Source organism: Eschscholzia californica, unplaced genomic scaffold, assembly GCF_041429995.1.
Source record: "Eschscholzia californica isolate CP2 unplaced genomic scaffold, dmEscCali1.0.p SCAF_4, whole genome shotgun sequence".
NCBI classification, from domain to species: domain Eukaryota; kingdom Viridiplantae; phylum Streptophyta; class Magnoliopsida; order Ranunculales; family Papaveraceae; genus Eschscholzia; species Eschscholzia californica.
Genome location: NW_028238461.1, coordinates 7713242 through 7857420, shown reverse-complemented (window position 1 = coordinate 7857420; position 144179 = coordinate 7713242). Strand labels below are relative to the sequence as shown.

Below are 144179 nucleotides of genomic sequence, written 5' to 3'. Positions count from 1 at the left end.
ATTTCCCCTACCAATTTCTAACTTGACAAGTATGACTACCTAAGAATGTCTAGACTTGGAGCTACTACTTTGGATCCATTTTAGGCAGTTACTTTAAGTTCGAATTGAGGGATAAATATCTGACTCAGTTAACAGTACTTTATTCCCAATCGAGCAAGATTTGGATGAGTCAGATTCAGAAATCAAACATATACGGGTCAGAGTTTCAGACATAAGGATAAAAAAAAATTCATCGAAAGAGGAAATATCTGGTTATCTTTTGTTGGAAGTCAAGAATCTAGTGCAAGTTAAGCAACCTAACACCATACCGATCATATCTAATACTTGGCTTTGTTTATGTTCTTGACAGTTATTCAGGTGGCTCTTGTAAAGTTGGTTAGGCAAAATTGGGCCTGTTGATGAATGGGAAAACGATTCTAAATCTTGGCATCTTTGCCTGCAGAGGTTTATGAAGACTTTTTCCGGTGAATGACTTCCATCCCTCTGATTCTTTCTTAGTCGATGAACGTTAACTTATTGTAGATTATTAGAGTAAGAAATGAGGTCACAACATATATGCTTCTTTTATAACGACTATCATGGCTGATAAACATGAGTGCTAGTCTCCAGCATGGATCAGAGGTTCGGAGGACAAACGAAACGAAAGCATTATCAACACATTTTAGGACCAAAGGTTTGGAATATAGTGAAGTTAGATCTAGAATTAGTGTTTTATTCAGATTTTTTTATGGCTTCTTTGGAATTGAAAAACAGTAATTGTGATAATAGATGAGCTGCCGAGAACGGGTTGAGTTTTTCAGATGGTAATTGAAAATGTGGTTTATGAATGTAATTTGGGTCTGGGTCCTGACAGTTTTATGTGTTCTTCTTATTGTCTGTTCGATATCATATGATGTTACCCAACTTCAAACGAAACTCCATTTCAGTTAAAAGCAAACAAATAACGAAAAAGTTACATTTTGGTTGAAGAACAAAGAATGCTAATGTCAATCAAAAGGTTACATTTTTTTCCTACAAGTAGGGAAAAAGGTAGAGAAAAACAGGATCTCTTAGAGCTTGGTTTTAAACATGGGAAGATCCATTGACATTGTGAGATTTATGAGCTTCTTCAGTAATGGTGGCATTTGCAGAAACATAGTAAGAGACACAGAACAGTCCATGAACGAAACAGAGTATTCCTCCGACAGAAAGAAATTTATTGTGTGATATACCACACGAAGTCCTCGATTTTGAGTTCGCCATTGCTCCTATTATCAATGATGTAAATCCAACAGCTAGAATAATCCTGTTTATCACCATATATATTTATCTCAGCGAAAAATTAATAAATCGGTAAAGGAGAAGATCTATCTAACTACATCCTTGGGACAAATAGAAGTGATAGAAATATTACCAAGAAAGAATGAGACAAGCAGCAGCTAATTGCTTGTTAGCAGAAGATCTATCTAACTCATCCTTGGAACAAATACAAACACACCCACCAAGCAAAGTAGCTATTGCATGTGCTAGAGCTAGAATTGTAGCTGCAGCTAGTCCTAGCTTAAAAGCATCACTGCTTGGCTCCTTGCACTCAAATATCCACACCCTTAAGTGTTTCACCTGTTTATCATCACCATCATTATTTAGTCATATATATATATAATATGTATATGTGAGAATAGTTCCATGTGGCAGAAGGGCGACCTGGCAACCAAGAATATAATATCTAGGTCGTCTCAACTCATTGCCGGTTGGTTCTGGGTTGGATAGTGACAAACTTAACATGGTATGAGAGCTAGACTCACACATGATAGTGATAGGTTAAAAAAAACACACATGTTCCACGATCACCCAAAAAGAAAACAAATTAACACGTGTTATGCTAAATGAACCACACACGTGATGGTAAAAAAGCGATATAGCAACCAAGAACACAATATCTAAGTCATCTCCACTCATTGCAAACCAGTTTTGAGTTGGGTGATCACAAACTTAACAATGATACGTGTAGAGAGAAGGATATGTTTAACCAACACAATTTTCTACGCTGCAAGTCTCTTGGCAAAATTTGTACAAGTTTGGGTAGAACTAGTTTGCACACCTTTACACATGTTCACACATTTATGTAAGATTAGATACATGTCTCCCATCCTTAACAAAAAAAAAAAGATACATGTCTCCAAAAGGAGGAGCTGTAGGCCCCCGACGAAAATGTTGTAGGCCCCCAGATTATACATGGGACCTCTCAAAATTTGTGCTTAAAAAGGGGCCCTACAGTATTTGGTCGGGGGCCTTTAGCCCCGCCCGTTTGTAAAACATATGTTTACAGTCTTGGGCCCAATTTTTTGTTTATCACATGTAAAACTTAAAGATACCTTGTTTTGAGCAATCTCTGCTTGGATACCAAGTATCCCAGCTACTATATCCATGCCTACAACCAGAAGAAATATCAATATAGCAAATGCCTTTCCCATTTGAACCCACTTATTTAATTTTAATCAATTCTCTCTAAACCCAGGTTTAGAGTTAGAATATGAAGGAAATCTAGAGAGAAAGAGAGAGGAGAGAAAGAGAGAGGTGATGGGGGTGGGGATGAGTATGACAGACTAAGATTAATTGTGATGGAGGAAGATGTGTTCTTGGAGATATATGAAGTGGGGACTGGGGAGAGGGGATGAGAATAAAGAAAAGTAGAGATGATTAAGGTGGTGGATGCTTATTAACAATTTAAAGAACATGAGAAAGTGATAATTATAGCTGGGCTCTAATATTTGGGAAAAGCTTCTTTTTATCTTTACAGTTTTTCTCCCTTGGGTACTTTTTCTTTCTTCCTTTTTGTAGCTTTTGATTCCTTTCAAGGGAGACAAAGGAAACTAGGGCATCTTGTATATTTATTTTAACTATATTATTGTGATTTATATAGTTCTTGATGAGTAAAATAAATTGTGTTTTTTAATCACATTGAAGTGCTATAGAAATAGACAACTTATTACATTACCATATGATCCTTACAATACCATAGTGTTGAATTGTTGAAATATCTTTCTATATGATATAAAATGGTTTACAAAAGAAATACAAGACTCTATTTATAGAGTTACAATACTACTAGTTTCAAATTTTACTAGTTCCTAATATTTTACTAATTTCTAATAGTTTATACTAATATTTACTAGTTCCTAATTTCAATCTAGTTTCTAATATTTGATATTTCCTAATATCTATTATATCATATAGAAAGATATTTCAACACTCCCCCTCAAGTTGGTGCATAGATATCGCACATGTCCAACTTGTCTACCATTTTCGAAAATACTCGACTTGAAACTGCTTTGGTAAGAACATCAGTCAATTGATCTTCAGATCGGATCTTTGGTAACTCTACAATGTTGTCTTCCAATTTTTCTTTAATAAAACATCGATCCACCTCAACATGCTTTGTGCGGTCGTGCTGGACTGGATTGTGAGCAATATCACATGCCGCTTTATTGTCACAATGTAATTGAATTGGTCTTTCAGAAGGATATCCTAAATCATCCAACAGAAGTCTTAACCATAACGCTTCACATATGCCATCAACCATTCATCTAAATTCAGACTATGCACTTGAACGTGCAACAACGTTCTATTTTTTACTTCTCCATGTAACAAGATTTCCACCAACAAAGGTAAAATATCCTGCAGTTGATCGCCTACCATTTACTTCCCCGACCTAATCTGCATCAGTATATACATCAATAGTTCGACAACTCGAATTTTTAGTAAACAAAATACATTTTCCAGGAGCCGCCTTCAAATATCTCAAAATGCGTAAAACAACATTCATGTGTTTTTCACCGGGATTGTGCATAAATTGACTAACAACACTTAACGAATATGCAAGATCTGGCCTCGTGTGCGCCAAGTATATCAACCTTCCAACCAGTCGTTGATATCTTCCTTTATCAACCGGTATCTGATTAGGCTCCACTGACAACTTTAATCCTTCTTCAACAGGTGTATCAATCGGCTCACATGCTGACATACCCACCTCATGTAACAAATTTATAAAGTATACTTTCTTTGGGATACCATTACTAGATCGAGATACTTCAATTTCAAGAAAGTATTGCAACGGACCAAGGTCTTTCATCTCAAACTCTTTAGATAAGTAATTCTGTAAAGTCTTTCGTTCTTCAGGATCATCCCCAGTAACCACCATGTCATCAACATATACAATAATTGCTTTGAGTTTTCCGTTCTGCCTTTTTATAAATAAGGTATGGTCAGAATTGCTTTGGCGATAACCGAATTCCTTCGTAGCTTTTGTAAACCTTCATGAATACTTCATACAAGTAATTTTAATAAACACATTTAAATTAAACTTCCACAAAATATAATGAAAAATTGAAATGATCATCATATGTCGAAATGGGTAGCAAATAAGTGTAAACAATATTATTTAGTTTGTAGTCACTCAACTTAAAACTAATTGACAATGAGTGGAGAAAACTTAGACATTATATTCTTAATTGCTAGATCGTTCCTTCTCCCATATAAATTATTCTCACAAGTAAATGCCACCATTGTAAAGAAAGAAGCAACCTAGTTTTTCTCTTCTCCATTAGTATGAATGACCTAACAATCTAAAAACATGGCCTAACAATCTAAGAATTAATGTTAAATAGTTTTTTTTTTAATATTACTGGGACATAAGAAAACTTTCATTAGCTTTGGCGGTGCATCATTTTTTTACTTTATATTTTGCACTTACTTTGCTTGTATGGGCAACACTTGTTAAGTGCACAAGCAAAATACACCAAATTTAAGATTTTGCACCTAATAATTTACATTCTTAATCACCCAAAAAGGATATTGTTTTTCTATTTTTAAATTACCACTTTTATTTCTTAAAGCTGTATCAAGACAACGAAAAAGAATTTGTCTAATACAGAAAGAATGAATTTTTTTTTTTTTTTTTTTTTGAAGTTCTCTTTAAAATAAACCAGGTTACAAAATTCAGACCCAATACAAACTTAACAAGTTCAATAAAGGATGAAATGTAACTAATTATCAACTGAGAGGGGTTAAAACATAACTTTTAACTAACGGAGGGTAAAACTGATGCCGCCAACATGTGCGCGTCCTTATTATTGATTCTGGGGCAATAGCTAATATCCAACCGTAGATTCTGAATACTTGATCGAATGCCGTTGATTTTGTCCGAGATTCTCCATGGGATTTCCGGATCTGCGGCCCCGATTAACTCCAATAAAACCCTACAATCCCCTTCGATTATATAAGAGGTAAGCTGCCGTTCACTTGCTAGGGTTAATCCCATTTCAAACCCTGCGATTTCACTATGAATAGGTGATATTGGTTCGATCAAGCTCGCTCTGGAACTCAAGATAACTCCATCCGAGTTTCTTAGCAAGGCAGCACAAGAAGCATGCTCTTCTTTGAAAGATCCATCAAAGTTGATCTTCAGGACACCTACCGGAGGAGGCCTCCATCTATCATCTTGTTCCTGCTGGTTAGTAGAAGAAGGAGGAGTTTGTAGAAGAACATACCTTAATTCTTCTCGAATACTCCAGCAACATCTGTTCAGATCTGGTGATATACTTTGAAAATGAAAGTTATTTCTTAATTTCCACCAGAACCACATCATGTAAGTAACCTTGTACCAATTTTCCATTCTAGCATTTTTATCCTTAAGTATTACTTTAAGAGTATTTACAGGATCTTGTTTGATAAACTGTAGGTCCTCTATGGCTAATTTCTGGAGTAATCGATGATACAAAGGACACTCTCCAAAGAGGTGGTCTCTGGACTCTAAAGAACCCGAATCACAGAGCCTACAGTTCTGATTTATATGAGAGATCCGGACTCCTATATTGGTAAGTGTGGGAATACCATTATGAATTAATTTCCAGATAAAATTTTGGATCTTTGGTTGCATTAATTTCATTTTCCAAAATTGAGACCAAGGGAAATCCGATACTTGTTGAGGCATAATCGAATTTATTCTAATTTCCTCATAAAAAGATTTCGATGAGAACTTACCACTCTGAGATGGGCACCAAAGCAATTGATCCATCGAGCTATTATGATGAATAGGTATATTTTGAATAGTGTTAGCTTCTTGTTGATTAAACCATTGCTGTATTAACGATGTATTCCATACTCGATTTTCCTGCAAGATTAGTTCTGAAACATATACAATGTTATGAGGCAAGTTAGTAAAATCAAAAGGCTCATTGGGATTTCTATTGGGTATCCATGGGTCTGAACGGATTTTAATAGAATTTCCATTCACGACCCTCCAAATACTATTGTCCCTTATTATCTCCTTAGTATCATTTATGGATTTCCAAAAAGGGGAAGACCCATTTTTTGCTTTATGAGACCAAAACTCCTCATTTTTGAGATACTTAGCCTGTAAAAGTTTTACCCAAATTTCAGTGGGATTGGTAATGAATCTCCAAGTCATTTTGGCTATTAGAGACAGATTAACATTAGCCACTGTTCTAATACCTAAACCCCCTTTGTGTTTAGGACTAGTGACAATGTCCCAATTAAGAAAGTGTAGTTTTTTCTCTGAGATTGAATGTCCCCACCAAAAGCATCTTTCAATTTTCTCTATTTGCCTAGATACAGTTTTAGGCATAAGAAGATAGCTGCAGGGGTAAGTGCAAAAAGAAGATAGAATTGATTTGATTAAAATAGTTCTACCTGCTTGAGAGATAAACTTCTGTTTCCATCCTGATAGTGATTTTTGGAATTTTTCTATAAGCCAGTTATAACTCTCTATTCTGTTATCTTTTTTGAGTACAAGAGCCCCCAGATATTTTTCCCTGTCTGTCATCAATGGGGCATTGAGAGTATGAACAAAGAGGTTGATTATTTCGGCTGGAACTCCTTTGCTAAAATACAAAGAAGACTTCAAATAGTTTACTTGTTGGCCAGAGAATCTCCCATACTGCTCCATTATGTTCATAATTGTTGTAAGGTTTTCTTCTGTTGCTTTACCAAATATGATCAAATCATCAGCAAAAAGTAGGTGTGTAATGTTAGGAGCTGCTTGATTGATTTGATAGCCTGTAAATGTACCTTGTGACTCATAATGATTAAAAAGGAGTGAGAGTGATTGTGAGGTTAAAATAAAAAGATAGGGCGATAAAGGACAGCCCTGTCTAAGGCCTCTAGAGCCCCTAAAATCGCCCACCGTACTCCCATTTAATTGAATATTGAATCTAACTGAAGTAACACAAGACATTATGAGGGTTAATATACGGCCACTTAGGCCTGTGGCTTTGAGTACACGTTCCAGGAATTCCCAATTGACCCGATCATAGGCCTTAGCCATATCCATTTTCAGGGAAAAAGTGCCTTTTTTAGCATGGGATGTATGCATGGAATGTAAAAGCTCTTTTGTAATAACTATATTATCCATAATTTGCCTATTTGGGACAAATGCATTCTGATTCCACGCAATGGCCTCCTCCAGATAAGGCCTGAGTCTGTTGGCTATAAGCTTAGTGATGAACTTATATACCGAGTTGCAAAGGGAAATTGGCCTGTACTCCGAGGCCGTACTCGGATTCCTGGTCTTAGGAATTAATGCAATAGTGGTAAAGTTGAGATGAGGGTCGATCAAACCTGTATTGAAAACGGACTGAATGTAATAGGTAAGGTCTTCACCAATAATGTCCCAATTATGTTGGAAAAAGAAGCAAGGAAGCCCGTCTGGACCCGGACTTTTGATCGATCCCATATTCATAACCACTTCTTTAATTTCCTCTGACGAAGGGGTTCTAGAGATATCGGCCAGGTGTTCAGACGAAAATACCTTGTAAGCAGTGATGATCTCGGTAGGCGGTTCAATAACTGGATCAGCCTTAAATAAGTTCTGAAAGTACTCGATAAATTCTTTCGAGATATTATCCATGTCAGTCACTGTCTGGCCATCAGACTTAGTAAGTTGATGAATTTTATTCTTTTGTCTTCTAGCCGACATAGCCAAGTGGAACGCCTTAGTATTCCGATCCCCATTTTGCACCCATCTAGCCCTTGAACGTTGTTCTGCCCTCGTTCTCTCAATATCTTCTAAAAACAGTATTTCTTCTTGGATTTTACTCTCCTTGATTAATAACTCTGTAGTGGGAGTTAACTTTTGTAGGTCCACCAGTCTTTTCCTAAGAATCTGAAGCCTATTCTTAATTATTCCAAAAGCTCTTTTACTCCATACTGTGATTGAGTTTTTGACTTTATTTGTTTTTTCTAGGAAGTTACCCTGAGCATTACCCCAATTTTCTTCAAACACCCTCTTATAATTTTGATGCTTTGTCCAGAAGATTTCGAATTTAGCCATGGTTTTAATTGGTTGACCAGCCACAGTAAGTTTTAATAAGATCGGAGCATGGTCGCTATTGTATCGAGGTAAATGGAATAATCCAGATTCCGGATATTGCATCAACCAATTTGCATCACACAAACTTCTGTCTAGTCTTTCTTTTGTGAGGTGATGGATCGCCTTGTTATTCGTCCAAGTATACGCAGGTCCATTGAACCCTAAATCAATCAAATTTGCATCTCGAACAAACTGTTTAAAATTAGACATGAAAGGTATGTTAGTATGACCTCCCCATTTTTCAGTTGGATCATATAAAGCATTCAGATCCCCAATACAACAATAGGGATTAGTAATATTATGGATACGGTTAAGAACATTGTTCCAAAAATTCTGTCTGTCAGATGGATTCGGGGGACCATATATAAAGAACATATCCCACGGATTAGAAAAAGGAAACTTAATAGTAGCATGTATTAGATTAGAGGAAGAATAATTAATATCCATATTTATTTCATTATTCCAGAGTAATATAAGACCACCACTTCGACCCCTAGATGGTACATGATGATGATTAGAGAGAAAATATTTATTAAAACATACAAGAGGAACAAAATTAGTAAGTTTAGTTTCAGAGAGAAAAACCATAGAAGGTTTTGTCGCCCCTAGGAACTGGTTCAAAGTTTCTTTTGTCGGGGAGTTCCCTAACCCGCGACAATTCCAAGCGAGAATGCTCATGACTCCTGCGGCATTTGGGATGCCGTGTCCCTTTCTTCGCTTAACACAATTGAGTGAGATGATCTCCTAAAATATTTGGTAGATCTGTCAATAACGGGAGGCATATCCTCATCAACATATCCTACCAAGTCTGTTCCTCCCGACTGCCCGTGATCAGTTGTAGACTTTTCCCCTGTAAACAAAGAGTTATTAAAAACAGTTGGATTATAAGTAGACTCAAAGCCTCTCTTTTTATTATGACCTAAATTAGGGAATAAATCCCCTAAATTAGAATCAGACAAGTCAGAAATAGACTGATTGACTCCCTTCCGAAGATCTGAACAATTTTCACGACCAAAAGAGTCTAATTCCCTAGTTTTATTTTTGGTGGAAAAGGGAACTTTAAAATCTTCATTAAATTTTGGAACCATTGATCGGGTAATTTGGGTTCTAAGTTCTTCAGATATATTATGTTTAAGAAGATCGTTGAATGCTAACATGGTCGGACAAAACTTGATCGTGTGACCCGTGAGACCACATAAAATACAGAATCTCGGTAGCTTTTCTATCTTAATAGTAATAGCAATCATTTTAGTATTAGAGATCTTTAAATACACCCTCGGAACGAAAGGTTTATTTAATTGGAATTGAATTCTGATTCTGCCAAATAGACCCCATTTCTCTGCATCTTCCGTAGTTGTGGGAATAAATTGACCAAGAGATTCCGCCAATTTGTTCACTATAGTGCTATTTAAATGGCTAGGAGGAAGACCATGCAACTGTACCCAAAACCAAGCCGAGTCAAAGGTATGATCCCCAGGCATAACATCTGGGCAACTTCGTTGCAAAACAATCAATTCATCTTGGATTACCCAAGGAGAACTATCTATTGCAATATCAAGTTCCGTCGCAGTGGAAAACTTAATGAGAAAAACATTGTCCTTCACTTCGGATATATTGAACTTATTAGGACCGTGTATTACTCGCGATAGTCTGGATAACGCCTGGTTGATATCGATCTTTCTGTCACTTTGAAACCAAATGACTCCATTTTTAATAATCTCTAAAGAACTGTCAGCAAAATCTACATCTTCAATTACTATAGGAGTAGGTTCATTCGTAGTTAAAGCCGCAAACTGCTGAATGAAATGATTGCTCGGTTCAGCCATAGAAGGAAAGAAAGATGAAAGGATTAAAAGAAATAAACCCGAAACCAGAAAAGAAAGAAGAAGAACCAAAGACAAGAATGACTCCTAAAGAGCGACCAAATTGGAATTCCCGGCAATTGACAGCCATAGATTACTAACTTTCAAGTGTAAATTTGGTTGTCACTCTCTCTTTTTTCCTTTTCTTACAAATCAGACCAAATATTCTTCGGTTTTTTGCTTTATGTCCTTTTATTTTTCTCTACTCACATGCATGTATTCTACTTCACCTTGGCACCGGTCAGTGTGAGAGCAGCCAACTTCAGCTTTAAGTTTTTGAGGCCACTTTCCTCGTCATGGTGGTGTGATTTTATAAACATTTTATAAGGCATCCACAAGATGTCGATAAACTCGGTGCTAAAGACAACATGATCATTATAACGGTATTTTCGAATCACTGACAAAAAATAAAAACCAATAGATGGTCAATTACTACAATTTTGAAAAATTAGGGTATCCTGCGAAACTTAGGAGGTCAAGCACGATTATAATCATAACATATAGCTCTCGTTGGTTATTTCCTGTTTTCCTTGTTATACTAGTCGTTTTTCTCCTTTCAGTTCTTTTATAAGATTTCTTTAATCTTTTGTCTTGCTTTCAAATCAATTTTCTTTTATTTTCTCTAGTTATTGTAATGTTAATTGCATAAAAGATGGTGGTCAATATATGGACAATCAAATATTCTATGTGGACAACAATTTTATGTAGGCAAATGCAAAATTAAAATCTTATATGGACATCAGTTTTAAAGGCACATCACTCTAATAAATTTCACTCATGCCCTCTACAAGTTAGAATTTTTATTTTAAGTCATCTCCATTTTTTCTTCTGTATACACTAGGCGCCAACAAAATTTACAGAGAGAAAAATTGTGGAGACATTGTTGATCATAGCAAGACCAAAGAAATCAAAGGAGATTGTTGAAGAATCTTCCTAAAGAGAATGATAATGTTCATTAAAACATAAAACATAGATTTAAGATTTTTTTTTTATCAAATTTTTGAATCTTTCTCAAATACGAGTTGTTAAACAAAACCAAGTCAATTCATGGCAGATCTAGTCTTGTTCATGAACCCTAGACTTCCTAAAGATCATAGATTAGAAAGCCCTAGAAACCACAAACATTATCTTTGTTATATAGTAAGAGATCTGCTCGTGTTTTGTTGGAAATCCCCAGAAAAAGAAGTAAATTTCGTGGCAAACTATGAGAATTTGCCTATACTTTCGTAGGGAAACTCCAGAAACAGTAGTAAATTTTTATAGGTTTTCCACAATTCTGGGATACATCTCTTTCACCACAAATTTTACTCATGAAATCTTACTCGATTCTTCTAAACAAAAAACCGAAAATACAAAAAAAAAAAATTAGGGCTTTACTTCATCAATATCATCAATATCATCAATTCATATTGTAGAAATGCCTGGTAACACTTTTTAAGTGGAGATTGAGAGGTTTATCTTACTCATCCATCTAGGAGTTGAGAAATAATATAATGATCCTCAAATTAGTTATTGTTTTAATATTTAAGGCCTCAGATTAGTTATTCTTTTAATATTTAAGGTCTTATTGAGTTGTCCTCCTATTAAACCAAAGTCGATTAAGTCAAACATAGTAGACTTACACCATAACCAATAACAGTTGTCCACACAAGAAATTTGGTTATCCATATATTGGTCCCATTCATAAAGGATCAATGACCATGTGGTAAGAAAATTTCGAAAATAGCATAAAAACACAATGCACCATTTGAAATTAGAGAAAAATCCACTACGATTTTTAAATGAGAATTTATCGGAAAAGACAAATTATATAATTAGACGGATAAGATGAATAGGCTACAAGTTTTCTTTTCCCCCAATTTTAGACTTATTTTTACCAATTTCTATTAACATTGTTTTCCACTTTTTATTAAAAAAGAAATCATTACTTCTGCCAATATTATTTTGTACCTTTTTCTTCCTTGTCCTTTACCTGTGTTTACCTCATTTTTCATCATCTTTCACTCTTTTTTTATAAACTTCTTATTTGCACATTTTGGTGAACTTTTTGCCCGTATTTTTGGTTTTTTTTTTCTAGGTGAAAACATATATTACTATATCTCCCCAAAATACAACTGATATTTTTTTAATACAACTAGTTTGTTTTGGATTTTATTTCTTTTCTTTTCTTTTCAGAGGACAAAACATATTATTCTTTGTCGAACCAAATATATTCTTTGGATTTTAGTCCATTCTCCATCTCTCTAAAACCCATATTCTCTCTCTATGCATATCTCTTGTTTGTTACTGAAAATGAGGAAGAAGCTACCAAACAAACTACAATTTTTTGGTTGTGTTTTTCATATTCTTGGACAAACAAGGGTTGTTCTTTTTTTTTTTTGTTAAAGACTGCATAATATTAATTAAACCAAAACACTATTAGTCTATTACAATAATGTTTATATAAAAAGAAAAGGACATCATTTCATGTTTGGCGCTTGTTCTTCTTACGAGCCCAGTTAACCAGCTGGTTTGCTTGAGAGTTTAATTTTCAAAATCCAGTGGACAAACAAGGGTTACTTTGGCAGTTTTGGTATGTAAATACCATAATCGTTGTGATGTAACTTTTTGTGTATATACTGTAATAAAGAATTTTATATATTTGGGTCCTTCAATTTCTACTCCACAAAAATGACGGGGGAACCCCTAGTGTACTAGTCACTGGCATACTCTATAGCTGAATTTAGCTAATAAGACAAGATGTGTCTCATAAAATGAAACATGGGAATGGAGAGAAAATGCTCCATTGCAAATTTGAAAAACAAAGAGGAGAAAAGAACACAAGGATCAGCTAGAGCAAGAAGAAGATGCCAACAGTTTGGGTTGCTCTTAAAAGATCACTCCATTGCAATTCAAAAACATCAGATGTTCATGATCCAAAACCCAGAAATAAAACCCATTTAAACCCTATTTCAACAAGAAAAAATGGTAGGTCTGGTTGTTCAAAGTCCATAGAAAACCTCAAAGATGTTATTAATGGAAGCAAGACACACTTAGAAAAGCCTCCAAGTTTTTGTAGTCCAAGATCTATTGGAAGCAATGAATTCATAAATCCATTAACACATGAAGTCTTTCTCAATAATTCCAAATGTGAGCTTAAGATAACCAACCTTCATAGTTACCCTGAATGTAGTGGTGGTGGTTCAAATTTTGTTGACAGCCTTAGTCCTGGAGATGACCTTATCATGAATCATAGAAGTCCTTCACCTAGAAGCTCAGTCACAAAGTCTCTTGGTTTTCCTCAAGAAAGAGAAGGCCCTGGATGTGGAAACTCCTCCCTATATCCTGGTGGTGGTGATGGTGGTGGTGATGGTGGTGGTGATGGTGGTGGTGATGGTGGTGGTGGTAGTAGTGGTGGTATTCCATCAAAACTTAGGGTTTCATATGATATTGATTCTCATGAGTCTTCATTTTTGGCATGTCATAAATGTGGAGTTCAACTTGGGAAGAGGGATGCTGCAGAAGCTCATCATTTATCCAAACATGCTGGTAATTAGAAATCATAGTTTGAAGCTTACCTATCTCTAAGTTTCTCTTGAGCTTTATTAATCTTTTTGTTCTTTGGGTTTTAATCTTTTTTGCTTGTTGTTTCATTTCACATTCTACAGTTACTGAACTCGTTGAAGGAGATTCATCTCGTAAAATCGTAGAAATAATCTGCAAGATTAACGAGTTAAAGTCCGAGAGCAATAGTATTGGGCGAGTCGAAAGGATTTTGAAGGTTCATAACATGCAAAAGACCCTTGTCCGGTTTGAACAATATCGAGAGATGGTGAAATTCAAGGCCACGACACTAGAAAAGAAACACCCTCGTTGTCTAGCAGATGGAAATGAACTATTAAGATTCTATGGCACAACTATAGAATGCTCTCTTGGCATTAGCGGCTATTTTAGTATTTGCGTATCAGATAAATGTGGTGTATGTTGTATTATAAGAAACGGGTTCTCCACGAAAAACGAACTCAAGGGTAGAATAGGTATCTTCACAACTTCAACAAGTGAGAGAGCCTACGAATCAATTGAATCCGATGAAAATTCCTCTATGAGAAAGGCTTTAATAGTCTGTAGAGTTGTTGCAGGGAGGGTTCATAAGCCATTGGAAAACTACCAAGAGCTTGTTGGGCAGACAGGATTCGACTCGGTGGCTGGCAAAATGGGTGTTCACTCACACATCGAGGAGCTTCATTTACTTAACCCTAGGGCTCTTCTACCTTGCTTTGTGATAATTTATAAATCCTAAGAGGCTACAAAATTTGCCTACTAGTTATGTATGCTTTTCGCTTATCACTGTATTATGATAGAGTTCCCATTCTTTAGTAATCTAATGTGTTCCTTACAAGGTGGATAGATGTACCGCCCCCACATGACCGTCTCATATAAGATAAAAGACAAAATAGTCATTTCACAAATATGAAATGATAATTCTGCTCCTTTTCTTATATAGAGCCCTCATGTGGCTCAATAACTCGTCGACCGAGCCTTGCCTGGAGAATGAAGAAGAAAATTACAAATATATATAGATATATAATTGGGTTTAATTTTGATTCTTGTTGTCATTTTAAGCTTCAACAAGGTTTAAAGGTATACTGAAGACAAACATACAAACCCCACTTGCAGTATAATGTGAAGGGTGAATGTGGTCCTTGTAGGTTGATGTTACAGAGTTGAGACGTGAGACAATGGACAGTCCAACTGCAGGGACAAATCCCATTTTGGATTCAATGTCATGAAGTTATGGTAGATAGATTCTCTTTGTTCTCCAGTTTTATCCTTTCTTCAATTTTCAGGTTATTGGTCTAAACCTATCTAGATTTGTTTCAGTTTTTGCAGACCTCATCCAATAATCTTTGGGGTGGCACAACTCCTCCCCTCAAATTACACTAGTGACTAGTCTCTCTTCCTCTTTCAAAAAAAACTAGTCTCTCTTCAAACGTGATCCCTTTTGTTTAAAATAAGTCTGGTATATTTATTTGTCGTCTAATAAGAATATATGATATTTAATTAGATAATTTAGCCAAAACTTCCTGAAACATTTGGTCTTTGGTTAAAGAGATTTACCAACTTTTTACAGGCTTCAACTCCCTCTGACATTTTGTAAATGATATAATATAGAGAAAAGACAAAACTGACCTTACTGCAAAGCAGTGCAAACCAGATTGCAAAGCTTTGCAAGGCAAACCAGTCCAGTTTGCGAGGTAGTGCAAACTAATTTACAATCTCTGCAAACCAGATTGCAAAGTCATTGCAAAGCAAACCAGATTGCAAAGCAGTTCAAACAGGATCGCAAAGTTCTGCAAACTAGATTGCAAAGCAGTTTGCAAAGCTTCACAAACCCAACATAAACCCTAGCAAAATAAGTAACTAAAAAGTGAGATTATACGTCGAAATAATAGTTGATTCTCCTTCCATTATTGTCTATGAATCCAATTATAAAGAAAACAATGTATAAACCTTAGCAAAATCGTCTCATAATTGATTGATTTGTATTTTTTCTCCCTAGAATTCTTTGCTAAAAATTAATTGAAAACCATAAAAATCAACTTCAAACACCAAATACAGAGATTCAAAAAGCTAAACCTAAACTAAATTGATGATTTGATAGACAAAAATCGTTAGAAACTCTAGATACAAAATTCGGCTAGCTCCCACTTTCACTCTTTTTCTTTATCAGAACTTAGAAAGTTTTGACAATTCTAAATCTTAAGGTTTTTAGATAATTGCTCTAGATACAAAGGTTATTTAAGGTTTAAAAAATGAGTGGGCTTTTAAAATTGTCCTTCAAGCATATTTTTAAAGTTTTTATGGTGCCTAGAAGAAGAAAAAGATAATTTATCTTTTTCACAAAAAAAAGAAAACAAGAAATCGAACCGGAGGCACAATTTCTTGTATTAAATTTCCGTTAAGAAGCTAGGAGTCATGAGTTTGATTTACTTATCAATCTTTTTTTTGTTGAAAGATTTACTTATCAATCGTAGTAACTATTTTTAGCAATGCAACGATTTATGGATAACAAGTGAGGGGTAAAATTATATTTTTTACCCTTTCTACCAAAAACTATAAAACGACTAGCTGGGGGTAAAAATGTAAAATTTCCTAATGAGTCGTTGGGGTGCCTATGGGAAAAACTACTTCGAAAAAATCTGAACGTTGCAGCGGGTTTGGCCAGACAGCCCGACCTGGCTCAAATCGGGACGATTCTGGGACAGGGAACCCAAGCTGGCTCAACTCGTATTTTGCACTAGGCGCAGACTGATAAGCAACACTAGATTACCCAACCTGACTCCAGTGGCGGACCCATAAACTTTTGGTTCTAGGGGCATATTCTATTGGGCCCGTTATTCTAAGGCCCAAAATATGAGGAATAACAAGAAAGAGGCCCAATCTTAAATATTAATGAGAAAAAAACCCACTATGTACAAGTACCACTATACCCTTTATTACACAAAATCATGCCCATAAAATCCCACCCACTTTCCCATCCAAATTAATTTGGTCAGTCTTCTTATTACAAAAACCAAGATTTTTTACTTTTTATTTCTTCATTCTTTTTTACTTTCCCAGAAGCTAAAGACCATAATCGTTTTCTCTCTCTACCTTCACCGGAATTGGGTGATCGGACATGAAATTAGTTTATTCGGAAACGAAGTCCGACCATTGAACTACCGGTATGATTTCATCTTCATCTTCTTTAATGTTTCATCTTCTTTAATGTTTCATCTTCTTCTTCTTCTTTAATCTTCATCATCATACAATCATAAGTTTTATTTAATGATGTTCAATCTTCTTATAAGATTTTTGAGTTTTACTTCTACATTCTCTAATTTCTTTAACAAGGTAAAATCCATTATACAGATTTTTGTTCTAAGAAACTAAAAAGTACAAAGTTAGATCTATTTTTCAGTTTCTCTCTCTAGAAATTACGTTTAAGCAGATGTTGATGTTTAACAGATAAATTGTCAGGTGTTTTAAGCATGTTAGAATATGTTGTTCGTTAAGGGGGTCTGTTTCCAACATTGTAGTTGACATTCTTCAAAATGTCCGGAACAAAATCGCAAATGTTTAGATTAGAACCCAACATGTTTGCAACATAACTTTAAATGTTTCAAAAAACCCCCAAAATGTTAAACGAATAAAAAAAGGTTTTTTTTACCAAGTAAAACCCTAAACAATCATCAACATTTCCGTGAATGGCTGAAACATAACCCAAAATGTCTTCAACATATTTGAAAATGTTTCCAAAAACCCCCCAAAATGCTAAACCAAGAACAAATACTTATTTACTCAATAAAACACTCGAAATTCATCAACAAACCCATGAATGTCTGGGACAAAACCCAAAAAGTACAAAGTTAGATCTATTTTCAGGTGTTTTAAGCATTTTAGAATATGTTGTTCGTTAAGGGGTTTTGTTTCAAACATTTAGGAGTTTGTTGATGATTTTTTGGGGTTTTACTTGGTAAAAAGCTATTGTTCTTCGCTAAGCATTTTAGGAGTTTTTTTGGAGACATTTACAGTTATGTTGAAGACATTTGGGATTCTGTTTCAAACATTTAGGGTTTTGTTGTTGATTTTTGAATGTTTTACTTGGTAAAAAAGCTTTTGTTCTTCGTTAAGCATTGTAGGGGTTTTGGGAAAAATTTAAAGTTAAGCTGAAGACATTTTGGGTTATGTTTCAAACATTTAGGGGTTTGTTGATGATATTTTTTTTTACTTGGTACAAAAGTGATTGTTCTTCGTTAAGCATTTTTTGTTGTTCAAAATACCGACACTTCTTCAATAATGAGAACACTTTCTCTTTTGTTAAAAGCATACTTATCAATTGTTTAATCTATATTTTTGCTCTTCATATTCGGGATTCATTCTGAATGAGAATGTCTTTGACATTTTTCCCTAATGCTAAACATTTTTAGAAATGTTGATAACGTTCGTTTTAATGTCTCGAGCATTTTCCAATATTCCTACTGCATATAATCATTTGTTCATTCCGCTTGCAGAATTTTCATCTATGGAACCGGATAGAGTACCTGTTACTTCTCAAAATAATGATAAGAAAAGCTAGTTTGTGAATCATGTCGAACCCAATTGTAATTGTCATTCTTCCGTATGTCTCCAACATGAATTAGATATTTGCAAATATGTTGCTTATTTGTCTTAGAAACTCTTCTTTTTGTCTATGAATTTTATATATTGTTCCAAACATTCTAACTCATGTTGTATAGTGAATGGATCCTTACATGGCTAACTCTTATTTTGTAAATTTCTTATTCATCCAAAAGAGTGTCAAACAATGTAAAAAACGCACCTGAAGAATGTCCATAACATTATTGATTGTTTCTTCATATTTTGTTTAATTCTTGAGACAAACTGTTTATTGTCTCTGCATCTCATATATTTTGAAGAACAAATTTTTTGTTAACTTAATCATAAAATGTTATGAACATGTCCAACATTGTAGGTGACATTCTTGAAAATGTCAAGAATAAAACCGCAAATGTTTAAATCATAACCCAATATGTTTTCAACATAACTTTAAATGTTTCAAAAAAAACCCCAAAATGTTAAACGAATGACAAAAGTTTTTTTACCAAGTAAAACCCTAAACAATCATCAACATTCCCCTGAATGTCTGAAACAAAACCAAAAATGTCTTCAACATATTTTTAAATGTTTTCAAAAACTCTCCAAAATGCTAAACTAAGAACAAAGACTTTAAAACACCCAAAATTCATCAACAAATCAATGAATGTCTGGGACAAAACCCAAAATAACTACAACAAACCCGTAAATATTTGAAACAGAACCCAAAATGTCTTTAACATAACTATAAATGTTTTCAAAACCACCCAAAATGCTAAACGAAGACAAAAGTTTTTTTTACCAAGTAAAGCACTTAAAAATCATCAACATTTGCCTGAATGTCTGAAACTGAACACAAAATGTCGTCAACAAAACCATAAATGTTTGAAAAAGAACCCCAAATGTCTTCAACATAACTTGATTGATGTTACCACCAAAATCCAGATTTTGTGCCTTAAAAAAAATTAATTGATATTTTAAACATTTTAAATTTGTTTTAGAAACAATGTTCATGCAACGAGCAAACTCGAAAATGTTTGATTTATTTAGTCAGTTTTATCTACATTTCCGATTTTGTTCGAAGATAACATCCATTTTTTTGCAAACAAAAAAAAGAAAATAAAACAGAACACTATTATCGAACAAATCATATTGACAAATACAACACAGCAAAATACTTCTGACACATCTCAGTTTGTTCAAAGCGAAAACAAATTTGCTCTTGTTTTTTCGGTTTTGCAATAAACAAAAGAAGCTTATTGCAAAAGCATCTGCAAATTTCCTCACAACAAAATCCAACCTATATAAACATGTAGTTACAGCGGAAATCCCACTCTAAGAATCCAAAACATTTTGAGTTTTGTTGACACGAAAACAATTATTTTCATTAATTTTCCAATCTTCGTTAAAGTTGTCAATTCTGCCCGTTTTCTTTGTGCAAGTTTCTTCTAGCCCGACTTTAAGGTACATTTAATCTGGACAACTTTTTTATCCCAAGGATGTTTTTCCTCTCTCCTTCAACCACCTCTGTTTCCTTCTCATTTCTCCCTTTTCTTTCCGCTTTATGGCAGCAAATGGTTCCTTGCATAGGACAATTATAACATTGTTATCAGCTTCAGAAATTTTCCAAAAACATATAGCATGCAAACTTGGACACAAACATAAATGTTGTCAACATTTCACAATTTGATTATGGGTGCTTCTAAAGGCACCAAGCCAAAATGTTGTTAGCATCCAAAAATTTTATTGACTCGGGTCAATATCCATTGACCCGAGGTCTCTATAAGCACCAGTTTTTAACACGGGTGACGTTCACCTTCGTTTGCTTCTTCCATCTTCTTCTAAAATAAGATTTATTCTTCTTCCAAAACACTCTTGGCCATGTAATGTATTGAATTAATTTCCATGATATGAATGGGGTATTGATATACTTACTGGTTTCCATGGTTGGTGGGTGAGAAGAAATTTAATGGGATTCGTCTCTATAAGGATATCTCATTATGTTGGTTCCATGGCAGAACTTATACGAGTCTGATATAATTTGCTCTCTAATACATTGGACCGCAGAATTAGATCGGGTGTTCCAGACGACTATGAATGCGAGGTATAGAAAACGATGCTCCGGTTCCTAAGCATGTTCCTCTTCATGGACCAGGTCCACTGCCAGAGGAGTTTTTCAAGACATCGGAGGCAGTTACTTCTGCCACAAAGAAAGATGAAGCTGCCATTCCTTCTACTGAGTCAAAATAAGTGGAGTAATCGAACTCCTTCAATTGTACTTCTGTTTCATCTTCATGAAACATAAATGGGTTGATGACAGTTTGAGCTTTGTCGGATTGCCTCGAAGCCTCATTTACCATCAACAACTCAAGTAACTAATCAGATAAACCCGAACAGATAAAAGGAATTTGCAATTACTCTTGTGTTTAATTATGGTTTCTGAAATTTGTGGAAGACTAAACAAGAATAAGTTTTACTTTTGAAATGTTTAACTCTACTGGTATATTCGATTGCTTTCTTCTGTTTAGTGTTTAAATTGACAAGTCTCTGTTCGTCTCCTAGTAACTTTGGAGCTATTTGATACTTCCTGGTTTGGATGTTTCTCCTGTTCTTCTAGCCTCCGGCCCACAATTTCTCTAGGTTATTTATAAACTCAATAGAAGTGTTGATCGACCCTAACGTTACACAAGCTAGCATCAATCATAAAGCTAGCATCAATCTAATAATTTACGGATTGACTAATCCGCGAGAAAAGATTGGCCAATCCGTGACTTAATGGAAAGGAGTTAGGGTTAACTCAACTTGACCGGTGCCTACATAGTTGGACGGTGCTAATAGATAAAGGAGCGGTGGGGCCTGGTGCTAACAGAGATGGATGCTAACAGCCTTTTGGCCTGGTGCCTTTAGAAGCACCCATTCTGAAAATGTACAGTAACATTTTAAAATATGTCAAACAAATAAAAACTATCAGAGAGCAACTTAATAAAAGAAACCAAACCCTTGGTATAACTAAAACATATTTGAAATTGTTTGGAACATTAATGTACTTGCAGAGAGAAGGATGACAAATGAAGTAATTAAATCTTTATTGCTAATAATAGTTTCGTGCTCAAAGCATTATTGCAAAAACATAAACATCTAAGAAGATGTTGATAGCAAGTTAGGAATTGCAAACATCAACCAAGGAACTGCAACCAAAAAATCATCATTGCCGAAAATATTATTAAGTTAAAAAACACAATCACTAAGTGAATATTTGGAGCAAGCATTTTCGAGTTTGGCCCCTGAATCAACATTGTTTCTACAACAAATTTAAAATGCTTAAAACACCAATCAATTTTTGTAAGACACAAAATCTGGATTTTGATGGTAACAACTATAACAATACAGAAAACATTTTTCAGTTTGCTCGTTGTATTAACATTGTGCTAACAACATATTCTAAAATGCTTACAATACTTGTCAATTTGTCTGTTAAACATCAATATCTACTAAAACGTAATTTCTAGAGAGAGAAACCGAAAAATAGATCTAAGTTTGTACTTTTTCAGTTCTTAAAAATGACGAAATATATAAAATATTTTCCAGTTTGCTAGTTGCATCAACATTGTTTCTACAACAAATTTAAATTGCTTAAAACACCAATCAATTTGTGGAAGGGACAAATCTGAGTTCTGGTGGTAACATCTATAAAAATGAATAAAACATTTGTAAATTTGCTCGATGTATTAAAATCGAACTAAAAACATATTTTAAAATGCTTAAAACAACAACCAATTTGGTTGTTAAAAATCAAAATATGTTAAAAACGTAATATCTAGAGAGAGAAACTTAAAAACAGATCTAAAATTGTACTTTTGTTTTCTTAGAACAAAAATATCATATTAAAGTTAAAAGAATAGATCTAAAAAGATATCAAACATTGAAGAACAAATCATATGCTTAAGTTTGAAGAACAAATCATATGCTTAAATGAAGATGAACAAAACATGGTGTTGATGATAAAGATGAACAGAAATAGATAGAGATTGTTAGCATGAAATGAAGGTGCAATGAAGATGCTTAAATGAAGATGAACAAAACATGGTGTTGGTGATAAAGATGAACAGAAATAGATAAAAATGGTTAGTATGAAAATAAAGTGAAATGAAGATGAATCTAGAGAGAGAAAAGATGGAAGAAAGATGAAGATCAAGAAATACTTTTCTGTGAAGATAAAGTACCTGTAGATGGAAGGGGAGAGATTTAAAGAGAGAGATTGCCGGCGAAATGATCGGGATGCTCAGTCCGGTCATGATTTGTGTGTGATATTTCGCTGCCAAATATGAGAGAGAGAGAGAGGATGGAAGGAAAATAGTTTTGTAGAGAGGGAAACTAAATATATACAGGAAGTTTCAGAGGGAAAAAAATCCTTAATATATAAAGGGCAAAAGAGGTATTATCTGAAAATATGACTACTTAGAGATGAGTAAATGAGCATTGGGATCGGGAAAAGGGTTTGATCTTTGTTTATTTTTAAAAAAAAAGGGTTTTTCAACTAATATTAATACATAGTGGGCCTGGTTTTGTATTTGAGCCCATTTTTTGGGTTTTTCAATAAAAAATTCTATTCTTCTATTAGCAGTAAATACAAAATTTAAATGACATTAGATATAATATATATTCATAATATCACAATTAGATAATATAAGTAGTTGACCACACAGAATCTTCATTTTCCAAGATAAATTTAATTTAGAAATTTTTATTATATTTAATCAATTTCTTCTAAAATGAAAAACACAAAGCTATAAAATAAAACGAGAAAACGTAAATAAAAAAAACACACTAAAGTTATATCATATATTGTTAGCTTTTTTTTAGTTTTTTTTTTTATGAAGGAAGCTTTTTTTTAGTTGAAAGACATATATTGTTACTTGATCAATATATCGTTAGGTTGGAGATGCATTGTAAATATATATTTGGTAGCTAAAAAAGTTAGAATACATAAAATAATATATCAACAAAAGTTGATCATTTTTAAGTTCGTTAAAAGTTGATCATTTTTAAGTTCGTTTTAAAGAAAAAAGAAAATCCAAAATTTAGAATTATGAAATTCAAAACATTATAAATCTTCCGATTAATTAAGATGGGAAAAGAATAAGTAAAAGAGAAAAAAAACTTGAACTTATTCCTACTCATCTGTGGGCCAAGAAACACTGAACTTTTCCTTTTACAAATTATCAATGCAAGACAAAATTGACAGAAATTAAAGTTTGATCTATCACTTTTTTCAGCTAGTGAATTTAAAGGATAGGCATAATCACCGAACTACATAACTAAAGTGAAAAATATAACTAAATTGTGTTTGGTGGTAAGTTTGTGGTCATCCAACTCAAAATTAATTGACAGCCGGTGGAGATGACCTGATATTATACGCTTAATTGTTAGATAGTCTTTTTCTCATGTGAGACTATTTTCATACGTCCCCTCATTAGTGGCGTTGTTAGTCACGTGTAACTTTTAAGTATATCACGTGTGATCCCAGTTTTGATATTATGTTAAATTTGTGGTCGTCCAACTCAAAATCAATTGACAATCACTGGAGATGACCTAGACATTATATGCTTGATTGCTGATTACTTTTCTCTCATGTGAGACTATTCTCACACTTAGAATATAAATAACAGGAGGGTGATCAGTGGGGTTTTGTAACAAACATGTGCTCTTTTAAGAAAACCCACCTTTCTGTTGTGGGGTACGTTCCCCAGGGGCGTGGCCAGGGGTGAACATCGGTTGGATAACCAACTTTTTGGGCCAATCCAAAGTCCAAATCGAAAGGTTCGGTTTTTTCAAATTTAAATCTGAACCAATCCGTTCATGGTTTGGTTCGGTTACCGATCTGAACTATGCATGAACGGTTTGGATAACCAAACCACCTGTGACATTTTACCATAAACAAAATCCCGCATTTTCGACTTAAAAACATGGAACTAACTTAACTATTGAATTAAGCTACAATTCTCCACGCCATTTACTTCCTGTTACGCATACATTAAGCTACAATATCAACAAAAATGGAACTAACTTAACTATTAAGTCTCACCATCCATCATTCCCATCATATATTTAGATATATAATATATAAAAAATAACAATAAATGGTTTGGTTCGGTTTATTCGGTTATCCGCAAACCAAATCCATAAACCGATCTGAATCGCTCATTTTGCCATTTTAACATCTGAACCAATCCGAATCACTATTGGATCGGTCCCCAAACCGTCCAAATCCGATTGGATTGGATTGGATTGGTCAGTTAGGATACTAAATGAGCACCCCTAGGGCGTGGCCACCAAAGGGCATTTGCCCCCACAACCTCCAAGTGATCTCCCCCTACTATTACTCCGAAGCTACCCAATAATATTTTTTTTTTTGCTTGAAAGCACCTCAATTTTTCGTTTTTTTGTTGCAAGCACCTCATTGGTGTTAAAGGCAAATCAACTTCCCGTTTGTACACATTATTAGTGTTAAGAAATTATAACTCAAATGTATGGGAAAATAATCTGAACCTACTTCAATGTAATTTTGCCCTTCATTAGTGAAACTATAAAGTACGTGTATTTTTGTAGCACATGTATCTTTTATAAATGCAACTAAAATACTATCAAAATAAAATGTGAAATTTGTTAGACTAAAACCGCAATCCTATAGTCTGTCACTTTAATAAGCAAACAAGAGAAAAAATATCTTATTATATGGACTTTAATGTTGATCTGCTCTTAAAACGTTGATCAAACATAAATTTTGTATACTAAAAAATAATTATTATTTTTCCTTCCTCCCCTTGTCTTTATATTTCTATTTGAAATTGTGTGATTCTTTTCAAAATTTAAAACTAAACTAATTTAAAATATAATTCAGAACATAATGAAGTTTGTTTACATCATAAAAGAAATTGACCACTGTTTTAGGGAAAGCAAAACGTTTCTGGGGAAGACGGTGCAAAACCAAATAAACTCAAACCAAACACTCCCTCCCCTCAAGTCACCGGAATAAAGCTAGCCGGCCGGAATTTCTCTCTCTCTCTCTTTTCTCTCTTCTCTCTCTTTTCTCTCTTCTCTCTCTCTCTCTCTTCTCTCTTCTCTTCTCTCTTCTCTCTTCTCTTCTCTCTTCTCTCTCTCTCTCTCTCTCTCTCTCTCTCTCTCTCTCTTTCTCTCTCTCCTCTCTTCTCTTCTCTCTTCTCTCTCTCCCTCTCTCTCTCTTCTCTCTCTTCTCCTCTATCTCTTTATCTCTTTCTCTCTTCTTCCCATCTCCCTTCTTTTCTTTTTTTTTGTTCTAGTTCCGGCGAAGGGGTTTCCTTTCGTCGGAAACCTTCGTCTGGATCTTGAAGAATCAGATCCAGACGAGTTTCCGTTCGTGAGAGGGAGAGAACATAAGAGAGAAGAAAAGAGAGAGAGAAGAAAGAAGAAAGAAGAAGAAGAGAGAAGAAAGAAGAGAGAACTAGTTGAGGTCGCCGAAATCCGGTGGAGGTCAGCGGCATTAATGGTGGAAGTTGCTGGAATTTGGTGGAGGTCGCCGAAATTTTAGTTAAGGTAAGAGGAGGAGAAGAAGAAAGAATAAAGAATTGAAAGGGTGATGTTTGGAAGAAACAAAAAAATGTGTTTCCACCCAAAATTTATTGCCCCGGAAACTTTACTTGTTCCCCGAAACACTGGCCAAGAAATTTGTAGCTTCGCTATTGCGCTTATTTGCGCGCCCCCAACAAAACCCTTGGTGGGCCACCCCCTGCCTGACTCCCACCCCTCACCCATGGATACCCTAAAAATTTGTTGCAAGGGAGAAAGAACGGTTGGTATAACCACACCAACATGTACAATGTAACATATGGGGAGAGAAAGAAAAACCTAATAACAAATAAGTCATTTTACTCTTTCCTTTCATTTAAATATATAGTAAATCTATTATATAAAACAGAAGGGAAAATGATGACTGGGACAAACATCCTTTTTTAATAAAAGATATTGTTTTGAAGCCCTTCTCAAAATTTATAAAATAGTTCTTCGTAGAAATAAAGTTACCTATTTAAAAGAACAATAATCGTTTCCTTCTTAGAAATAAAATAACTAATTTAAGAAAAAAAAGAAACAAAATAAATTTCAAGGACTAAAAAAAGAAATTAAAATCTCTCTCACTCAATAAAATAATAACTAATTTAAGAGGGAATAATACAAAAAAATAATAACTAATAAAAATCTCTTTCTCTCAATAAAATATCTATGTAATAAAACAGAAGGGAAAACGATGACTGGGACAAACACCTTTTTTTAATAAAGGATATTGTCTAGAAACCTTCTCAAAGTTTAAAATACAGCCCTTCGTAGAAATAAAGTTACCTATTAAAAAATAATAATCTTTTCCTTCTTACAAAAAAAATCACTAATTTAAGAAAAAAAAAGGGTTAATTCCGTTTTGGCCCCCGATTTGTGACCAACTCGCCGTTTTGGCCCCTATAAGTGTCCGGCAGTTCGTTTTGGCCCCAACATATTTTTGTAAGCTTCTCCATTATACCCTTATGGCAATTCTGTAAATTAAATGTATTTTCTTTCTCTTTGTCCACCTCACTAAGCAATTGCCACGTCATATTCGTCCACATAAGGTCGCCGGAAAATGTCGCCGGCGACATCATTTCCGGCGACCACCATTTTTTTTTTTTTTTTTAACTTCTTCTTCTCCAACCATCTCCTTCTTCTTCTCCAACCATCTCCTTCCTTCTTCTTCTCTCTCTCTCCTTCCTCTTCTCTCTCTCTCTCCTTCTTCTTCTCTCTCTCCTTCTTCTTCTATCTCTCTTCCCCTCTTCTCTCTCTCTCCCCCTCTTCTCTCTCTGTTAGGTTTCCGGCGAAGGGAACGATATCCCTAGGATTTTTCATATTTGTAATAGGAGTTTTTGGTTAGTGACAGAGCTACATTGTTTTGGTACAAATGATTTAGTCGGCGATTAGGGGATATCGAAATGCTTCCAAATATTAGAAGTTTGGCGTGGATATGTGGATATCGAGTTCTTCCTGCAAGTTTCTGAAAACAACAAAGGAAATTTTAGGTTTTGGTTATTTCTTCACTACTTTGGTCTATTTTGGTTAATTTCCAGTTATGGATTAGTTTATTGAAGAGTTTTCCACATGATTAAGTAAATTTGGAATTTCAAGAGTTTCAATTCCTTTTGCCTTTCATATTAATCTTGTTTCTAGGTTAGGTTAAAGATTGTGGTTTCAATTTGATTCTGTTTTTAGGAAATTACCAGTGACATTTAAAAAACAAATAAGAACTATTTATGCTAAGCAGTCTGGTATTAAATTTTGTATTCAGGCAGTTTGGGTTTTAAGTTTTGCTGCGATCACAAAATTTGTAGATTGTATGTGGTTTCCCTCGAACTAGAAGAAACCTTGATGGTTGCGAATTATTGTCTTCATTGCTAATTAGATTTTAAATTGTATTCGAACTATATTACCATACTTGTTGATCATAACTGCTTCGTTTATTCTTAGAATTTGATTATGTGAATTCAATAGAGCATTATCTAGAATAGACGCTGAAAGTGAGTCATAAAAGAAAAATCCCACCAAGCAAGAGAACCAACAGATGATTAAAAATTAACAATTCAAGGATGAACATGAAGATGTAGATAAACAGGAGAACCAACCGACCATTGTTACTGATTTCGCAAATATGCTAACGTTTTGTTATCTTCCCTTAGATTTGCATTAATATCATATCAGGCATTTTGAGAATTGGTTGGCCTTAAAATTTTCTATCCGGTTATTTCAGGTGTCAGGATTATATAATTTTATCCGCAATTTTACCTTCAAATGGAATATTCTTTGCAGACTTACCCTTGAGTGGAGTGCTAAGAGAGTAAGAGTTACAGCTTACAAAAATTTATCATCATTATGGTATCTTAAATATGAACTAATCATATTTAAAACTTTAAGTTTTGACTACTCAAATGGACTTCCTTTACTAACAATTTGACAATAGATTTAAACTTCAGTGTTTACTTTGTTCGCTTTTCACCATATTGTTTTTTACTTATATGTCGCTTTGATTTAGGTTGGATGGATTTATGGTTCCTTATTGAATATATCTTAACAGGTTTTAAGATGCATTTCCACGGATGGAGGTTCACTTATTGCATCCCTTGCAAGACTACATTCTTGGAATTGAACCAAGTCCTTCCCGAGATACTTGGTTCTGTTGATATTTTCTTCAGCGGAAATTACCTTCTCTAGAATGGTTTCTGGATGGACTTAAACGTCTCGAGATATTCCCTTGTACAAATGCCACCGTATACCAATGAATTTCGATTCCTTCATCCGCATATACCTTACCACCTATCTGTCTCTCTAAGGTAAAATTTATCACTCCGGGTCCGGGGGTATGACATTAGCCAAGTACTTTCATGTTTTTACCGCTTTCCTTTAGTCTCCCTAAATATAAATCTAAAGTACTTTAAATGTTATTTTTCTTTTCTTTAGTTAAGCAACATCGCTAGCTTACGGTTTTTATCACTCTTCATATGTAAATTCATGCTCTAGATATAAAATATCATATCACACTTTAAGTGGGTTGTCTAGATGCTCTAGATATAGAATATTATATCGAAACCCAAGTTTTTTTTTAGTGGAGGGAAGTATTTATATAATGAAATTTTGATATTATCCAATTTTTAAAAAAAGAGAATTTTGTAACCTTTAAAAAAAACAGGAAATGCTTCAACTTCCAAAATATAAATAGAATTTCAAACTCTTTTGCTTTTTTCTCTTTTTTAGCACAGAAAACAGAGAGATGCTTAGACTTAATGCTGCATGTAGTCTGCAGGTCGCAACTGGTAGGCAACAAACAATGTTATTCCACAACTCTGGTTCTTGGATACTCTAGGGAAGCAAGTTACCATTTCCGCACTCATTTCAGGTCAAGGCGTTGAGAGACGAGACAAATGGAGGTGCACGTGGATTTACTGGAAGAAACTGGGTACCTGATATTGAAATTGAAGTTCCTTTCGAGCACAGACCGGTCTGTATTTTGTTAAGTTGTATATATTTGATAACCTCAATCTTGAAGTTCTGCATCATGTTCTTTATATTATTGGGTGTTCATGCTTTTGATCTTGGCTTTGATAACAGGTAAATGAATACTCATCTCTTAAAAATGAACCATTATATTCTTGGGGCGAACTTAGTCCAAGATCGTCTTTCTTACGTCTAGGAAACCTCTGGTTGATCACCTTCACAGTTTTAGGTGGCCCAATTGCAGCTCAATGCTGGCATGGTGCTCTAGCTTACGGCCACCAAACTCAAACCGTCAGTAACTAATTTCTCAACATCAGATCCTGGTTCCCCTGAGGACTGATACGTTAGATTCCATAGGTACAAGCTCCTTATGACTGCTCTATTTTAAACTTCAACTTGCCTTCACCTCCTCGACACCATTTCATCCCTTGCCACGCCGGTGCAAGATTTCCTTCAGACAAGCTTCGCTTCAAAACAGAACCACTTGAAAAGTGCACCTTCAGAGCTCACTTTTGGGATGCTGATATCAGGTGGAAGGAATAGTTCCTTGCAATTACACTCTCTTTCTCAAGCAGCCAACTCTGTATTGTCTTTACACAAGTTTCTTGCACCAACGGAGAATGTTAAACACTTTTGCTTCGACATTATCTTTAATTGTTTAAGTGGAAGTATTTATATAATGAAATTTTGTTGTTTATCTCTGTTGGTACGACATTGGCCAAGTACTTTCATGTTTTTACCGCTTTCCTTCAGTCTCCCAAAATCTGAACCTAAAGTACTTTAAATTATGTTTTCCTTTTCTTTAGTTAAGCAACATCGGTAGCGTATGGATTTTATCACTCTTCATATGTAAATTCATGCTCCAAATATAGAATATCATATCACACTTTAAGTGGGTTAGTCCTGATGCTTACATCTTTATGAGGTTTATTGTTTTCTTGGTAGTGGATCACATTATTTTTATAACAAAAGAGAAAATCAAACAATTTTGGGAGTGACATCAAAAATTTCGTAGAAACGGTGTGTTTCTCATTAAGCAAACTTCATTTGATCTAGAAAGATTATAACAGTTTAAATTATTTCCCTAAAATTTCATGAACTTATCCTGTGCTTTGATAGTTTCTTTTGTTCCGGAAAATATATTGTTGCATTTATGAATGCTTACAATTTTGTCGTAACAAATTTTGTTGTTTATTGTACTGTTTTTTTTCTTTTTCAATATGAATCTTTTACTCATTTTTTGCTTGTAGGTATGCCAGTAGCATATTGGTGAGATAAAAAAATACGAAGGATGCCTACAATGTGTAGATTTGATGAGTGTAAGATCGTAACACTACTATATCTCTATTTCATTGGTACAATTATTCATGTCATAGGCAACTCAAACTGCATATGACCATACATCCTCAAGATGCACAAGCATTTTACAGGACAAACTTAATTGTCTAAAATCCTTGAACCTTTAAAAAATGCTAATTCATTTGTGATCCGTGTATTTTGTGAATTTAAGTTTTCTGGGTAATTTGAAAAAGTTGCACGTTTCTCATTTTAGAAAAGTGTGAGTGTTGCTGTCTTTGCAAAATTTCGATAAGAAGGAAGAAGGCATACCATAAACGTTTCAGATATTTCGACATGATATTTATTGCACTTAAGTTGAATAATATAATGTCAACTAATTCAGATCTCTACATAGTGATGAAAACCAAAGCCATACTATGTGTGAGGATCCATTTAGGTCTGAATGTCACACCCTGACTTAGAGAAACATATTTATGAATATCCTTTGTATTAGCAGATCTATCTGTTTTTTGTTTCAAATTAAAGAATGTCAATCAAAGGAGCGCTAAAAACATATATTTTTTCTGATATTTGTGAAAATATAGCGAGATTTAGCAAGTTATTTATTTTTTTGTCTATGTAGTTAACAAATTATAAATCAGTTGGAGAAATGCAAAATTCATACAACTTAATTATTCTCAACACCTAATGCAGTCCACAACTTAACTATTTATTAGTTCACAAGGAAGTTATTCGAATACAACAATATATATAAAATAAATTAATCTCTCAAAGGTTATCTTTTCATCAAAAAGTATTTACTCGCAAGTTTTGTCTAGCACACGTAAAGTGCGTAAAGAAACAGTCCGTGCCGGAAGTACGGGTCATACCTAGTTATTTAACAAGGGAAGCTTTCTGAGGCACAATTTGAACCGGATTTACTAGCAAAGACAAGACATGGTTTATGCTATTTGAATTTTCAGCTCCAATCCCATCACCATCCTCGTAAATAAACATACATGTTCTTGCAAAATTGAAGGCAATATTAATAAACCCAAGATCAAATGTCGAATCCAACATAGACCCATTCATCTCCTTCCACGCATCTAACATTAATCGCCTTACGTGTCCACGAGCATCTTTTTCTGAACTACCTGTTTCTCTCATGTAGCAATATATCGATGACGCCACATCACCTCTTTGGATCTCCGCCTAATACAAATACATGTGTTGGACTTTTTTCATTATTTTGCAAACAATTAAAAAACACAACATTAGATCTTAGATAGTCATATTTCAAAATCCTCCGAATTAACTCGTTCGCATTGCCCTATTAGAGTAGAGGCTATCTAACCATTCATTCCTCTTCTTTCCCCGACTATTGTAGGAGGGAAAGACCACACCACTCTCATACTCTGTATAAGGCTATTCTCGTCCAAGAGACTTGTGATTTCAGGTCTATTTGAATTAGACACAAACAACTACGAAAATAAAAGTCCACTATCCAATATAAATAACAGTGCGTTTGGGTGCAGAAAACTAACGTATGATTCGGTGGAAATCATGATTTACTAGTCCACTTCGCAATTTTAAATCCTAGGATTCTTACGGTTTCATGAATCTCAATTTTATAAAAGATCAAAAGCCCAGTTTGCTCTCTAAAATTTGTCATGATTTTGGATTGTTGTACCTAAATTTCAAACTTAAAATAACTAAAAAAGTCTTTTTTTTAAAACATGATTTGAAAAAACTGTTTATTTAAATACGTTTTTCCTAAAAAAAAATATTTTTTTCAAAAAATAGAAAAGAAAATAATTCGAAAACTTGTTTTCTTTTACAGTACATTTTTTAAAACCGTTTTTCAAAATCAGTTTAAAAATAAATTATTTTTTCCAACAAGAAAATATTTAAATAATTATAAATCCTAAGATTTTGCTTGATTACCAAATAGACCAAGCAAAATCATAGGGATTCACGAATCCTAGGAATTTATGAGTCTGTCATCCAAATACACTTTAAAGTTATTGTTGCATCTTCTTCCAAATTTTGTTTTGAGGGTGCGCTAGATACACTTTTGGGACACACCTTTAAAATAAACCTATGGGCTATGGGTAACATTTTTGAGCAAAATACAACTGAGTTTCTTACCGCTGAAGTCGCGAGATCGTTGGATAATCGACATAGCATTGATGCACAATATAGAAGGTTGTGATTGCATTCTATTGCTTGAAGTTCATCACTTTTGATGTTCTGCTTTGTGGCAAAGAAAGCATGGATAAGGAAGACAGAACCAGATGATGAAATCCAACCATTGTCAAGATATTCCTTGAGAGATGGTGTGTATCCTTCCTTACACCATTTTGCTTCTATCAGCATTGCTCTTATAAAATTGGCCCACTAATTTAAACACAAAATTGTCACTAATTAGCTAATTGCCCCCATTAATGCTGGAAGCCTTGAATCATTTAGAGTGTGATTAAATAGTCTTGATTAATATTTCAATGGCAAAGTTTGTACTCTTGATTTTAAATAATTGAGATTTTCAAAAATTGTTTATTGATGGCGGAACCATTAAGAATATTTTAATGGCACAAAATAGTCTTGATTAAGATGAGGCGACATCAATATTTGAGTAAAAGTCTAAGTGTATGGGACGAGAAAATTATTTCTTTTAAAAAAGACAATAGATAAGTGTTTACCGATTTGGTTAAGTATGGAAGGATATTTGAGCCTTCAATCCTTAAATAATCCAAAGCTATATTGTTGATTGTGTTGTAAAGACCTAAGAAACATATTTTCATGCAGTGTGGTAGCTTCTCAATGGCCTTCACATCCCACCTTCAAAACCATTACACCATTTTAAATATCAGATAAACACTTCTAAGCAAATTCAAACACTCCTCGCCACGTTATTTCGACAAATTCCTCCGTCAAAAAATTTCCTGATTCTAGCATTTCCCTTCTTTTTAATAAGGTATGGAAGTACAAAAATGATGAGGGCCAGGGTTGCATAATTATTATAGTTATATTATGTTTAAACAAAAATAGTGGTCTCATATAGAAGCTAAGCAAAAGTACATATTAACCCTTCTACATATATATATATATATATATATATATATATATATATATATATAGGTGAGTCTTACCTCTCAACTGCAGTGGTAAATAGCTCAAGCTCATCTAAAGAACCATATACGTCGAAAATGTCATCAATCATCAGTACAAAGTTCATAACTTGTGTAAGCCATTTCCTACAACGAGCATGTTGAGGCTCTGCAGAAATCCCTATACTGAATAAAAACTAATAACTAATCGGTCTCTTGCAAAATTCAATTCCGAAGCCAGACCAAGATCACTCCACCACCTGAAAATGAGAAAAAAGCAAACACAGTTTAAAACTCATAATTATAGGAAGGAAAATGTTAAGGACCACTCAAATTATGAAGCCCTGCCAACAACTGAACAACTCAGTTGGTAAGGCATGTACTCTGAAATCCTGGAGGTCCCAAATTTGATTCACAGCGGAAGTAGAATCCATGATTTATTAAACTTTGGTATTTAAGGGTATAAAAAATGGTGCATGGGGTAGTTAGTATGGCCTTTAAGAGTTAATTAAATTGGTTAATGACTGTTATGAGCATATTGCACCATTGATGTATGAAAGCTATGAATGTAATCATGTTACTTCAAAAAAAAAAATTTGTAAACCTGCCTCGACATTTTTGTAAGATCCGCTTGGTGTGTTGTTTGAACTTGGTTGAAATTTAGTTTAGCCAATTCAAGAAGAGCAGAATTGAAGTGTCTTTCATTCTCATAATCATCTATAAACCATCTAGCTTCTGCTCTTTGCATCCTCCAATGCAATGGGATCTCTAAAGAATGCCTCACTTGATTGGCAAGGTTTAAAGGAAGTATCTTTCCTCCTTCAAGAAGATCTTTGAGATCTCTTGTCACCAAGACTCTGGTCTCCTCCAAGTTGTTTTCCCCATTGCAAACAAGGTGTAGAGCTTCATATAGACTCAAAATTCCCTTGACATCCTTACTTACTGATTCCTTTAAACCATCTTTCGCACTTACGAAACAACTAAAAACATCTGCAACTCATCAAAACAAGTCCATGTTGGTTATTTTCTTTTTGGCCAAAACCAGTGATTCTTTAATGCTACTTTTTTTCTTTTAGTCACCTGATCTAGCCAAATACAGTGGCGAGGCTATCAAGGGACAAGTGGGGGGCACATGCCCCCACAACCCAAAAAATGGTTCCCCTTATTAATACTCTTAGCCAAATGATTTCCCTTACTACTTATACTTGTGTGGTGCCTAAGTTTAAGATGAGTTCAAAAGTGAGTTCTTATTTACTTTTAAGTCCAATTAGTGAAGTAACCAATATCTTCTAAAAATTTGGTAAACCTACAACTAAGCATATGAATGGACGTGCTTAGAGGTGGGCCAATTCTCAATTCTCCAAGCCTCCGATAATCAAGTCCACAAGTCAATCTAAAGAATACGAGCGGTTTGAACTGAAGGGCCTAATTTCTTTAGCTACTCATTTGTTCTTGACTGATTTAGTTAGTACTTTTTTTTTGCTATTTAAATAATTAAAATGAAAATGAAACAATTACACAATCACTATGTTGGGGTTTTAATATCTCTTTTTTACCACGAAAATCTGAGGCATTCAAATCCAGACATTTGAGAGTCCACGAAAGTCTGAGGCATTCAAATCCAGACATTTGAGAGTCTATGAAAGTCCGATGCATTCGATTGTAGAAGAATGGATTTTAAATTTTGCCCAAAGTTTATTACATTCCCAACTAATTGTCCCTGTCTTGAATATCTCACCATTAAACAAGTCGATTCCAAGCTATTGAATATCACAAACTTCACTTCTCTGGAATACCTTCATATAATAGTGGATGTTCCACAACTTGGGTTTCTGCCACGCCAGATATTACATCCTACACTTAGGCATCTTTTTTTTTTGTTGAAGATACACTTAGGCATCTGATCATTAGAGAATGTCGTAATTTCCAAGGTTTCCTTCCACATATACAAGACATTGATTTACAAGCCCTCCAGAGGTCATGCAATATAAAGATTGAATGGTTGCATCCTGAATCTGATACTACAAAGAAGGTTATGTTGAGGCACCTATAAAATTTAAAGGTCGCCGGCCGGAAGTTTGGCCTGCCGGCGACCCCGCCGGAGAAGATGATGATGTCGCGTGGTCAACATCACAGTTTGACCTAACGGCGTTAACTTTTGCCGTTAGGTCAAATATTGATGAAGGAGGTGCTCTTTTGTAGAGGGGGCCCTATAACCAAATGGGTTATAATGAGGGGCGCTTTTAGCGAGGAGGCCTTTTAACAAAAACGGGGGGGCCTTTTAAAATTTCCCTTTTCTTTATTAAGCGCAGTGGGCGTGATATGCAACTAATGACACAAAGCCAAAAACAGAAAACATAGAATTCCGTTTGTTTCAAAGTTCTGTTGTTCATTTTGAGGTTTCATCCACCCATTATGTCCATCTAATGATTTAGTAATAAGAATTCTAACAATTTCCCTTTAACTGATCAGAGAGTATTATTTTTTCTTATTAGAGAAGACATATGCTTTTCGTTGTTCATGTTGGTTGCTATAACACATTGTATTCGACTTTACAAGATAGAGTGCCATAGCACAGTTTTTTCACAGTTTTTCCAAATACACTGTTTTAATGTCCGCATCTAAGTAGCTTTACAAGATAATAGAGAGCCTGTCACCACATCTTCCACAACTAAGGATTACACTGCAGTGTTAGGTACAAAGAAGCTACTTGGAGCTTGAAGATCAACTCCATCGTCCCATTAAGTAGTCCTCCAGAGAATGATGATTGTTTGGTTCAAAACTGCTGAATGATGTAGTAGTAGTAGTAGTAGTCATTCAAATCTAACAAAGCAAGATGTGATTCCACACTTTGAATCTGGCATATACTCCATCTCCTTCTTGGTCTTCATTTGCTTCTTTAAGATTCCTCAACTGACAAATCGTCCATTCCTCGATATCTTTCTCCCCATGTAAAAGCTTCACTATCTGCAAATTCATCAACACAAAGCAAATAACAATTACTATGTCAATATATTTCGAGAAAAACCATTCAATCTACCAAAGTAGAAACTGAAATAGATCGAACCATTTTCATTTCGGGTGTTAGTCAGAGTCGTTTTTGAAATGCAAAGAGTCACAGCTTATTGGATACTTTTGAGGGTTAACTATCATCTAGAAAATCATATCGCATTATACATCGATCTCATTGTTTTCTACTAATAAGGAGTAACAAACAATTCAAGAAAGGTATGTTCATATATAATGAGTATATATGTAAGCAGTAAAGAAGAATGAAAGGGAAATGGCTGAACAGGAAGAAGGAAGAAGATGAAGTTAACAACCTTAACTACCATTTGATATAAGCACTCTCATCCTTAGTCTGTGGCACTCGAGTTTATATGAAGGAGCACACGTGAAGAGGGTGCCAATAACCAAAAGCTTAGGTTTGACTAATTGAAGATTAGTTAGTTAACTTTCTGTTAAGTGATTACTTTCTCTCTCTAAAACTGAATTGAGTATATAAGTGAGATGCTATTTGTAATTCGATTATGACATTAAGTTGAGAAGTGAATAACAAATTGCATCTTCAAGAAACTTATCGTTTTCATGGTATCAGAGCCAAAACCCTAAATCGATTTTCAATATCAAATTGAAATCAAGAACAACGAAGGAAGCTGATCTTCTGCAAATCAAAGAATCAGAGATATAGTCTTCTTAATCATCATCAACAAAACAACTTCAACCATTGAAAGATGAATTCGAATCAAAATCAGGTAGCTTATAATCCAAATCTCACGAATTTGATTTCTGCTAGATTAGATGGATCGAACTTTCTGGTTTGGAAAGATCAGGTAGAAAATGCCTTGATTGGAAACGACCTAGTGTGCTACATTGATGGCACCTATAGTGAACCCCCTCAGTTAACTGTAGTGGATGGAAGAGATGTAGCAAACCCAGCTTATCTCCAATGGCGGAAAACTGACAGTTTTGTCAAATCTTGTATAAAAGCAACGATTACACATTCGATTGCTTCTGATATTCTAGGGTTAAAAACTTCTAGAGATATATGGTGTTATTTAGAAATGGTGTTTCTTCAAGAATTTGAGGCACAAAAGTCATCACTGAGAAATAAACTTCAAAATTTTAAAAAGGGGTCATCTTCCATATCTGAATATCTGAGTAAAATAAAGAATCTTGCTGATTCACTTGTAGCTGTGAATGATAAGGTTAGTGAGTCTGAACTAACAAGAATAGTTCTTCAAGGATTAGGCAAAGAATACTCTCAATTTGTAATCACTATACAAAATAGAGAGGGTACTCTAACCTTTGGGGAATTAAGGAGTAGACTAACTCACCATGAACAATGGTTGAAAGAGCAAGAATTGAATGATGATCTAAGTGAATCATACTTTGTGAAAAAATTCAACAAGAACACTACAAGATCATCACCTATGAGATTTTCTAATCAAACCCAGAATGTTGAATATGGTAAGACACCTTTTAGATCCAATGTGAGGCCTTCTCCTCAAACAAGAAATGTTTTCTTTGATTTCACCACAGTACCTTGTGGGATATGCTATAAATGGGGTCATACAGCTAGACAGTGTAGGTTGAGGTTCAAAGACTTCTCCTCAGAAGCTTCAAAGTCAGCAAATAGGAATTTTGCTAATCTCCATCTTCAAGAAATTGAAGATGAAGAAGAAGAAGAAGAACTAGACTCTCAAGAAATAGAAGAAGAACAAGCTCATTATGGTGCTGAGATAGAAGAGCACACACAAGATAATGAGAAAGCTTATTTGTCTTCAAAATCTAAGGATAAAAGTTGGATAGCTGACACAGGAGCAACAAGCCACATGACACATACTCAAGAGAATTTGAATCATGTCACTCCCTATCAAGGTACAAATGGAGTTATGATTGGAGATGGGAAATGTCTAAACATTGTTAGTACAGGGCCAGCAAACCTAGCTACTGGTTCAAATACCTTTCATCTCAAAAAGGTTCTTCATGTTCCAACTATACAAAAGAACCTACTTTCCATCTCAAAATTCACAAAAGATAACTTCTGTAGTGTAGAATTCCTTCCATGGGGATTTCTAATCAGAGACCTATGGTCCAAAGAGATACTAGGAGAAGGTCCAATGGTACACAACTTGTATAGCATAAATTTCGAAATGGATCCCTATGCTATACCTAGAGAAGATGAAGAAATGGCCTGTTTAGCAAGAGGGACTGCTGAAACTTGGCATAATAGATTGGGACATACATCCCAAGAGATAATTTTGTTGCTAGATAGAGAGAAGAGGATCAAGGTTACATCTAAAAACTTCAAAGATGTCTGTTCCTCATGTCAATTGGGAAAAAGTCAGAGATTACCCTTTCCCACATCAGAAAGCTCTACTTCTGCTCCTCTTCAGTTGGTGCACTGTGATATTTGGGGTCCAGCACCTGTAACAACAAAGACAGGTATTAGATATTACATTCTGTTCCTTGATGATTATAGCAGGTTCTTTTGGGTTTATCCAATGAAGCTTAGATCAGAAAGTTTGAAATGCTTCCAGCATTTTCAAACACAAAATGAAAGGTTGTTCTCTTTGCCAATTAAGCAATTTCAGAGTGATGGTGCACCTGAACTTAGTAAAGGAGAGTTTCACTCTCATCTCACAAGATGTGGAATTGTTTTTCGAAGCTAATGTCCATACACACCTGAGCAAAATGGTAGAGCAGAGAGAAAGAATAGGCAAATTACATCTGTGGGTAACACTCTATTATTTCAAGCTTCTATGCCTAAGGAGTTCTGGTTTCATGCCTATGCCACTGCAACCTATATCATAAATAGAACTCCAAGTAAGCTTCTCTCTTACAAATCCCCATATGAATTGCTTTTTGGTAAACCACCTGACTATACTATGATTAGAGTATTTGGGTCTCTTTGTTACCCTTATTTAGGAAACACTAAGGATGATAAACTCAGCCCAAAATCATCCAAGTGTATATTCATTGGCTATAGCCCTACCCACAAAGGGTATAAGTGTCTAGACATTGAAACTAGAAAGGAGTATGTTTCTAGGCATGTGATATTTGATGAGTTTACCTTTCCTTATGCTACTGAAAATGTATCTTCTCACACAAGTCCAGAGAGAGACTCTTCTATGCCATATCAAGTTTTTCAATTACCCTCTCTCCCAGCTAATGTGGATATGTCTGCTCCATCCTACCATTCTACCTATTCATTAGAAGATCAAGTATATCCATCTTCTAGTGATTCAACAACAGAACCCATCACAACTTCAAACTCTGCACCTATTCTCTCACCCACTACACAACCAGAACAAGTGGAGTCTTCTTCACATGAACCTATATCCTCTTCACATGAACCTATACCCTATCCTAACTCACACCATATGCAGACAAGACTAAAGAGTGGCATTTTTAAACCAAAAACTATTCCAGACCATGTGGCACATTTCTCTACTCCTTATGCTTTTAGTTCTGTGCATACTCCTATGATGCTTTCTATAGCAGAACCATCTAGTTATAAAATAGCTATTAAGGATCCAAATTGGAAAAAGGCAATGGAAGAAGAATTTCAAGCCTTGCTCAAGAATGAGACATGGTCTCTCATACCCAAACACCCAGACATGAATGTCCTTGGCTGTAAGTGGGTTTTCAAGGTAAAGTACAACTCAGATGGAAGTCTACAGAGGTATAAGGCCAGGCTTGTAGCTCAAGGCTATAACCAACAAGAGGGTATTGACTATATGGAGACATTTAGCCCAGTGGTGAAGATTCAAACTATTAGAGTGGTTCTTACCTTAGCCATTTCTAAAAACTGGCCTATTCATCAACTAGATGTATCAAATGCCTTTCTTCATGGGCATCTAAGTGAAACAGTATATATGAAGCAACCACCAGGGTTTGCAAATCCCAATTTTCCTGAGTTTGTCTGTCACCTACACAAAGCTCTTTATGGGCTCAAACAAGCTCCTCGAGCTTGGTTTACTAGAATTGCTAAGTATCTTCAAAATTGGGGATTTCAAAAGAATGCATCTGATACTTCTATGTTTGTTTTTCAATCTTCTGGGCATATGATGGTTCTCCTCCTCTATGTGGATGATATCATCCTCACTGGTTCCTCCTCAGCCTTACTTGACAGGCTACTTTCTGCTTTGGCTAAAGAGTTTGCCATGAAAAAGCTTGGGAATCTCCATTATTTCTTGGGTATAGAAGTCAAGAGAACTGATTCCTCCTTACTCCTTACACAAACTAAGTACACAATTGAGCTCTTGGGTAAGTCAGGTCTTTCTGATTCTAAGCCTAGTTTGGTTCCTATTTCTGTTGGGAAGAGAGTCTCTAAGCTTGATGGAACACTCATTGATAACCCAATTTTCTATCGAAGTATGGTTGGGGGATTACAGTATGCTACATTAACTAGGTCTGATTTAACCTATAGTGTCAACTATTTGTCCCAATTTATGCATGAACCACGTACTACTCATTTGGTTCTGCTCAAGAAGGTTCTCAGATACTTGAAAGGTACAATTGGGGCTGGTATAACTATTCACTCAGGAGATGTGTCGATTCTAAGAGGATTTTCTGACTCAGATTGGGGAGGATGCCCTGATACTCGAAGGTCTACCAGTGGATACTGTATTTTTCTTGGCTCCTCTTTGGTGTCTTGGTCTTCTAAGAAGCAAGCTACTGTCTCCAGGTCATCTACTGAAGCAGAGTATCGAGCCCTCTCTTTGGCCACATCCGAGCTCTTATGGTTGTCTTATCTACTTGAAGAACTTGGGATTAAGGTCACTGTTCCCTTCACACTCTCCTGTGACAATATGGGAGCTAAATACCTTGCTTCAAATCCAGTATTTCATGCTCGAACCAAACATATAGAGATTGACCATCACTTTCTCAGAGACCTTGTTACTAGTTCGACTTTGGAGATTCAATTTGTGGCATCTGAAGCAAATCTTGCTGATATATTTACAAAGGGTATTCTATCTTCTCAGTTCGATTACTTTAGGGGCAAACTCATGTTTCTTCCTTCACCGAATCATTCGTTTGAGGGGGGCTGTAAGCAGTAAAGAAGAATGAAAGGGAAATGGCTGAACAGGAAGAAGGAAGAAGATGAAGTTAACAACCTTAACTACCATTTGATATAAGCACTCTCATCCTTAGTCTGTGGCACTCGAGTTTATATGAAGGAGCACACGTGAAGAGGGTGCCAATAACCAAAAGCTTAGGTTTGACTAATTGAAGATTAGTTAGTTAACTTTCTGTTAAGTGATTACTTTCTCTCTCTAAAACTGAATTGAGTATATAAGTGAGATGCTATTTGTAATTCGATTATGACATTAAGTTGAGAAGTGAATAACAAATTGCATCTTCAAGAAACTTATCGTTTTCAATATACTTATGTGCATGCATTTCTTAATGATGAAAAGGGAGTATATATGCCAATTCTATTTTCTTCATACATCTTATTCTCTCCTCATCTTCTTTTTCAATCTCTTCTTTCAATCTCTCATAACATTCAAAATGAATCAAATTTATTTCATTCTATCTTCTTTTATTTGAGTTTATGAACAAATCACGTTTACTGATTACAACTTGACGTGGCTACTAGCTAATGTGAGTTATTAACAACATTACCTATTTACATCACCTTCCATGCCAATGTCATATTGGTTGAGGGCAAAAATCTAAGCAACTAATTTCTGCCCCTCAACCATAGCCGTAGCGTCAATACTTTGTGCAGCTAATGAGACCACTACGCAAAGTAATTTTTTTTTGTTCTTTTGCTGAATTAGCAAGATTGGGATTTTTGTTATTTTCAATAGGAAGACGTACTATTACCATTCAATTAAAGTGAACTTTAGATATAGCATTCACAAATAGCACCAAACATGTGGACACAATAAATTTTAGCAGGATATAATCATAAGTTGCTATGAGTTAATGCAACAACTGCCGACAAGTTAATGCAAATATTGACATTAACCAAAGATCAAAACCACTCAAAAGTTAAGTTTTTATAAGAAGAAAAGAAGGAAGAAAATGATGAATAAGATGGACTAGTATAATGTATGAGTGTTAGATGTTTGTTTCTTGTGTGATACGTCAACACGTGTGTTTTGCACGTGTATATATCTTTCTTGTATTCTTAAAAAAAAATGTTACTCAATCTAACGACTCAGGCGTGCATAACAACTGAGTTGGACACACAAGAAAGTTCTACTATTTGATTGGCTTTCTTTTAGGCTCTCCTCCTTCATTTATTTGGGTGCATGCATGTGGATTCAATCATTCAACTACTAAGGTTGGAAATTTGAAGCTTTTTCTCTGTTTAGGAATTTTGAAGCAAAGATGGTGTTTGGTGGGGGCAAGAATTAATGTTTGAATGTTGTGAGAGAAGTGAAAAGATGAGAGATGCTCTGAAACCTTCAAATTTGTTTTTCTAATTTTGTTAATTGAATGGGACAACAGGGGGGTAGCCTCTTAAATAATGGCCTTACTTGTGACAGGACCATCTCTTTTCTACCTACATTTTTCTCAATAACTTATACCATATACTAAATTTTTGTATATCATATCATGATAACAGAATAAAATGCGAGTACCAAAATGCAAGAATAATTCTCTTGGTGTGAAAGAATTCGGTAAAAACATCAATTAAGGATGAAACTGAGAAAAATTGCTACTAGTTTATTAAAGTATGTAAATCACATTTCCGGATTTTTTTTTTCCGTTGTCTTGTCGTAGATAACAAGAGTTGTCATGATTCATGAAGAGTTGATTAAAGAAATTCATCAAAGAATTAAAGGCATTGAGAGTAAAATAGCTAGATGAGAAAGAGAACCCAAATTTTGTTGATGGGGATTGGTTAAAGTATCAAAGAGAAGAGTTCCCACACATAACACTACTTATCTTCTTAGAGCATCCTGGGTGGTTGGCCCAAACTAATATCAAAAAAGAAAAGTCTAGGCAACCCGTGACCGTTACTCGTACCGTCTTGTCCAGAAAGAAATTCACACATGGTTGGTCAGACTTCTTGTCCACAAGGAAAATTCACACATGGGTTGCCAAACTTGTTGTCCACACAGAGAAAGAGACATGAAGTCATAACTCAATGAATGGAGAGAGACAGAGCTCCATAAAAAGAGAACAATTGAACAAATGAGACTCATCACTACTAAGAGTGAAAGAGAGAAAGAAAAAGAGAGAGAGAATGCCAATAGTTGAAGGTCTCTTGGTTAATGGTGTAACTGAAATCTTGAAGAAACTGTTGCCCGTAATCTCAAATGAGATTAGTCCTTTTTGGAACGTCAAAGGTGATCTGAAAACTCTTGAGAAGACATTGGAGACGATTTTGGCGGTAATATCTGATGCCCAAAATCGACAAGTGAATGAAGATTCAGTCAAGGGTTGGTTGAAACGCCTCAGAGATGTAGCTTACGATGCTGACGACGTACTTGACGAATTTGCCTACGAATTAATGCGTCGAGATCACATTATGAACAATCATCATAAGCGAGACAAGGTACGCAATTATTTACTTTCACTAGTGTCCAACAACCCATTGGTGTTCCGTTACCAGATGACTACTAAAATCAAAACTATCAACAGAAACTTAGATGCTCTTACTAAGGAGATGGCTAGGTTTGGATTCAACCAGCTGGGTAGTACTAATGATCATCTTCAATGGGACGGCCGAAACAACACTGACTCCTACGGAGATGACTCGGAAATTGATGTCGAAAGGGAGAATGATTTATCCTACATAGTTGACTTGCTGATTAACTCAGATGCACATGGTGATGAAAAAGTTTCTGTCATATCCATTGTGGGTATGGGAGGAATCGGAAAGACAACACTTGCTCAACGAGTCTATAATCACCCGACTGTAACCAAACACTTTGACTTAAAAATATGGGTTTATGTCTCTGATCGTGATATTGTTGTCGATAAAGTTTTAAAAGATATCCTTAACACAATTACTGGATCTACTTGTGACACACCAACAACTGATGTGTTGGTACGTCGACTTCGGGAAGAGTTGAACGGTAAGAAATATTTGTTAGTCCTCGATGATTTTTGGGACAAAGATATTGGAAAATGGACGAGTCTTAAAAGTCGGTTGGTAGTTGGTGCTCAAGGGAGCAAAGTTTTAGTAACTACACGAAGCCTTGAGGTTGCATCAAACGTTAGGGCAGCGATTTCTCCATACATTTTGCAACAGATTTCGGACAAGGGTTGCTGGTCGATTATCAAACACCGAGCATTTTCTCCGGGCGGAGCACGTGAGAGCTCATATATGATAGATCTAGGGAAAGAAATAGCAAGTAAATGTGGCGGTGTTCCCCTTGCAGCACAAACACTAGGAAGTGTTATGTACAACAAAAATCAAGAATGCGACTGGGTCAAAATAAAAGACATGTCCATAATGACAATATCAGAAAAAGAAAGTAGAATAAAGGAAATACTGAAATTGAGTTACGATCATTTGTCGCCTAATCTAAAACAGTGTTTCTCTTATTGTTCTATATTTCCAAGGGGATGGGAATTTGAGAGAGAAACTTTGGTCCAGTTGTGGACATCAGAAGGGTTTGTTCCATCCCTGATGAAAGGAGAAGGAAATAAATTTGTTGATATTTTGGTAAACACTTCACTATTCCAGAATGCTTCACGGTTAAAAAATGCTTCACGATTTTCAATTCCCCCAAAAGTGTTACCACGGGAACGTAATTATTACAAGATGCATGATCTTATATATGACCTTGCACAAAGTGTTAGTGACAATAATGAGTTCTTAAACGTGAAGGTGAGCGAAATGGATGCCATTTCTAACAAAAAATTTCGTCGTCTAGGGGTGGATTTTGACAAGAAAGAAATTTCAACAACATTTCCAAAGAAACTGCACACTTTTCTTACCTTCAATGCAGAGGATAGATGGGAATCTAATTGTGTGTTTAGTAATAAGTACTTACGCATATTAGATTTGAGTCATTCAACGATTACGAGTTCACCTCTTTCTTTTGCCAAATTGAAATACTTGAGATACCTTAACCTCTCAAACTGCTCACTGCAAGTACATGATTTGGCTATCGGTGCTTTATATAATTTGCAAACACTCCTATTAAACAACTGCGATGATCTTCGAGGTCTCCCTGATGACATTGGAGCATTAACAAATCTAAGGCATCTTTCTCTTGCTGGATGTTCTGAAGTTGAAGAACTGCCCAAGTCTATTTGTGGCCTGTCTAACTTGCAGTTTCTGTTCCTCCAGGATTGTGTTAACTTACAAGGGTTACCCAGTGACATAGGGAATTTGAAAAAACTGAGAATTCTTGATCTCTATTGTACTGAGATAAATAAATTACCTGACTCCGTTAATGATTGTCATGATTTGGAAGTGTTGAATCTTGAAAGTTGTACAAATCTTGGTGAGCTACCGAAAGACTTGGGAGCTTTGAAACATTTACGTGTTCTAAATATTTCTTCAACAAGTGTAAGAGATTTGCCTGACAATATTACTGAATTGACGGAATTGATGAAATTAGATCTTCACCATAGCAAGGTAGAAGTATTACCTGAAAGAATTGGAGATTTGAAACTGAGGGAACTCAACCTAATAGGTACTAATATCAGTTTGTTACCTGAGTCATGTACTAGCACCGGTGGGCTACGCAATCTGGAGAAAGTAAATCTGGGGAACTGTCAGCCTCCCAAGTACATAGGAACTTGGACGAACCTGACAAGTCTTACATGGTCCCACACCACCATAGGAACAATGTCAGGTATGGATCGCCTAACTCGTCTTGAAACATTAGATAGGTATGATGTGAGTGGATCACATTGTACTGCTGGTGCTGGTGGTATTGGAGACCTGGGAGGTCTAAATCTCATTCGTGGTTACTTAAAAATTAATTATTTGGAGAGGGTAAGAGGTGGTGGAATAGAGGAAGCCAAACTAGCTAATTTAAGGAGAAAATCAAATATTATGGATTTGCGACTAAACTGGCAGGGTCCTCATTCAGTTATTGATGATGACTATAATGATGATGATGATGATGATGTTGATGAAAATGGACATCTGGATGAAGACGTACTGGAGGGCCTTCAACCTCATTCTAATCTGAACACACTGACAATTACTGGCTATAAAGGTTTGAAACTTCCATCATGGATGACTGGAGGGCCTCTACCAAATTTGGTGTTACTGGAACTGAAAAACTGCAACGCAATTCAACAACTTGGAGGCCTTGGTCACCTTCTTCACTTGAGATATCTTACTTTAGTTCATTTGGAAAATTTAGAAGAATGGATTGAGGAGGAGGAGACAGCTCCCATGCTTTTTCAATTGGTCATTAAATATTGCCCAAGGTATTAAATAGCAACATGAGTGCTCTGGTGATTAGAGAGTGTCCAAATTTCCAAGGGTTCCTTCCACATATACAAGACATTGATTTACAAGACCTGGAATGCTTACACATTTTAGATATTGAATGGTTGCATCCTCAATCTGATAGTACAAGGAAGGTTCTTTCGGAAAAGTTTAAGCCTCTAAACTAACTTTCCTCCTCCTCCTCTATACTAGTTAGTTTGACTGGGGCTACTACTTTCCTCTCTTACTTTCAAAGGGTGATCCAGATTGAGGCAGCAGCAGTGATATGCAACTAACTGAGGCATCCAATAACACAAATTTACCCAAACTGAAGAAAAACAAAGACGTCGATGTCAGAATTGAGTTTCCTATTTTATCTGAGAGTTCCGTTTATTTAAAAGTTCTGTTATTCAATTTGAGGTTTCATCTACCAATTATGTCCATCTAAGGATTTAATAATAAGAATTCCAACAATTTATCTTTTAACTGATCACAGTTCAATCTTGTTTCCAAGTTTTATTTGAGATCTAGTACAATTAGGAAGCTAATTGAAGCTTGAAGATCGACTCCATCGTCCTTTTAAGTAGTCCTCCAGAGAATGATGGTTGTTTGTTTCAAAACTGCTGAATGATGTAGTTGTAGTAGTAGTAGTATCATAGTACTCATTCAGATCTAACAAAGCAAGATGTGATTCCACACTTGAATCTGGATATAAAACCATTCAATCTACCAAAGTAGAAACTGAAATAGATGGAACCATTCAATCATATTTGGTTGTCCGCATCCTTGATGCTCCGTGTATGTTGGATTAACAGTCCGAGAACACGCTATATAACCAGCATCACAAGCTCCAAATCCTTGAAGTGATTCCCATGCACAATTCACGACAAAGTTTTCTCATGGGTGTACCATTCAAGACAACCTTCCAATCAATCAGTAAACTCGAGGCGAGTTTCTTTGAAGTGGAGGAGACTGATGCAGGGGGATTTTCATGAGATATTCCAAGTATCTTGGATATCTTAAAATCTAATTATTTTAGTAGTATAATATTTTTGTTCTAATTATTATTTTTAACAGTTTTATATTTTTAGGAAACCTTTTAGGTTTTAGATTCTAGTATTTTATTTATTTAGAAGTTGTTATTAGAATTTGATTAGGTTTAGAAAAGTAGTATTTTATTTATTAGAATTCTTGATGCCACTCCTTTTGAAGTTCTTTCTTTCTAAGCAGTAGCATCTGTTATTGATGATGTCAAACAATATAGTTTTTTTCTTGGCTTCACCTTGCTTGCTGATAAGTTTCTGTAAACATAACCATCTATTTGTTCAGTAAAAATTTGTTTTATGAGCGCGAAATGAATAGTTCCACGTGAGAGAAAAACGATTTAGCAACCATTCTTAGTAGCGACCTCTAAAACATTGAGCTAAAGTAGATGACTGCCCGACCTTATTGGATACTTTTGAGGGTTAATTATCATGTAGAAAATCATATCGCTTTATACATCGATCTCATTGTTTTCTACTAATAAATAACAAACAATTCAAGAAAGGTATGTTCATATTATAATAAGTATATACTTATGTGCATGCATTTCTTAATGATGAAAAGGGAGTACATATATATATGCAACTTCTATTTTCTTTTTGGTTGTTCTCTCCTCATTCTTTCTTTTTCAATCTCTTCTTTCAATGGTCTCATGACTCAATGCATGAAACACAATTTACAACATTCAAAATGAATCAAATTTATTCATTATATGTTATTTGATTTGAGTTTATGAACAAATCACATTTACTGATCACAACTTGACGTGGACACAAGCAAATGTGAGTTATTAACAACATGAGAGATGCTAGAATCACAAAAGATTTTGATAAAAAAAGGTTCCCAGCTGATGTGGCGGTTGTGATTTTCATCTCTCAACGGCCTAGATTTGGTCAAAGTTTGAAACCACATCCGCCACATCAGCTGGGAACCTTTTTTTGTCAAAATCTTTTGTAACTTTATCATTTCCCTAACAACATTACCTATTTACATCACCTTCCATGCCAATGTCATATTGGTTGTCTGTAAAAAATGGTTTTAGATGTTATATCCGTCCTGGGAATATTTGTTTTTAGGTGTTTCGGGATCACATTTGCTAACAACATGACATGACTAGAAAAAGTGATTTTTTTTTTCTTTTTTTTTTTCTTTTTTTTTAAATATCACCTATTCTTACATCTGCTTCTATGCCATATGTAGATGTTCTAATTGTAATGCAGATATTGATTTTTGCCCCGCAACCAATAGCTATAGCATCAATAGCTTGTGCAACTAACGAGAACCCAAACCAGTCTTTTGTTATTCCTAGAACTGCAGTTGGATGGTGTCATAGACTAAGCAAAATAAGTTTTTTTTTATTCTTCTGTTAAATTAGTATATTCGAAATTTTGTTATTTCAAGTAGAAAGACATACACTTGTCGTAATTTTATCAGTTTAATTACATGGGGAATAACTAATCCTCAAACCGAGACGGGCTACTCAGAAGATCCACACGCATGCGCCGGTTTCCAAGGGTTGTCGACGCTCAACCTCCCCTTCCTTAGTTATCAGTCCAAAATCTCACCCAAGTGGTTATCTGTAGATAGGTTCTGGTGCTGATCTTTCGTTCCTGGCTACACGTGGTAGACATTCAAATGAAAGATCATTAATGGGGCTTCCTTCTCGACATGCAGAAGCCCTAGGGTCCAATCACTCTAACCCTTTAAGAGTAGAATTGAAGAGCCATCACAAACAGAGTTGTCTCTTTCTCATCTTCTCCATTCTCTTCCTCTCTCTGATGTCGTCTCTTCCCCAAGTTAACCCTGAAGATCTATCCAAGTTAATGTCGATCCAACTAAGCTTATCAGACTACGGCAAGTTAACCATTAATTATCCCAAGCCATCGGAGATAAAGCAACAACCTGTTATATCGTCTGGATTTCTCGCGAGGTTATGCTGCCAGTACGATTATGGAATAGGCTTCATCAGGAAACATCTCTCTGCTCAGTCTAGATTTTTCAGAGAGAGTAGGATCACTCCCTCCTCCACAGGGCCTAATCACTTCTTTATCAAACCCAGGAACCTTATTGCACTAAATGAAATTAATCAAGGTCGGCCTTGGGTGATCAGAGGATACCTTATAGTAATGCAAGAAGTGGATTTCCCATTCCAGGGAGAGGTTCCTAATCTGATGAGTGAACCTATGTGGTGTAGTCTGTCTGGGTTGCCATCATCCATCCAAAACAGACACGACTTAGACATCATTTTCTCTTGTATGGGCTTCATTCTTCAAATCCAACCACGTAACTTCAGCAAAGTCACCAATTCCACTCTTAGAATTCAGTTTTTGTACGATGTGCGTACACCATTGCTAGCCACTCTTAATTCGGTTTTTTCAGATGGAGGTAAGCCTATCAACTTCAGCTATCTCAAATTTCCAAAGGCCATATGTCACAAATGTAGGATTGTGGAGCATCCTATCACTCCCTGCCTCCCTAACCATGATCCTTATCTCAAGGTCCCTATGGAAGTGAATTTTGTTGGCCATGGTCCTTCTGAGAACTGGGCCCTCACTGTCGTCCCCCCAAACCCTGCTCCATCTCACACAGTCCCTCCTCACGAAATCTTTAGCCAGAAAGGTAAGAGGAAGGACTTAGATAAATTGATTGATGTTAAAATCGAAATCGATGAACATCAGCAATTTATGAGCAAGAAACTCAAGGAGCATAGTGTGGGTATAGGCACATCAGTCCCTGGTCATCTTCATGGTTGGAGTTCTAGTCATTCTTCTGGGTCTTCCTCATTCACTGGCTATGGTCCATCAAGTTGGTACACCCCCCCTCCGGAGTCCATCGACAGTCAGGAAGAGCGTCGAAGGCACATATTTGCTGATCAACTTTTGGAACACCCACGGCAATTAAGGTCTAACAGGAGTGATGGTGACAATGAGTAGCCTGCAGTCTCGGTCTTGAATCTTAAGTTTGCTTGGTTTATTTAGTAATTATAAGTTTCTGTTAATGTGGTTGTTCTATCTTTTAGTTGTTTATATGATCCTTCTATATCCTCTAGTTAGTTGTTTTTTGTTGAAATCTCTAGTTAGTTACTTCTTTTGTTAAGAGATCTCTAGTTAGTTACTTCTCTGCCAATAGTATAGGCAGGGAATCAGGTCAGTTGGAAGTCATTTTGTAAGTGATCAAGGTGTATGTTTCTGTTATAACACCATAGAGGTGCTACTGGTAGTTAGTTTCTTTCAATTTACATTTCATCTTTTAAGTCGTATGTTAACTTAATTTGTATTAGATATATACTACATATCACTTGCTGGCCCTAGTATTGGTTCTGGATTTTAGCTGGTTCTCCTTAGTCAGACCAGGAGTGCCGTTAAGATTTTCATGCCTGATCACTTGGACCTTCATTAGAACCCTCAGTAGAACTTCTTAGACGTTTCGATCGAGCTTCTGGAGTGCCCCTATCATTCCCCTCTTCCCTTTCACCCCATTGGGTCTCGGTGGAGGGCCTTTAGACTCCGTTTGGGCCTTCTCTTAACCGACCCTTTCTCATCTCTTTTCTGGCCTAGATGGCGACAAGCATGGGGCCTAAAGTCCTTAGCTGGAATATTAGAGGTATTAATTCGTTCAGTACGCGTAAGCACCTCATGAGTATGATTAATAGGAACAGCCCCGACATCATTTTCATCTCGGAAACTAAAACAAAATCTAATAACATTAACAAATACATAAAAATCAACAAGCATTATGATCATTACTTCGTAGAGCCAACCAATAAGGCCGGGGGCCTAGCCCTTTACTGGAAACACAACCTTAATCTTAAAATCCCTTATGCGGACTCTAATATGATCCACATGGAGATCAGTAACACCACCCAGCACCCAGAATACTCCATAACAGGCTTCTACGGTAGCCCTTATAATAAAAATAAACTAAAACCTTGGAAAATGTTAACGAAACTTAATGTCAGTGAAGAGACTCCCTGGATGGTTATAGGAGATCTCAATGTCATACTTGATAACAAGGACAAGGAAGGAGGTAAGCTGGGTATGAACTCAAATAATCATAGGATCCAATCTCTTATCAATAACCTGAATTTGACAGATATGGGGTTTAAGGGCTACCCATACACTTGGAACAACAGACAATATGGAGAAAATTTTATCCAGGAAAGACTGGATAGGGCCCTTGCCAACCTTCCCTGGCTAAAAAAATTTCAACTCTCGAGTATTACCCACCTAGAAAGTGTAGGTTCAGATCACCTCCCAATACTACTAGATGACACAGACTTAAGCAGCCACAAACCTAAACCATTTAAATTCATGCGTACTTGGATGTCTCACCCAGACTGCCACAAGTTCATTGCTGACAAATGGACTACCACCAACAATACCCAAGTAAATCTTAAAAATCTTAGTAGACATCTTACGAAATGGAATAAAACGGTATTTGGTAATATAGACAATAACATCAAAAATTTAATAACACAACTCAATAACATTAATAATAAAACAGAATACAACTCCATACATAAACAACTAGAAGAACTTTATACTCTCCAAGAATCCTTATGGAAAGAAAAATCTAGAAACAACTTCATCACAGTCGGAGACAAAAACACTAAATACGTTCACTCACAAGCCATTCAACGGAACAGAACCAATAAAATCTCAGCCATTAAAGACTCTAATGGAGACTAGCAAGAAGGTCTAGAAAATATCCAAGCTATCTTCACTTCGCATCTCCTCAACATCAGCACGACTCAAGGCCACAGTGCTCACCTAGGCATCCTCAACCTCTTCCAGCCTTCAATCACTCAGGAGCAAAATATAGAACTAACCCATATCCCTGATCAGGAGGAAATTAACAGCGCAATCAATAGTCTTAAAAAAGAAGCTGCCCCGGGGCCGGATGGGTATCCTCCCTTCTTCTTTCAATCCAACTGGGACACTGTCAGCCCTAATATTTACAACTTAGTTCAGGATTTCTTTGTGACGGCTGAACTCCCACAAACCACTAATCATACCCACATCTGCCTTATCCCGAAAACCACTACCCCCCAAACTCCAGCGGACTTCAGACCTATCAGTCTCTTAAACACGACTTATAAAATTATCACTAAAATCTTGGCCAACAGATTCAAAAACACGTTACGGGACATAATTTCTCCGTTCCAGGCGGCTTATGTCCCCGGCAGACAAATCTCCGATAACATAATTATGGGGCAGGAAATCATTCACTCTCTCAAAAGCATGAGAGGAGCGCATGGATACTTTGGTCTTAAGCTGGACATGTCGAAAGCCTTTGATAGGATAGAGTGGACCTTCCTCACAGGAATCATGGCCAAACTGGGCTATTCGGACCACTGGATCAGAATGATCAACCAATGCATTACTACTTCTTCTATGGCGGTCCTAGTCAATGGCCGCCCCGGTCCTGTTTTCCACCCTTCTAGAGGAATTAGACAAGGAGACCCGCTCTCCCCATTCTTATTCACGCTAGCAATGGAAGGGCTTAGCAGACTCCTGAAAGAGGAACAGGATAAAGACAACTTCATAGGCTTCCCCACTAAAAACCCTAATCTTTGCATTTCTCATCTCCTCTTTGCAGATGACTGCATCATCTTTGGCCGCAACTCGCTAGACAATATCCACTCCCTTAAGACAATTCTTAAGGTATTTTGCGAGGCCTCGGGTCAGATGATCAACTACGCTAAATCCAACATCTTCTACTCTAAAAACTCGCACCCGAAATTTAAGCGTATGATAATGAGGTCTCTTAAGGTTAAATACGCCTCCACTTCGGAAAAATATCTAGGATCTCAGCTTTTCATAGGAGCTAACAAAAAGCAGATATTTAACGATATCCTTCAAAAAATTAAGAGAAAATTAGACAAGTGGAATCATAATTTCTTATCTCAAGCGGGTCGTACGATAGTCATCTCGACTATAGTAGCGGCCGTACCCCGATACCAAATGCAATGCTTCGCCCTTCCTAAGGATACATGCAAGAGCATTATGACTTTGCAAAAGTCGTTCTGGTGGGGTAAGTCCAAAGGCATATGTACCAAATCATGGGCTTCCATATGCCTTCCTAAATACTTGGGCGGTCTAGGTATTCACTCAGTCGAGGTAGATAACCAAGCTATGTTAAGCAAACTAGCTTGGAGAATCAAAACCGAGCCGGAAGCGATGTGGGTTAAGCTATTAAAAGCCAAATACTTCGATAGGTCAGATAACCCAGGACCGACAAAACCCTATCATTCATGGATATGGAAGAACATCAATAAATATCTCAAGCTTATAGATAACTTTACAGCTTGGGAGGTCCATAACGGTAAAAGTATTAACATCTGGACGGACAATTGGATTCCCAATACCCCGTCTATTCTACAAAACCAAAACTCTAACCTAACCAAGGTCGAACAGCTCATAACCCAAGGAACTTGAGATGAAAATTTATTAAACCAAGAATTCGATAATGAGACTAAGAATCACATTCTCACCATCCCGATAATGTCAGATAGTGAAGACCTAAGGAAATGGACCCTCACAAAAAATGGTAAATTCAGCGTCAAATCTATGTATCAACATCTGAGGCTCAGTATGAACTCCCCCCAACCCCGGTCTCCCAATTGGAACTTTCTCTGGTCCCTACCAGTGGTTCCTAGAGTTCAAATCTTCATTTGGAAAATCTGTAATAACGCTCTCCCCACTAAGGATAGAATCGGAAAATATACTGATAAAAATCTAAACTGCCCAAACTGCAATGAGACGGAAACTATCGAACATGCAATTCTCCACTGCACTATAGCGAAAAACATATGGTTCTACTTTAACATCATATCAGAAAATATTTCATCAGTTAGAGACTGGATCTTCACCTGGGAAAACATTAATTCCACGGATTGTGCGGCGAACAATATTCACTATGCCACCATTATGTGGAACATTTGGAAAATAAGATGCGACCATTGTTTCCAACACGAAATCAATAAGCTAGAAAATATGATCTCGATCATCACGACATTCCCTCAAGTACTAAAAGAGCCAAAACCTAAAAACAATTCGGACCAAGGTAGATGGGTCCCACCAGAATCGCCTTTTGTCAAAATAAATGTGGATGCTTCATTTCTAGACTTGAATCAGACAACTGGTATTAGTCTTGTTATCCATGATAATGAATCGAAACTAGTCGAAGCGGCAACTTTCACTACGAGATGCAGAAACTCAGAAGAAGGTGAGGCAATAGCAGTCCTAAAAGGTATACAATGGGCAGAATCTCATGAATATAAAAGAATTATAATCGAAAATGACAACATCAATATCATAAAATTCCTTCAAAAAGGAAAGAACAATATCCAATGGCAATCTCAAGTGCATATGAACAAAATTCTAGAAATAAAAAACAGATTGAATATAGTCAAATTCTCTCACACCTGTAGGAAATTCAATGGAGTGGCAGACAAGCTGGCAAAATGGGCTCGCAAGAAAAACAGATCGAAGACTTGGAAACATGTTCCTTATTTTCTTTGTAAAATGTATTGTAATAGAACTCTGATTTCCATCTAATATAGTTTATCATTTCAACAAAAAAAAGTAGAAAGACATACTATTACCGTTCAACTAAAGTCAACTTTAGATATAGTAGTCACAAATGGTGGGCAACTTGTGTAAACAACAAAATTTTGGAGGATATATAGAATCATAAGTTGCTATGAATTAATGCAACAAGTTATTGTAAGGGAGGGGGAGGGGGGTGGTGTTGTGGAGCAAAACTTTCGTGGACATTTGAGAGTCCGCGAAAGTCTGAGGCATTCAGATCCAAACATTTGAGAGTCCACGAAAGTCTGAGGCATTCAAATCCTGACATTTGAGAGTCCAGGAACGTCTGAGGCATTCAAATCCAGACATTTGAGAGTCAATGAAAGTCCGAGGCATTCGATTGTAGACAAAATATGTCCCAGATTTTGGTGGACTTCATAGTTTGATGGATTTGTGAAGGATTTGGGACAAATTTGGAAGTCAAAATGTCTTTCAAAAAACAAGAGACGTTTGAAGTCTATCATGTGATCAAACAACAATAATAATATTAAAATAATAAATGTCCACCAAATGTCCATCAATGTCCACAAATATTCACAGATGTCTACAAAGTCGAAAAATATATTTTTGAAATGGTAGTATAAATATATTATTTCATGTGATTAAACAATAATAATAATATTAAAATAATAAATGTCTACCAAATGTCCACAAATATTCACAGATGTCTACAAAAGTCGAAAAATATATTTTTGATTAGCACAAATAGAATATGCATTACACATTTTGTCAATGGACTCAAGATCTTAAAATGTCCCCAGGACATTTTGTCTATGGATCAAATGTCTTGAAATGTCTATAAAGACATTTTGTCTACAAACTCTCAATGTCTTGAAAATGTCTATGAACACATGTTGTCTATAATAAGTCATCCGAAATGTCTACGGAACATTTTGTCTATGAAAGTCTGTGAAAGTCCCGCTCCACAACCCCCAAGGTGTTTCCTCTATCCCTATCATCATCTTTATTTTGAAAGATGTATTACTTTATTTGTTGTACACAAGATTGACGAGTTTAAGTGATTCATGTTTGATATTTATCCTAAAATATCCAATGACAATATGAGGTTGCAAATAATTATTTTATATACTTTATGAGAATGGTGAATGATAATTTCCTACCATATATTGAGAAAAATATATTTGATAAAAGAGATTTTTTTTTTTGATGAAAGTGATAAAAGAGATTAGTGTGCAACTATTTGAGAAGATAAAAAAAAAAAACTATTAGAACTATAGGTATGAGTATCAGATATTATTCAATGAATATGATTTTATTTTGAGTTAATTCTTATATGGCCCCCTACTTTGTGACAAGCTTCAAATATGGCCCTCAAAATTCTGTAAATTCAAATATGGCTCCCTATTTTTAAGTTAATGTCCTAACTACCCTTCCTTTAAATCCTTTTTCAAAATTAAAAATAAAAATAAAATCTTAATTCCACCTCATATCCCTCTCCACCACACATCTCTCTCCACGTCAACTGTCTCTCTCCACATCACCTCTATTTCTAACTCACCCCTCTCTCTCCAACTCACCCCTCTCTCTCCAACTCACCTTCATCTTCTCCGATTGAAGTCGCCTGCCGGAAAATTTTTCGGCCGGCGACCTCAAAGAAAAAAAAAATCTCTCATCTCTCTCTCTCTCTAAAAACTCCGGCGAAGGGGGTTTCCCTTCGCCGGAGCCGTGAACAGACTAGATCGGTCTGTTCACGAACAGACCTTGGGTAGGGCAAATTTCATAGTATTTTTTGGGTTGGTCTTCGTGAACAGACCTTGGGTAGGGCAAAGTTTTCTTCCACTCAGATTTGCTGCATCCATATTTGAAGAGCAGTTGAAATCACCAAATCTTCAAATATGGATGCAGCAAAGTTGGATCAATTGAAAGCTTTCATCAATCAATGCACATCTAATCCTTCTATTCTCACCGATCCTTCTCTCCACTTCTTCAGAGATTATTTAGAAAGGTAAATCTTTCAAACACAGATCACTCAAAACCCTAAACCCTTTCTCTCTCTAGATTATCTCTCTAGCTCAATGTTTTTATGCAAAATTACAGTCTCGGTGCTAACATTCATGCTTCAGCTTACAAGTTTGGAGAGGCCCCTCACACCCATGAACCGGTAAGCTCTTCTGCATGAACCCTAAAAAAGAAAAAAAATCTGATTTTGGGTTTTTGATTTTTGAATGATTTTTTGTTTGCTTGAATTTGTTGGGAATTATTAACAGAAGAGTAGAGCAGTTGATGAGAGTGATGATGATGATATCGATGATATTGAAGATGAGGAAACTAAACTTGCTGAAGATCAAAGATATGAAAGTGATGAGATTGTTGAATCGGATATTGAACTTGAGGGAGATGTTGTTGAACCTGATAATGATAGAAGCTTTATCAGATGGTAATTATTTATGTTTTGTGAAGTTTTCCTGCTTTAAACAGATGATTATGTTCATAGAGCTGTAATGTTCGTGAACAGACCGATCTGGTCTGTTCACGGCTCCGGCGAAGGGAAACCCCCTTCGCCGGAGTTTTTAAAGAGAGAGAGAGAGATGAGAGAATTTTTTTTTTTGAGGTCACCGGCCGGAAAATTTTCTGGCCGGCGACTTCCATCGGAGAAGATGAAGGTGAGTTGGAGAGAGAGAGGGGTGACTTGGAGAGAGAGAGAGGTGGGTTGGAAAGAGAGGTGATGTGGAGAGAGAGAGGTGATGTGGAGAGAGAGAGGTGATGTGGAGAGAGAGAGTTGACATGGAGAGAGATGCGTGGTGGAGAGGGAAATGAGGTGGAATTAAGATTTTATTTTTATTTTTAATTTTGAAAAAGGATTTAAAGGAAGGTAATTAGGACATTAACTTAAAAATAGGGGGTCATATTTGAATTTACAGAATTTTGGGGGCCATATTTGAAGCTGGTCACAAAGTAGGGGGCCATATAGGAATTAACTCTTTTATTTTTGCAATTACTTTATTGTTTTTAAAATATGCCCCCCACAACGTATAATTCCTGACCTAACCATTGCCCAAATCGTATATTTTTAATTCACTGTCCTCTCCCTTCACATTTGTGTGTCCTATTCTTTTTTTTTTTGTTGAAACATCATTAAATTGTGTAACTATATTAAAAACAAAACAGGTTTTAAATTTAAAACGACACAAATGATCAAGCAGCAAACATTTTGGCATTGTACTTGTTTTTTTTTTATGAAGGCATTGTACTTGTTAGTAATGGGTGTTGTTAAAATGATTAAAAATTCTTATACTCTACTTTTAAAGATGAGAGTTTAAAATAGATAAATTAAAAAGAAAATTGGAACACTCACATGTAGACAGAGAGTATAAAGTTGCTTGTAGACTACACCCATGTTTTAAACACAAAACACAAATCACTTTTGTTTTTGTTGAGGAAACACAAATCACTTTGCTTGTGTCTTCAGTAGGTGAGTGTCATTATAAAATGAATGGGGAAGCACACAAATGAATGGGGAAGCACACAAATGTATAAAGAAAAATGGGAATGCAACATCTCTTTATGTGTAAAGTTTCTTTAACATCAGCTTTGTAGTCCTTTAACAAAAAAAAAAAAATCAGCTTTGTAGCCAACAATCTTTAGTTAGAGCAGTAAGAAGTATAGTCTTCCACCATAGAGGCCAAGAGTTCGAGTTACACTGAACAATTTAAAAAAAAACATCAGCTTTGTAGTCCAATTGTCCATGTTGGTGTGTCGTAATTATCCTTTCAGTTCGGCCGTTTTTAAAATCCTATTTCTAAAAGTAGAGTATAAGAATTTTTATTCTTTCCAACAACACTTGTTATTAAAAATTTAATGATAACTCTTTCACTAATTGTGTTGAGTAGAAGTTACAAGGATATAATTGAAAAACTATTTTACTTTTAATGCGATTAACAAATTAATGACGTTCGCTCAAACAATTGAATTTTCAAAACAGGATAAACAAATTAGGAGGGAGGGAGGAAGTGTCATAATGGTATTTTAGTTCGTTATAAAGTGCCAAACTCTTACCTAAACATTTGGTCAAGAAATTTGGGCTTAAAATTGTGAGACATGTACTATATACAATGCAATGTTTGTCTTTTTTAGATAATGCATCCCCCTAACCATTAATTCTAACACTTCATTGATAACAAAATATTATAAAGCACATGGATGTTCACTCTTATTCAAATCAGCCTTCTCAACATGGAGTTTCATATCTCGTATTTTCTTAAGATCCGAATGAGGGAGGAAATGACATGGGTCTGGTGATAGCCTTGGGTTTGTAGCAGAAAAGACGTGGAAGTACCACTAAGAAAGGTGTCTAGAGTTGAATAGGATTATACGACAAGCAAGTAGAATGTCCAAGTACTTCGTGCAATAAAACAACCATAGTATAAACATGTGTTAGTACTAAAATTCGCGGAAGCTATCGAACCTATCCTTGAAATTGATCTGATTATAAAAATTAATCGAAAAGCTAAGCCAAAATCTAAATATGCGAACAGAACTAACGAGGTTCGGCCTTAAAGCTTACGTCCTCGGGCGAACAAGAAATCTTTATTGAAGGATAGATGAAGACGACTCCCACAACTCGTAAGTTCGTCCCAAGATGGTACCGTATAGAAATTAACCTTCTATACTCAATCTTCGACGACAGAGAAATTAAACACTGCTCAAAACTATGAACAAAATTTCTCTCACTTGCTCACACTCTCTAACTCTCTATTGAGTTGTTGTGTTGTTGTTGATGTGTATTACAAGCACTCAAACCCCCTATTAATATAGAATATCCACCGTCATAACAAGTCCAATAATAGGAACTTTGGTTTCTAAATTTTGGTGTCAATTTTAGTGTCAATTTCAAACCGACCATAATAGGGACTACAACCAAGCCGCCTCCAATCTAATTAAAAAAACCGCCTATATCCAAAATCTCCTCTCACATTTCTCCACCCCGTACACAATTTGATACACTTCAAATTTTGGACGAACACCAGGATATTCCTTGTAAGATATAATTGCTTCTTGTAGCTTCATCCGACTGCGCCATATGACCATGGCTGCCTACGTACCCTTTTACAGGATCAAGCCTACCGTAGTTCTACTAACCCTTCACATAAAGTTTACCTTGTCGTCCTTACGCCCTTTCGGGCAACTTAACACGAGCCGATTTGTAGCAATTCCAAGCAATGCTGAAACTTGCTACATGTCACCACTTTAGTCAGCATGTCCGCGGGATTCTCATCTGTGTGAACCTTCATGAGAGAAACATCACCTTCCTCTATGACATCTCGTACAAAGTGATACCTGACATCGATATGCTTAGTGCGAGCATGATGAACCTGATTCTTTGCCAAGTGGATTGCACTTTGACTATCACACCATACATCAACACACTCCTGGTTAATCCCTAGATCATCCAGAAGACCCCACAACCACAATGCTTCCTTCACACCCTCGGCCATAGCCATATACTCGGTCTCCGTAATAGATAACGCAACTGTAGATTGTAACATCGATCGCCAACTAACTGGAGCACCGTATACCCTAAATACATAACCAGTAGTAGATCGTCTTCTATCTAGATCGCCAACATAATCTGAGTTAACATAACCGCTTACCTGACATGTGTCTCCACCAAAGCACAAACCCGTATCAATGGTACCCTTCAAGTACCTCAAGACCCACTTCACAACTTCCCAATGTGTCTTCCCCGGGTTTGCCATAAACCTACTAACCACACTGACCGCTTGTGAAATATCCGGACGAGTACACACCATAGCGTACATTAAACTGCCAACTGCACTAGCATACGGTACACGATCGATATGATCCTTCGCATTCTGCATCCCGAACCGAAAAATTACTCGTTCGATGTAACCTTTCTGATTCAAGTAAAGTTTCTTACTTGACCGCTCTCTCTTAATCTCCATTCCCAGTATCTTCTTTGCAGCGCCCATGTCTTTCATCTCAAACTCTTGACTGAGTTGAGATTTTAACTTATTTATCTCACTACAAAAAAAAGGCCTAATAAGGACACACGTTTTTATGTTCGTCCCTATTAAAGTCAAAATAGGGACAATTTTATACTATTTGTCCCTAACGAAATTATAACAGGGACAAATAAATCTTCATTATCAAAATATTTTGGAGTAGTGGGAACGAAATAGGCGCTCAACTTTAGTGCACAATGTAGACCCAAATTTTACCCTTACTTTTCTTTCTCCTCCTTTTTCCCTCTTTCGTTTGTCCCATAACAACCGATTTCTTCTTCTCCTAGGTGTTGGTTCTCAATCTTCATCCAACAAGTTAGTTCTTCCTTTTCAGAGTACTGATTGAATGACTTGAATCTTCTTCTCTAGGATGATGGTTGTCCTAATCTTCGTCAAATAGGTTTGCTTTTTATTTTTCTTCGTCTTCTCATCATCTTCTTCTTCGTCTTTTACTACTACTACAAACTATTTTTAAGATTATTTATTGAATGATTCCAGTGAAATCGGCAAGGACAAATCGGCTTGAATAATCAGGAAAATTAGTCACTTTTATAGGTATTACTATGATTAAATTTCTTCTTCATCTCCTCTTTTCTGTTATTATGAGTAACAACCAAATTAAACTATTTAGGGGTTTCAAATCATAAACTTAATTTCTAATATGAGACATAAATTTGTTTAGGGTTTTCGTCGCTAGAAGATTATCTCATTGTTGGAAGTTCCGGGCTTGTTGTATTGTTTATTGCTTGTTTCCATTGTTGGAAGTTCCACCATGCTTCGAGAAGCAATAAGCATGTCATCCACATACAAAAGGAGATAAATAAAGTCACCTCCGCAAAGCTTCTTGATGTATACACAACAATCATAGTCACTTCTGCGAAAACCATGCTTTAGCATGAAAAAATCAAATCGTTTGTACCATTGGCGGGGGGATTGTTTCAATCCGTAAAGAGACTTCTTCAAAGGACATACTTGATTTTCTTTACTCTCAACCTTGTATCCCTCTGGTTGAGCCATATAAATTTCTTCTTCCAAATCACCGTGTAAGAAGGCGGTTTTAACATCGAGTAATTCCAGCTCAAGATCACTTTGAGCGACAATACTCAATAGCACCCGAATAGAAGTATGTTTCACAACCGGGGAGAAAATCTCATTGTAGTCGACCCCTTCTTTCTGTGCATAATCCTTGACCACTAGTCTTGCCTTATACCTTGTACCCTTGATTTCGGAAGAATTCTCTTTCTTCTTGTACACCTATTTACAACCAATAACAGACTTCCCTGCGGGCAATGGGACAACCTCCCATGTCTTGTTCTTGTGAAGAGGCTCATCTCTTCTTGCATAGCAACCAACCAACTCCTTCTTTCCTCCGCGGTAATAGCTTGTTTGAAGGTGACCGGCTCGTCGTCTTCCACCGAAAGTACATATTCAACCACATTTGCCTGCCCGTAATGCCTAAGAGGTTTGTCTGACCCTAACCTCTATACCGGCTTATATAATCGTTTCGACCTAATGCGTACCGAAACATCCTGCTACTGTTGTTGTAAAACTTGTGTACCTTCTCCTTGAACCCCCTCATGATTGTGTTCATCAATTTCCTCATCCTGAGTACTATCCTGATGCTCCACCTGATCATGATTCCTAGAAACCCTTTTGTCTTCCGCTTCTACTTCCACTACATGAGCTTTAGTAGACCCAACATCACCACAACTAGGCACTGTAGCTTTCGCCATAGCTACAATAGATGACTCATCAAACACCACATCTCTGCTGATTACAAACTTCTTGTCTTTCGTATACCATAGCCGATAAACCTTGACTCCTGTAGCATATCCTAAGAAAAATTACCTTCTTTGCTCTATTATCATGTTTGTTACCTTTGACATGGTAATAGGTCGTACAACCGAAAACCTTAAGTCTCCTGTAATCTGCATGTTCACCTGACCACACCTCGTAAGGTATGCCGCCATCTAAAGAAGAATGTGGAGACTTGTTCACAATATATCGGCTTCACCAGTTGTTCCATCTCTATTTCTGTCTCACACAGAAAATTAGTTCAGTATACCGAAGTAAAACTCAATTGTCTTAAGATTGTTGTTCTCGTTGTACCGATTCAACGTTTTGACTCAACGAGTCTCTTAACCGAGTCACTGCTGAAACTGGTTACTACTCCGATTTTAATTTGTAAATCAATCAAAGACACTTTCGTTCCAAATTAATGGAGAAAGACTAAGGATGAAAACAACTCCTTATCTTTCGTATTTCAAACCGATAATATCTGTTATCCAGAACAAATGATTCGTAGTCGAAGCTCACTATCAATTTAAGATTGGAAAGAAGAATTGTATTCCTTTTGTATTTTCTGATTTATTACTTTAAAATCAACACATTTCCAATTTGAAAAATCAGAATGTCTTTGATTAAGAAATCAGATAAACTAAAAAAAAGAAAAAAGAATAATCAAAGGATAAGAAGAAGAACATTTTTAATCGAGACGAGGTATTCCTCATTCCTTAAGACAATTGACGCCATGTATAGTACCAAACAGTTATCGACGTTTGTCTCCTCGGATACAACGATTAACCTTTCGATTCAATGGTACTTCGAATTAGAAAGCGTTCGAACTTGAAAGTATACTAACCACTGACTTAATGCAAATGGACCAAACTTCTTTCTTATGAAACTCCTTGAAAACTCTGCTAAATCTTTTTCTTAGACACTCTAAAATGTTCTTCTAACAATATTTGATGCTCTGGAAAAAATGGATTGGAATTTGGAGTTCATTTGGGTCCTATAAATAGGTTCTAAAAAGATCATTCATTTGAGGCACTTCTGTTGGGTTTAGGGGTGCATCTGTTGAGAAAGCAAAGTGAAGGTTCACTTATTTAGCAACATATCATGTCGGTTGTTATTTGGGCGCTCAAAAGCGCGGAAGAAACACCCTCCATTAGATCGATCATAGATATCCCGGAACTAGCCCGTAATCTGAAGGAAATCAGTCATTGGATGGAGTTTCAGGATGATGCAACTACATGCCCAACACGGGCTTAACGTAATCCGTCGGATCTGGCGCATTTGCTCGGAGTGAACGCGAGCCATCCGATCTGTACGTGTTCTCTTTGGGTAAATGGCCCCAAACAAACTTTTCTTATTGCGATTTAGTTCCTTCATTAAAGAAACTTCGTCCAAACACCAGACTTAAATATCTCATTCATCCGGAATCGGGTTTGAGTGATTCTTGTCTCTAAGCTTAAGAGCTCGACGAGACAAACACAATGGCATGTTTCGTTTCTGAGTTGACGATTTGAGCCGATCCGAACTCGACTTCGGTTCTAACAGAGTTGAGTTTGAGTGTGCCCTTTTGAGGTGGGGACCCCTCAAACAAGAGTCTGCTAGTGGTGTGACTACTAGGTTTGTGATGTAGGGGTTGAATGATTCTTTTTTTAATCCAAAGTTCTAGTTTTTCATTGTCAACAAATTGCAAAGGTAGTTCAATTGCCTTTATAAATGAATCTAATTTTCCTCTCATTTTACCACTATAGTATGTAGATAATGGTTAGCACTATTATATCCAATTATTTTAGTTTATGTACGAGTGTCTCCTTCGTGCAAAGGCCGACGAGTCTCTACATTTTAAGTAGATGACCCCTTTCGATGGGTTATCAACACAGTAATCTTTTTTGGCTATACAGTTGCAAACCACTCTTAGTCTGACACAACTCTTTCTCCTTTGACCGCTCTCTTCTAACGTAAAATAATTCCATACGTCGGATTTTATTTTCTCTTGGTGGTTATTTTTTGGGTTACATGGTATCTACATCTAACCCCCACCGTCTCTTCACCTGCTATAGAAACATCATCATATCCAAAAATCATAGGCATGTAAATCTCCACTAACACTAAGAGGATCATAATTAATCATTCTCCAAATAACAAATGAGACTGTGGGAGAAGAGAATTTGTTTAACAAGATATACCTTGACGAGGAAAGACACTAAATGAATGATGTAGTCTTAGTTTGATATAATTGTTGTTATAGGTAGTGTTGATGTTTAATACTTGACTAATTGTATACGGGTTTCGGTATAGGAAGAGCATTTTTTAGCAAAGGCAGTGCATTAGATAGGGAGAGCACTCTTTTTAGAATAGGGAGGGATAAACATTTTTTTTAAATATCTCAAATTTATACTTTTGTCCCTCCCATCAAACTATTTTGGAACAAAAGAGAGAAGAGAGTATCCTTCTGTTCGACTAAAACCTTTGAGAGAGAAAAGAGAATTATGTTCAACCTAAAACCTTCGATCAAATCAAAGAGAGATAAACATCCTGAAAAGGAGAAAAGCCCTAAATCTGTTTGATTCTATAAAAAAGAGAGATATAGAGATAGAAACCTAAACTCTATATGACTAACACAACACTCATCTCCATAGAGAGTTTGTAATTCTTGTTATTGTTTTTCACCATAGATTTTTAGGATTTTAACACTAATTAAAGTAATTTTTGAAGATTTCAAGTATCAATATTGCAATGAAGAATACAAACAAGGATGTAACTCGAAAAATATATAAGTGACATTTACATAAAACAAATTTCGCTTAGCATAAATAAAAATTCCTGAATACCAACTGAAAGTTTTTAAAAAAAGTCGGCCAGAGCGGTTGAAAAAACAGACTAATATCAGCCATCTCAGCCGAAATGTGTTACTATTTTCAGCGGGACCGGCCGAAATTTGTTATCTTTTTCAATCGACCCAACCGAAATTTGTCATCTTTTTCAGCCGTTACGACCGAAATTCGTTGTCTTTTTCAGTCGATCCAACCGAAAAATTTTTACGAAAAAAAATGACCTAAAACCCTAAAACGTTTGTTCAAGAGGAAGACAAGAAAATGATATTTCTTTACCTAATACATATTATCTTCATTATAAATCTCTTTGTTTAAGTCGATAACTTCGTTTAAGTTGATGTCCTTGTTTAAGTTGATGGTTTCGTTTAAGTCGATGGTTTCGTTTAAGTCGAAGGAATCTTCTTTCTTGATGTAGGTTGCCTCCTTCATTAACGGTGGTTCCTCATCCATGAGATCTTGAGACATCATTAAAAGCTCGAAACTAAGACTATAGTGATGGTAAACTTTGCAAGTTTTTTAATACTAGTACTGATGTTGATAGTAGTGAAGATATTAGGGTTTTGGTTGTTTATGTGAGAGAAACTAGAAGTGAATAAAATATTATATTCATTATTAATTTTTATCTAAGTCCTTCTACTTTGGCACTATTTATTAAATAATCCTTATAATGCCTTCCTTAAACTAATTTGGTAAATGAAGAACAAATACATAAATTGACCTTTTTAACGCACTGCCTTTACTAAACAGTGCTCTTCCTATACCAAAAACCTCGTATACTATAGCAAATAATAAAATATAAAATTCAATTGATGAATATTAAAGACTTGAAAAAAAAAGATGAAGATTTAGTGGAAATGAAATAAACCAAACAAATATTTATAAATAATAAGAGGGAATAAAATAAATTTTTACCCCATCCCCATTCCCCCAACGACTATAAAACGCCTAATTAGGAGTAAAAAATGTATAAACCCCTACCTAATCGTTGGGGTGTCAAATATTTATAGATAATAAGAGGGAATAAATTAAATTTTTACCCCCTACCCCGTTCCCCCAACAACTATAAAACGTCTAATTAGGAGTAAAAAATGTAGAAACCCTTACCTAGCCGTTGGAGAGTCTATATAAAGAAATTTCTAAAATCTGACCGTTGAGACGAGTCTGGTTGTTTTGTCCAATCTAGGATTATGACGGTCCAGGCAAAACTAGCCCGTTATACTCAAACGGAAGCCCAACCCAAGACCGGAATAAAACCTGGGTTGGCCTTGCCCGTATTCTATATGGACGGGTTTAGTCTGGTCTCGACTCGACCCAATAAGCAACAGTATGTCACCCCGGCCTGACTCCCACCCACCTATGGATAGCCTAAAAATAATATTTTTTTAGGAAATCGACTAAGATGAACGATAGTCATTACATTTGGCATTGATACATCAAAGATGTGATAAGCTCAAACTATGGCCTAAAGCCTAACTACATTATTTATACCACAATAATCTCAATTCAAATAACCAAAGATTCCACCTTCTCTGGGATTCGAACCTGAGACCTCCAGAGCTTTCTGGAGTTTATGTCAAAACCTTGGAACCACTTAGGCTACCAACTGTTGGCTTCTTGGAGTTTATGCCTAAAAATATGTTAAAATAGAGGAAAACGAGTGCTATAATGGTATCGACTTATACAATGTAACATACGCAGTCATGCAAAAAGAAAGCAAAAACAACAAAGTCATTTTTCTCCATTTTATTCAAATATTTGTTGTAAAAAGTGTAATGACGCAAATGTTGTGGACTTGCTATGAATGGGGAAAGTAAACCATCGTCCAACCGGCCAAACAGGCAAACATTATTTAACAAGGGGAGCTTTCTGAGGCACAATTTGAACCGGATTTACTAGCAAAGAGAAGATATGGTCTCTGGTATTTGTATCTTCAGCTCCAATCCCATCCCCATCCTCATAAATGAAAATACATGATCTTGCAAAATTGAAGGCAATGTTAATAAACCCAAGATCAAATGTCGAATCTGACATAGACCCGTTCATCTTCTTCCACGTGTCTAATATTAATCTCCTTACGTGTCTTCGAGCATCCTTTTCTGAACTATCTGTTTCTCTCATGTAGCAATATATGGACGATGCTAGATCACCCCTTCTAATCTCCGCCTACACAAATATAGGTGATGGAGATATTCAATTATTTTGAAATGTTTGGTTTTTAATAGTTGACTTGTGATTTCAGGCCCATTTGAATTAGACACAATAACTCAGAAATCAAAAACCATCTATTCTGAATAAATTTGAAATAATTTTGGCACTTTCGGTCAAAACAAATCATACTCAACAAATCAAACATATATAGTAACTGTGTTTATTATCCAGGAAGTTGCGCCCCAAAAAGTGTTATTAGCGCTCCCTTAATCTTCTTCCAAGTTTTGTTTTGAGGGTGCGCCAGATACACTTTTGGGGCGCACCTCTAGAATTACCCATATGTTGAATACTTTAAGCGATACAACTGAGTTTCTTACCGTTGAAGTTGCGAGATCATTGGATAATCGACATAGCATAGATGCAGAGTACAGAAGGTTGTGATTGCATTCTAGTGCTTCGAGTTCATCACTTTTGATGTTCTGCTTTGCAGCAAAGAAAGCATGGATGAGGAAGACAGATCCAGATGATGAAATCCAACCGTTGTCAAGATATTCCTGGAGAGATGGTGTGTATCCTTCATTACACCATTTTGCTTCTACCAGCATTGCTTTTGTAAAATTAGCCCACTGATTTAAACACAAAATTGTCACTATTACCCAAGGTTTAAAGAATATTCCCTAATAGTGCTAGAACCATTTCGAATCTGATTAAATAGTCTTAATTAATGTAATAATGGCAAAGTTTGTACTCTTGATCACTTTAAATAATTTACATTTTCCAAAGTTATTAATCTACAAGTTGTATTAAGAAGATGTCATGTCAATTAGATTTTAGATGTTCATTACAAGAAGTGTTGAGCTAAATATTGGTCACCATTGATCATGTCAAGAAATCAGCGGATTGGCCGAAGAAATACATGAACAAACCCTCGTCGAAGCCATCAGCGAGGTGGATCTGACAAAAGCTCTACCATTGATTCCTGATATGGGAGGTCAATACGAGCGCTCTAGGCACCTTGAACCCTACGCTGCCTTAGAAGCAAGCGAAGAGGTAAAACTAAACTAGGTTTGGTAAGAATTCTGTTTTGGTATCGTAATGGTAAAGGTAGGTCTCCAGAAGCCACTACACTACTTCAAGGCAAGAGGGAAGGTGGATCCGAGTCAAGTTTCACAACCTGAGCCTTGTTCTGGTCGGGGACTTCAAATGGAGAGATCGGCTAGAGTCAATTTGGTCTTCTTGAGTTCAAGTCTGCCTGAAGACATACCAATTACGTGGAAAGCCTACAAGAACCAACAATCGAATTTTCGTATACAAATCTTTATATGTCGGAGGATCTGTAAGTATCAGAAGATACGCACTTCAGGTATTATCCTCCAAACGATCATCTACACATGGCTATCATCAAGACCCTTGCCTTACCACCACATCATCTCGGTTTTGCATTGTCACACCTCATTAAAACCTATATAAGCATGACATGTTTGTTCTAAAAGGGCACATTTTTGCTCTAAAAGAACATGGAAGGTCTTTTCTAAATTCAGACGTTGAATTCATTCTTTAAACCATTAAAAATACATTACGGAATCTGAGTGATGGAGACTATCAACATGGGCCTCACAACCAAGTCATTGGGCCTCACGACCGAACTAGTTAGAGGGTCTCATGGCCCAGTCCATTAGAGTTAGAGTTTAGGAGTTTTCATGTTTTAGTATTTCCTACTAAGTCTAGGTTTAGAAGTTTCTATGTTTGAGTATCTTAGATATTTAGGAATCCTAGTCTGAGTCTATCTAGAAGTGTCTAAGTTCCTATAAAGAAAAGTCAGGTATGTCCTTGTTATGGAGATCAGAGAATAATACTCCCTCAGTCCAAAATGAATGACCTATTTTGGAAACCCAACTCTTTAAGGGAACATCATTAATTAGAGTTTGACTTTAAAATATAACATGTTTCCAATTGTATCCTCATTAACTTTTTTAATTTACAATGAAAAAGTTAAACTTGCTTTTGAATAAAATTGTCATTAAATTTATAGTAACGAGTATTATTGGAAAAAGCAAAAATTTATTTTCTTTATTTTTAGAAATAGGGCACTAAAATGGGACAACCCAAAATAGAAATAAGGTCATTCAATTTGGGAAGGAGGGAGTATGAATCGATTTTATTATTAGTCAAGTTTATCGTTTTTATCGCTTTTATCGTTATTTCATTAGTTTAGTTTAATAACAATGGTGGATTCCATTACTTTTACGCTTCCGCAACAAACTACATCAGCTGGTATTCAGAGCTTGAAAAATCTGAGAAGAGATGAAATTTTTTTCATGGGTACATCTCCCCTTGAATGTTGGAAATTTTTTCCACGTTTAGGTTGGGATCCCTTTCGAGATTCAAAACAATTCCATCTTGATCGAAAAGATCAAGGAAAAATTAATACCGTTTCCAAAATTCCTCTATTCGACGGTCAATATCATATAGATTTTTGGATTCAACATATGGGGGATTGGTTCATAAATCAAGATGTACATGTCGCAGATAAGTTTTGGTCGTGGAACAACATATGTCCGAAAGAATTTATGAACATGGTACAATTCAGTGAAATGCAATGGAGACTCATTGACGAAGGAAAAAAATTCATCGATGATTAGACTACATTGAAAATTTTCTTCCGGTATGTTTTTCTTCCTTTGGATGAATATTTATCTTATGTAGAAACAAAGATTGAATCGAGAAGACAATACTCCGAAGTTAATTCAATTTCTGTGATCAATGATATTGAAGAAGAAGTTTTTGACAAGATGAACAAAATTCTCTCAATGGCCGAGGAAGAAGAGAACAGTTTTTTTTCTTCATCAAACCTAAATTCTATTCGTGATATGAAGAAACCATGTCAGGACCAATTATTCGATTCGTATACAATTCCGGGAGAAGAAATCCTCGTTTCGAATCACAAAATTCTTCCCCATCAAATTGTGTCGTCATTGGTTTTATCTCCTCATAATCATGAACTAATTAAAAGTTCTTGGTTTTATTCATGGAACCAATTGGAATATGCCCATCACGTATTCGACACAATGTCCCTTAAAGGGTTTTCACCTACTCGATTATTTCCATTCCAGGAAGAAGTCAATAGGACAATGGTTCTTGCTACACAAAATACTTCCACTAGAAAACTAAATTTTTGTGATGTATCGACTAAGGTAGTTCTAAACCTGACAATTTATGATGAAGTTTTGGTTTATAAGCTTCACGAAGATGAAAGTGGGAATGATATTAGTAAGGATCATAAGGCACTTGGGAAGTTGAGAAGAGAGAGCGAAGGAGCCAAGAGAGCTATGAGCAACCAACATCAAGTTCAAGTTGAAATTGAGTCTCTATGCAAAGGTTTAGACTTCTTCGAAACACTTACACGGCCTAGATTCGAAGATTTGAACAGTGGTTTACTTAAAAGGACTTTGGTACCCGTGAAAAAGGCGTTGAAAGATGCTAATTTGAGTAAGAACCAGATCCATGAAATCGTTCTTGTTGGCGGTAGTACTAGAATTCTTAAAATTCAAGAACTACTAAAGGAGTTTTTCGATGGGAAAGAACCAAGTAAGGGTGTTAACCTCGATGATGTTGTTGCTTATGGTGCTGCAGTTCAAGGAGGTATCTTGAGCGGCGAAGGTGGAGAAGAAACCGATGGTGTTGTTCTCTTGGATGTAGCACCACTTACTCTTGGTATCGAAACTGTTGGAGGATTTATGACAAAGATAATAGGAAGGAATACTGTTATTCCAGCCAAGAGTTCTCAAATTTTCACCACTTATCAGGATCAACAAATGACCGTCGCTATTAAGGTTTATCAAGGCGAAAGGAGGCATACAAATGACTCCAGTTTGCTCGGTGAATTTGGTTTATCTGGAATACCTCCTGGTCCAAGGGGAACATCTCAAATTGAAGTCACATTCGAGGTTGATGTTAACGGTATTTTAAACGTTAAGGTGGAAGACAAAGGCACAAAAAGATCTGAAAAGATAACCATTACGAATGAAAAGGGTTGTTTGAATTTTCTCTACTTCATCACCTTATCAAAAAAACCTAATTACACAATGGGATTCTCATTGAGAAATCGTTTTGTTTTAATCATCTTAGTGATCGGATTTCTGTTTGGATTTGGAACTTCAGAGGAGGAAAAATCAACCAAGTTAGGAACTGTAATTGGGACAGATCTTGGTACAACTTATTCTTGTGTTGGTGTTTATAAGAACGGTCGTTAGAAATCAATCTTGCAGAAAGGAAGTCCATTAAAAAGGATGTGGTATTTTCACTCCTTTTGTTCAAAGATGGTAGAACATGGTACTTTCAGGTTCTTAACAATCCCTTCTTATACGTTTTCGATGAGAGAACGACATTCATTGTTTTCCCAAGAACAAAGAAGGTAGTATATGTGATTTCTTTCGTCAAACTAAAAGACGACGGTCGATGTCGCAATTTATTGGATGTTTATACGTTAGTATTGCTTTTGCGAGTATCTTGGGCTCTTGGCAATATATGATTCAGATTAGGTTGGTGATATGGTCAACATTTTTCTTTTTCGAATTTTCAGCAACTTTCGTGCAAAGTGGGAATTCAGGATCGCATTGTTGGGTCTCACTTGGGGGCAAGTTTGTTCTCGGACGGGGAGTATGATGGAGACCATCAACATGGGCCTCATGGCCAAGTCATCGAGCCTCACGGCCGAACTAGTTAGAGGGCCTCATGGCCGAGTCCATTAGGGTTAGAGTTTAGGGGTTTTCATGTTTTAGTATTTCCTACTAATTCTAGGTTTAGAAGTTTCTATGTTTGAGCATTTTTGATAGGGTTAATTCCGTTTTGGCCCCCGATTTGTGACCAACTGGCCGTTTTGGCCCCCAATTGTGTCCGGCAGTTCGTTTTGGCCCCAAGGGCTAAATTTTTTACCAAATTATCCTCGGGGGCCAAAATGGAAATATTTCTAAAAAAAATAATAAACATACAAAAGCCACATCACCTATCTCTTTCTCCTCCACTTCACCTTATCTCTCCTCCATCACACCACCTCCTCTCCACCTCACCTTTCTTCTCCGGCGGATGGTGACCGGCCGGAATAAAAATTCCGGCCGGTCACCTTTAACATAAAAAAAAAAAAAAAAAAATTTGTATCTCCTTCTTCTTTCTCTCTCCTCTTCTTCTTTCTCTCTCTTCTTCTTTCTCTTTCTTCTCTTCTTCTTCTTCTTTCTCTCTCTTCCCCTTCTTCTTCTTCTTTTCTCTCTCTCTCCTTTCTCATTTATCTCTCTAAAACCTCCGGCGAAGGGGTTTCCTTCGCCGGAGGCCTGCTTCAACAGACCCCCGAGGGTCTGTTGAAGCAGATCTGCAACAGACCCCCGAGGGTCTGTTGAAGAAGATCTGCAACAGACCCTCGAGGGTCTGTTGCAGATCTCCTCCGGCGAAGGAATCCCCTTCGCCGGAGGTTTTAGAGAGAGAAATGAGAGGTAGGAGAGAGAGAGAAAGGGGAGAGAGATTGAGGGATAAGAAGAGAGAGAGAGAAAGGAAGAAGAAGAAGAGGAGAGAGAAAGGAAGAAATTTTTTTTTTTTTTTTTAGTAAAGGTGGCCGGCCGGAATTTTTTATTCCGGCCGGCAACCTTTTCGCCGGAGAAGAAGGGTGAGGTGGACAGAGTGATGTGGTAATTGTTAGATGAGTTGGACAAAGAAAAAGAAAAAAAAATAATTACAGAAATGCCATGGGGGTAGAATTGGGAGGTTTAAAAAAAGTTGGGGCCATTTAGGAATTTTTTGGGGCCAAAACGAACTGCCGGACACAATTGGGGGCCAAAACGGCCAGTTGGTCACAAATCGGGGGCCAAAACGGAATTAACCCTTTTTGATATGTAGGAATCCTAGTTTGAATCTATCTATAAGTGTCTAAGTTCCTATGAAAGGAAGTCAGGCATGCCCTTGTTATGGAGATCAGAGAATATTATGAATCGAGTTTATTATTAATCAAGTTTATCGTTTTTATCGCTTTTATCGTTATTTCATCAGCTTTATTTCATTAGTTAGTTTAATAACAATGGTGGATTCCATTATTTTACGTTTTCCCAACAAACTACATCATTGAGTTTCAAAGTGCTTTTTTGTGTTATGTAGGCTCTAATTCATTAATCACTTGAGAGGAAACCGTAGATCTCAATCGTCAAGAAGATAACGGAGAAAACTGTTTCCCAACATCATCCAGAAGTTTTACATGCAATTGGGTCAACCCCAAAAATTAATTTTCACACAAGAAAAAATTAGGAAGTTCCTCCAAGTCTTATAACTCAAGTAGTGATGACATCTTGCAACAACAAAAAGTTATTGATGATACAATGTTATTTTGTCAAAGACACTTCACAAATAATTTGAAATTTGGCAAAATGACTATTTAGGTAGTAAAAAATTTCAAAATAACTAAAAAAACCCCAATTTATTACTATTAGTCATTTACTATCAAAATATTAGGGCTAATCAGATGTTAGGTTTAAAATAATATTGATAATTATTATTCAGGTCTTTTTTTTATATTTTAGTTCCCGAAATACCCTTGCATATCTGAACTCACTTTCTCTCTTAAAAAAACGAGAAATTTTTTTAGGGTTCTTCTTCCATGCTTCTTTCTCCCAATCTTCTTCTTCTTCGAATCTTCTCTGCTTTTCATGTGTTCTGATTCATTTCTCTCTCTCTAAGAAGTTCGGTTCGTCATAGCTTCTTCTTCTTCTTCTTAGATTTCTTTCAACATCGTTATCTTAGTATGAAAACCTTGTTCGTCAGTAATGGAGGACAAGAGTATAAGAACTTTTAAATCATTAAGAATCCGATAAATACTCTAAAGCTTTAGATGTTGATGTTGGAGTTGTTCAGATGGCTTGTTTACTCTGTCAAAGGGTACAAGAAAACTTGTTACTGTTGCAGGTATTTAAATTTCTTCATTGACATTTTTGGGGTTTTCTTCAATTTGATAATAGATAGTAATTTTGCTTTGTTCTAGAGAGACAAACAGAAATTCTTCTTCATCTCCTCTTTCAGTTTTTCTTCACAGATTCCAGCTTCATCATATTCTGCTCTTTCAACATGTAAGAAAACTTCTTCTTCTTCTGTCTTAAGATTGATTATTCCTTTATTATATTGTTTTGTTTTTCTAATTAGTGATTCTGACTATAATCTGAGAAAATGTATGTCATTTCCCATGGAATTTTAACCCAACCAAACTGTTTCTTTTACAATAAACCCTTCAAATTGTTTTAGGTTTTTTGGTTTGTTTCTTTTTTGAAATTCTAGGATTTATCTTTTGTTTAGATAGCCAAAGATCAAAACTTGACTACTTTTCCTTGTCCTTTTGTTGGGCATCTGCAGAATTGAAGGTTAGGCTTGGTCTTTGTTATTTCTGTATATAAGTCCAAGATTAGGAAACTGACGTTCTTACTCGGATTTGGTGGGGAAGAAAGCTCTATGGAGGTATTAGGGAAAACCATTGTTGCAGAACCTACGACAAACATTGTTTTCTTATCTAGTATAGACGATCCCTAGTCACAAATGTGATTGTAAATGCCAAAACGAACGTGTCTGTGGAAATGTATATATTTGCAAGCTAACTGGAATTACTCACATCTGTGACACACACACACACACACAAACATTTCATATGTATTTACTAGTTGAACTACACACACACACACACACACACATTTCATGCGTATTTACTAGTTGAACTACTCTATTAAACCATTTCTCTGTGTCGCTGAATCTTTCGAGGTATTGATGGGTTCATCTTAACCAAATATCCCATTTTCCATATAACACCAGGAGGTATTGCAGATGCAAAGGATTGAAGAGCTAGGATCTATTTCTCTGTCGAAATAGACAGGTTTAGATAAAAACCTATTTTCTACTGTTTCACCATATATTCTAACTATGTTTGGATTCTTATTTGGTTTTTGGTTAAGTTATTATTGAAGTATTGGCCATTCTATTTGTAAGAAAGGCGTACTATTATCACTTTTTTAAGATTTATGTGTTGTGGGTTGCAGTGGAATAGGAAGAAAAGCGAAAGAGATTATGAGGTTAATCGTAACTACGTTTATTGGAGTTGTTTTTGGTTTCTTCATGGGAGTGTAATTCCCGGTTTCACTAACTAAGGTAAAAAAAACACCGTCGAATAGTTCTAATCTGTATTCGAATCATAATACTGTCAACACTAACTGGATAAATGGTTTTTCGGTTTTTATTTGATTTTGACAGTTCAACTTTCCGTGTAGCCTTATTTATGCCTTCCTTCGATCTTAAATACATGGAAGATAGTAATTCAAGCCTGTTGCACCTTGCTTGGTCTGCTGTGAATGGTCGGAATAAAAGTAGCTCAACTCAACATAAAAATTATGCTACGAAGGTAAAATCCACTGGCTACAATAGGATATATAGTAATTAAGATTAACATTCATGTTTTCATTGTCTGACTCACCTCTCTTATATCTTTCCTCTATTGGCGTACTAGATGCTACCTGTTTTCGTCCAATATTCCCTCCATTATTTATTAGCATCTTCATAATACTCCTAATTAACTTGAAATTGATTGCAGAAATAAGCATTTATGGATTAGAAAAATCGTGGATTTGTTTTCGGAGACTTCAAGCTAGCTTGATCTTTGGTGGTACCTGAAGCCTAATTCCATTTCACAATGCCACTGGCTTTGAGTTTGAAGATTGGACATGACAAGAGAAGCCAAAACACAACGATATAGTTTAAGCAAAGGCAGTGGCTAAGTAAGGTTTTTCGCTTTTGGATGGGTAATTATTTTTCTTTCGAGATGGAAGTTTCTCGGTTATGGCGAACGCTATATGTTTTTTTTTTAAGGTACCACGAAGATTATCATGTATTATCTCTACTGTTATGTAATCTTAAGTTATAACAAAGATCCATAGAACTTCTTATTTTCCTCATTTCATCTCTCAATTACACATGTTTGCAGTTTACATTATGCAAACACATGTTTGCAGATAGATTGTTGCAAACACGTTTGCATAACAGATTGTTGCAATTACGTTTGCATAATAGATTGTTGCAAACACGTTTGCATAACAGATTGTTGCAAACACGTTTGCAGATAACAGATTGTTGCAAATACGTTTGCATAACAGATTGTTGCAAACACATGTTTGCATAACAGATTGTTGCAAACACATGTTTGCATAACAGATTGTTGCAAACACATGTTTGCATAACAGATTGTTGCAAACACGTTTGCATAAATGACAGATTGTTGCAAACACGCTTGCATGACAGATTGTTGCAAACACGCTTGCATGACAGATTGTTGCAAACACGTTTGCATGACAGATCGTTGCAAACACGTTTGCATGATAGATCGTTGCAAACACGTTTGCATAACAGATCTTTGCAAACACGTTTGCAGAAAAACGTAAAGGGAAAAAACGGCGTTTTTTTTCTGGGTTTTTTTTTTTGAAAAAAAAATATTGAAAGTGGATCTTGTTAGAAAGCTAATGAAAAATCATTTCTAAATATATAATTTTTATAGAAATCCGACATCTCAAACAAAAGTTATATTTATTTAAAATTTAAAGAAAAATAAAAGAATTTAGTTACACAAAATGACAAAAAAGGGTATTTTAGTATTTGCACACTTTTTGACCTGAATAATAATTTTCAAATGTTTAGTGCTTTTCTACTCATTTTCAATATTATTTTGACCTTTCTAGTAATTACCTCCTCAAATTTCTTTACGGTCGTGACGACCAGGCCACATCAATATTTCAGTAAAATTGCAAGTGCATGGGACAAAAAATTATTCTCTTAAAAAAGACATTAAACAAGTGTTTACCGATTTGGCTAAGTATGGAAGGATATTGGAGCCTCCAATCCTTAAATAGTCGAAAGCTATATTGTTGATTGTGTTGTAGAGACCTAAGAAACCTATTTTCATGTAGTGTGGTAGCTCCTCAATGGCCTTCATATCCCACCTTCAAAACCATTAATTCTGCATTATTAGATAGAAGTACTTCCACGCTCACTTATGTACAAACGAATCTAAATAAAAATAATAGAAAATTGTAAGAAGCGCAATCTAAATAAAAATAATAGAAAATGGGGTTGAAGATTCAATTTTAAACTTTTTTATCTAAAAAGACAAGTTATAATTTTTTAGTTAAAAACCTATAATTTATACTTTTTAGTTAAAAATTCAAATATTTATATTTTGTTTGGTTAAAATCCAATATTTTTTGCAAAGTTGTTGTAAAAAATAATTAATTTATATTTTTTAATTAAAAATGTATCTATGGAGCTGATAAATAAAAATAATTAATTGACTTATCATTTTTCACCGAAACAAAAAATTTATAGGAAGTTTTGACCAAATCTCCCTAAAAATAATTTTCCAATTGTTAGAATGATTGTACCAATGTTTTCCATCACCTGAATCAAGATCACTGAATTAATTGATTCTACAACTTTTTAACCTTAATTTAGTCTGAATTAGATTCTTAGGACTAAGAATTGAATGGTTTGGAGACGGGGAGAAAGGTTTTAGAGCAATCAATATTTTAGATATAAGCATCGGCATAATAAAGAAAAAAACATTAAAACAAAATCAATTTAGAATTATTTTTTATAGTTCTATTGATATAACAAGCTTACAAGAAATAAATACAACAAATTTTTATTTTATGATTAAAGGTTTTTCTTAACAGGTTTTGAAACTACAAAAACTATGAGGTAGAAAGAATGTGTTTGTAAAAAAAAGAATATTTGTCGTTTTTATTGTTATATTGTATGAATTTTTTGTTTTTGACAGAAAAATATTCCCGTAAAGAAGCTAAGCAAAAATACATATTAACCATCTTATATATATATATATATATATATATATATATATATATAGGCGAGTCTTACCTTTCAACTGCATTAGTAAATAGCTCAAGCTCATCTAAAGAACCATATACGTCGAAAATGTCATCAATTATCAATACAAAGTTCATAACTTGTGTAAGCCATTCCCTACAACGAGCATGTTGAGGCTCCATAGAAACCCCTATAGTGAATAAAAAACTAGTAACTAGTCGGTCTCTTGCAAAATTCAATTCTGAAGCCAGACCAAGATCCCTCCACCACCTAAAAATGACAAACAAGCAAACACACATTCATCTTGTGGCAATAGTTTCACGTGGAAGGAGTATCTAGCAACCAAACATATAATGTCTAGGTCCTCTACTGTAGTCACTTGGTTTTAAGTTAAATGACTAAAAACTTAACACATACTCATGATTATAAGAAGGAAATGTAAATGGTCTTTTGTATTTACTTTTTACTTGTGTTCAAGATGTGTAGAAACACTGTTTGATAACAATTCTTCCCTAAACAAATAGAGGATTAACCAATTCTTCAAGATGTGTAGAAACACTCTTGGATAACAATTCTTCCCTAAACAAATAGATGATTAACCAATTCTTCACCAAACCTATGGTGGATAAACCAAACAAGAAAGGACATACAAAGATTTCTTATTCTTTAGGATTTGAACAAATCCTAGATTACCAAAGGCTGAAGAAGTTCAACACAATTTAAATTACTTCACAAGATTAATAATCTTTTTTTCTTCAAACCAATATTCTTCTCTTTCAACCTATCTTGAAAGAGCTAATTCAGAAATCTCTCTTTCTCTGAAATCTTTCTGTTCTCATCTCTTTGATCTCTATTACTCTCTAACCTGAGAGGATATGATCTGAAAGGATTCTCTGCTAACTCCCCCAACTAGGCCCAACTTGGAGGATAATTTCTGACTTGAAAGTATGATACTCTCTAACAAAGTAACAAGTATGAATAATATCTTCCCTTTCATTCCTATTTGTAATGATAAATAAGGAGGTTTACCAATAGAAATAGGAATTTTTTTTATGTTTGAAAAAAAAAAAGTTTCTATTTTTTTCCCCAAATAAGGAAGAAGGAAAATCCTATTTCACCTAGGAGTCCTTTTATTATATGGAGGGACCCCAACACTTCTCTCTCCGTTGATCTTTTTCTTTGCTCGTTAGTATTTGACCGTCATCTTCACAAGAACCACGGAAACTATGAAACCTTATTAAGTTAGACTTGGGTAATTAATTTTGATTTCCATGGTCTAGTTAGTTTAGAATGGGATTATAACCCAGCTAACTCTCTAAATTTAAATATACATAACTTGGCACAAATGGCAAGTTAATTATATAATATTTAAAAAATTAAATGTTTTAAGAACTCCCCCTAACTAATTCTCTTTGTAAAAAATATTGAGTTTTTGACCGAACAAAATACTAATATTTAGATTTTTAACCCAGAAAAATAGAAATTTTGGACTTTTAACTAAAGAAATATAACTTTCTTTTTAATTTAAAAAAGTTTAAAATTTGGTCTTCGGCTCAATTTCTTGAATAAATAAAACCCCTCTTTAACTTGTTATAAATTCTTTGTATATAATTTAATTGTACTCTTGAACTAACAAGTTTGTAAACATGCCTTGACATTTTTTTAAGATCCGCTTGGTGTGATGCTTGAACTAGGTTGAAATTGAGTTTAGCAAACTCAAGAAGCCTAAGATTGAAGTTTGTTTCACTCTCATAATCATTTATAAACCATCTAGCTTCTGCTCTTTGCATTCTCCAATGCAATGGGATCTCTAAAGAATGCCTCACTTGATTGGCAAGGTTTAAAGGAAGTATCTTTCCTCCTTCAAGAAGATCTTTGAGATGTCTTGTCACCAAGACTCTGGTCTCCTCCAAGTTGTTTTCCCCATTGCAAACAAGGTGCACAGCTTCATATAGACTCAAAATTCCCTTGACATCCTTACTTACTGATTCATTTAAACCACCTTTTGCATTTATGAAACAACTAAAAACATCTGCAACTCATCAAAACAACTCCATGTTAGTTATTACAATCCTAATCTATGGTAAGAATAGTTTAGTTGAATAAAAAACAACATTACCCACAAGGGGCAATACACAAACTAGCTAGAAGGAATTTCGCTAGTACTTTTGTTGAATATCACAAAAGAAGTAAATAAACACTCGTATCATTTGAATTGTTGAAGTATATAGATTACTTCTTGTTAATTTTAGCTATTGGTATGAAATCCCTTTGTTACCTATCTTTTGTTAGTTTAAAAATGGACGCGGTTTTGGGGAATTAAAAAAAAATTCGAGGGACTAAAGACTTTGTCGACTATGATTGACTTATATAGAGAGCATATTTATTTTTTGCTCCAAAAATTAATTAACTTGTCTTTTGCCCAAAAAATTTCGAGGAAATAAAGACTTAGTCGACTATGATTGACTTAAAGAGCATATTTACCATTTCTAGAAAGTTAAAAAAGCACAGCTAAGACAATGATGGGAATGACTATAGTGATAATCTAACTTACCTTTGAATGGATATGGAAGCAGTGATTTGAATTGAAGAATATATGTGTGGCTCAAGTGACCAGTAAGATTTTTCCGTACTATTCACATATAAAAACAGTAAAAAAAAATATGATAATGATTATAGTAAGAAAATCAACTTACCTTTTAATGGATCAAGGCTGATAGGGGGACTTCCTAAGCATACTCTCTGGTGTACTCCCCTTCACAAGACAAGATCATTTTTGTCTTTTCACAATTTTTTTAGACTGAAAAGACCAAAATACTCGTGTCCTGGGAGGGGAGTACATCAGGGAGTATGCCCATGGAGTCCCCAACTCATTTTTGTTAATGGATATGATGGAAATGAATTGATTGAAGAATATGTGTGGCTCAAGTGAGGTATAAAAGTTTTCCGTACTACTTACGTATAAAAACATTGAAAGTTGGATTTTAGTTATTGAATATGTTAAGATTCGGTAGCCTTCTCGGTACTATTCTCACATTAAGTCCTTGTTTTTTAGTGGGAAGATTCAAATTCTGGTATCCTTAGTAGAGAGATACACATGTTACTACCCAACCATTGTTGTTTTTTTGGTGATGTAATTGCTAAGCTTGTGGTCATCACGCTCCAAACCAATTGACAATGTGGAGAGAGGACCTATACATTTTATAATTGACTAAGATATCACCCTCTTTTTCATATGAAACTATTCTCAGACGGCAAACCCTCACCTGTGGGATATTTTGAACCTAACACGTGGTTTTTTTTTTTTTCTAGTTGACGTGAAGTATTTGGCTTTTAAACCTATCATGTGTTAGTCTAGCTATTATATCATATTAAGTTTGTTGGTCATGTTATGTAATTGAAAACCTGTTGGCGGTGAGTTGAGAGCACGTCGATACCTAGAGAAACCTGAAATCCATACTGCCTGAGAAGCCTAAAACTGAGAGCAGTAGCATATAAATTATGTTTCATCCTGTTTTCCTCCTTATCTCTGTCACTGTATATCTTCTCGAGGGTTTTCATGATCTCTTCTTCAAAACAATATCCTATTCCCAGCCTCTGAATGGTATTGATGAGCTCAAGCTGAACTAATGGTGTCACTGCATTTTCAAGCATATCACACACCTCCTTCTTTCTTTTCTCCATTTTGTGCATGCTTTGCTCCCCCTACATATACAGAGTGAACATGTTAAGTGAATTTATGTGTGTGTGTGTATATATAAAGGTATCAAGCAAATGGGGTTGATGAAATCAGTCACCATGGAGTTGCTCTTAATTGATTCAACAAAATCATAGTCCCAAATTGTAGGTTGATACTGGTAGGTTCCTGGTCGCTGAAGATCTACTGTACTGCAGTTTACGATGATTGCCGAACGTTTTGTGGGAAATTTTACATGGGAGCTAATTTTGGGAGTTCGGTGTAAAGTGATTTTATTAATGCGCAACCTCGAGGAATACGAGGAGGAGAAGGAGGCTGAAGTAGCTAGGATATGAAGATAAAGAGCCATAACAAAGTTAAAGCTTTACAGGTAAAATTAATAGAAAGCCACTGTTGCGTTAGCAATTTGGTATTGAAGTACTCTTTATATAGGATTACAAATGGTATAAAAATAATACTCCTACCAAATCCAATAAATCTTTCTTTTTTTTTGCAATACTAACTCACTATTCATACGGAGAAATGCTATTTGGTCTGATAAAATGTGGCAGGAATAACACGACAAAATGGGGTGTGCAAATAAGGTGTTCTTCTTTTTTTTTGTTGAGATGTGCAAATAAGGTGTTGGATGGCAATTTGGACCACATTTGGTTGGCTGAAGTAGCATAGTTGGTTTTTTGATGAGATAAAGTAGCATTGTTGTTAATACTTATCCTCGTAAAACACCCAAATGTGGACAGAGAGAGTATAAAATGTAGAATACGCCCATGTTACAAATGTGGAGGAGTAGAGTATAAAATTGTAAAATACGCCCATGTTTTAAACACAAGTCACTTGCTTGTGTCTTAGCCTCTTAGGTAGGTGAGGCCGTGAGGGTAGGGACATCATAAGATGAATAGCAAACCTCTCAGTCTTTGTACTACTACACAGTACCTAAACATATGGTGTATAGGCACATTACGTGGATTTCATTTACCCATGTTGTTTTGGAGGTGTGACAAAACAAAAACATTTCGCAATACGAAAAATCTTTAGGTTGAAAACGATTTTGGCAGTAAATCTACGAAAACGGTACAAATGACATTAGAATCAATAAAAACATTAAGAGTAGTAGTTCTAGACAAAAAAAATCATTGAGAAAACGGTAAAAAAGATAGTGAGAAAAACATTGACGAGCGAAAACAAATGTAAAAGCAGTCTCATTTCAAAAATAAATAATAGTGAAATAATGATAATAGAGTATTAAATAGGGGGAAAGCAATTGATAGGACCAAACAAATAGTCTTATGAAACCTGTAACATTTAAAATGATGCGGATATGAACAAGACTGGAATATAAATATCAGTCCACCGGCCTTTGGTGCAACGGTTGTGTGAGAATAATCCCACATGGGAGAATGGGTTTCTAACAACCAAACATATAATGTCTAGATCCTCTCCACTTATTGCCAATTGATTTTGAGTTAGATGACCACAAACTTAACATGGTATCAGAGCTAGGCCAATACGTGATAGGCTTAAAAGTCACACGTGCTCCATGTCACCCAAACAGAATGAAAAATCACGTGTTAGGCTCAAAAGAACGTCACACGTGAGGGGGCGTGTGAGAATAGCCCACATGGAGAATGGATATCTAGCAACCAAACATATAATGTCTATGTCCTCTCCACTCATTGCCAATTGGTTTTGAGTTGGATGGCCACAAACTTAACAGGTTTGACACCCCTCTTAAGTCCATGAGGTCGTGGGATCGAACCTTGATGGAAGCAGTTTGCCATCAAAATTTATTCCATGTAATTTAGGCTATATGTGTAGTAAATAATGTAATAACTTGTCGGGCTTTAAGCCTCTTTCATGTTGTTGGACTTTAGGCTTCTTTCATTCATAATTCGAATTAGGCAGTTATGTGTTTATCACATCTTCACAATGTATCAATGCCTTGTGACGACTAACGTAGATCGTAGTCGTATTCTCAAAAAAAATACTTCATATAAATGTCATTTGTTTATTTTATGTTATCATTTTTTATAATTTTATACGTCAGAAACAACCACTAAGAAAAATATAGTGATTTGTTTGCCCTTGTCAATATTTTCTTGGCCCAATATGCCATCTCTTTTTCCGATTGGCCCCTCTAATATAAATCTAGCTACTTTCGTTGCCCAAATACCAAGATGGCTCATTTTCCATATTTTAATGACTCCTGAGGTAAGCGTGGGAATTTAGCCCGGGAGTCCGAAACCCGATCTGGAACACCCGGGTCCGAAGGGGAAACAAACTGCCCGCCCAGCCTGCTAGATTTTGGTAGGCGGGCTTGGGCTCCCGATAGAAAAGCTCTACACGAGCTACAAACCCGATCACTAATCCCGCTTCTTATAACCCGACATATATGAGACGTTAGATCACGATATATGATCCCAGCCGTTAGATTAAGGAGGCTACCCTTAGGGTTTTCCATAAAGAACTCCTAATTTTCAACCTAAATCTTCCTATTGCCCTGCCAACCGAGAGACAAGTTAGAGAGAGAGAGAGTGAGAGAAATATAAAGGTACAAAAACTATCATTCAGAATAGTGAAGAAGACAAATCATGAAGAACTCGACCATTGAATAACACTAACCTTCAACTATGATTTTTATAGATCTTTTTCTCTTCCCTATAAACAATTTCTCTGTTTTTATTTTTTATTCTCAGTAATATTTTATCTTCTTTATGGTCCACCCAGTACCCGGCCCGCCCGATGACCGTTATGTCCGTCATGAGTTGATTCCCATGGCGGGCTTTGTGCAATTGAATTTCTGCTTTTGCCCGGCCCGAGTCCCCCCGATAAATTAATTGTTCATTGATATTTAGTACCTGGAACGCCCGAGCTCAGACTAAGAGTACCCACAGGTACCGAGCCCGACCCGTTTCTCACACCTATCCTGAAACAAAGGTTACCTTTCCGGATTGCCTTTTGTATTTTTTTTTTCTTGGGTTAGTTCTGTTTTGGCCTTAATTTGTGACCAACTGACCATTTTAGCCTCCAATTGTGTCTGGTAGTTCATTTTGACCCCTAATTGTATCCGGCAGTTCGTTTTGGCCCCCAACATTTACAAAATATCTCGATTTTGCCCTTTTGACACTTTTGTAAATATCTTTTTATTTTACTTTAATTATGTTTCTCCTCCTCCATCGGTCATTTATTTATTTTTTTACTTTTCTCATATCTCTTATTTCTAATCACCATCTTCATCCACCATCATCTCAACCGTTTTCTTTAACAAAAAAATATAACCAAATAAGAAAAGGGTAAAAAATAATCCATCAACTCAGCCACTTCCTTTAACAAAAAGGAAAATTTATGCCAGAAGAAGAAGATACTTATGGTGTGTTTGGTTGTAGGATTCCCAAGCTATTTATAAGGGATACAAAATAAGAAGAAAAATAAAAATAAAAATAAAATAAAAAGCTATTTATAGAAATGTCACAAGGGCAAAATCGAGATGTTTGGCAAATGTTGCAGACCAAAACGAACTGTCGGACACAATTGCGGCCAAAACTAACTGTCGAACACTATTGAAGACCAAAACGACCTGTTGGTCATAAATTGGGAGACAGAACGAGATTACCCCTTTTTCGTTAATTTTGTCTTAGTCTCTTGTGCCTTCCCATCCTCACCTTAAGCATCATCATCCCCTTATAGGAAAAAAATCTTAACTCAAATCTGTCTTCAGCTATATTATCATCATTTTTATTTTTAAGCGAAAATGCTCTCTCATTTTATCCTACCACTAAATAAAACAAACAAAATCATGATGAATAACTTCAGTTTGTCATCCAAATTTTTCTAAACGCTTTTATTTATGTACTAGGGTATAGCCCGTGTTCGTAGGACACGGATTTTTCAATATTGATATTATGAGAGAGTAATAAAAGTAAATTAAAAATAATAGTTGTGATTAAATTAAGTTTGGAGAATAACAATCATGGAGATTTTATTGAGTTCTTTTAAAGAAAGAAGATGAAAGAGAGAAAGAATCGTGTGGAAGTTTTAAGATAGGAGAGAGAAAAATAGTTTGAGAATATATAGGAAGTGGGTAGTTATTTTAACTGTTAAATATTATAAAAGACTTTTGTAAGGAAAGGTCAAGATTTACTTAAGATATTTAAACGTTCGAGATTTATAGATAGAAGTTATGACATGACAAAAACCTATGTCATTTGTTATATAGATTCTTAAAATAGTGGTCCTCGTAGAGAAAGGGCAGTGTAAATTTTACAAAAAAGAATGGTGAAGATGATCAAGGTGGGGAGAGATTTGAGGAAAAAGCAACATTATTTTCCTCTAAGAAGATGAGTGTTAGCGGTCGAGACAGTGACGATGTTGGCAACTGTGGTTGTGGCTATGATGATAAACGTGGGAAAAAAGATATATTAGGGAATAAGTTTAATTAAAGAAAATATAAGAACTATTTAAAAAAAAAAATTATTTTGATGAGATATTTTATAAACAATGTGTTATAGGATGGTGCGGACCATTCTTCTGGCTTGCTAGTGATATTGTCCGCTTTGGCACACCTGGACCTCACGGTTTAAAAAGGTCTCACCACCAATGTGGGATTGCTTTACAACACACCCTCCCAAGACCACATCATAGTAGAGCGAATCGTGTTGATAACTTGTCATAGGATGGTGCGGATCAGCCTTCTGAGATGCTAGTGATACTGTCCGCTTTGACACAACTGGGCCTCACAGTTTTAAAAGGCCTCACTAGGGAATAGTGTTTAACCTCTTAAAAGGAGCAGCACACTCCTTCTCACCACCAATGTGGGATTGCTTTACAACACAATTTCCATTATGGTTAAAGGTAATGTATTTTTTGCAAGCTCGACTTGGTCAATTCTTTACGACCAAATTTAGTTAAAGACAATGTTACTTTTGAGGGTTATTTTCACCAACCCGCAAAAAGTCGTTGTTCGACAATCACCTGTTTGCGACTTTAACTAAATCTATACAAAGATATATATTCTTCTTCTTCTTCTTTTGCCGACAATCTCCTGTCGGCGACCTTAATTAAATATATATATATATATATATATATATATATATATATATATATCTTCCTCTGCGAAGAGCGGTCCTCCCCTTCGCCTGCAAAAGTTCAGAGACAGAATGAAGAAAAAGAGAGTTAAGGTCGTTTATAAGAGTCAACTTATTGCGACGACCTAACGGCAATTGACACTTTAGGTCAAAAATTGGCTGAGGCATTGCCTCTCCCTCCTCTCTTCCTCTATCTCTCTCATACTTCCCTTTCTTTCTCTCTCTCAGAACCCCAGCAGATCTCGAGTGTGGGATCAATCTTCTACTACTCATTGAGTTGAAGGTGACGAAGGAGAAAGCCCCTTCACCTTCTTCAACTCAGACAAGGGGCTTGTCCCCTTCATCTTCGTCTTCACAGCAGGGCATCACATCTGCTGCCCTACTGCAACCACTGGAAGTCTTTAAGATTCAGATTACTAGGACATGATTGAACTACTCGTTGACAGTCTTGTAAGTCCTTTTGAACTTGCGTTTCAGACTAAGCTTACCGTGTCACTTCATCAGTCAAGCCAGAACTTTATAAATACAAGAAAGAATTTGATAGCTATGGATGCTACATTATGTGGCCTTATCTTTAGGTTAAACGCAATTACATCCCTGAAGTTAACCTTAATTAACAAGTGTTTATAGAACATTATCCAAATTCAAGACATGTTTGGGTATCAGATATATCCAAAAAATTTGGGTTCAAATTTGGCTGTATCCACATTTGCTACATTAACCATAGTTTGCAGACGTACCCAAATGACCAACAACCATTAGCATCAAAAGACAACCACTAACATCAAAGGGAAATATCTAATGATTCGGACCAAAAGCATGGATTAGTTCCCAAGCAAAACTTCAACATATCCTCTCTTAAACTAACATTAAATGTCAACTTGAAAAACAGAACTTGTCTCTTAAATTAAAAGGGGAAACACCATATACTTTATATAAGACTTCTAAGCCTAATCAGCCTTAGAAGCAGATGCAGCAGCTTGACCACGGAGACGTCCAGTTCTTCTGGCAGCAATGAGACCAACCTTTTGTCCTGGAGGTGCATCACGTCGAACCGTACTGGCGTGACCGATATGTTGGTGGTTACCACCACCATGAGGATGCTCTACTGGATTCATAGCAACACCACGAACCTTGGGCCATGAGTTCCTCTTCACTCTGAACTTGTGATATGCGTTTCCAGCCTTCAACATAGGCTTCTCTGTTCTACCACCACCAGCTACCTGACCTATCATGGCACGGCACCCACTTGGTACAATCTTCTTAGATCCTGATGGAAGCTTAATCCTAAAGATATCACAATGTTGTTAGATTCAAATCAATTCCACGGACAGAGTCACGAAGTAACATAGTAATTTTGGGATCAAGGAGAGTATTACTGCATTTTGTTTTGCAGTTGCAAAAAAGAAAAGAAAATTACAACATAACTTGTTCATCATGAAGCATAAATCTTTTATTCTAGCAGTTCTTTTTAAAGTTACCAGTACTAATGCAATTTCTGAGTAGTGGGATCAGGAGACAATGAGACATACAGGGAGAGCTTAATATATATTTGTGGCATGCTCACTAAAACACGTCGAATTGTGTCATAATATTCTCCCTCTCTCATGGCACATTATAGATCATTTTAATATAAGATCACTTCATTATAAGATTAATACTGCTAGACAGCAACTATCATTGTTATAGGTAAGCACATCATACAATAATTCTTCACACACAAAGCAACCATCTTAGGCAGAAAGTTTTACCCTCACCCATATTTATAGTAAATCATACCCCATCAAGGAATATAAATAAAGAACATTAATGGTGTGTTTGGATGGCGGAATCATGAATCCGCCGATTCATGAGTCATTGGGATTCATGATTCCACGGATTCATGAATCCAAGTAATGTTTTTTGGCTTGTTTGGCAACTAAGAATCCTATGATTTATTATTATTTGAGTATTTTTAAACGTCTTTAGAAAAAATATGATTTTTGAAAAAAATAATTAGTTTGAAAAAAAATAATGATTTAGTAGAAGGAAATATTTTTTTGTTGATTTTAAGTTTGAAATTTAGGTTCATTAATCCAAAATCCTAGCAAATCCTAGGGGGTAGGGTGGGATTTTGGTCCAATACAAATTTTGGAATTAGGAATCCTTAGGATTCAAGAGTCCTAGGATTCTTGGTAGCCAAACAGACCAAGGATTCATGATTCCTACCAAATTCCACTTTTGATAGAAATCCTACTTAGGAATCCTGCAACCAAACACACCATAAATCTAAGATGCTATGGAAAATTACGAACTATGAAGTTGGTAAATTTCATTTCGTTCAGTATTTGCTTGAGAAAAGAGAATCCCAGTCTAGCTACTAAGTCTATAACACAAAGCTACAATACCGTTTCGGTCGAATTGTCTCGGATAAGCAAAAAACAACACAAGGAATAACGAAGGAGTCTGAAGTCTTGGAACAATATGCTGGTATAAAACCTCCTAGACGGGTTAAGTGGGTTGGTTATACACATAGATAATTAATCGTGCATCTAAAGGTGCAGTGAAAACTCAACTCCTAAAAATAAGTTGCATAGCAAGGTGCAGGTATGATTCTCCTACAACATTATCACCGAAATTATGTGCGAGGAAATGAAGTTCATCCATAGTTAAGAGATGTAAGTTTTCATAGAAATAGATAATCAAATTCATCAAAACAAATTGGATCAAAATAAGACAAGAAACAATCTCTAAATGAAAAACTATTCAGATTAACGAATTACTAAGTTATGACATGAAAATGAATTGAAAATCAAACTGATACCCAGATACCAAAAAGCATCAGACTACACATTTCATATCAAACACATTACTCAACAAGAAAAACATAACCACAATTATAAAGATCTGAACTAAAATTATACCTGGAGGTTCCATTATCAGGGTTATGACTGATAACAATAGCGTAATCACCAGAAGCCCTAGCTAAAACACCTCTATCACCAACATGATGTTCGACGTTACAGACAACAGCTCCTTCAGGGATTGATCTAAGTGGAAGAACATTACCAACCATGAGATTTGCCTTCTTTCCACAGTAAACAAATTGACCAGTATACATCCCTTCCGCCGCGACAAAGAGTTCTTTCTGGTGTTTGTATCGGAAAGGGTGACGGAAAGTGATCCGAGCTAGCGGCGCACCACGACCTGGATCGTGGATGATTTCAGTGATGACTCCCTTGAGGTATCCATTTCTCTCTCCAAAATCGAGACTGCGGAATCTGGCCGGACCTTTACGGTGGTGAGTATGTGACTTGAAGACTGATCCTGCTCCCTTACGTTGAGCTCGAATAACTCTACCCATCTCTCTCTCTCTCTCTTTTAGGGTTAGGGTTTTCCCTTTCTTCTTTTCTGGGGACGAAACGGCGGAGGAAGAAGAAGGGAAGTTTATATAGATTAGATTCCCTCCAGAAATGACCAGGTTGGTTTTGTTTATATCGATATTGCCATTTTAATTGGGCGATGGTGAAATGAACGGTGCGATTTTAAATGTTTCGTTCGAGTGCTTGAATCTAACGGCTATGTGAACCTTTAAACACTTGAATCTTCTGTTCACTCTGTAGAATAATTCAGATGGATAACCACTGATATGCTTATAGGCGCCCCTGGAAAAGCCATAGCCCAAACCTTAATTGCCATGGGTGACCCTAAAGATAAAACGTGGCGGGTCCATCCCATTCAGTAATCGGCTTGAGTCGTGTCGTTCCGTGCCGTGCCCAGACCACAAAGGTCTGGGCACAGAAACGGCCCATGGGAACGGCCCGGCCGTTCCCGTGGCGTTTCTGTGGCCGTTCCGTGGCGTTCCCGTAGTCGTTCCCGTGGCCGTTCCGTGGCGTTCCCGTAGTTGCTCCCGTGGCTCCGACCCATTCATAAATATTTTTTACTTGTAAAAGAAAGTAATAAAAGAAATATTACATTTTTTCAAGTAAAAAATTCTGATGTACTAAAACTTTAGAGTCTATGTCATATCTTTGTTTATTTTATTGGAAAGAGTTGTATAGACTCTCCACATTTACTTTATATTTTGTGGTTTAGTTGTGGGACTATCTTTACCACTTTATTTGTTTATTTTTTTGAAAATAAGTTTTAGTTTGTTTCAACAAAAAAAAATCTAAGTAAAAAAAAAAGTAAAACCTCTTTTGTACTACACCAATTACTAATAAATGGGGTGGGAGTGTACAACACCCTCAAAAGAGAGTGTTGTACACCCTAAGTAACTTTTTAAAATTGAAAAAATTAAAAGTGTTTTGAGGATGTTAGTACACCCTAGGTAATGCTTAAAAATTTAAATAGCTAAATCGGGTCGTTGCTAGCGTGTCGTTGTTGCCGTTTCCGTTCCGTGTCGTTCCGTGCCCACGGGTCGTGCCATGTACGATCCGTTTCGTGTCGTTCCTGCGTGTCTAATGGGTCGTGTTTATCGGGTCTGGGGCTCTAAAATCCTAGTCCCGACACGGCACGCCAGACCCGTGACGGGTCGACACGGCACGGAACGGACCATTCCGTGTCCTCAAATAAACGGGTCGTGCCGGTCCGTTTCCGTGTCGGCACGGCCCGTTGGCCACCACTAGCCACTACTGATGACAAAATTTGATTTCTTGAAATTAATCAGAATGATGATACTGCAATCTTGAATCCCGCTTTGCTCTTCTCAATCTGGGCAACGAAATCTGCAAAAACATTAAGAAATCTTTCTGACGTTTAAGACAGTTAGATTGTCCTTGCAGTTAAAGTATTGAATATTGAGTGAACTTTAGAGACTTACTCGTTGGATTCAGAGAGTTTGTTCGCTCGTTGTTATTGTGCCTTCTTCGAGACTAGGGGATTACCTTTTATAAGTTGCTTTGGTCGACTGCACAAAGGTCATTATGGTGATGCGGTTGAAATCCACCGTGTTGGATTGAAACTACTATTTTGTAGTATGAATATATTAGGCTTCCTCTTTGGGATTATCTTGTATAAATGGAAATTAGAGATTACCTTGTTCAAGGATAATTGATAGATTATGTTTCCGAGTTTGTAGATTCTTTAGAAGAAGATTCCTCTTTGCAAGACTCTTGAAGCACATGTTTAGGTATCTATATTACATGGTTTTTTTGAACAGATGATTCACGGTTGAATCTCGTTACTTAGTTTAGGATTAGGAAGAGAAGTTCTTTCCATTTGTATTTTTCCAGATTTGTTGAGTGAATTAGACATTCACGTCATCACTTATATTCACAAACTTGATTTCTCACTTTTGTCACAACTTAGTGAATATAACCGTAGTTCTTAGCTCAATGAAACCTTATTGACCAAACATTCTTATTGGTTAAATCTGGTTTCCGAGGTACTCCATAATTTCCCTCTTCTCACGTCATTATGACGTTATATCTTCAGGGGAATTTGGAGTTCTATATGCCATTTTATTTCTTTATAATTGGCTTTTCGGTTCCTTCTCGGGTCCCCCCCACATTTTAAGAGTATTTCCTCTTATTCGTCAATTTGGGTGGAATCTTATACTATTGCATATAGGGTACCGTTCAGATATGTGATAATATCTGCCCCCACAGTTCTAGGGTAACCATTGGATTCTCCTCTTTAATAAAACTATTTCCGTACACAATTTCTTTAGTGTAGTGTGTTTAGTTTTGTTCTATAACATGATGATTTATGATCATTAGAACCTTGAGATATAATACAAGGTGAGTTCCTCTTTTAACTCTTTCTTAAGTTATATGTCTTAATCATATATACTCCCTTGATAGATTTAATCTATCGCATGATCATCAAAGTTATCATTCCCTATTTTGTCCTTTATCGTCTCTAGATTTCGTTCATATTCTTGAATCGAAAATCTTACCAAGACCCTTGAATTTATTATTCGAGTCATGTCTAGACCGAATGATGTAATATTCAACTTTACGTCTTATCAACCTTAATTCTCTTGTCTATCCAAGAAGATTAGGTTACTATGAGGATTTATAAGGACTATTCTGTAATGATTAGGGACCTCCTTACAAAGACTTAAAGGATTTATTTATAATAACTCCTGATTTCGAGATCTTTCAGCCAAGGTCCTTCCGTTTAACACATCTGAGGATTCCTTGTAATTCTTAGACAGGCCTAAGGACCTTCTAGAGAATTATTTACCGCCTGAATATTTTATACGAAATAACTTACTTTCTCGAATTTTGCATTCTTCGACAACTTTGTATTCGAGAATGTTTCACGGAATTTTCATTATCTCAGACCGATGATTTCTTTCGAACAGTTCATCGTTTCGTAACTATTTGTAATATTCTGTCGTTGACCTTGTCTAACCGTTTTAGGTTTTGACATTTGTCTTGACATACTTTTCCGCTAACTTATGCGGTTGTCATCTTCGATTCGTCATCGAATTGAATTTTTAGGATCATGTTTGACATGTACGTCTTGAGTAAAATTCGAGTTTCGGAATTTAACTCCAAGCTCATTAATTTCTTTAATGACTTATTATTCACATGTCCTAATCTTTCGTGACAAATATTGGAGGACTCAATAATATACGCATAATTATTAATTTTATTAATAATAGGTGCCTTCTGCATTACATGGGTAACATTTATTTGAAATAACCCCCCACATTAGTGGCCCTTTCCAATATACATCATTTTCTTAAGTATGATAACGATATCTGACAGAAAGATTAGTCTGAACCCGTTCTCACTTAAAAGAGAACCAGAAATCTAGTTCTTTTGATTGTCTGGAGCATGGAGTACATCGGTCAAAGTCACCTCTATTTCGGAAGTGAATTTTAAGACGATCTTTCCCCTTCCTTTGACTTGGGTGATCGAGCCGTTTTCCTTGAATAAGGTCTCTCCTTCGGCTACCTCTGTATAGGAAGAGAATAGGCTTTTGTCACTACAAACGTGATGATTTGTCTTAGAATCGACCCACCATCTCTGGTTGTTAACCAGGTTATCTTCATGTGCCTCTGCACAGAGGTTCATCTTATGAAGTATATCAAACGCCTTTTCGAATTCAGTAATCATTAGACGGTGATTCTGATTTTCGGTGTCTTTTGCTAATGAAGCTTGGTTATCGGCTTTTTCCCCTTGACTGTCACATGTGGAGCGACAATCTTTGGCTAGGTGGCCTCGCTTTCTACATTTGTAGCATTCGACAGGCCTTTGCCTTTTCCTCGACTTGCCTCTGTTTTGAGATGGACCCTTCCGCTTCAGAGCGAAGTCAGTTCCTTTGAACATCTCTGGGTTTTCTACGTATGTGGTGTTAGGCTGAAGAACCCGTAGGGTTGTTCTTGTTCTTGCCATTTTTTCTGAAACACACAAAAAATAACCTAGATCAATATCTTATAACCAGAGAAATAATTTATATAAAATGTCTTAAGATTGTTGTTCTCTGGTTATTAATCGATAAGTCGATTTCTCTCTGTTTTGGCTTAATTTAGACAGAGTTTCCTTTCTCTAACTTATAGAGAGATAAACTAATAAGGAATAATGATTAATCAATATTCCTTCTTTCGGACTAACCGAGATAGGTGTTAATGTAGTCGAGGCAAGAATAAATTCTCTTTCCTTAAGACATTTTACACCCCCGTAACAGTACCAAACGTTAGGGTGAATGCCTTCGGGATACAACGACTAACCTTTCAGAATTTTAAGATGGTACTTCTATATTCTGAAAGCGAACGAACCTTTGTCAGTATTATGAGCTCTTTGACTAATGCGGACGATCTTCTAGATGCTTCGGAAATTCAAATTTCACTCGAGGCTTCTTTCTTCCTTTTCCAGATATTCTAGTCTAACCAGAACCTCTAGAAAATACTTCTTTAATTAGATATTCTAGGCTAACCAGAACCTCTAATTGTTAGAAGGGAAGAGAAGAAGAGAAGAGAATGAATTGATTGATATTCTAGACGACCTATGAAAAACTTCTTTCTTCCTTTTCTAGATATTCTAGTCTAACCAGAACTTCTAGAATTACTCCCTTAATTAGATATTCTAGACAAACCAGAACTTCTAATTGTTAGGAGAGAAGAGAAGAAGAGAAGATAATGAATTGATGAAAAATGAAGTGAGTTTGGTTGGTTTATATAGGAGTTGAATGGGTATATAGTGTCTGTTGGGTTAAAAGATGTATCCATTCGAAAGGGTGGACTAAACAGAAATAATAACTAAATATTGGAGTCGGTTGGGTCATGGGACGTCGGATCTGGGTGAAAATCTCGGGTGGAACGCCCACCGTCAGATCAATACCGAAATGTGCCCACAGATTTGGATGCGCGTGGTATTCGCTCAAACGACCCCTGATCTAACTTGTCCCGTTTGACGTTTCAGACCCTGACTTAACCGTTTTTTCCCCCAAACTTCAAACTCGAATTTCTCATTCATCCGAAATCGGATTCGAGAAATTCTTTGCTCTAAATTTAAGAGCTCGACGAGACGAACGCAATGGCGCGTTCGGTTTCTGAATTTGACGAGTCGGGTCGAGCCAAAATTGGCTCCGATTCCAACATAGACCTGTTACAACAGCCATATCTAGCCGAAAAGAAAAGCATCACATATCCTATCAATTTAAAAAGGATGCAGTTAAGATGAGTTATGTTGCACCATGTCTACCTCTAAATTCAATTTACTCCACCATCTCATCATTTAAACCCACCATCATAATGACTTAAGTATTTGAGCTACCATAAATTGGTACAGGATCAATATATAAGCAAATTCTTTTTCATTCTCACACTTTATTAACCACTCACATAAAATAAATGTGACAAGTTGGACATTCATGTGTTAAAAATGACGGTTTTAATTTTTTCGGATTATTCAAATTGGATGGAATTTGTATATATGATAATGACTTCTCAAATGAGCCATGTAAATCACTTTATTGTTGATAAAGTGATTGTCCAGGTTGTGGTAGTAAAGAGTAAGAAGCGTAGTACAAAGAAATAGGCTTATGTGGTTTAGAGACTAGAGGAAGATGGAGTTTGACTGTTTGAGAATAATATACAAATATTTCATCAAAATATTTGCTGACGACGTAGGAAACTGAAAAATGAACTGACCCTCCCACACTCACTATTTATTCATTCATTGTTTTCATTTTGAGATGCCTATAGCGGACCTATTAGTGTAATTACTGTCTTAGAAAAAAACAGTTGTTAAATTTTGAAACTAGATGTGAGCCGTTTCTTCACACCAAATTTAATTCTACCAACGCAGACAAGTTGTTCCTCTTCCATAATCCATAAACTCGGTAACCACAAGGAATCACTGTCTTGGTCATGGGCTGATTCGGGCCCACCCAAGATAATCTACGAAGTTTTGCCATTAACCTATTAAGTGTGACAAAGAGTGGTTCGGCTCTTTCATGCCTCAACATGATTCATGGAACTGACTGAAATAAACACATTCGAATAAAATTATGATACTCGTAGTACAACTTTTTATGTAGTATAAGAAAGTTATTTCAAAAGACCAATCCTAGAGTCATATTTATATGGGTACCCTCAAAAGCATTTTTATGTAGTAACTAGTAAGAAAGTTATTTCAAAAGACCAATCCCTATATCATCTTTCATAGCCAGACAGACCCTCAAAAGCATTTATGTAGTCCGTGTAAAACCACAATTTTTAAAATACTATTAGACCCAATATATGAGACATGGATTTGAATATTTCTAAGAAATATTATAAGAAAACACACAAAAATACCAAGTCGAGCCTTGGCCTTAAACGCTACACGCCTTGAGTGATAAATTTGATAATAGATTAGTAAGACTAAAAATCATTTTCTTCTATTTAATTCATTAACGATGTGTTTGGTTTCGCAGCTGTAACCCTTTTAATGCCAACTGGTTCTATCCATATACAATGATGTGGGGTCAAACACGCTCGATGCTAATAAGTGTGACAAGACCATCCTATGAATCATTTCTAACCTCTAAAATCTTCTTCTAGCTTCTTGTAAGTTATAACTAACCTTTCTTTCCAATTCATATGGACCCCTCTGCATTCAAGTCATACAATCATGGGTTCCTGTTAGGTTTGGTGGTCCTGCCGACTATTCCGACCATCACCCACTCAGTATCTTGATCATACAATAATAATATAAGAAAAATAATAAATACATAAAAGACATACAGTATGTGACTTTGGTAAATGTAGGAAGAAAAATAGTGTATGTACATAAAGATGAGATAAAAAGAAATTAGACGTAGTAGTATGCACGCTAAGATGTGTATTGTGCCGAAAACACCCTAAGGCGGCTTCCTGTAGAGGTACTCCCATGGGCAAAGGAGAAGTAAGAGAAAAATGGAGATAGTAATTTTGGACTTGAAATAATTAGTGAGCAAAAGAGAAATCCAACTGGCGACTTTAGTCATTTTAGACTTACGAAGAAAACTAAACGGGAGTCAAGAGATGACACAAACAATCCTCGAGGAATTTTGGTCTCTTCAGCTTAAGAAGTCAGCAAAATGGCATAAGGAGTCTTAGGAGCATTTTGTGTCTTTTGGCCAAAAGAGATAACAAAATGAGGAAAAAACTTTAGGGACAAAATCGGAAAAAAAGGAGACTACGTGTGTTTTTGCCCTTTTGAGAAAAAGATAATCAATAAGAGAACACGGGTCAAAATAGACTCAAAGTTATTGAAGTAGAAACAAACGAAACCAGAGAACTAAGGACAAAAAATTACGAGAAAATGAGGAAAGAAGATGGCAAAAAGCATCATGGTCAAAAGAAATAGAAAGAAAAGAGTTGCTAGGCTTCTTTTCATCATCTTCTTAAGGGATAAATGTATGACTTACATCGAGCACGACAATTTTTATCCATATAAGATTTTTGTTTGTCTATATATTGGTCACCTTTTATTGAGGTTAAAGGACACACGGATGTTTGGAAAAAGGTTATAACACTAGTTTACGATTCACGAACTTAAGTTACAACATTCCTTGAAAACACGTAACACCCTCGCTGGACCACACTCACAGTATCAGTTTATCTGTCTATAAATACTATACTTTCTCTATCTATAACTAATTCATCCAACCAAAAAACAATTCATTCACATTCTCACAACACACACACACCTGCCCACAAAATCAAGATTTCATAAAAGAAACTCTAAGATGGGTAGGTTTAGTTTACTATGCTTTATCTTAGTTGGGGTGTTCTTAATTCAACTAATAATGGCTAATGGATGTGAGTCTAATATACCCAAAGTTCCAAAATCTATGGAATCAAGAAAGAGTACTAGTACTGGTTTGGGTTTGGCAGATTCACCTTGTTCTTCAATGGAAGAAAATGATGAAGAAATTGCAGAAGCTCCAGAGATCAGAAGAATGGGAATGCATAATAAAAATCATCATCATTCATCAGATAAGTCAGTTGCAGGTGGAGGAGTGATTATTGGAGGTCTTGCTACTGCAATTTTTGGTGCTGTTTTTTGTTATATTAGAGTTACTAGAAGAAATACTAGTAATAGTTTAGATAACAAAATATGAAGTTTCTTCGATCTTGTTCAGATAATTAATGAGTAGTCATAACTGGATAAATATTAAGTTTGAGTCAATTTATAGGAAAATATAAGAAGAAATAGAGTTTGATACTTTTAATCCTGAGTTGGGTTTCGACTATTGATGTAAAACAGAAGTAAAGGTTTTTTTTTTTTTTTCTTTCCAGAGGAAATGTTGTGACTCAATCAACCAAAAAGAGATTTCATGCAAAACCCTCTTCCACTCAGACAAGCTTTTCTTAGGGGTTTCTGTGGTAGGATTTGATGATGTGGTGAAACTTTAAATTTGCCTCTTTTATTTCGTTTTTACGATTTTCTAGTTTTGGGAAAAGAGGTATTTACGAACAAATTTTGTAGCAAATGTGATAGAAGGAGTTTCTTTCGTATTGCCACGAGATCTTAGGTTATATTTTGGCTTTTGCTACAAACTTATTGCAGTTGTTTAAGTCAAGTGAGTATGTTGTTGGATGGTGCTTTGATAACCACATTAGCTTGCTATGACCACAAGTTTATGAAGAAAAATGAGACACGTTATAACAAACATTTTTCAAATATCAATGGTGTTATTATCCCACACAATGATCCACACCTTTCTACTCTCATGTTGAGTAGTCCAGATTAAATGTCTAAGAATATGGCAGTATGTGGTGTCACATCAACCATCACCACTATGTTCCAGTCAATCTAAATCACATTACTCGCTACCTCCTGTTCATAATTGTTTCGTTAAAAGAGTGCCCATATTGCAGATTATGACCTTTAGTACAACAAGTTCGACGCGAAAACTTTGAAGAGATAATGTCAGGCGAAAAGGTAAACAACGTCATTGTCACGGTGGTTAGTTACTTCATTTAATTCATTGGACCATCAAGAAAAAACCCTATCATGTTAACGAGGAAAAACTTAAAAACCATTGCTAGAATTCTTGGAACTCCTAATCTTTAGCTCATCGACGTAAAATTATATACGCTAGCTTAGCTCCTAATGAGGAAAACCCATTGCTAAAATTCTTTAGAACTCCCTCCTAATGAGGAAAAACCATTCCTAGGATTCTTGGAAGTATTGGAGCTTGGCAAGGTTCTAGGTAAAATAATATAAGCTAGCTTAGCTCATCCACAAGCCAATGAGCAAGTAAATGTAACCAGCTGAGCTATCACCTAGTACTTATAAACTAGATGCAAATAGAAAAGCGAAAATTAGGCAGACAAGCTCCTTGGTGTTCTCTGGGCTTACGAAACCACAATGCGATAAGAGACAAGTGAAACTCCCTACAAAATGGTATAGGGAATGGAATCAAGCTTGCTAGAAATAAACAGAACTAACTTGCGTGTCAAATCCTTCTATCGTGAGAGAAGTAAAGAAAAAAAAATCATAGAATATCTAGACCTGATAGAAGCAAGGAATGAAATGTCGGTTTCGGTGGAAATTTCGGTCCGACCAAAAGTGGAAACGTTTCATGGAACATTCGAGGTAGAGCTCAAAAATTTCCACCGAAATTTCGCCTACCAAAACATGGTGGCCAAATAATAAAAGAGTCAGCGAGAACTAAAGAACATTCGAGGTAGGAGACATCTAATAGAAGTATCAAAAACCAACAAAGAGAAGGTGCGATATTATAAGAACACTGAAAGGAGACAAATCACTGTAACTGAAGAAGACACATAAGCTCATGACATTCAATAAAGCCCATCTTATTTTTATGAGCAAACAAGAAAGCAGTAACTTCAAATTCTCTGAACAAGTAAAATAATGGAAGTATATAATGCCAGAATCCAGATAGTACTTATATCATATAATATAAGGTACACAAATCAAGCCACTCCCTTGAGCTTCTTCGCAATGCCGGCAATGTACTTCCCCTGGTGAAGAGCTTGCTCCAGTTCGAGTGCAGATGGTTGTCTCGAACCATCCCCGGCATAAGTTCCTGCACCATATGGGCTACCACCTTTCACCTGTTCCATCTCAAACATTCCAGCTCCAAATGTGTATCCAATTGGCACATAGATCAGTCCATGGTGTACCAATTGAGTAATTGCTGTTAACCTGTGGAGTACCCAAAACCGAATTAGGTCGAATTTGACAGAGAGTACATTTTCTTCTTAAGTTCATGTGAAAGTAGTTTGGTCAATAAGAAACTGTTTTTCCAAGAGGATATTAGATATTAGGAAGTAGCGAAAAGGATGCTTTAAAAGCTGCTCTATTTTGAAGATTATTATCACAAACGCAAGCTAAAAGTAGATTTACGACAATTTGAGCAATGCCAAACTAAGGCTTACGCAGTTGTTTCTTGCCCGCCGCCTTGAGAGCCGGTACTGTAAAAGATTCCAGCGGGCTTGCCTGCCAAAGATTGTGTTCTCCATAGACCACCTGTTGCATCCAGAAAAGCTTTGAATTGGGCTGCCATCATCCCGAATCTAGTTGGGAACCCGAAGATAAGTCCATCAGCCTCAGCAAGTTCATTTGGAGTAATAATCGGCACATCGCTCTTTGATGGTGCACTCATTTTTCCAAGAACTTCATCTGATAGTGTCTCGGGTACCTGTGACATGTAATTGAATCAGGTTAATCACTTTAAAGTAGAGAACTATAGACATATTGTCTTTCTGTGCTTCAAAAGTTCTTGCCCAATACCATTGCTATGAACTAGTAATGAAGTAGAGAATGTTTATACAGTCATATACCTGCCATAGTTTAGCTTCGACTCCTTCGACAGATGCAGCACCTTTCCTGACCTCTTCAGCAAGTTTCTCAACATGCCCGTACATGGAATAGTACCTGAATGATAATAGAAAGCATTATCACCATCACCCGTTTAGTAAAAAAAATATGTCAACATTTTATATGCAGTAGAAACACGATTGTTAGGTGCCCTGATAGCCTGATCTGAGTAGACTGTAGACACTATCTCAAGATCTCTAAATTCTCCACAGATATCATACTATATCTACTTAGAAGCTAACATTGGAAGAAGATAGCATAGTAACTTTGCAACAAGAACAAGCAATCTCAATTATTCTGACGAAGGAAAATGACATTCTCTTATTATAAGTGTAGGATAGAAAAAAATGTCAACACAACTAGACTAACAGGCACGAAGAATTAACATAGCATGGGACGGAATGGGCAGAAGACGACTGCTCACGTGAATGAAAAACTTAATGAAATATATAGTTATTACATCCAAAATATAGGTGAATGAATCAGTTGACATCTCTAAATTAGATGTCCATACCCAAAGCTTTAAAAAGTGGCCTAGTTGCCCCAAATCCAGATATATTTTTGGGATTTTCAGATAAGAATAGTCTCCTGTGAACCGAAAAACAAGCAGGTCATCCTGAACGCTCTAATTCTAATACTGAATGTTGATCCAATCTAAGCAGTGAAATGGATCACCCAAAGAACTACAATCTCTTAATTCAGTTTAATTAGTAGTTAGAAATTCCAGAGTTTGTGATCTCCACAAGTTACCCACTAGATCTGACTTATTAGTTTAGAACTTCTTGAAATGGATCACTTGCTGACTATCAAAATTAACATATAAAAGAAAATCTTTTGGCACTATAGTTCCAAAATAAGTTACCTTTACAAGGTTTTCGACGAAAGTAAATACAATAAAACAAATAGTTCTTTATCCAAGAAATGAAATTCTACCATCTAAAACCATATCAAGGATGTGGACAACAAGATCACTACACTAACACGGAAGAAGCATCCATCTACTTTCGGTAAGACATCAATTTTAGACAGATAGGTAGTAAGTTCTTCGAAGTAAATTCCGAAAATGGCAGCTTAGTGTTTCCAATGAAAAAACATAATTGCCACCCAAAACCCACTAAGTTGATAAGGACCTATAGGGCGAAAGGATCATGAAAGAGGATTTTTCGAAGTCATCTTTTCATACTCCTTTTCTTCTATTGTTTACTTTTAGAATGATATCTTACTTTTGCATCTTTCGTTCTCCATATTCTTTAGGTTGTAAAACACAAAAGAGAATTATTCCACAAAAGCTATGAATAAATCCCCCTTTCATGATTTTCAATTTTAGTTTACATATCAACAAACTCAAATCCCTATTGAGCCTAAAGAACTAAATATAGTGGAAAAGACTCAATAAATGAATTAGAGCAAGCAATCAACTCAACATAACCCTAATTATTAGGCAAAATTAAGTTATAAATCCAAACTTTATCGAATTTCACTAAAAACATTCAACAATTTCTGCTTAAGAAGAGTATTACAACAATCAATCTATAACAGCTAAAATTATTCAGAACTTAATAGTAAGAAAACCTAAAATCAGTTTCAGAAGATGAAACCAACAAGCAAAACCTAATTCAATCAACTTCAAATTGAACAGATCTAAGACAAAAAATTAGGTTTCTACATACAAAACTATAAATAATCAAAGATATAATTCTTACTGATCGTATAAAAAAATGATCGCAAATTGAACAGATCCAAAAATTCTTACAGAATCAAGTATGTTGATGGATCATAGAAATTGTTTAATTAGTTCCAATTAAAGAAAGAGAAAGTGAAATTTTCTAATTGAAATTACATAGGAGATAGAGAGAGAAAGTAAAGAGAGAGAGACATACACAATGTAAATCTTGGTAGCCATTGATGGAAGTAAGTTAGTTCTATCAGTTTCTGGTAATATCTGTTTGAGCTGATGGATTGATTGATTGAAGAGTGAACAAGTTTCTCTGATTTATATATCTTCTTCTTTCCAACCACTCTCCATTTTATTTTCAAAATAATTAACTTCGGTAATTATTGGGAAAGTTTGAGTCTAGCATTTAGGCCCCTGAATGTGACCAACTTCCCTATTCCCCCCTCCAACCTCACATAAAACAACTGATTAATGACCGGCTATAATCCCGACAGAATCCTGTCCAAGGCTTTCACTAAATTTTGTCCGACTATGTACACAAGTCAGGATTTGGTCGGGAGTGTGACCGAACATGACATTAACGATGCACAAAACTATTGTTGTTTTGTTAAGAAACTTATGCTTCCAGCACGATAAATGTTCACAATTTTAAATGTTTGTGAATATAATGTGTGTGTGTGTGTTTGAAGTTATTTTTAAGTTATAGAACGGTATGAAGATTCTTATAAAATTATAATAAAGAGTCGATATATATTCTCAAATGGTCTTCACGAATATTATTCTGTTATATTCTACTTTAAATTTGTAAGGGAACATCAATAATTTGTGTGATAAAATTTAAAATAAATTATTTTTTACAAATTTTATCGTATTAATTTTTATATAACATAATTAATGAAAAAGTTTCTTAACAAAAAAAATTTAATGAAAAGAGCAAAAGAATTTTCATTACACTTTAATGGGTATCATCCGAGAAAAAAATTCGTACACTCAATTTTGAAAATTAGGACTTTTAAATGGACAAACCAAAAAGAAAATTAGCATTGAAAATAAGAATTTGTATTATCGTTCTAGTTTTGTAGTAGTTTCTCTATTTCCCTTTTATTTTTTTGTATAATTAAAAGAGAAATTTAGTCAAAATTCTTTATAAATTTCTTATTTTGATGAAGCAAACGAATAACAGTAGAATTTTGAATAAAAAGATAACCATAGAGAAAAGAAATCCTCGGTGAGACAAAATGGGAGTTGAATCGGGCTGTCGAGGTATTTTCACTATTGAGATTTGAGAGTACTAAAAGAGAGATAAAGACAGTGAATGCTTTCAGTAGAAGCATGTTTCCTTCCAAATCTTCATGCTTCACCAACCTCATTCTACTACCTGTAGATTTCACTTGATTTTACCCTCTCAACTTGTTCTTTCATCAGGTGTTTCACCCTTTAATCATTAACAAAAATGATGAATTTCAAATCCCTTCAAAAGCAAGCTTTTATTTTTGTTGGACTTGGGTTCTTTTTATGAGAAACTTTATAATAATTAAGAGTAAAGTCAAAAGCAACATTCATGAACTGAAAACCTACAGGTCTGTTACCGACATAATATCATAATCGTGTCGAAGATAACAATTTCTTAATTTTATAAGAATTCAATACTGCTAGCTGGATATAAAATGGTAAGTGATTTTACTATAAAATCAAGGTTTACTACCAAATATATAAATAGAATGCTTGTGTGAGGATGCAAAATGTGTATTGGGGTTGTGTTGGTTGGTTAATGGGGAGACAAAAAGAAAAGAAATGATCACAAGGTAACTTTGTATTCAAGATTCCACTCAAGTTATTTCGATCTAAGTCACACATTTTCTTGGGTGCGTGGACGTAAACTTTTAGATGGCTATGGTTTGTGGGGAGTAAAGTTTTGGTCAATTAGATTTAACTTGTTTGTTTCAACTCTAAAATTGACTTGTTTGTTTTTCTTTAATCTTCATTTTCTACTTTACCTCATATCACCACCACTTCCGACCACTAGCACCATCACCACTTCCGACACTAACATCGCCACTACTTCCAACCACTAGCACCATCGGTCCATCCAATTTTCTCTCTGGTCTCTCTCTTTCCTCTCTCTCTCTATCTATGTTTTGGCGAAGAAGATCCTTAGCGGGCATTAGGATGGTCTGGTGGATTTACCTAAAATCAATCGCAACTATTTGGTTTGCAGGATTTTTCCCATAGAAGGCATCAGATTTGGTTTGGAGATTCACCCAAACCAGATTGCATGTCCCAGCGAAGGTATTAAGGGTCACCCACCATCCAACGTGCATGACCCGAGCCCCACACACGAGTCCCAGCAGGAAGACCCGAGACCCACAAATCTCCCGCCAAGAAGATCATGAAGATCTATTTTGAATTAGTCAATTAGTTAGGATTGTATGTATCTTCTTCTTCATGTATATCTCTTTAGTTGATAAACCCTACTATGTACCTATATATACCCCATTACACTTAATGGAAAATACACAACAGAGAACTTGTTCTCATCTACTTTCTCTTGGCTTCATTTACATTCATAGTTTTCATCTATTAGCTAAGTACTTTAGGTCTCAATATCAGTAAGAGTTCATACTCTTCACAGAAGGCTCTCCTTCGTCGAAATAGAAAGAGAGAGAGAGAGAGCGAAGAATAGAAAGAGATAAGAGAGAGAGAGAGAGAGAGAGAGAGAGAGAGAAAGAGAAAGAACTGGATAACGACAAGGCAGGAGCCAGGGTGGGGCGGACCCAGACTCTAGTTAGGGTAAATATCACTTATTAAATCCAAACTAGGAAGAAGTATTACAAAACTCGAGGTCAGTTAAAGTGGTTTGCCACTTGATTGATCGCAGCAAAGCTCATTCGTTCGAATCCCATAGTTAACTCCAAGCATTTTCAGTTCAACAAAAAAAAAATCCAAGCATTTTGGTTGTTATTTAGTTAATTTCCTCTTGGCTCGCCATGTTATGTCCGTTATAATTTTTCGACCCAACTTATGCCTCCTATTTTTTTAGGAGATTCAATTTTAGCCATTTTTGTTGATTTTATTTTTGTCTTTTTCTGTTGGAATGTTGATGTCATATTTTTGTCTCCAAACTGCTTATAACATCTATTTAATTACTGATTACACTATAAATAGATGGTTTTTTGTTACGGCTTGAATTCGTAGCAAATAAGCCAAAAGTCGTGGAACACATTCCGTGACCGATGATCCCATAACTAATATCTTTTGCTACAATTTTTTTGCTACGAACAGTAGTCCATAATTGAAATTTGGCGTCCACCATGGACACCCCCTCTTAAGACCATGAGGTCGTGGGATGGAGTTCTAGTGGAAGCAGTTTGCCATCAAGATTATCCCATGTAATTTAGACAATATATGTATATATAAAGTAAATAATATAGAGTAATAAATTTGTCTCTTTTATGTTATCGGATTTTAGGCCTCTTTCATTATGGTTTAAATTAGGCGGTTATCGTGCTCATCACACTTTCATGATGTATCAACGCCTTGTAACGACTAACGTAGATCGTAGTTGATTTCTAAAAAAATGAAATTTGGCCTATTAGTTACGTTTTTACCCATAACAACAGGTGATTTTTTATATTAATATGATCGTTTGATGCTATTTATTACGACGTGGGTTGTAGCAAAAAATTTGTAGCAAATATTCTTACAATGTTTCAATCACACCCTGGTTGTAGCAAAAGACTTATTATATTTACTAAATATCAAACGCAATATTAACAAAAGAAACTTTTAATATATAAAAAAAAACGTTTACATTATTGAGAGTTAAAACAAAATATTGACAAAAAAATGCTACTTTCAAATAAACCATCAAGACATTTACGATGGTAATATATGTCAAGTAACAAAAGGTTATCTCACTAGCTTTTACAAATTCGAAGTTATCTCACTAGCTTGTACAACTTCTCCTGCAACAATAAAAAAAAAATGTCGGAGCACAATATTATTTTAAAACAATACAAAATACTACTATAAATATTAGAGAAACCAATAGATCTTGCAAACCTCATGATGAAGTTGTCGTTCTTGCTTGTAGAAATGGAAAAGAGAAGATAACAATGAAAAAAATCGATGATTCTATCACCTAGATTGTACACGAGTAAGAAAGAGCAAAATTTTGGTAACTTACCATGAGGTTAGACACGTGATTTGAGCGTAAATTCTTCGACCCTTCAAGTATAGTTCTTAAAGAGAAGTGCACTGATTCCTGCAAGATCATAGGATTCTCTGAATCTCTTCTATAAGAGACAATGTCAACATAGATCTATCTAACCAGTCAAATAATTGACAAGAAATATAGGAAACTAGTGTAGTGAACTTTAAGAGAAAATATGCTCCTAATATGTTCTTATGATATGCTATATCTAGGACATTGACTCCCGGCAAAACCCATTATAGAAAGTCACTTTAATCCCCCGTGGCAAGCTCGAGGACTTGAAGTAGCAATCTCCACATATTAAGTCTAATACCTATCGATATTGTTGTTACTGGATTTCTCAGCGTAATCTGTAGTAGAATTTTCTCCATTTTTCATACAAGCCGCACCAGCAAACTAGAAAACTGTCACTAGTCTTTTCATAGAAAGAGATAAACATCATAATTCAAACATTATGAACAAAAAATTCTTACCCTTCTGATATAACCATCATATGCATCTAATTGTGTCAACTCTCTAACCACTCTCGTCCTCATTCTCTGCATAGAAACCAAGTAAGTTCGATAAATCATATGACCCACTTAAGATATACAGCAGAGAATACTCCACAAGTTAGCATTTTTGATGCCTAATATGTGAGAATGTAAATGGGCCACATGACACCCTCACTAAACTAAATGATTCTTTAACACTGAGACAGAGTATTTAAGTAATGTAGTCGAAATTATGTAAATTAAATATAGAAGATAAGATTTTTGAAAAACAACATTTGGAAATCGGCATAGCATTTCCTAAAATCTGGAACATTTGTTCTGTGTGGCATCATAAATGTGAATACATCTTATAGATAGAATTCATCAGACTAAAGATGAAAATGGAAGACAAAATGAGACCCACTAATCTGAGTAGTTATAATGATTTCAGTCATTAATTCGAACACTTTGAAGTTTCCAAAAATCACCTAATTTGTGATTGAAACGGTACCCATTTTATTTGAGATATAATAACCCGATAATCAAACAAAGAAAACCATTTTGTGAAAGAAAACAAATTCAAGAAGTGATAAAAGATTGTGATATAAATTCTGAAAACTTTAGTAATCTACATAACTTAATTTCATTTCGGTCTAGTTTATGTTCCTTGAGAAACTTTACGAAACTACCAAGGTTCGCATTGATCGGGTGGTAGTGCCCACTGTATGCTGCGATTGCTTGCAATTATGAAGAATCTGTCCAACACCCAGATAAAATTTCTATCATCCAAGAAACTACTCAAAACCCACATAAAAACATAAAAGATTCAGATAAAGTAATTCAGAAATTGTTTTATTGATATATTTGATGTATCTTAAAAACACCATCTTCTACAAGTACCATACCTGCTGATAAAGCATTTCCTCCCAGTGGCGGATCTTAGAGAAGCATTATACTTTGAAGCCTCCCCTCAACCCTATGTAGACCATATTTAAGTAAGAAGGCATTGGTGGAGTCCCAGTGGCGGTTCACAGACTGATCAAATGTATAATGCTTCTGCAATGTACAAGCATATAAGTTTCTTTAGTAAAGTGGTCTTGTGTTTTTGTGGATGTGAACCACCTAGGTTTGAGTCCAATCTCCTTCAAATTTTTGTTTTTGGTTTTTCTTTTTTATCTCATTATGATTCATTTTTAAACGTAGCAATTGAAACTTTTGTATCGTTGTAAATCTTGTTTAAAGCATGATTCAAGTAACTTTATTTACTTAAAATGAGTTCATTAAATATTTGAACTTTAACAATTTCTTTGTGCTAAAAGGAGGTTTATTATTGTTCAATTTTATCCATTTAGCTTAGTTTAGTTCGCATTATCGTCTATAACTTTGTTTGTTTTTTTGTTTCACATGAACGATAAGTCGAAAAAAGTTATATCATCGTATGTTACTGTTAGAACTAAAAGTCGCGGAAGCTATCGAACCTATCCTAGAAATTGATCCGATTATGAAGATTAATCGAAAAACTAAGTCAAAATCAAATATGCGAACAGAATTTAACGAGGTTCGGCTTGGAAGCCTACGTCCTCGGGCGAACAAGAAATCTTTATTGAAGGATAGATGAAGACAACTTACACAACCCGCAAGTTCGTCCCAAGATGGTACCGTATAGAAATTAACCTTCTATACTAAATCTTCGACGACCGAGAAATTTAACACCGCTCAAAAACTATGAACAAAATTTCTCTCTCACTTGCTCTCTCTCTCTAGCTCTCTAAAGAAGAGTTGTTGTTGCTTGTGTTGGTGTGTTGTCATAGGCTCTCAATACCCCTATTTATATAATAATATAAGCCGCCTCAATTTAATCCAAAATTGGAAACCTTTCAATTTGGAAACCCAATTGAAAACCGCCATTCAATTTGCTTTGTTAAACCGCCTCAATGAAAGTGCCTCTTAAACCGCCTCAATGAAATTTGGAAACTGCCTCTCACAATTCTCCACCTGGTACACAATTTGATACACCTCAAATTTTGGACGAACACCAGGATACTCCTTGTAAGATATATCTGCTTCTTGTAACTTCATCCGACTGCACCATATGACCATGGTTGCCTACGTACCCTTTTACAGGATCAAGCCTACCGTAGTTCTACCAACCCTTCACATAAAGTTTACCTTGTCGCCATTATGCCCTTTCGGGCAACTTAACACGAGCCGATTTGTAGCAATTCCAGGCAATGCTGAAACTTGCTACACGTCACCACTTTAGTCAACATGTCCGCGGGATTCTCATCTGTGTGAACCTTCATGAGAGAAACATCACCTTCCTCTATGACATCTCGTACAAAGTGATACCTGACATCGATATGCTTAGTGCGAGCATGATGAACCTGATTCTTCGCCAAGTGGATTGCACTTTGACTATCACACCATACATCCACGCACTCCTGCTTAATCCCTAGATCATCCAGAAGATCCCACAACCACAATGCTTCCTTCACACCCTCGGCCACAGCCATATACTCGGCCTCCGTAGTAGATAAAGCAACTGTTAATTGTAACATCGATCGCCAACTAACTGGAGCACCATGTACCCTAAATACATAACCAGTAGTAGATCGTCTTCTATCTAGATCGCCAGCATAATCTGAGTCAACATACCCGCTTACCTGACATGTGTCTCCACCAAAGCACAAACCCGTATCAACAGTACCCTTTAAGTACCTCAAGACCCACTTCACAGCTTCCCAATGTGTCTTCCCCGGGTTTACCATAAACCTACTAGCCACACTGACTGCTTGTGAAATATCCGGACGAGTACACACCATAGCGTACATCAAACTGCCAACTGCACTAGCATACGGTACACGATCCATATGATCCTTCTCCACCGTAGTAGTGGGAGATTGTTTTTCCGAGAGCCTGAAGTGTGGTGCCAAAGGTGTTGACACCGCCTTCGTATTCTGCATCCCAAATCGAGAAACTACTCGTTCGATGTAACCTTTCTGACTCAAGTACAGTTTCTTACTTGACCGCTCTCTCTTAATCTCCATTCCCAGTATCTTCTTTGCAGCGCCCATGTCTTTCATCTCAAACTCTTGACTGAGTTGAGATTTTAACTTATCTATCTCCACCATGCTTTTAGAAGCAATAAGCATGTCATCCACATACAAAAGGAGATAAATAAAGTCACCTTCGTGAAGCTTCTTGATGTATACACAACAATCATAATCACTTCTGCGAAAACCATGCTTTAGCATGAAAAAATCAAATCGTTTGTACCATTGGCGAGGGGATTGTTTCAATCCGTAAAGAGACTTCCTCAAACGACATACTTGATTTTCTTTGCCCTCAACCTTGTATCCCTCAGGTTGAGCCATATAAATTTCTTCTTCCAAATCACCGTGCAAGAAGGCGGTTTTAACATCGAGTTGTTCCAGCTCAAGATCACTATGAGCAACAATACTCAATAGCACCCGAATAGAAGTATGTTTTACGACTTGTGAGAAAATCTCATTGTAGTCGACCCCTTCTTTCTGTGTATAACCCTTGGCCACTAGTCTTGCCTTATATCTTGTACCCTTGATCTCAGAAGAATCCTCTTTCTTCTTGTACACCCATTTACAACCAATAACAGACTTACCTTCGGGCAATGGGACAACCTCCCATGTCTTGTTCTTGTGAAGAGACTCCATCTCTTCTTGCATAGCAACCAACCAACTCTCTCTTTCCTCCGCGGTAATAGCTTGTTTGAAGGTGACCGGCTCGTCATCTTCCACCGAGAGTGCATATTCAACCACATATGCCTACCCGTAATGCCTAAGAGGTTTGTCTGACCCTAACCTCTGTACCGGCTTATATAACCATTTCGGCCTAGTGTGTACCGAAACATCCTGCTGCTGTTGTTGTAAAACTTGTGTACCTTCTCCTTGAACCTCCTCATGATCGGGTTCATCGATTTCCTCATCCTGAGTACTATCCTGATGCTCCACCTGATCATGATTCCTAGAAACCCGTTGGTCTTCGGCTTCTACTTCCACTACTTGAGCTTTAGTAGACCCAACATCACCACAACTAGGCACCGTAGCTTTCGCCATAGCTACAATAGATGACTCATCAAACACCACATCTCTGCTGATTACAAACTTCTTGTCTTCCGTACACCATAGCCGATAACCCTTGACTCCTGTAGCATATCCTAAGAAAATTGCCTTCTTTGCTTTATTGTCAAGTTTGTTACCTTTAACATGGTAATAGGCCGTACAACCGAAAACCTTTAGTCTCCCGTAATCTGCATGTTCACCTGACCACACCTCATAAGGTATGCCGCCATCTAAAGAAGAATGTGGAGACCTGTTCACAATATAACAAGCTGTAGCAACAGATTCTGCCCACCATTCTACGCCTAATCCCGAATTGGAGCGCATACATCTGGCCTTCTCAAGTAGTGTACGGTTCAATCTCTCTGCGACTCCATTCTGCTGAGGTGTGTTTACTACTGTCCAGAGCCTCACATTGCCTTCCTGATTACAAAACTCCTTGAATGCCCCATCCGTGTACTCGGTCCCATTATCCGATCTTAACGTCTTCAGCTTTCGACCAGTTTTGTTCTCAACCATTGCTTTCCACACCAGGAATGTGTTGAATACCTCATTCTTATGCTTCAGAAAATAAAGCCAGACAAATCTCGAATGATCATCAACGAATGTAACAAAATACCTGGAACCACCCTTGGAAGGTAACTTTCCCGGTCCCTAGACATCGGTGTGTACGTAGTCTAACACCTCTTTGCTCTTGTGCTTGCTTGTAGAGAACGTCACCCTGTGTGCCTTCCCGAACACCCAATGCTCACAAAATTTCATGCAAGGCTTCTTCATGTCCTTCAACAAGCCTTTCCCGCACATCAAAGATATACCCTTTTCTGACATATGCCCAAGGCGCATATGCCAAAGCCTCGTACTAGCCGTTGGATCCCTTCCACTGATTCCTACTGCTACATCTCCCGTAATTGTTGTCCCCAAAAGTTTGTATAAATTACCGTAACGAGTACCTCTCATTACCACCAAAGAACCCTTAACGACTTTTATGGAGCCATTCTCTATAATTATCTTACAGCCGTTCCTCTCCAACACACCAAGGGAAATTAGATTTTTCCGCAAATTGGGTATGTGTCTTACGTCCGTCAATGTTCTCACAACTCCATCGTGCATCTTGATACGTATTGTTCCGAGTCCCACAGTTTTACATATACTATCATCACCCAGTATAACTGTACCACCATCTATACTCCTATAGGTAGTAAACCACTCCCTATTTGGACACATATGGTGTGACGCCCCTGAATCAAGCATCCACTTATCGGAGATCTTCTCAGACACCTCTGTCACCGAGAAACATTCGTCCGCCTCTTCTGACACATATCCCGCCTCTTGCATCTCTTGTTTCCCCTTGTAGTCTTCGTTCTTTTGCTTCAACTTTCTCTTTGGACAAGCCGCTTTAAAGTGGCCAAGCTCACCACAACTAAAGCACGTTTTCTTGAAAGAGCCTCTAGATTTGGATCTAGCTTTCCCGCCCTTTCCCTTTCCCCTTTCATTACTCCTCCCCCTCGTTACAAACAACCCTTGTGTTTGTTCCTTGTCTACTCCACCCGACGCCATACTGCTAGTAGCAACCTTACGAAGGTCATCCGCTAATAGCGAATTTCTCGTCTCTTCCATGGTTAGACTATCACCAACAAGCATCAAAGTTTGAACAAGGTTCTCATAGGATTTAGGTAATGAAAGTAACAATATGAGGGCTTGGTCCTCATCCTCATCCTCATCCTCAACCTTAACATCAATATCCTTTAAATCTGAGATAATCCTGTCAATCCTATTCACATATTCCTGAACAGAAGAACCCTCTTCCATTCTACATGTGAATAATTTGGATTTTAAGTAGACCCGATTCGTTAAAGTTTTCGTCATGAAACTGCTTTCTAGCTTTAACCACACACCCGCCACCGTTGTTTCTTCGTCTACTAGGAACGCCACGTCCCTCTCAAGACACAACATAATGGTTGCCCGTGCTTCGAGATCTAACTCTTCCCAATCCTCATCTGACATATCTCCTGGTTTCTTTCCCGTCAACGTCTTGTGTAATTTCTGCGAGATTAACAGATTCTTCATCTGCATCCGCCAATAAGAAAAATCGTTTTTCCCATTGAACTTCTTTATCTCATATTTCCCTGCTTTGACCGTACCACTTCTCGATCTCATCTTCTCTTCGTTCAATCTCAACAAGGCTCTGGTACCAACTGTTAGAACTAAAAGTCGCGGAAGCTATCGAACCTATCCTAGAAATCCGATTATGAAGATTAATCGAAAAGCTAAGTCCAAATCAAATATGCGAACAGAATTTAACGAGGTTCGGCTTGGAAGCCTACGTCCTCGGGCGAACAAGAAATCTTTATTGAAGGATAGATGAAGACGACTTACACAACCCGCAAGTTCGTCCCAAGATGGTACCGTATAGAAATTAACCTTCTATACTAAATCTTCGACGACCGAGAAATTTAACACCGCTCAAAAACTATGAACAAAATTTCTCTCTCACTTGCTCTCTCTCTCTAGCTCTCTAAAGAAGAGTTGTTGTTGCTTGTGTTGGTGTGTTGTCATAGGCTCTCAATACCCCTATTTATGTAATAATATAAGCCGCCTCAATTTAATCCAAAATTGGAAACCTTTCAATTTGGAAACCCAATTGAAAACCGCCATTCAATTTGCTTTCTTAAACCGCCTCAATGAAAGTGCCTCCTAAACCGCCTCAATGAAATTTGGAAACTGCCTCTCACAGTTACAACATCTACATTCACTAGAAATGAGCTCATATAAGTATGATTTTAAATGAATTTGAAACTCCGAATCAAGAGTCTAAATTAACGATATACATAATTGTGATATATATGTTTGAAAATACTTTAGCTATAGTAGAGTCAAAGAGTGTCATGACCAGATTAGGTTATTTCTTTTTCGTCACTTCCATTAAATGTTAGTTTATGGTTTAATATAAGTTTAGTTAGAGATGATTTTAAAAGAAAATATGTTTAAATAGACTAGAAATTAGTCAAAAAAAATTTTAGGCTTCTTTAATTTAGCCTCTCCTGAAAATTATTTCTGAATCTGCCACTGTTTCCTCCAGCAAGAAAACTTGAATGGGTGAAACCGTCTTCCCGTTTTCTGATCATTTTTTGTCTCAGAAAATACTAGAACATAAAAATTCAAAACCAAGATTGCCAAAAAATGCCTGTTTGTAACTTAATAATTATCTGACCAACATAAAGTTTCTTAGATGTGCTCATAACAAATATCCATTTTGATCCTCCTTTAGTTGTATCTAGAACTTGTTTACTTCATCCACGAAGAATTTCCTCTTCTACGATTTCGTACTCGTAGTGTTCTATCTCTATCTGATAATTTTGAAAAACTCGCAGTATAAAGTAATGATGTAGTGTTAAGGATGCTTGCCATAAATTACGTGCCAGAAAAACTCGCAGAAGATATTGATATTTCATTACAAACAATTATAAATAATGCATATGAAATAGCAAAAAATTATACTCTGAGGAATAATCTTTTAGGCAATGGACAAATCTTTTAGGCAATGGACAAACTAGTATAGGTGTTATTAGAAAAGGAAACACTCTTATGAAACTAGTTCTGAGCAAATCTTATCGGAATTTACTGAAATTTCTTTGGAAGAAATCGTTAGAAAGCATGTGCAAGAGCAAATTACAGCTTTAACAACTCCATCAATGCACAATTCTAGTTAAGATTTTAACTTGAAGTTATCAGCAAAATTACTGATCTAATGACCCATGTTAGAAGAGCACTGGTTTTTATATTCTTCAACCAAGATTTTCTGATTTTCAATCAAAATTTCTAAACAGATTGAACTTAAAATTCTTGGATTCATAAAAAACAGCACAATAAGTAGTAATTGTGATTTTCCTTGACCAACTATAACACAATATTTAACATAAAGCCCTAGTTCAACAAATCTCTTTCATAAACTTTTAATCTAGTTCAACATATTTAATGTTGTGAAAATTGGTAAAATGATAATTACATAATAAATCAAAAGAGCTAGAGTAAAAAAATTACCTTTGCTACACATTTGATGAAGTAAAAGAAGCCATTAAAATAAATGTTAAGTTAAGCTTGTTGATGGTAGTAGTGAAGAGAAGGTAGGATTGGAGTTTTTGGGGTGTTGATGGTTTTAAATAGGAATCTGGAGGTCTCAAACAGTCAAAAAACTAATAGTTTTTGGGTTAATTATGTCTATGGATTGAAGAGACATGTCAAAATCTAGACATTTTCGTATTTTTGAAAAGAATTTTTGGGCTTATAGCCCAAAAGACGGGTCCTAATAGTAGATATAATCCTCTCTAATCCTATAAAGGGTTTTAAATTCAAAAAAATAATATAAATGGATATCTAGTCCATTTGGTCTCATCTAGAGAGAAAACACAAATCTCTAAAATAAATATTATTTCACAATCCCTAATCTAACCTTTCCATATTTTATAACTGATTTATCTTCGAAATCTATGCATATCCTTTTCCATATTTATCTCTCATATTTCTCTCCAATCATGTTTCTATTCAAAGTAAGGATATCTTCATTATTTTCAGTAACGGAAACTCTTTATTTGATCTCTCTAAAACCGATTCAGTTGACAAACCTCCATTAAACTCAGAAAATCTTCTTCTTCTACATTATATTGCTGTCCAAATTCATCATTTATCAGGTTTAATACTTTCGAAATCTTTATAACACCATTGTTAATATCTAATATTTCTTCTTATAACACCATTGTTAGTATGTTATGTTTTCATCCAGTGATAATATCATATTTCTTTAGATCTATGTTTAATCTTCTGTTTTTTCTGATATTTCATGAGATAAGATTATCAATCATCAATCGAATGTTTGATGTTTATTTTCTTTCTCTCTCTTAAAATTTCATTTATGTTTTTGATCTTGATGTTTAATCCTTTAACTCGAGTTTGACATTATTGCAATCAATCATCATAGCAGATATCTTTAGATTTATAGTTTAAGCTTAATGATATTCTTATTTTTTTCTTCAGATCTGATTTTCAATCCGTACGGATTTATGAAACATTTGTTCTTTCGTACGGTTACTCATAACAGAATTTACAGTACATGTACTTTATCATAAATTACCACAATTTATAGTAAATTATGAGTAATTTATAGAACATTACCTGTGCTTTAACACCAAAACAGTACTCATTTCATTAGTAGAAATACTTTGCTTTACTATCAAATCTCGTGTACTTTGCAATAAAGTACATATAATTTACGTATATCTTCATGTTCTTACCATTATGTATGATGAGACATGAAAATGTCCCATCTTAGTCTCTTAAATTGGATAAGTTAGTCTATCTAGGGCAAAGTACTCTCATGAATTACCTCTTTTTCTACTCAGGTACCTTTTTCAGAGTTAAGTGTGCAAAACGGATAAAAGTCGGAGAAATGCAGACTAGGGGTATTTTGGTCATTTGTTGATTCTGATTTCATGATCATTATTAGTGCTCGGATGGAAAGTAGAGTCCAAGACGAACCCGTAGGTGAAAACGGAAGTCAAATCGAAGTTCGGATGAGCAAATTATAGCGAGTCAAAGTTCGGGTCAATTTCAATGGACCAAGAGTCAAGAGGGGCGCGCATCCAGCAAAGTAATCGGAGGGACAAGAAACAAAGTGGGCTACTTTCGGTCAAGCGAAGGGGTACACCGAGCTTTAAGTCACCTCGGATGACGTCATCGTCATCATCTTCTTCTTCCTTATAACCGAGAGCTGCTAAAAAAACCCCGATGGCCGACTTCTTCTTTTCTCAACCGACTGAGATAAAATAGAAAGAGAGGAAGAAAAGGAAAGATAGAAGAAGGAGGAAACCGACTAATTAATGCTATATAAGGAGAAGAAGCCGAGAGGAGAAATCATCCTCCATTAAACGATCAAATCCGAGGTAGAGAGAGAGAGAGAGTTTGGAAGTCTTTTCTGTTTCTTCTTCTTCTTTATTCTTCTCTTAGTGACAGAGAGAGGTTTATATTGAAATAAGAGAGAGAGAAAGACATTGTTTGTAGAGAGAGAAAGAGATTGAATAATTTAAAAACCTCCATTAATCTCATCTTTTTCTTCTTCTTTCTTTATCATTACTGTTAGAGAGAGAAAGAGAGTGTTTCTGGTTTGTTTAGAGAGAGAAAGAGAGAAGTTTGGAAAGAGAAATAAGAGAAAACAGAGAAGGAAAAGAAAAACCAGGGAAGGAAAATTATTTTCTCACCTGGAAATCGTTTCCGGGAAGACGAGAAAATAATTTTTCCTAAGGTTCTGTTTGGCTGCGCAGAAGGAAAAAAAGGCGAAAAAAGGTGTTTTCTATCCGATTCTTTTTCTCTTATCATTAATCCAACCATGTCTTTGATATTCATGGGTTTCTAACTCTCCCACTAGGGTAAAGGATGAAACCCTAACATAATTATTTAATTTCTAATATTTTATTTATTTTATTATCTCTTTTATGTGCTTTAATGTTTTATAAATTAGCCGTACTTCGGTTAGTCTAATCAACTAACAACTTGGTTCTTAATTGTATGATATTTTAAGTGAAGTGGGTTATGACTCTAGGTAATTAAAGACGATCCTTTATTGCTTTATTTTCCGAAAATTGAAGATTGAATTCTAACAATTTTTGAGTTATCGAAAGAGAGATAATAGTTTAAATTTAATATTAGGTTTGAATATGATTGTTAGAGGTGAATTCCGATATCCTAGATCTACCAAATATAACTTTCCATTACAACTTTATTTTGTCTTTTAAGTTTCAATTCTTAATTTCCCAAATTACCCTTAAAAATCAAATATTTACTTTTCTAGCTTATTAGTCAATTTTAGGTTTAGGTTTAATTCCGAACAATTCTCCGTGGGATCGACCTCGTTTTACTTTCCATATTTACATACGGTTCGTGCACTTGCGAGTTTAATTTGATCTAGTTAGCCTAGTATTTAGGTTCACTAGATTTCACATCAAGTTTTTGGCGCCGCTGCCGGGGATTTGTTGTTAGGAATTGTTTCTAAATTTGGAGTTGATTTTTAAACTAGTTAGTTTAGGAATTTATTTGCTTTCTAAAAAGAAAAAAAAATCACAAAAATATTTTATTTCTAAATTTTTTTTTTTAGGAACTTTCTAAATTCTGCTTTTTTGTGATTGTTTCAGATTTAGCAAGAAAAAAAAAAAAAGAAACCTCGGATTCAAACACTTAAGGAAAGAGTGGTCCGGGTCGTCTGCAAAGGTCATCGCCCGTCTGGAACGGGAGGTAATTTTTCTGATCACCCACGAATCTCCTGTAAGTGGGTAATTGTGTGAATTTGTTTGCCTCATTGTTTTGCCGAACTGTTTAGTGTAAGCATTCTAGTAAGGGCACAAACCCAGTTACAAGATAGGAGTTCGGATTTCATCACCGTTCTCTTGCCCATTTAGGAAACAACATTCACGATCCTAAGCCTCGTTAATAATTAAAATCTGATTTAGACAGCAACCCTAGGGTATCGAGCTCATAGGACCTTCAAAACCAACTCGGGAACTCGATTTTTATCTAGGCATTCTCAGAGGAAAGTGTGTGAGCAATTCTTGTCAAAAAGGCCGCCTCGAGAAGAGGAAACGTTTGCCAAAGGAAGACGGCTATCACAACGTTCATCGTTGGCTGTCTTCCTGGAGAATTGTTTACCAACTACTCTGATCGAGTAACCTTTATAACAGTCAGAGTTCAAGTGTTGTGGCGAAATAGGAGCTGTCTAGATTATTAGGCAAATCTGACAAGCCATTCACTAAATCTATATCTAATAACTTGTTGCTAGATTCTGTTTAGGTTGCTTGGTGGAGTCAGCTTGATTGTGTTTGTTTCCTTAGGATCTTAGTAGTGAGTCCGTGGTTTTTAAAAAAAAAAAAAAAAAAAAAAAAAAAAGGACCAATAGAAAGGAATCAAGTGTAGTTTTTGCAAGTGTCAATTCCCATCTTGTGATCGTGCCTGACCATCATGGCACATTTTTCTAATGGTTGGACGTACCCTGTTGATGATGATGACCTTGATCTAAAGGGACCCGTCATCAACAGAACTGATATAACCTTAAGTGAATACCAACAGTTGCGTAAAGACTGGCTTAACCGACGTGGTACGACTCTAAGAGATTATCAACGACTTAACGAGGGGAATAGGCTAGTTGAGCCTAACCGAACTGGTATGACCCTAGGAGAGTACCAACAAATGTGTAGAGACGAGCTTAACCGACCTGGTATCACATTTGGAGATTATCAACAAATGTCTAGAAACAGTTCGATTAGTGAGTGGAGTAGACGAGAACATGATCGATCTCGTATGACATTAGGAGAACACCGACAAATGTATAGAGATGGTCAGATTAGTGATGGATATGGTCCGACACCAAATATGTATGAGAGACCTTATAGTCCACACTATTTAGAGACCAATGACTTTAGAGGGAGGTATGATCCTAATATGTACGGTAGGAGTTATGATCAAGAGTCTTCATTTAATTATACTAGTGAGCCTTATTATGAGGAGACTCTCGAGGATAGATCCCAAACAGAGTCTAAGAGTCATGTTACTGAGATGATGACGCAATTTGCGACTCAAATGCAGCAGGAGATTGAGTCCATGGCTCAGCAGGTAAAAATGCCCAAGTCACAGCCATTCGTCGACGAGGAAGGGGTTTCACCACCCCAAACTCAAGAGGGTACTAGGAACGCTGACGAGGGTAATACGTCTAACCCTAGTACTAAGTTAAATGTCGATGAATTTACTAATAGTACCCAGGAATCTGAACAGATTGATGACCTTATGGTCTCTTTACCTCGATCCTTATCGTCTCATTATAATAATACTCTACCAGACTTTGATGTTCAGGATGATGGCTCTATGAGCAAGGGTGACACAATTTTGAACTTTCTGACATTTGATACTTGTAAGGAGTCAGCCTTAGATGAAAAGCTAGGAAGGCATGATATTATGAATAACTGCGAGGCGGCAGATGTCTTTGAGGACATTGATGACGCTAGAGACATGTTGGATAGTTTGTCAGACTGTTTACCTAAGGAAATCATGGACCTTGACGTGGTCCCCGAGCATATTGCCTTACCCTTAGAGTCGAGTTTGACCTTTCACATGGTCTCAGACTCGGTTGTTGATCCCTTTTGGGACACTTCAGATGTCTCCTCGATAACGTCTATGGAAATAGTGGATATTCTATCCACTAAACTTGCAGATGACTTTCTGCCTTCAACAGATATATTGGCCCTTCATTGTTATGTCGATCCTTTTGATAACTTTCTAGACGTTGGTCCTAGTATTTATAGTTACTTAATGGACTGTGCATCCATTAAGTTTGGGGATTGCCCCTCTTCTTTGATAATCTCACACGCACTCTCTGTAATTCACAAAAATGTGAGACTATCATTTACTGAAAAATTTGTGTTCTGGGTGGACCCACAGATGTATCGAATATTGGTTTACAGTTAATCACATATCTGTAATCCAGTAGGTATAATTCTTCTATTTTTTTCGAGTCATCTGTTTCGTCTGGCTGAAGACGTTAAACTTAGCGCTTTTTGGGAGGCAACCCATGCAGAGGACGCTGAATCGGGTAATATCTCTCCCTTCATCCTGTTATTTTTGCATAGTCTTCAGAACATTGAGGACAATGTTCGGTTTAAGTTTGGGGATGGGAATTGAACTTTCGTCCTTCATTTCAAAAATTAAAAAGGGGTCAAATTTTTAATAGTTATAAAGTCTAGTTGGTTAGACTGTCTGCTTGCTAAGGGTTTGTTCATGAAAGTTGAGTCTTGAAATTGTGTGTGCACCAGCCATGTGAGTGTTAGATAGGTGAAGAGTAGACACTTTTGAGAGAACCTGATTAATCATTAGTGGAGACTTAACCAATGTGAGAATCTGAGCCTTTCTTTTAGCTTTGAGTGATCTCTTCTGCATTAATTCCGAGTAGAATGAAGAGCTACTCAACCTCGCAATACTAAAAAGAACTCAGATGATCTCCTGAGTTCAAATTTCACAACCACTAAGGGTGTCATCAGGAATGCAAACCTTTCTCTTGTAGTCTGAGAAGCTTGGTAACTGTGTCAACTAGAGGAAAATAGGAACTTCATCTACCAGTTAGAATTCTGAGAATAAGACATGAAAGTGAAAATAAAGAGAATTGAACTCAAGAAGGAAGTAATCAAGTCAAAATCAAAATCAAATCAAAATCAAGGTCAAGTCAAAGTGAAAAAAAAGAATGAAAAAAAAAAGAGTTCTTGAAGTGACTAGCCCATGAAAGAAAAAAAAAAAGAGAAAAAAAAAGAGAAAAAAAAAAAGAAAAAAAAAAAGAAAAAGAAAAAAATGGCTATCCCTTGAAGAAAGAAAAAGAAGGGAAAAAGTGTTTGTTTGATTTAAGTATTTATCCCTTGAAAAAGTTCTTGAAGATCTGAAGAAGTCGAGTTTGTCTATTGACCTCTAGAAAACAAGGTTAGAAAGTAGATTAGGTGAGAAGAGTAGGTTAGCTTCCCCATCCCGTAGTAGTGGTTGTTTCCTTTCTATGAGATCAGTCGTTCGTAAAAAAATTCTAGTCCAGCTTTTATAATGTGTTGAGTTTTCTTTCATACTCATACTCACACATTGAGTGAACCAATCCTGAGTGATTTGAATTTTTGAGTGTATGACCGTGAGGCAGCAGTCGAGGCGAAATGTATTAAGTGGTAATCGAGGTCTTGTCTGTTCAGAACCGAAATGATATTCACAATGGCTTGTCACATGCACTTAGAGTCTTGATTACTAGTGAGTGCATTTTTAGCTTTTGGATGGTTTGATTAACTTAGATTGCATTTCTATTAGCCTTCAAAAATCTCTTGGATAAATAAGTCCGGATCATGTATTTTTACACCCTTCTTGATTTTTGAAATGTTGAATTTTGTGGGTATATTCACTGCAAACCCTCACGAGACAAAACTCGTCCACTAGGGGGAACCTAGGGGTTTAACGGCTTGTTGCACGTGCTAAGTGCAATCGTGATTCCCTACGAAAGTGGTGAATTAGGTTTAGTTTTATTTTTCTGTTTTGCTCGAGGACTAGCAAAATCTAAGTTTGGGGATGTTTGATGAGACATGAAAATGTCCCATCTTAGTCTCTTAAATTGGATAAGTTAGTCTATCTAGGGCAAAGTACTCTCATGAATTACCTCTTTTTCTACTCAGGTACCTTTTTCAGAGTTAAGTGTGCAAAACGGATAAAAGTCGGAGAAATGCAGACTAGGGGTATTTTGGTCATTTGTTGATTCTGATTTCATGATCATTATTAGTGCTCGGATGGAAAGTAGAGTCCAAGACGAACCCGTAGGTGAAAACGGAAGTCAAATCGAAGTTCGGATGAGCAAATTATAGCGAGTCAAAGTTCGGGTCAATTTCAATGGACCAAGAGTCAAGAGGGGCGCGCATCCAGCAAAGTAATCGGAGGGACAAGAAACAAAGTGGGCTACTTTCGGTCAAGCGAAGGGGTACACCGAGCTTTAAGTCACCTCGGATGACGTCATCGTCATCATCTTCTTCTTCCTTATAACCGAGAGCTGCTAAAAAAACCCCGATGGCCGACTTCTTCTTTTCTCAACCGACTGAGATAAAATAGAAAGAGAGGAAGAAAAGGAAAGATAGAAGAAGGAGGAAACCGACTAATTAATGCTATATAAGGAGAAGAAGCCGAGAGGAGAAATCATCCTCCATTAAACGATCAAATCCGAGGTAGAGAGAGAGAGAGAGTTTGGAAGTCTTTTCTGTTTCTTCTTCTTCTTTATTCTTCTCTTAGTGACAGAGAGAGGTTTATATTGAAATAAGAGAGAGAGAAAGACATTGTTTGTAGAGAGAGAAAGAGATTGAATAATTTAAAAACCTCCATTAATCTCATCTTTTTCTTCTTCTTTCTTTATCATTACTGTTAGAGAGAGAAAGAGAGTGTTTCTGGTTTGTTTAGAGAGAGAAAGAGAGAAGTTTGGAAAGAGAAATAAGAGAAAACAGAGAAGGAAAAGAAAAACCAGGGAAGGAAAATTATTTTCTCACCTGGAAATCGTTTCCGGGAAGACGAGAAAATAATTTTTCCTAAGGTTCTGTTTGGCTGCGCAGAAGGAAAAAAAGGCGAAAAAAGGTGTTTTCTATCCGATTCTTTTTCTCTTATCATTAATCCAACCATGTCTTTGATATTCATGGGTTTCTAACTCTCCCACTAGGGTAAAGGATGAAACCCTAACATAATTATTTAATTTCTAATATTTTATTTATTTTATTATCTCTTTTATGTGCTTTAATGTTTTATAAATTAGCCGTACTTCGGTTAGTCTAATCAACTAACAACTTGGTTCTTAATTGTATGATATTTTAAGTGAAGTGGGTTATGACTCTAGGTAATTAAAGACGATCCTTTATTGCTTTATTTTCCGAAAATTGAAGATTGAATTCTAACAATTTTTGAGTTATCGAAAGAGAGATAATAGTTTAAATTTAATATTAGGTTTGAATATGATTGTTAGAGGTGAATTCCGATATCCTAGATCTACCAAATATAACTTTCCATTACAACTTTATTTTGTCTTTTAAGTTTCAATTCTTAATTTCCCAAATTACCCTTAAAAATCAAATATTTACTTTTCTAGCTTATTAGTCAATTTTAGGTTTAGGTTTAATTCCGAACAATTCTCCGTGGGATCGACCTCGTTTTACTTTCCATATTTACATACGGTTCGTGCACTTGCGAGTTTAATTTGATCTAGTTAGCCTAGTATTTAGGTTCACTAGATTTCACATCAAAACAGTACTCATTTCATTAGTAGAAATACTTTGCTTTACTATCAAATCTCGTGTACTTTGCAATAAAGTACATATAATTTACGTATATCTTCATGTTCTTACCATTATGTATATAATTTACGTATAAGTGCACTTAAATTATGTATTATTTATTTACCATTACGTGTACTTTTCACCCAAAACAGTAGCCTTGATAAGTTTACCAAACTACTCAAAACCATCAAATGTTGTCAAAATTTGACAAACATTATATATAATTTACGAAACTATACATGTAGTTTATAATACAATATATGATTTTTTTTTTCTTTAATGTATGTGTATTTATGTGTGTAGATTTGATATACCAGATGAAATTTCAAAGAGAATCATCAAATCAAAGTGAGTTAACGAAACTAATGGAGAGTACATGGATGGGCACCATTTTTGAACCAAAGAAGATTTTGTACTTTTTTTTTGTAACAGAAGTAAAGGATGTGTAATGTAAAACAAATTATGTGTAACGAAAAAGAAATTATGTGTAATTTGCATACATTTGATAAATTATGTTGTATACTTGACAAATGATGGTTTCCTCATCATAAATAATACATAATTTACGTATTTGTTTCATAATTTGTATTCTATGTGTATTTATGTATGAGTAAAAACGAAAACATATGTTGCTTTAATATTCCCAGAAAAATATACTATTTTCAAATATGAAAGTTAAGTGAGAGAAAATGATATATATGTTTTGTATATTAACCCCCAAATCACGCTAAATTGATCCTACAAAATATACTATTTCCAAATCTGAAAGTTAAGTGAGAGAAAATTGATTTGAATCGAAAAAAATTTACATAGTAAGAGAGAGAAAATTGATTTGGTTTCCAAATCTGTAAAGAGAGAGAAAATTGATTTGGTTACGATTTTTGTTTTGAATTGATTTGGAAATAAATTTGCTTTTTAAAACGGTTATAAGATAGAGAAAAATCATCTTCGGATTTATACGTTAGCTGCTTTAAATCCCCTAAATCACGCCCACATTAGAAACATTTCTAAATTCACCCTGGAAAATTAAAAATCCCGTGATTTTTGTAGGAGGGACATGGACGGTAGTTATCTCATAAAGAATGGGTTATTATGTCCATAATGTAAAAGGACTAAATATCCATGTTTTGGGAAGATTGGATCATAAACCTTTTTTGAATATTACTTTGGTCTATATAACCATGGACCCTTTTGAAAACCTGGTGTAATAGTAAATAAGCAAGAAAGTCATTTTGAAAAGTACATGGTTAGATTTAAGAAAACTTGGTAAAAAATATTTATAAATAAAAGGTGGATATGAAATTCGATTATGAAAACCTGATAAAAAGTGTAATTATTGTTGTAGCGACAATCCTACGTCGGTAGTCAGAAGAAGTGTGGTGTTCCTTTTAAGAGGATAAACACCCTTTCATGGTGAGACCTTTTAAAACTGTGAGGACCAGGTGTGTCAAAGCGGACAATATCACTAACAGCCTAGGAAAGTGGTCTGCACCATCTTATAACACGTTATCAACACGATTCGCTCTACTGTCATGTGGTCTTGGGAGGGTGGGTTGTGAAAACAACCCATATCGGTGATGAGACGGAGTGTGGTGTTCCTCTTAAGAGGATAAGCACCCTTCCGTAGCGAGGTCTTTAAAACCGTGAGGCCCATGTATGCCAAAGCAGACGGAATCACTAGGTCTGCACCATCCTATAACAATTGTAACACCAAATTTTTAAGTTCCTCTCACCGGGTGAACCCCAAAGTTCCGACGGGGGCGCGTCAAATTTTTGGCACGTAACAAGAGGGCGGCTGTACGGGTTCTTATCCAGCTTCCGTTCAGAACGTGCTCGAGTTGGTGATAAGACGAAAACTGCACCCACCAGAATCTTTCTCTGAGTTAGCGAGAAGGAAGATGGCTTTTTCTTCAGTAATGGCTTCCAAAACCCTTCTTGTCCAAAACCCTAATCTGAAACCATTTTCTTCACACCATAAAGGTATCCGGTTGAATCAAGTAAGCTGTATCTCTAACATCACTTATCCCAAAATCGTTTTGCACAAACCCAAGTTACCCTACAATCGTCTTCCCCTTCCAATTGCCCTTCCAATTCGAAGAATTAGGGTTTCTGCTTCATCAACATCATCCCCTACAGTTCCAACAACCAATTCATCAAAGACCTCTGATACACTTCCTTCCAATCTTCTGACCGGTTCAACTCGTTCAATCACTACTATCTTAGCAATTGCCATCTCTATTTCAAAATTACTTGCAAATGTAATACAAGGAGTTTCCTTCAAACTAAAGGAGGTTTGCTTGAACCCTACTGTTGGAACTTTGTTCTTTGCTTCCCTTCGTGATCGTCCTAGTGGGTATCTGAATACACCATTAACTGTTGTTGCTTCTGGAATGGCTAAATGGCTTGATATTTACAGTGGGGTTTTGATGGTTAGGGTTTTACTCAGTTGGTTCCCTAACATCCCATGGGATCGTCAACCTCTTTCTGCAATTAGGGATTTGTGTGATCCTTATTTGAATCTATTCAGGAATATTATCCCTCCGATTTTCGATACTCTTGATGTTAGTCCTCTTCTTGCATTTGCTGTTTTGGGTACTCTTGGTTCAATTCTTAATAACAGCAGGGGAACTTATTGAAGTAAAAGAAGACAAGTTATCGAGCTCGATTATGGATTTTGAATTAGCTAATGGAGGATGAGTAAGTTTCACAGTTCTTTTTTATGATTAATGTAATAGTAGTTTTGAGCAAAATATATTCGTCGGATTCTATATTTGAATACATAATGATGGTTGTTTAATGGTTTAAGCTTTATGGTTTTGTTTAAAGTTAAGTATCATTTTAGCACTATGTCTAATTAGTAGTTTCTTATTGTTCTACGATGGACGGGCATGTAGCCTTGCGAAAGCGTTAATTGTACTACGCGAACTTACTAACTAACCTAAAGAGGAAACTCAAAAGTTGGGTTCGAATGGGCCCTCGGCCTAATTCTCGTCCCTTTCTCCATTAGAAGGTCTTACAGTTGGTATGTGGCCCCCTAATGGTTAGTAGTTACAAACATAAATAGACCTATGATTAAAGTTAAAATTAAGAACTAAATGCATTAAACGAAACGATAATAAATGATGAAGAAGAAAAGTAATACATTACAACCAAGGGTTTTAATTCATTGATTCAAAGATGAATAATAACAAGAGTGCGCCTTTTTATAGGGTCGACTAGACTTCATTTGACAACCATTTAATATAACTAAAAACCTAGTCAACCCAAAGGGAGGATAGTGTTTCCATTGGTTCAACCATTAGTTTTACTGTTTTAGGTTTCAAGAAATAGATTTACACCTTCTCCATGCTGTAAGCATGTTAGAAAGCCTTGTTTTCCCTAATTTCGTGGAAAAGCACCTCTGAGAGTTTTTGGAGAAGCATATCAAGGAGTGCATGGAATGCAGGAAATGCCCAACCAAGGATTGCTAAAAGTGTTTGAAGAACATCGCAGTTGGTTTTCAGAATTACTCTATTACCTACGACTAAATAAGCGGATATCTTCGTACCTGGAACCAGGGTATAAATGCACTTTCTTAGAAAACAGGAATGTTCAAGAATTCATTCCTGTACGTACATGTCCTAGAAACTAGAAAGTTCAGATGGTGGCTGTCATAGCTTTAACATTATTTACTGATGAATCTCACAGTCTACACACATGCGGTTTTGAGGAGGGAGAGAGAGAGAGCAGTTGCAATCTCTTCTATCTAGCTTCCAGTGCTGAAATGGTTACATGATTCTCTGAACTCCCATCTGCACTTGTGTCAAACCAATTCCTTTCTATGAAAAAACCTGGCTGTTTAGGTTCCGGTAATATGGAATCTGCAGTACCCATCATGATAACCACAGATAGCATACTTGGCCTGTCTTCTGGCATTTGCTGGACACATAACAAACCCACTTGAATACATCTTAATACTTCTGAAGATATGAAACTCGAGTCCTCCAAACATGGGTCTGTTATTTCCAGAGCTTTGTTTTCTATCCATAATATCCATGCCTAGATCAATTCCACATTGTTATTAGAAACATAATGACCATATATTTAGACAAGACAACATGCCCTTTTCATATCAAGTTTGAACTTACAGAAAATAGGTTCCTTATGATTGTAGTTCGAATAATTAATGCTTTAGAATTGAAATTTGTACTTACATGTCCTATAAGGTTATGATGGTGGTCTTCATGGAAAAACCCTCTGTTCCTCTTGCCACTTACTATCTCTAGCAGTAAAACACCAAAGCTGAAGACATCAGATTTCATAGAAAAGTTTCCATCTATTGCATATTCAGGAGGCATGTAACCACTGCACATGAAGTTGAGGATAAGTCGAGTAGTTAACTAAGTGATGCGTCAGTGTTTACAACCCTAAGCGTAAGTCTTGAAGGAGGTGAAGTGGCTGAGTGTGAGAGTACTTACTATGTCCCAACTACTCGCTTCGTCTCTGCTTCAGTTTGATCTCCTCTAAAAATTCTTGCCAAGCCAAAGTCTGAAATTTTCGGGTTCATGTTGAAGTCTAAGAGAATATTACTAGCTTTAAGATCTCTGTGAATGATTCTCAGTCTCGAGTCTTGATGAAGATAAAGAAGTCCTCTTGCAATACCCGCGATAATGCTTGACCTCTTCTGCCAATCCAATAATTTGCTCTTTTTTTCATCTGTACAAGTTTCTATGAATGTCTATAATTTCTCTTTTATTTAAGATTCATTAGATGATCTGAAAGTTTCAAGTAGAGAATCAATATAGTATCAACAAGTATAAAAGGACAAACCGAAAATGAAGTAATCCAAGCTTTTATTCGGCATGTACTCATAGATTAAAATCCGTTCTTCTCCATGAATGCAGCAACCTAAAAGCTTAACAAGATTTCGGTGTTGCAGTTTGGCAATCATTATGACTTCGTTCTTGAACTCGGTAACTCCTTGTCCGGAATCTTTAGAGAGCCTCTTCACTGCTACTTCTTGTCCCTCTGCTAGCTTACCCTAAAAAGGTTATACAAAGAATGCAAGCATTATGAAATTTCTCCTTCATTTCGTTTTTTGTACATGTATGAAGGAATAATAGATTACCTTGTATACAGGACCAAAACCACCTTTTCCTATCTCATTTGCTTGAGAAAAGTTGTTTGTAGCTGTTTCTACTGTAGTTAAGTCAAATAATGGTAATTCGAGGTCTTCCTCCCGACTCTCCTCACTAATACCTGCTGCTGCTGCTGCTGCAGAGATAAATATGATACATGTTCCGGTGAATTTTGAAAGAGATCTACTTGTGTAGTATTATTCCTTTTAGTCTATCTGTTATCATACTTTTTATGAATATTGTCGTGATTTACCTCCTTTCGTTCGCTTCCTCCAAATTATATAGCAGATGACGAGACAAAAGAGAAATAGTGTTGAGCCAACTGACAGGCCCAATATCCTTCCCACCTTGCTTTTCCTCTTCCTGGTGTTATTGGTTGGTCCTGTACACCAATTACATGGCTACCAATTTAATAGGATATTAAGTTAGACGCGAACATTACACGAAACAACATAACTTCTTTTCGGATACAGTGCACGAGTACAATAGACAATTATATGTCATATATCAACTGCCTTTATTGTAATAGACTCTTTTATGTTAATGTATTCCCTTCAACAAAAAAAAACTGCCTTTGGTACCTTACAAATGATGGATTTCTACCTCTACCGAATATTGATCACCTTCGGGTTATTGGAGTGGGTGTACCACTGCTCGAGCAAGATTCAAGTTCGTAAACAACATAACTTTTATGAGATTATTATGGCTGTTGTTTTTCCTTTTCTTAAGTTCCTTGACTGAATTGTGTCTGTTATGTGTGAGATTTTAGCGAGAATACTAGGGCCGCTGGTATTTACATAGCTATAAGAAGCAATTTACAGAGTTGTATATTTAGAGATCATCTTTTTTATATTTATAGAGATATTTTAGTTATAACGCACAACTATTTTGTATTTACAAGTAGGGGCGTTCTCTCCCTACATTATGTTTTGGATAATCTTCATCTCCAAACCCCACTACTGATAACCAATCACCACTCCCGCCATCACAACCACCAACACCCACTCATCACAACCACCACTAAGGCGTAAAACACCACTTCAGAGTTCATTTTTCTTACAACAGTGGATAAGTTTCATTAATGGAGAAGGTTAACGTTAATGAATCTAATTACCAAGAACCACCAGACTCATATAACAATTTTAGATGTAACAACTTTTTGATGGTGATTCTTCAAAACCTAATTCAGATTTTAAGCCAAATTGATTCCTTTATTTTATTTAACAGCCCAAAATTTTGGCAGATGAATGAAAACTTCCGGCCGATGGATGTTTTTATCGGTGAAGATTGTCTATATTGTCCGTTTTTTTTTTAAATTTTGTTTAAAACAGGCGACTGAAATTTTGAAAGTAAGAAGACAGTTTTGAACAGAAGTTTCACAAGAAGTAAATCATACCTTGTTGGCCTAGCAAAACAAAAGAAAGTAAATCATACCTTTCTCAGATGCTGCTAACCTTATATACAAAACTTGCCAAGATTCGTCAGTAAGTTGTCTAATATCAAGAAGCTCACCAAACCAAAGAATACAACCACCATTCCCATTTTCACTAATATTTGAATTTGCATATGCTGTACAAGAACAGTTCCTAGAGCACTCCATCCCACATTCATTAAGACCCATACTCTTATTTATCGAAAAGTTCATCATATCAGGCAATTTCACCCTTTCAATGGATTCAAATTTATCACCATTCTCACATTCAAGTAACGTTCTTCGACTACAACCCACTCTCCAATCGATCACATCTTTCTGCTGTGATTTTGGTACGAAACCTTTTAAACAATCACAAGGTTGGGATTTATTGATATTGCAAAGTCCATTAGTCCCACATTTGTTATAGTTATCACATTGATCTTTTGGTATCTCCAAAAGAGTAGTCCAGTTAAGTGCTTGGTTATCCCATTTGAAGTATCTAAGTTTACCCCAAGGATCCAATTGAAGTCTTGTAATAGACGAATTGGTCTTGTTATGCTCATAGCTAAAGTAAACTTCGGTGTTCGATATAAAAGTGGTTTCCAAAAATGGGTTGGATTTAGAACTTGGAAATGTGCGAAATCGAGTTCCATTCCAGACCCCTGTTCGAAACTCTTTGATTAATCCATTTCGGATAACTAGTTCAGGTAATAATTCAGTAAGATCAAATCCATAAGAATAATCTCCGATCGAAGGATCATCTATGTGTTTCCACGACTTTAAATTCCGATTTAGACCCGTTTTTAGGTCCCATCCTAGCTTCATTCCAGGCAATAAAGTATCAGAAGGATAATCAAAGCTTTCCCATAGATAATTTCTTGAATCATTAAGAATTCCATCTTTAAGGACTAGATTACCAGACTCTAAAAGTTGAACAACTGGATTTTGTACTGTTTTTGATATATTAGTTGACCAAAGAACGTAGTTCGATCCATTAAGAACGATAATATTTCCGTCTTTTGATATAGTAAAAACTCCAGATGAATCTGTGACTGGGTTATTTCGATTAGCTACCCATATAATTGTTCCCGATATTTTATACGTTATACCTAAGAATCGGTTCTTGGTATTAAAGATACTGAAGAAGCCTAGTTCGAAGGTTTGACCCGAAGAAACTAAGGTTTGATTATCAGTAACAGATTGGCTCTTACCTATGGTGTCGACCGCAACGGATATTTCTGAGGAAAACAAGAAATAAGAACATAAGGTAACAAGTAATGGCAGACTTGTCATCTTGAACTCCTTAATCAAAACCTCTCCTTTCTTAACAGTCAAAATGTTCTAATAATTTGTTTATAGAAGATAAGAAATAAATGAATTGGAATTAAGTAGTCTTTCTAAGTTCAAATCTTCAAATATAATAAACAATATCTTAGCTCATTCAAACAAGAAAAACAAGTCTATGGTGACCAGAAATAAGAATAAATACGTCAACAAAAAAAAAAAAAAAAAAAAAGAAATAAGAATAAATAAAGTATTGTAATTGTCACATAAGAATAAAAAGTATTCGTTTGGACCTTCAAATATATCTGAACTCATACCTATGAAGACCTTTTCTCTTTAATTCGGTTAATTTCATTTTGACTCCCTAAACATGACAAATTCACTAGAATGGTTCCCCAAAGATGACCAGCTTCACATTTCCGTTAGTAAACTTTAACTGATGACTTACCTATTCCTTTTTTACCTCTCTTTAAAACTCTTTACCTCCTAATCCTTTGTCACTTTTTTCTTGCAGACGCCAGAGATCGGGCCGGTCACCGACCTTCGACCATCACCGAAAAACAAAAAAAATTCTTCTTCTTTTCCTTTCTCCCCTCCCACCACCACCATTTCCTCCGGTCGGCCAACACCATCTCTCCTCCATTTCTTCTTCTTTCTCTCTTCTTCCCACTTTTTTCTTTTCCATCTCTCTATCTTGGTCTCTTTCTCACTCTTCTGATCTCTCTTTCTCTATCTAGTTTTTATGGAGAGTGGGTTAGTTATTTAGATCTCTCTCACGATTTTTTACTGTAAAATTGGTAGTTTCTAAGATGTAATCCGTCGGAGAAAAAAATAGGGAGAGAAATATGTGGGTAGTTATTCTAACCAATTATGTCTGATTTACATAGATACCCTTCTTTTTTAGTGATTTATCAGATGTAATAAGCCATATTTATACTGAATTCCATAAGAACACTATTCCGCTATTCGTATCATTAAAACTCCTAGGTCATAACTATAAATATAATACTACTTCTAATGATATTTCAATAAATATAATTGATGATATAATATTTGCATAAGTAGATGTAGATCGAACAACACCCCATTGGTTGGTGGACCTTATCTGAATTCAACCTAGTACTTTTGGTAGTACTAGGTTGAATGTGTAAATGAGAGCCTTTAGTATGCGAAGGGATTTTAAATTTAGATAATCTGATTAGTTTCTTTTATTAATAATTGCATAATATTAATATTTTGTATCTCAGACTTTTGACTCTCTGGTTGTCGCATTCTCTTTGTTTTTAGGGTTTGAGTCAGGTTTAAGTACACCCTTTCACAACAAAAAACTATATTTATGTGACAATAAGAAAATAACAAATGTTTGACTCCAAATTTTGAAGGTAGAGGTGTTAAGTGTATATGATTTAGAGCTATGTATATGTCCATTTTAGTAGACTTGTGCATAACCACAAAGTTATTTTGAGTGGGAGGAAGAGAGAGAGGGGAAGAAATAATGGCGGTGGAGGGAGATAGTGGTGGTCGGAGGAAAAGAGAGAAAGATACGGAAAAAATGTCATTAACGATGGTCGTTGGTTAGCGACCATTATCGGAGAAGAGGATGAATGGTGGTGGAGGTTGGAAAAAACTAATGGTGTGTTTGGATGCAGGATCCATGGATTTGTGTATTCATGAACCCAAATGATTATTTTTTTTTTGTTTGGTAACTAAAAAGAATCTTTTCAACAAAAAAAAAGACACTAAAAAGAATCTTAGGATTTTTTATTGTTTGATTTTTTTTATATTGAAAATGCTTCTTAAATTTTTAACTTAACCATTTTATCGGAAATCTTTTTTTTAGGACCGTCTTTTTTGTTTCCCTAAATCATTTTTTCAGAAAAAAAAACGGTTTTGAGGAAAAAAAATATTTTGAGAAATACGATTTTCTGGGAAAACGTTTTCCTGGGGAAAAACGCTTTCTTGAGAAAAAAAAACGTTTTCTTGGAAAAAAAAACTTTTGTGGGAAAAACGTTTTTCGAGAAAAAAAAACCTTTCTCGGGAAAAATAATTTCTGAGATAAACAATTTTTGGAAAAAAATGGTTTTCAGGAAAAAAACATATTCTAAAGAAATGATTTTTGAAATAACAGTTTTTGAAGAAAAAAGCATATTACAATTATTTTGTTGAAAAAAACTAATTTTTAAAGAAATATTATTTTTGGTTGATTATAAGTTTGAAATTTGGGATTTAATAATCTAAAATTCTAGCAAATTTTAGGGGGTAGGGTGAGATTTTGGTTCATTACAAATTTTGAACTTAGGAATCTTTAAAATTCAAGAGTTCTAGGATTTTTGGTAGCCAAACAGGCCAAGTAATCTTGATTCCTACCAATTCCCAAAATAGAAGAATCCTACTTAGGAATCCTGCAACCAAACACACCATAAAATCATTAAGTTTTTCTTTCTTCAACAATCCAACTAGATTCAGATTGCGCCCTACAGGTGTGGTAGAAATCTAGTAATAACAATTAAGTGAAAACTCCCTCAGAAGATCACCCGACTCTTGCAAAACCATGAAATTCTAACCAATAAAAGAAAATCCATTTTCATATTAAAAATTTTACAATATTTCAACCTCTTAGGCTCTTTGAGAAATCTTGAATAATCACTAATCAATCCTATTTTCCGTTGTTAATGTATTAAACTTGTAGTCTTTTCAAAATTTTGGCAATGAGTGAATCTTCTTGATTAGGAGACTTTTCTTGTCTTTGTGGGCTATTTCTCTCTGTACCCGTTTTAGGCCTTTTATGAACCTCGTGAAAGAATTTGGTTATAAATAGTTTTTAGTATATAAATCTCGTTCACTATACATCATATTGTATGTTCCCATAAAATATGAAAACATATTAAGATAGAACCTGAAGATGTAAGGAAATTTGATGAAATATAAAAACAGATCTAAATAGGCGAGATACTTTGAAGAAATGAGAAAATTTTCTGAAGTACAAAATTTTAAAGAGAAATTACAAAATTTTGTCAAATTTTCTGGTATAAAATTTTAATGATAAACAAAACATCTTCTTCTTCCTCATCTTCGACCACCAACTGCATCCACCACCACCACCATTTTCTTCCTCTTCTCCTTCCACCTCCACCATTTTCATTTTCTCCCTTCTAAACCTTTTCTCTCCCCAACTCTCTATTTCTCTCCGCTTCAATGGAAAAACGATCTTCCTCTTCGTTTGCTTCTTCTCTTGATTCCCTTTCCTTATTATAACATTCACATTGTTGTGATGTTAAAAAAGTGAGCATTAGGCTCATCAAGTTTGGGCTTAAATCTAATAAAATATTAAATTCATGTCTACAGAATTTAAAACATATAGCAATGAGTTGAAAGAGTCTAACCATTGTATTTAGAATTTTTGGGCCTATAGCCAAAAAAACGGGTCTTAATAGCAGATATAGTCCTCTCTAATCCTATAAAGGGTTTTCAAAAACAAAAAAAAATAATATAAATGGAGATCTAGTCCATTTGGTCTCATCTAGAGAGAAAACACAAATCCCTAGATTACATATTAATTTATAATACCTATACTAACCTTCTTTATATATAAAATCTGATTTACATTCTAAAATCCAAAATATCTTTTTTTCATTTTTATCTCCACATTCTCTCTCAAATCACGTTTAAATTCAAAGTAACCACTATCTTCAATATCTTCCGTAACTGAAATCTGGAAACTTTCTCTCTCTAAAAACGAAAGCTCCAATAAACCTCCATTAAACTCACCAGCAACAGTACAAACCTCTATTGTTTCATCTTCATTACATCATTAGTCTAAAAACCTCCATTGTTTATCAGATTTTAAACTGTGAAACTCTTTGTTCAACCCATTGATAAGATCTAATATTGCTTCTCAGGTTAAAGAATCATATTCTCTTTCTCTAAAAACATCAGATTTTGACAGAAATCTTGTTTGAATCTGTTTAACTTTGATTATTATTTCATTAACATACTCGATTTGCTATTTATTTTCTCTCTCTAAGATATTCATAACTGTTTATGATCTTGATGTTTAATCCCTCTTTACTGATTCCTTCAAATCGATTATGTTTTGTTTTCATCCGATTATTATATCATTTTTCATTAGATTTAGGTTTAAGCTTCTTGATTTTCTGATATTTCTTCACCTCAGATCTTTGGTTTCGTACAATTTTATGAACCAGGTGTTATTTCGTACCTTTATCATAATAGAATATACAATATGGGTAATTTACAGTAAATTTTCATACTTTCTAGTACATTACGCAAACATCTTCCGAACCATATTTTTATAAGACTATGTAAAATACGCGTAATTTGTTATACATTATATATAATTTATAATAAATTTTAAAATATCGTATAAGTGCACATAAATTATGTATTATTTATTTACCATTACGCGTACTTTTCACACAAAACATTAGCCTTGTTAAGCTTACCAAACTACTCAAAACCTTCAAATATTGTCAAAATTTGACAAACATTATACATAATTTACGGAACAGTACATGTAGTTTATAATACAATATATGATTTTTTTTTAATGTATGTGTATTTATGTATGTAGATTTGATATAACAGATGAAATTTCAAACAGAATCATCAAATCAAAATAAGTCAACGAAACTAAAACCTGATGGCTCAGATAAAATATTTACTAAAGTTGGTCAGTTGTTTCCTGGTGGTGCAAAAACATTTGGATATGTTCTTCGACAATATAGTGTAATTGTTGTTTGTCCTACTCAAGACTACAAATGGAGAGTACATGGATGAGCACCATTTTTAACCATAGAAGATTTTGTACGTTTTTTTAGTAATAGAATGTAAACGATGTGTAATTTATTAAACAATACCCACATACATTTGATAAATTACGTTGTATACATGACAAATGATGGTTTTCTTGTCATAAATAACACATAATTTACGTATTTGTTTCATAATTTGTATTCGATGTGTATTTATGTATGAGTAAAAACGAAAACAAATGCTGCTTTAATGTTCTCAGAAATATATATTATTTCCAAATTTGAAAGTTTAGTGAGAGAAGGTGATATATATGTTTTGTATATCCAGGGGCGGACCCACGTAGGGTCCCGTGGGGGCACGTGCCCCCATGGGTCTTAAGGCTTCTCTACTTGTTTGCTTAACTAATCGTCAATACTGAGTGCCTTACCAAAAATAGCATAGGACCTATGTTGCAAAGATGGTAAATGATGAAGCGTACGGCTAAACAGGTCTGAGGTTCAAATCTTACCTCAACGTCAAATTTTTAGCTTTTCTTAAGTTTGCTTTTTTATTCACAGTTTGGACCCCTGACTTCTGAGATCTTTCCCTTTAGCCCCTTCACATTTTTTATACATTCAAATTCTCCCTTTTTTGTTTGTGTTCATTAAACTCTATTTGGACTCTTTCAACAAAAAAAGAAATCTATTAGGACTGTTTTGTGGCCTCCATATATTATCTTTATGCACTCATTATCATTTTTTTCTACTTCTATTTATTTTTTGGAAAATATTTTTCTCATGTAACTTATATTCTCACACCTTCTTGCGTTTTCTTATATAGAAGATACGTTGTGATTATATTTTTGAAGATTAAAGTTATCTAATATCTTCTACTTAAGTTTTTCTTTTAATAATTAAAGTGTCTATAAGGCCAATGATGTATGTTGAGACGGGAGCCAAAACAACTCACGAATTAGTGACAACTAATTTGGTTACGAATTAGTGACAACTAATTTGGTGACGAATTAGTGACAACTAATTTGTTAGTGACAACTAATTTGGTTACGAATTAGTGACAACTAATTTGGTTACGAATTAGTGACAACTAATTTGGTTACGAATTAGTGACAACTAATTTGGTTGAGAGTGTCAATATAACATATGGGCCAATCGATACCGAAATACGGATCTCTCGCTATGAGTTATGGATAAGGATCAATAGGTTCACTGGCTTCATTAACTGCTTTTTTTCGAACGGTAACTGCAATTGGATTTTCAATAGGGCCGCATCTCGATCAGTTGCTGGGCTGGGGACTCTGCCTCTAGTGGATTTAGAACCGGGCTACGCCTCTCAAACTGAAAGGAATGCCGCTAGCTAAAGGAACAAGATATGCTCGGGGGTTGCCCCTCAAACAGGCTATGCTACTTACTTTTTTTAGGCTCTACGAAATCATTAGTTTGAACAACACCTCAAGATTTTCTAACATGTCAGTTATAAGACAATACCTTGACTACTGTTAGTAAAGATTGCTAATGTAGCTTTATACTCTGCGATTAATTGTGCTATTTGTTTATTCTTCGTATCTATTATAACTAAAAGTGCCCTCATACTACAAACAGCGTGGGTCCGCCACTATGTATATCAACCCCCAAATCACGCTAAATTGATCCCAGAAAATATACTCTATCCAAATTTGAAAGTTAAGTGAGAGAAAATTGATTTGAATCGAAAAAAAATTACATAGTAAGATAGAGAAAATTGATTTGGTTTCCAAATCTGTAAAGAAGAAAGAGAAAATTGATTTGGAAATATCCGTGGTGATGGTGTTTTGTTTTGGTTAGGGTTTTAATTTTTTATTGATTCGGATAATAGGAAAGAGAAAACTTGATTTCTAAATCTGTTTAGAGAAGAGAGAAATTATGATTTGTTTCAACCCATTTTTTGCTAATAAATCCCCCAAATCACGTCCAAATCTATCTTTTCAAAACGCGTGAAATTTGAGCGTGGGACATTGACGATTCTGTGTTTAGAAAGTAAGGGTTTTTATGTCAATAATGTAAAAAGACTAAATATCCATATTTTGGGAAGATTTGATCATAAACCTTTTTTAAACATTATTTTGGTCTATATTAGGGGTGAGCAAAAACCGAACCAATTGGCCGAACCAAACCAAGTCGAACCGCACCGATCGATTTTTGGGCCCAACCGATCACCGTTCGACTTGGTTCGGCCGAAAACCGAACAACCCAAAATCGGTCTGGTTTGGCCTCGACTTGAGTTTCCAAAAAGCGCTCAAACCGAACCGACCGAATCCTAAGGAAAAATGAAATAATAATTTTGTGGAGTTAGAAAGTGTTAAACTAAAAAGAAAAAAAATAGAAAATCCCTAATCAAGTCTTCCATACTACTATCCGTCTTTTTTCCTAGTTGTTGTTGTCGGCTTCATCAACCACCTATTCAACTTGATTGAAAGGTTTTAAAGGTAAGTCTTCTCAGATTTTCTATTTACCACAACCTATTCTTATTTGTAACTTAAAATTATATATTTTGTATTCACACTTCTACTTATCTTTTATTTGTAATGGTGGAAAAGTACGATGAATTTTTAAATTTTATTTTCGGCATATGTAATGGCGGAAAAGTATGATGGGTTCTTAATTTTTATTTTCGATATATGCAATGAAATGAAGAACATTAGTTTACATTTTCTCTAAATTGTGCTCGGTTAAACCGATCAATCGAACTCAACCGAACCGAACCAAACCGAGTCGAACCATGTCGGCCGACCGAATGATCGGCTCGACTTCGGCCGACGGTTTAGGCAAACCGTCACTTATTGGTTCGGCTTCGGCTTCGGCTTGAGTTAAAACCGAAAAAAACCGACCGTTGCTCACCCCTAGTCTATATACCCACAAACCCTTGTATTTATTAGACTTCTATTTATTTATCTTTCACTATTCTCACGGCCACCCGTATGAAAAGGCTTCATAAAATATATTTTTTTCGTTGTTGAGGAGGCTTCTTTAAACTATTTCAGTGACACACTATTCTCAAGTTGATAAAATATCTCAGACTTAATATATAATAATTTGAATATCGGCATAATGTTAGCTACAAAGACATACGGTTGTGTCAAGAGAGAAAGAAGTCAAATGGAGGCTCCCGCCATCATTAATTGACTATTTTTTTTTACACTTTTTTAACGCCTTTGTGATAGGTCACCTTTAATTGTGATTTGATAAAATAAAACACAAAGACAAAGTGACAAAAATATAACTTGAAGAAGAAAAGAAAGAGGAGAACAGAATATATAAACTACAAACAATATATTAAAGAGAATAAACTGAAATTCCAACTTGAAGATTTGAAAAAATTTAGAGAGAGAAATAAATGTAAAAATGTATGAGAAAAATAAGGGGAGTACGAATTTTAGAGATATTATAACCATTTGTTGACATTAATACTCTTTTACTTTGAGTGGATTTATGTACCTAACGAAGAGTTTAATTTCAGTGATCATTATTTTGGTATAGGAAGAGCATTTTTTAGCAAAGGCATTGCATTAGATAGGGAGAGCACTCTTTTTAGAATGGGGAGGGATGAACATTTTTTTAAAAATATCTCAAATTTATACTTTGGTCCCTCCCATCAAATTATTTTGGATCAAAAGAGAGACAAGAGAGTATCCTCATGTTCGACTAAAAACCTTCGAGAGAGAAGAGAGAATCTTGTTCGACCTAAAACCTTCGATCAAATCAAAGAGAGAGAAGAGAGATAAACATCCTGAAAAGGAGAAAAGCCCTAAATCAGTTTGATTCTATCAAAAATAGAGATATAGAGATAGAAACCTAAACCCTAGATGACTAACACAACACTCAACTCCATAGAGAGTTTGTAATTCTTGTTATTGCTTGATTTCTCCATAAATTTTTAGGGTTTTAACACTAATTAAAGTAACTTTTGAAGATATCAAGTATCAATGTTGCAATGAAGAATACAAACAAGGATGTTACTCAAAAAATATATAAGTGACATTTACATAAAAATAGATTTCGCTTAGCATAAATAAAAATTCATGAATACCAACTGAAACTTTTAAAAAAGTTCGGCCAGAGCGGTTGAAAAAACAGACTAATTTGAGCCATCTTAGCCGAAATTTATTGCTATTTTCAGCGGAACCAGCCGAAATTTGTTATCTTTTTCAATCGACCCAACCGAAATTTGTCATCTTTTTCAGCCGTTGCGACTGAAATTTATTGTTTTTTTCAACCGACCCTAACGAATTTGTTGTCTTTTTCAGTCGATCCAACCGAAAATTCTTTACGAAAAAAAAAGACCTAAACCCCTTAAAATTTTGTTCAACCATAGAGGAAGACAAGAAAATGATATTTCTTTACCTGAGACATTATCTTCATTATAAATGTCTTTGTTTAAGTCGATAACTCCGTTTAAGTCGATGGATTCGTTTTAGTCGATGTCTACGTATAAGTCAAAGGAATCTTCTTTCTTGATGTAGGTTGCCTCCTTCATTAACGGTGGTTCCTCATCCATGAGATCTTGACGCATCATTAAAAGCTCGAAACTAAAACTATAGTGATGGTAAATTTTGCAAGTTTTTTAATACTAATGGTGATGTTGATAGTAGTGACGATATTAGGGTTTTGGTTGTTTATGTGAGAGAAACTACAACTGAATAAAATATTAGATTTATTATTAATTTTTATCTAAGTCCTTCTATTTTGGCACTATTTATTGAATGATCCTTATAACGCCCTCCTTAAACTAATTTGGTAAAGGAAGAGCAAATACATAAATTGACCTTTTTAACGCACTGCCTTTACTAAATAGTGCTCTTCCTATACCAAAAACCTTAAAGATTCGTCAAAAATAAAAGGTCAAACTTATCCTTTAGATAACTGACTGACCTGTTTTATGATAATAGGTACTCCAAATATCACCGTTAAAGAATAGCAAGATTTGGTAGAAACAACACCAGGTTCTCACTAGCATCGTCAAAAAAGGGTCCAAACTAGATCTCTCTACTACATCAAAGACTAAGGATCAAATTAAATATCCTTCATCAAAAAAAAAAAGGATCAAATTAAATACGGCATGAACTTTTTGTGCTAGGATGAGGGAAGATCAAGGGGTTATCCACTCAAGTACAAAAACGAGTTCTCAATCCAGAATTGGAAGTTTTTATTTTATTCCATTGCTACCTAACTTCCTCATGTGTGTCTATTTTCAAGTTTTTCTCTCGTTACACTTGGTTGTCCAAATGGTAGATAGTGTTGACATAAATCCTAAAATCTTAAAAGTCTCAGGTTTCGATTCTTAGAGGAGGTGAAATCCATGGTTATTGAGTTTGGGCTATTAGAGGTATAAATGATGTAATCAAGACCGGCCCAAATAATTTTGAGGCCCAAAACCAAGTTAAAAATAAGGGCCCTTTTAGGTACAAAATGAGGGTAAAATAAAAAACGTAATCTTGTCAGAGGGCAGATTCGATCCTCTGTCCATCATCCCCCGAACTAACTTCTTATCTACTGAGCTACAAGTTGATTTTTATCAAAATCATAATTCTAGTTTTATATATTTGAATCGAACAAGTCTATTAAACTCAGAAATAAGAGACTCTCAAGTATGTCGGGGTCCAAAGTAGTTGCTTTGGGACTGGACCGCCCCTGGATGTAATAAGTTTGTTGGATTTTAGACATCTTTCGTGTTGTTGAGTTTTAGGCCTCTCTCACTATTGGTTTAACTTAAGCGGTTATTGTGCTTATCACATCTTCATGATGTATCAATACCTTGTGCTAACGTATATCGTAGTCAATTTTTCAAAAAAAAAAAGAAA

General features: G+C 35.7%; 8 protein-coding genes, 2 long non-coding RNA genes and 2 pseudogenes across 16 annotated transcripts in view; 6 read left to right on the top strand and 6 right to left on the bottom strand.

The window, feature by feature from the left end:
• Positions 1–852, top strand: part of LOC147542238 (uncharacterized) — a 7413-nt gene extending 6561 nt beyond the window's left edge. Inside the window, exon 7 of the mRNA XM_086673124.1 lies at positions 350–852. The gene's annotated coding sequence lies outside the window, so the exon portion shown is untranslated. The remainder of the gene's footprint in view (positions 1–349) is intronic.
• A 56-nt stretch (positions 853–908) lies between these two features.
• On the bottom strand, positions 909–2677 carry LOC147542237 (protein VASCULATURE COMPLEXITY AND CONNECTIVITY-like). The gene is made up of 3 exons (XM_086673125.1): positions 2355–2677; positions 1394–1599; positions 909–1285 (listed from the first exon to the last, which is right to left on the bottom strand). The coding sequence occupies exons 1-3, from the start codon at positions 2451–2453 to the stop codon at positions 1063–1065; spliced, it is 528 nt and encodes a 175-aa protein (XP_086529251.1). The 5' UTR covers positions 2454–2677; the 3' UTR covers positions 909–1062.
• A 10313-nt stretch (positions 2678–12990) lies between these two features.
• On the top strand, positions 12991–14605 carry LOC147542236 (uncharacterized). The gene is made up of 2 exons (XM_086636547.1): positions 12991–13758; positions 13878–14605. The coding sequence occupies exons 1-2, from the start codon at positions 13077–13079 to the stop codon at positions 14507–14509; spliced, it is 1314 nt and encodes a 437-aa protein (XP_086492673.1). The 5' UTR covers positions 12991–13076; the 3' UTR covers positions 14510–14605.
• Positions 14606–27276: 12671 nt separating this feature from the next.
• Positions 27277–30085, top strand: LOC147542235 (uncharacterized). The gene is made up of 5 exons (XR_015223764.1): positions 27277–27422; positions 28148–28234; positions 28472–28727; positions 29191–29392; positions 29503–30085. It is a non-coding gene; the product is annotated as an uncharacterized LOC147542235 (long non-coding RNA).
• A 1292-nt stretch (positions 30086–31377) lies between these two features.
• On the bottom strand, positions 31378–83513 carry LOC147542232 (terpene synthase 10-like; annotated as a pseudogene). Its single transcript, XR_015223762.1, has 7 exons — positions 83214–83513; positions 82854–83121; positions 34382–34763; positions 33816–34033; positions 33366–33504; positions 32815–33063; positions 31378–31878 (listed from the first exon to the last, which is right to left on the bottom strand). The product of XR_015223762.1 is annotated as a terpene synthase 10-like (transcript).
• On the top strand, positions 43944–47625 carry LOC147542234 (putative disease resistance protein RGA3). Of its 2 annotated transcripts, XM_086636543.1 has the most exons (2): positions 44205–44295; positions 44382–47625. In XM_086636543.1, the coding sequence occupies exon 2, from the start codon at positions 44407–44409 to the stop codon at positions 47143–47145; it is 2739 nt and encodes a 912-aa protein (XP_086492669.1). In that variant the 5' UTR covers positions 44205–44295; positions 44382–44406; the 3' UTR covers positions 47146–47625. The 2 variants fall into 2 exon arrangements, with proteins under 2 accessions (XP_086492668.1, XP_086492669.1); XM_086636542.1 differs by having other exon boundaries at positions 43944–47625.
• LOC147542233 ((-)-alpha-terpineol synthase-like) lies at positions 68230–79682 on the bottom strand. The gene is made up of 4 exons (XM_086636545.1): positions 79468–79682; positions 78398–78536; positions 68910–69158; positions 68230–68547 (listed from the first exon to the last, which is right to left on the bottom strand). Exons 1-4 carry the CDS (start codon positions 79596–79598, stop codon positions 68230–68232), a joined length of 837 nt encoding a protein of 278 aa, XP_086492671.1. The 5' UTR covers positions 79599–79682.
• Positions 83514–88745: 5232 nt separating the features above from the next.
• Positions 88746–91592, top strand: LOC147542231 (uncharacterized). The gene is made up of 3 exons (XR_015223763.1): positions 88746–89733; positions 89832–90008; positions 90496–91592. It is a non-coding gene; the product is annotated as an uncharacterized LOC147542231 (long non-coding RNA).
• LOC147542230 (large ribosomal subunit protein uL2z) lies at positions 88974–91602 on the bottom strand. Its single transcript, XM_086636546.1, has 2 exons — positions 91098–91602; positions 88974–89481 (listed from the first exon to the last, which is right to left on the bottom strand). Exons 1-2 carry the CDS (start codon positions 91535–91537, stop codon positions 89145–89147), a joined length of 777 nt encoding a protein of 258 aa, XP_086492672.1. The 5' UTR covers positions 91538–91602; the 3' UTR covers positions 88974–89144.
• A 9708-nt stretch (positions 91603–101310) lies between these two features.
• Positions 101311–104583, bottom strand: LOC147542229 (putative NAD(P)H dehydrogenase (quinone) FQR1-like 1). Of its 2 annotated transcripts, none has more exons than XM_086636540.1 (4): positions 104327–104583; positions 102410–102503; positions 102005–102267; positions 101311–101771 (listed from the first exon to the last, which is right to left on the bottom strand). In XM_086636540.1, exons 1-4 carry the CDS (start codon positions 104347–104349, stop codon positions 101540–101542), a joined length of 612 nt encoding a protein of 203 aa, XP_086492666.1. In that variant the 5' UTR covers positions 104350–104583; the 3' UTR covers positions 101311–101539. The 2 variants fall into 2 exon arrangements, with proteins under 2 accessions (XP_086492666.1, XP_086492667.1); XM_086636541.1 differs by lacking the exon at positions 104327–104583 and adding an exon at positions 102961–103240.
• Positions 104584–127516: 22933 nt separating this feature from the next.
• Positions 127517–131132, top strand: LOC147542228 (ylmG homolog protein 1-2, chloroplastic pseudogene; annotated as a pseudogene). Of its 2 annotated transcripts, none has more exons than XR_015223758.1 (3): positions 127517–128455; positions 130677–130786; positions 130877–131132. The product of XR_015223758.1 is annotated as a ylmG homolog protein 1-2, chloroplastic pseudogene, transcript variant X1 (transcript). The 2 variants fall into 2 exon arrangements; XR_015223759.1 differs by having other exon boundaries at positions 130642–130786.
• LOC147542227 (G-type lectin S-receptor-like serine/threonine-protein kinase At4g27290) lies at positions 128898–133702 on the bottom strand. Of its 2 annotated transcripts, none has more exons than XM_086636538.1 (7): positions 132310–133702; positions 131129–131257; positions 130866–131011; positions 130568–130778; positions 130216–130453; positions 129952–130102; positions 128898–129796 (listed from the first exon to the last, which is right to left on the bottom strand). In XM_086636538.1, exons 1-7 carry the CDS (start codon positions 133580–133582, stop codon positions 129500–129502), a joined length of 2445 nt encoding a protein of 814 aa, XP_086492664.1. In that variant the 5' UTR covers positions 133583–133702; the 3' UTR covers positions 128898–129499. The 2 variants fall into 2 exon arrangements, with proteins under 2 accessions (XP_086492664.1, XP_086492665.1); XM_086636539.1 differs by having other exon boundaries at positions 130866–131008; positions 132310–133688.
• Positions 133703–144179: the final 10477 nt, after the last annotated feature.

Coding starts and splice junctions, on each gene's coding strand:
- LOC147542237 (XM_086673125.1), bottom strand. CDS start 2,453: ATGGGAAAGGCATTTGCTATATTGATATTTCTTCTGGTTGTAGGCATG. Junction 1,600..2,354: donor CAGAGATTGCTCAAAACAAG/GTATCTTTAAGT, acceptor GATGATAAACAG/GTGAAACACTTAAGGGTGTG. Junction 1,286..1,393: donor GCTTGTCTCATTCTTTCTTG/GTAATATTTCTA, acceptor GGTGATAAACAG/GATTATTCTAGCTGTTGGAT.
- LOC147542227 (XM_086636538.1), bottom strand. CDS start 133,582: ATGACAAGTCTGCCATTACTTGTTACCTTATGTTCTTATTTCTTGTTT. Junction 131,012..131,128: donor GAGGAAGCGAACGAAAGGAG/GTAAATCACGAC, acceptor TTATCTCTGCAG/CAGCAGCAGCAGCAGGTATT. Junction 129,797..129,951: donor ATCATAACCTTATAGGACAT/GTAAGTACAAAT, acceptor GAATTGATCTAG/GCATGGATATTATGGATAGA.
- LOC147542236 (XM_086636547.1), top strand. CDS start 13,077: ATGCCAACAGTTTGGGTTGCTCTTAAAAGATCACTCCATTGCAATTCA. Junction 13,759..13,877: donor TCATTTATCCAAACATGCTG/GTAATTAGAAAT, acceptor CACATTCTACAG/TTACTGAACTCGTTGAAGGA.
- LOC147542230 (XM_086636546.1), bottom strand. CDS start 91,537: ATGGGTAGAGTTATTCGAGCTCAACGTAAGGGAGCAGGATCAGTCTTC. Junction 89,482..91,097: donor CCTGATAATGGAACCTCCAG/GTATAATTTTAG, acceptor TGATATCTTTAG/GATTAAGCTTCCATCAGGAT.
- LOC147542234 (XM_086636542.1), top strand. CDS start 43,984: ATGCCAATAGTTGAAGGTCTCTTGGTTAATGGTGTAACTGAAATCTTG.
- LOC147542229 (XM_086636540.1), bottom strand. CDS start 104,349: ATGGCTACCAAGATTTACATTGT. Junction 102,268..102,409: donor TCGAAGCTAAACTATGGCAG/GTATATGACTGT, acceptor TACATGTCACAG/GTACCCGAGACACTATCAGA. Junction 101,772..102,004: donor GGCGGGCAAGAAACAACTGC/GTAAGCCTTAGT, acceptor GGTACTCCACAG/GTTAACAGCAATTACTCAAT.
- LOC147542233 (XM_086636545.1), bottom strand. CDS start 79,598: ATGGAGCCTCAACATGCTCGTTGTAGGGAATGGCTTACACAAGTTATG. Junction 69,159..78,397: donor TTCCATACTTAGCCAAATCG/GTAAACACTTGT, acceptor TGTTTAAATCAG/TGGGCTAATTTTACAAAAGC. Junction 68,548..68,909: donor ATGATCTCGCAACTTCAACG/GTAAGAAACTCA, acceptor ATATTTGTGTAG/GCGGAGATTAGAAGGGGTGA.